Raw genomic sequence first — 121,896 nt, 5'->3', positions numbered from 1 at the left:
ATATATATATATATATATATATATATATTTACTCACTATAACAGTATTTTGATTGCCTGCTAACAAAGTCTGGGTTTCCAGCTCCTTAATATTCACCATGAAGCAGTAAAATGAACCATAATAATAGTATCAGATTAAGTTTTTAATCCGCAGTTTAACAAAAGTGTTAGAGATGCCCATAAAGCAAACTGCAAACCATTCTCTATAATGCCATTGAACGCACAGAAAATATCAAAGACATAGGCACGGCGCTGTCAGCTGAAGTTCTTTGTTGCCATGCAAACAACTCTGTGATAAATGATGTGAATGTCTCACAAAACTATCCAGTGTGTTTCAAAGGATTTGTCCTTGTAATGCAAAAGATGAAACATTTCCAAGCTTCCTTTTGGACAAAGCGCTGTACTGGTCCATGCTGATGGGTGTCTGTGTCTGTTTCTTTTTTTGTTTTGTTTTTTTGGAGGGGTTCTTTCATCAGCAGTCAGATCTGGGATGCCAGCGCTCTTGTATTTTGACATTAAGGCATCGAGGGGTGTAATTCCAATTTGTTTCAAAGGAACTATTAATTTGCCCATTTCAGGGCCAGGCAGGAGGGAAACCCTGTAAGTCTGCTGAAGCGTGAAAGACATTATCTAGAAGCTTGCGATTTTGGGAAAGAGACATGTGGAATTGATGATGGGAGGCGTAGGCGCCTGCAGACATTTGAGCCGGGCTCCCTGCGGTCGAGCTCCCAGCGTGCCATCTGAGAGCGATGTCATTAGGCGTATGATAACAGCAATGGGCACATTAATGACAGAGTGGCTCCGCTCTGCAGCCCAGTGCCCCGGCAATCTCCCATTTACACCCGCAGCATACTAAACAGCTCCTGATGATGAGAATAGTACAAAGAGCATGGAGCAGTGCTTAACAGCCAGCTCTCACAGCAACAAAAGGGAACACGGCTCACTTTGACATGTTCGTTGCATTATCACATACTTGTCTTGATTATACAGGTTCTCTGTCTCAACGTCACACTAACAAATCTTTCAACCAGTGCTTTTCTTGTGGAATCTAAAACTAGATAAATCTAAAAGTAGATATAATTAAGATTTACACATATATATGTAGAAATGTATATATATATACAGTACTGTGCAAATGTTTTAGGCAGGTGTGGGGAAAAATGCTGTAAACAAAGAATGGTTTCAGAAATATAAATGATTGTTTATTGGCCCCAAATGTATTGTGCAGCAGGACAACGAGCCCAAACACGCAGCCAAAGTCATTAAGAACTATCTTCAGCGTAAAGAAGAACAACAAGTACTGGATGTGATGGTCTGGCCCCCACGAGCTGCGATCTCAACATGATCGAGTGTGTCTGCGATTACATGAACAGACAGAGGGATGTAAGGAAGCCAAACAGAAGATCTGTGGTTAGTTCTCCAAGATGTTTTGAGTTCCTTCAAAAACTGTGTGTAAGTGTACCTAGAAGAAGGCAAAGGGTGGTCAAATCACCAAATATTGATTTGATTTAGATTTCTCTTTTGTTAATTCACTGCATTTTGTTGATTGATGAAAATAAACGATTAACACTTCCATCTTTCACTTCCACCTGCCTAAAACGTTTGCACAGTACTGTATATATATATGTATGTATATACACACACGCACGCACACACAATTCTGATACCTGTTATCAGCCAGTCCCCCCCCCTCCCCAGAAATGTAGTGTACATTACTATGTAGATGTCATTTTACGTTTTAATGTAAACTACCAATAAAATGATGTTTATGTTACTAGTAGGATAGCAAAGGTGGCATGCACGCAACTACTTGCTGCTCTTCACATTCTGTGCTTTGTTTTCTATATTGTCTACATGTATATGTGTGGCTGTATGTGTTTTTTACCAGTGTATGCCAAGTAGAATTTACTTTTACGGTTGTCAGGACATTGGACTATTACCACTTCCACAGCATTCTGGAGGACAAAATAAGAACGCCAGAGTCTCTGTGGCTGGTTCCTCTCAGCGGCAAGCCCAAGAGGGAACGTAGGCAAAAACGGGGCTGCAGGGTGGGCCCTGTAGCACAGCTAAAGAAACAACCATTTAAGCCTTAGCATGCCGCACAGTCCACCAACACGACAGGAACAGCCACTTAGGTAAGAACAGAGGAGGGTGTTTATGCATCTACATCAATGACAGCTGGTGTAAAAACATATGACTGTAGACAGCAACTGTTCCCCGCAATAAGCAGTCAGCAGAACTCCCATCTTGACACAAAGCACATAATAGCTGGGGACTTTAACCATGCTGACTTAAGGTCAGTATTCCCAGTGTAAAGCCTACAGCAACATCTAAAAAGGCTACAGAGCAACCCCTCTACCACATTTGGTTTGTCAGACCACATGTCCATGCTGCTGATCCCTGCATACACTCTTATCCTAGAAACAGCAGCAGGTAAAACATCGGATGGCAGCATCAGCCCAAGCCTCGTGCTGGAATATGAGGTGAGGTGCACACTGAGGGCAGTGAACCCCTGGAAGGTCACCAGTCCAGATGGGGTGACCAGGAGAGTCCTAAAAGAATATGCAGACCAGCTGGCTGGGGTCTTCACTAAGCTCTTCAAAGCTTCGCTGTCCCAGTCCTGCATCCTGCTGTGCCTGAAGTCGGCCACAGTTGTCCCACTGCCCAAACAGACCAACATTAGCAGCCTCCTTCTACCACCTGCTGCTGTATCAGAGACTTTCTTTCAGACCTTGTACAGAGAGTTAGAATGGGTCCTTATCTTTCCTCAGCCCTCACCCTCAACACCGGCTCTGCACAAGGCTGTGTACTGAGTCCCCTACTGTACACTACGTACACACATGACTGTGTCAGCACCCACCCAGGCAACGCAGTCATTAAGTAGATGCTACCACCGTGGTGGGGCTCATCTCTGGGGGAGACGAATCAGCATAAAGAGGTTCAGAGGCTGTTGGATTGGTGTGCAGACAACCACCTGGACCTCAATACCACCAAGACAAAAGAGCTGGTAGTCAACTTCAGAAGGAGGAAGTCTAAACTGCAACCTGTCAGTACAACGGGGAGTATGTGGAAAGGGTGTTTCAAGTTCCTGGGTGTGCACATAGACACAGACCTCCAATGGAGCTCAAACACCTCAGCAGTTGTAAAGAAGGCCCAACAGTTTCTCCATTTTCTGAGAATCCTCAGAAAAATGAAGCTGAAGAGGGAGCTGCTGATTGTCTTCTACCGCTGCTCCACTGAAAGTGTGCCGACATACTGCATCTGTGTGTGGTACTCCAGCTGCACCATGGCACACAAAAAGGCACTTCAGAGGGTCATCAATATGGCCCAAAAACTCATTGGACATCCTCTTCCCTCCCTGAAGGACCGGTATAGCACTCGCTGTCTCAAGAGGGCACGCAACATCCTACTGGACTGCACGCACCCAGGACACCAGGTGTTTAAGCTGCAGCCATCTGGCAGGAGATTCAGGCTGCTGAGTTCACAGACAAACAGATTCAAGGACAGCTTTTGCAACAGGGCAATAGCCCTAATCAGTGCTAACAGCTGACCTGATTGGCTACCTCCCTGGACTTTTATTTATTCATTCCTATTTTGCTCATACCTTTCTTGCAGTTTTTTATAAATCTACTTCACAGTCTACTGTGTTGTGTTGTGTTTAGTGCTGACATGGGACAGTTTCCAATTTCGTTGTACTATTGTACTAAGTATGACTGTGCAATGACAATAAAGAGTTATCTTATGTTACTATGTAAATTCCAAACATTTTCCTTTTACAAATTTTCAGTTTCCATTGAAAATGTCAATTTCTCCTGAGGAGAGTACATGTTGTCGCAATTACCCCAAGATAACAAGAATAATATTCTGATGCTGGAGTTTTTATGAATGCAGCTCTGCACTGTAAACCATTTTCTTTGCAGCTCTGCACTGTAAACCACTTTCTCTGACTGAGAGATCCTCAATAGACCATACAGGGATGTTCTAACTTTTCAGTTTGCACATGTGTAAACAACAGTTTTATGAATATACTCTGGATTGCAAACTTTTAAAAACAGGATTTTGACAGTAGTCTAAAAAAATAGACAAATCTTTCATGAATAATTTTATTAGGACAAAACACATCAATGGAATTCAATAAGAAATTGTTCAGACATGGAGAAAAGGGATTGCTGCTTGTCCATAGAACAAAGGCTCTTATTTCATCATTAAGACGTGATGATAGTTTCAGTGTGATGACGGGCGAAATGATGCGTGACAGCTGAACAACAAGCACTAAAATGAGAAAAGCAAAAATCCCTCATTTTTTACCGTTGTCCTAAAGTTTGGGAAAATACAAAGAATAAGCCTATTTTTATAAAAGTGTTAGTTAATACTTTCAGTCAATGAGTCTTCCAAAGAGGATGCTTTACTGTGTTAAAATCACAGCTGAGAAAAGACAGTGATATTTTGGCTGGGATTTGGAGGTTGTTGCCCTTCTGTGGGGGGCTGGGAGAACTGTTTGAATGGTTGCCTCAAAGCAGACAAAAGAATCCACTGTACTGCTAATTTTGGTCTGAACTCTCTTACCTGTCTGTAAAAATATTTTTTTCCTTCAAATTACTGTAGCAACTTACCAGATATTATGCAGTGTTATCATTTTTAATTATAATTTCATAGCAGCTGGATAGCAAGAAACAAAACTGAAGCCATACCGGCCGGCTTGACGTCAACTGGATTAACAAGGTCCATGCCAGGTGTTGAGGAACCAGAACACACTGACATGAAGTGAGCTACTGGAACAAGAAGGCATAAGTGGGCAAGAAATTTAAATGAGGTGCTGTTGGAATGTGACTACGCAAGTAACTCCAGCAGAAGGAGTTATATGATTAGGATGAGGGACGTATGGAATCTTCAATACACAGCATCCTGATTGGTGGTGTAACAACTAGTAGCTCAGTGTTCCATCATCTGGAAGAAGGAACTGCTCTCACAGCTAGAGATTGATGAGGTACAACACAAATGCTATGGCAAGGGGGAGCCAGGCTGAAAGGTCAGGGGAGAGACATCATCAACCCCACACGAGATTGAGTACCAAGCCCCAGGTGTGATGGAAGAATGATCGTTGAGCGCAACTGGAACTGACTTGAAAGACAGGATCATGTTGAACCTTGGCACTACACTACAGCAGCAGTGATCAGTGAGATGCTTGGCTACAAGATGAACAGCCAGAAGGAACAGTACCCTAGACAGTACCCTAGACCCCTGGACAAGTGGCCAAGATCAAGGAAGCACAGAGGGAGGTTAGCCAACTTTCAGAGCTGCAGAAAAGGGCAATGAAGAAGGTACCTAAAGAGTACAAGCAAAAACTCACAGCCTAGGCCAGACAATTGAAGGCAGGAGAATAAACCAAAGCACCACCAAAGCTTGAGATGGAGCAATACTTGAAGAGATATGGGAGAAGGATGCAACCCATAACAGCAATGCTCAGTGGCTAGTGGATCTAAGAGCAAACCACAGCATCCTCTCTGAACAGGGTCCAGTAACCATCACAGTGGCAGCAATCTAAGAAAGCACCTCCAGTATGAAGAGGTGGAGAGAACCAGGGCCTGACATGATTCACACCTACTGGCTAAAGAAGCTGACTGTACTCCATGACCGTCTGGCAGTACAAATGAATCAGCTGGTAGTCAATAATGGAGACCCCCAGATTGGCTAAATGAAGGCCAGACAGTTCTTCAGAAGGGACCAGTTCCATCCAACTACCAGCCAATAACCTGCCTCAGTACCACATGAAAGCTCCTGTAAGGCATCATAGTGGCTAAGATTAACAGGCACATGGTTTAATATATGAGTGGGGCAAAGACAGGGATTGGCAAGAATACCAGAGGCGCAAAACACCAGCTAATGCTAAGACTGAGCAGTCGCCCGAGACTGCAAGACTAGGCTGACCAACCGGTGCACTGCCTGGATTGATTACAAGAAGGCCAACGACTTAATGCCCCACACCTGGATCCTGGAATGCCTAGACCTATACAAGATCAACAGGACCCTAAGAGCCTTCATCAGGAACTGAATGGGGATGTGCTGTACAATGCTAGATGCCAACTTCAAGCCCATAGCACAAGTCACCATCAAGTGTGGGATCTACCAAGGAGATGCTCTGTCCCCACTGCTGTTCTGCATAGGCCTGAATCCCCTCAGTGAGATCATTGACAAGACTGGCTACGGATACCGACTACGGAATGGAACAGTTGTCAGCCACCTCCTGAACATGCATGACATCAAGCTGTATGCCAAGTGTGAACGAGACACTGATTCATTGCTCCACACCACCAGGATATACAGCAATGACATCAAAAAGTCATTCGGATTGGAGAAGTTTAGTCAGATGATAACGAAGAGAGGGAAGGTAGTCAGAACTGAGGGGATTGAACTACCAGAAGGCAACATTGCAGACATAGAGGACAGCTACAAGTACCTGGGTATCCCACAGACAAATGGGAATCATGAAGAGGCCGCTAGGAAAGCTCCAACCACCAAGTACCTGCAGATGGTCAGGCAAGTCCTGAGGAGTCAGCTGAACGGTAAGAACAAGATCCGGGCTATCAACGCCTATGTCCTGCACGTGAACAGGTACCATGCTGGGATAATAAGCTGGCTAAAGGAGGAGCTACAAGCTACTGACATCAAGACAAGGAAGCTCCTGACCATGCATGGAGGGTTTCACCCCAAGTCCAAGCTGGACTCAAAGACAGCACAGAGGCACTAGTCATGGCAGCACAGGAACAAGCTCTGAAGAATTTGCTTAAATAACTGGGTGCCATAACTTTTAAAATTAATTAGAAGAATTTTAAAATCAATATGAAAATGAAGGGTAGGAGACAGATGCTCTCCAGTGTAGCAGGTGACACTCATTGTGACCAAAAATATTGACAAAAAAAATCATCAACTCAAAAGTTAACTTGGCACAATTAAACATAACTGAACTTAAACCAATCAAAGCTAATGTCAAGTGCACTCAGCTACACTCACCTGGTCCTCTTCTCTTGAGTAACTGAGTTCTTCTGTTTAAATGCTCAAAATATCCAAACACAGTACTCTCCAATGGAATATTCAATACAAGAATATTTCATTACATTCATCCACTTATGATGCTATTTTTTTATCAGCAACAAAGCACACACTTCTAAAGTGTAGCCATTACATTTTACAATAATACATATAACAATAAAGCAAACAAAACTTAATTAAATGACAACAGTTTTCTTCCCCCTCTTCACCTGGTTCCTTCCTGTGACATCAGCAATAAACAGGAAGTTAGACATACAATAGATGGTCCCTAAGGGCTTGTCCTTTTCTTGACTGGTCTTCTGTCATCTGTTACCAAGCAAACTGAAATAATATAGGGCGTGTAAGAAAGTCACAGTGAAAAAGGAAGTTGGCCGCACCCAGTAGCTTCTTAGCTGATTTGATCACTCAGAAAAGGGTAAGCAGGCCTTGAATTAGATCTACACAACCCCAAAGGAACAAGTGAATATATGGCTCGGTTAAGTCTGCCAGTACAAAAAACTCAAAATAATTATCCACTGTTTCACAGTAAACAAAAGCTCCATATAAGTCACAGCAGCAACAAATGTTAGATTAGCTGTTAATGACAAATAAGTGAGCATATCCTTCCAATAAAAAGAGGAACTGGGCTGCCCCCTGTTAAGTGCATATAGGGAGGGTGAACAATAGCTGCTTATGTGATCTTAATGAAAAGCCACAAATTATTTTTATATGCACAAAACTAGCCACCACTAACCTCCAAATCACACCCAAAACAAAACTCAAGGTTCTCAGTTTCAGGGATCTCCTGTCTCAGCAATGTCAATCATCTCTTTAAACCCTCTCAAACAAATAGAGAGAAACTCGGGGAGCTGTAGCAGTAAGTCTGTTATGTCTGCAGTTTGAGTATACACATAATAATCACTCTCTGTCTCAACTAAAGCCACCACATGAATCACACCGGCTACATGTATTAGCTCAAGCCTCACAGACGAACAACAAACCATACTTCTTCAATCAAATGGGAACTAGGCCTCGCCCAGTAAGTACTCATATAGCTTGAAACCCAAGGAACAACCAAATATGTAATCCCATATATTCTCCCTGTTTCCACTGAAACCCAGAGGAAATAGTACACCAGCATTTACTGCTGAAATTCTCTTTTATTTCTTTCAGATTATCTGTTCTGCTCAATAACTTGCACTAGGCCTCGAAGTAGGCCGAAACACTCAGCCAGGAAGCGGGCTAAATGTGGTTCACTTAACTCCTCAGATCTAAAAAAGTCATAATATGAGTCCGCTGTCTCACAGCGAACAAGAACATCCACCTGAACCCCAGCAGCTGCAGGTGTTAGCTCGATCCTTAAAATCGAACCAGTGAGTGTATCCTACCAATCAAAAATGGGGAAGTGCACATATGGCCTCAACATCAAGGAAAAAGCACTTAAATCATTCAATAAATTCTCTGAAATCAGGAGGATACTCACACCATCATTCATTACTGAGTTTCTGGTTTAATCAAAGTAACTGTTGTGTTTAAAACAAAAAGAGGAAGTAGACCGCACCAAACATATGTTCTTAACCAGAAAAGAGAAAAAACACATAAGAGGTAACTCTTCACCAGATTAAATAAAATGTGAGTTGTGGATCTCAGCGGATCCGAACATCAACACAGCCATCATTAATTCTTGTGCAGGACCTTAGCGGATCCAAGAATATTGGAAAAATATCAACAGAAACACTGCTTTTGGCAGACCGCGGCGGGTCTCCCCACAAACGTATATCCACAGATACACAGGTAATGCTTCAATTGTCTCTCACCACATGCAGTAATATTATCAAAATTACTTCAACACAGTAAACCTTGATTTTCTTCAAAATCAATTTACTATTACACTCAAACTCACAGCTGGCTTGATTCTCTTAAATCCTAGGTCAGCTCGACACCTTGCTCAGCTCAAGGTGTCCTTGTCCAATGTCTACGTCCGAAATTACTCTTTTTACTGACGAATAGATCCAAGATCCTCTGATCATTAGCTATTTTAACCGAGGCCACAACTCTCGGCAGATGCTTAATCTGGAGTATGCCTGCTCCTGTCAGACGTCTCTAACGGGGAGGAGGTCTCCACCTCGTGACTTGACACTTATTGAACCATAAACTGACCAACAACTCTTATATTCTCTTATTCTTAAACACACATTGGTCTCTTTTCTCTCTTATCTCTTTAAAATGACAGAAAAAAAAAAGACAGACATCAACCAGTAATTCATTGACTACAATTTTAGAATTATAATCCAATACAGCACAATTTCAGTTTAAGAGGTTTGTGCCTTACCTTTTAGAAGGGCCCTTTGTAGTCAAACCAATCACCGGGAACATCTGTCCGTCCGACCACCTCCTGGCCTCGAGGTCCTCCCTGAACACCTCCAAAAACACCTTTATTGCTCCAACATTTCCCGGCCAACGCACCAAAACTGTCCCAAATTCAATAAATGTGGCGCAATGAAACAAACCAACAGAGGCCCAGAAGAGTGCAATCAAACAATGAGTTTATTAAAACACACACACACAGGAGAAGAAGTATGCAGCATCACATCAGCACACGTCTCCTGCTAAGAATACATTTGAAAATGCTTTTATAACATCAGGGTTAATGCCCCTTCTCGCGTCGATTACAGATCAAATACATCGATTACAGTAAATGGTACATCTTAGATGGCTAAAAACAGACACAGACGTTCCTCTTTCTGTAACACCTTCCATACATGGCAATAAATTTCAAGCCTAGATGGTCCCTAAGGGCTTGTCCTTTTCTTGACTGGTCTTCTGTCATCTGTTACCAAGCAAACTGAAATGCAGTTAGAAGCTAAATGAATTTCGGGCCTTTGGCCTGGCAGGTTTCTGGATTATATGTGTGTTGTAAGCGTGTACGCAATCCTTCTATGCTCCAAGTCACCTACACAATAGATTGTGAAGACATAGCGCTTCACAAAGCTTAAAACCTTCTTTAATAGACTGAGCATCTACTCTGAATGAGCACAAACATGCAATGTGTATAAAATAATTATAGCTGCACCTGTAATAAAAAGGTTAACATGGTGGCAATAGCTTTAATAAACATCTTTAACGCAATATCAATGCTGTAGGATATATTTTTAATACAATGTTAATAATGCTGCTTATATTGTAGCAGTAAAATAATTTATGTATCTCCACACTTAACAAAGCTGAATTTAAACCAAGATGTTATATTAAGTAATCTGTAAAAGTGCAAAACATAAACAAACCTTGGATAGTAAATGTTTGCAAACTGCAGAATAAAAATAAGGTATGGCTAAATCAAAACAAGAATGTTAACTAAGAACAACAATACTAAACTCTGGGCAAACGGCGTTCACATCCATTTTGTCATAAAGACAAAGAGAGAGAACTGCAGTGGTCCAATCTAGGCGATGAAGGCATGAATAAGTCTTTCAAGGTCTTTTGGAGGACGAGAACGTTTCGCTTTGGCAATTTCACATAACTGATTTTTTTTTTCATAACTTCCATGAGGCTGCGGCAGTCTCGGGCACCGGCGCCATGGCGGATGCCGGCCCCTCCCGGACACATGAGAGCGGGGACGGAGAAGAACCCATGCAGCTGGGCGGCTCCCATCTCACCGCTGCGGAGCGTCAGTGCAGAATTTCGGCCGGTGAGTGCCTCTATTGTGGCCATAAGGGACATGTTGTAGCTACCTGCCCTTCTCGGGCAAAAGGGCGCGCCCGCCAGTGATGGTAGGAGTACTAAGCCAAGAAGAAGCTCCACCTCGTTTAACGCTAGCGGCTAAACTTTCCATTTGCTCTGAGAGTCGCTCCCTGTCAGGATTAACTCTGGGGCAGAACAAAATTTAATTGACTGTCAGTTAGCCCATCAACTTGGGTTACAATTGGAGCCCCTGCCTCGTCCATTACGCATTACGGCGTTGTCAGGCTGTAGAGCTCACCCTCTCTGGCAATCATTCTGAAGAAATCTGTTTATTGGTGTTTAAAGCAACTCGCACTCCACTAGTTCTCGGCCACCCCTGGTTACAACAGCACAACCCTCACATCAATTGGCTAAAGGGATATATCACTTTGGTGGGGGGAGGAATGCCACATGACCTGCCTTAAAGCTGCCTCACGTCCAAGCACAGAAACATCCTCTCCTGGGGAATTGAAATCAGCTGATTTGGCTAATGTGCCCTCCGTTTATCACGACCTAGCTGAGGTGTTTCAAAAGGCCCGCGCCCAGTCATTTCCTCCACATAGGCCCTATGACTGTGCTCCATTACCCACCAGTCGGCTCACTTCCAGAGCGAGAAGCAATGGAGAAGTACATCACTGAATCCCGGGCTGCCGGCCTCATTTGGGCCTCTACTTCTCCAGTCGCGGCTGGCTTCTTCTTTGTCAAAAAGAAAGATAAAACCCTCCGGCCATGCATCGACTATAGTGGACTGAACAACATCACAGTCAAAAATAAATACCCTCTACCTCTCCTCACTTCTGCCTTCAAACTCCTCCAAGGGGCTACTGTTTTCACCAAACTGGATTTGCGAAATGCATACCATTTGGTTCGCATCCGTGAGGGCGACGAATGGAAAACCGCCTTCAACACCCACCTCGGGCACTTCGAGTACCTTGTCATGCCCTTTGGCCTCACTAATGCCCCTGCGGTGTTCCAAGCCCTGGTAAACGATGTGCTTAGAGACTTCTTTAACCGTTTTGTTTTTGTCTATCTAGACGACATCCTGATCTTTTCCAAAAACCAGCCTGAACACGAGAACCATGTCAGACAGGTCCTGCAATGCCTCCTCGAAAACAAATTGTTCGTCAAAGGGGAGAAGTGTGAATTCCACGTCTCCACCGTTGCATTCCTGCGGTACATAATCGACCAAGGAGATCTCCGCCCGGACCCTGTGAAGGTAAAAGCCGTTGTTGAGTGGCCGGAACCACCAAATCGGCGCCAACTGCAACGTTTCCTTGGGTTTGCCAACTTTTACCAGCGGTTCATTCGGGACTTCAGCCGAGTGGCCTTGCCGTTGACCCAGCTAACCTCTCCCAAGCTTCCTTTTCAGTGGAACAAAGAAGCTCAATTGGCCTTCCAAGAGCTCAAGTAACGGTTCGCCACAACCCCCATCCTGATCCAATCTGACCTCACGCAACCATTCGTGGTCGAGGTTGACACCTCCGACTCAGGGGTTGGAGCAGGCCTATTGCAACAGAAGGAAGGTAAGCTCCACCCTTGTGCCTTCTCTTGCCATCTGTCCCCTGCAGAGAGAAACTACGATGTCGGAGATTGGGAACTGCTGGTGATAAAACTAGCCTTGGAGGAGTGGCGGCACCGGTTGGAGGGCACGGCTCAGCCTTTCCTCGTTTGGACTGACCACAAGAACCTGGCATACCTGAAATCAGCTAAGAGGCTCAATGCCGGACAGGCTAGGTGGGCCCTGTTTTTCAACCGTTTCCACTTCACCATCTCTTACAGACCCGGATCCCGGAATGTCAAACCTGACGCCCTGTCCCGTCAGTTCTCAGCCTCGGAGGAGCCCACTGAGCCCGCTTCCACTCTCCCCACCATCTCCTGGGAGATCGAAGCAGCCGTCGGGAGGCTCAGGTGTCGGAACCAGATCCGGGATGTGGGCCAGCCCAATGGCTCTTCGTCCCTCAATCAGTACGTTCTCAAGTACTACAATGGGCACCCACCCGCTGGACAGCTCAATCCTCTGTCGACTCCCTCCAGGCCATGGTCCCATATAGCTTTGGACTTTGTGACCGGACTGCCGCCATCAGCAGGTAACACTGTCATACTTACCATCGTAGATCGTTTTTCTAAAGCAGCCAACTTCATAGCTCTATCCAAGCTTCCCACGGCTATGGAGACTGCATGGCTGCTTACCCTCCACGTGTTTTGTTTGCACGGGATCCCGGAGGACATAGTTTCTGACAGAGGTCCCCAGTTCACATCTGGCGTCTGGAAGGAATTCTGCTCCTCTTTAGGAGCAAAGGTCAGTCTAACCTCCGGTTATCATCCCCAGAGCAACGGTCAGTGTGAGCGAGCCAACCAAGAGCTCGAGGCAGCGCTACGGTGCATAGCATAATGTTTGGGGCAGCCCGCAGCGACGCTCATTGCGGGCTCCCGCTGCTGGCCCACACACCTGCTCTCATCACCACACCGGCCGCTGATCCCAGCTGATTGCTGCACTACTTAAGATGGCGGGTCTACGCTAGTCTTCGCTGGATCATTGAGCTATCAGCGTCAGTCAACTTGTGTATCTGCAAACCTGAATCTTAAAGCTTTTGTGATTATCCCGCTAACCTGACCTCTAATGTGTAGATCGTTTCTGTAACCTGAGAGGAGTGGCAGAGGAGGAGGACTTCAATTCAATTCAATTCAATTTTATTTATATAGCGCCAAATCACAACAAATGTCGCCTCAAGGCGCTTCATAGATACAGAGAAAAGCCCAACAATCATATGACCCCCTATGAGCAAGCACTTTGGCGACAGTGGGAAGGAAAAACTCCCTTTTAACAGGAAGAAACCTCCGGCAGAACCAGGCTCAGGGAGGGGCGGCCATCTGCTGCGACCGGTTGGGGTGAGAGAAGGAAGACAGGATAAAAGACATGCTGTGGAAGAGAGACAGAGATTAATAACAGATATGATTCAATACAGAGAGGTCTGTTAATACATAGTGAGTGAGAAAGGTGACTGGAAAGGAAAAACTCAATGCATCATGGGAATCCCCCGGCAGCCTACATCTATTGCAGCATAACTAAGGGAGGATTCAGGGTCACCTGGTCCAGCCCTAACTATATGCTTTAGCAAAAAGGAAAGTTTTAAGCCTAATCTTAAAAGTAGAGATAGTGTCTGTCTCCCGAATCCAAACTGGAAGCTGGTTCCACAGAAGAGGGGCCTGAAAACTGAAGGCTCTCCCTCCCATTCTACTTTTAAATACTCTAGGAACAACAAGTAGGCCTGCAGAGCGGGAGCGAAGTGCTCTAATAGGGTAATATGGTACTACAAGGTCATTAAGATAAGATGGGGCCTGATTATTTAAGACCTTGTATGTGAGGAGCAGGATTTTGAATTCAATTCTGGATTTAACAGGAAGCCAATGAAGGGAAGCCAAAACAGGAGAAATATGCTCTCTCTTTCTAGTCCCTGTCAGTACTCTTGCTGCAGCATTTTGGATTAACTGAAGGCTTTTCAGTGAGTTTTTTGGACATCCTGATAATAATGAATTGCAGTAGTCCAGCCTGGAAGTAATAAATGCATGAACTAGTTTTTCAGCGTCACTCTGAGACAGGATATTTCTAATTTTAGAGATGTTGCGCAAATGGAAGAACGCAGTCTTACATATTTGTTTAATATGTGCGTTGAAGGACATATCCTGGTCAAAAATGACTCCAAGGTTCCTCACAGTGTTAATGTGTCAGACTTGGAGCCTTTGTACAGAGAATGTGGAGCACCTTTTCCCCTAACCCTGGCGACCCGGACCCCTTTCCCCTGCACATTGTATATAGCCACTTGGTGATTGTACTCACTGTAAATAAACGCACCGTCTTTCGCATAACAGAAAAACCTGGCCTGCGCCTGAGTCCCTTTCAAAATCCTTATCAGGGTGGCCATTTTTGGGCACGAACAAGCTGAGAGGGAGTTTTTTTTGTTCTTCTGTCACTGCACAAAAAAACAAAGATGCATAAAACTCATTGATACTGTTAATTATTGCTATACATCTAACCTCCATCATGGTTAGAAAATAAATCAGATGGCATGTATTATTTAGAAAAAAATTGGGGTTTTATGATTTTTTTCCATTTATGAGTTCCTAGGATTATGTGATCTAACTGGTATTTAAAGGGTTAAAATTCTCAATTTGAATGAAATTTAGATTTTCATGAACAGCACTGCTGCCAGTTTAAAAAATTAAGTCAATGAAAGTGGAAATTATTTTTAATATATTTTTATTTTATAGCATTTTGTAAATGTAAACAAGGGGTGGCCATTTTTGGCCACGAACAAGCTGAGAGGGAGTTTTTATGTTTTTGCTCTCCCTGCACAAAAATAACAATGCATTATAATCAATGTTGAATTAATTACATGTCCCAGACTCTACTATTAATAATACAAGAAATTCCAGTAGCACTGCAATTATATAAAATTGTGAGATTTGAGGTTGTCTTCCAGCTAGTGCAGTGGACAAACAAACTGGTGTTTAAAGGGTTAAAAATTTAAAAAGTAATAACTATTTTATATTTATAAAAAGAACTGAAGTTAGTTAAAAGCTTTATGCAGAAAAAAATTGCAACCCCCCCCCCCCCCACACACACAAAAATAATAAAAATTACAGACCTAAGCTGAAAGGGTAGTGGTTTTGAACAAACCCAGAGGGTTAAATGGTTGAGTAAATACTTGAGGCCAGCCATTCCCCAAGTCAAGACTGCTGTGGCTCACTTAGAAAGTAGAACATCCCGTGGGACTCACCCAATCTTAAATCTTTACTTTAATCAAAATGCGATGGAAAATGGTATAAAGCTTTGAAAATTTCATTTAAAAAACATAAACAATGCAGGCTGTTGGCTCTAAACTACCTAGTCATATACAAAGTGTTAAGGTCAGTGAGTGACTCACCTCCCAGTGGGACTCAAACTACAATACAAGAGCAATAAATTTAGGTCAAGGTAATAAGTTATAACAGCGGTGCCCAACCCCCGGGCCTCGGACAGGTACCGGTCCGTGAGTCGTTTGGTACCGGGCCGCGAGAGTTGAGGCTCAGGTGTGAAATGTATGGTTTTCAGGGTTTTTATCGGTTTTCAGCGTTAATTTATTATCGTTTTTATCATTAACTCAGTTTTCCTGGGTCTTTTCACGTGTGTTATGAATAAATGTTCTTTTTTTTGGTACCAGTACTAGTTTTATTTTGTTGTATTTATCCGCAACACCTTAAAGGCCGGTCCATGAAAATATTGTCGGGCATAAACCGGTCCGTGGCGCAAAAAAGGTTGGGGACCGCTGAGTTATAACACAAACTAACCACCTCCTACTACAAGTTTGAAATCACCTTTTATATAAAATAACTAAAAACAAAATAATTTATATAAATATATGTGACTTGGAAATTCAGTTTGAAATAGAAAGCATCCTGTTATGACTAAGGCCCACCCACAGTGCCTTTGTGACTAACCAGGGGTATCCACCCACACTTTGCCATAATGTAATGTGATTGTGATCTTAATCCACAATGGTTAGGACCATATGTATTACCCCACCTTTGTTCTTTCTCTCATCAAACAAACAAGCCCATTATTTTAATTAGAAAGGTCTTATCAGTCTATATGTGATTCCTTTTTATCTGTGAACTTGGTGATGAAATTAAATCTTTTTAGTTTAGGTAGGACCATATTCATATTAAATATTTATATTTTAAATATGTGCATTACATTTTTTAACTGTTGCTCCTTTACAAACACAACTGACAAAAAGGAAAGACGTCTGGTAAGAGGCTTGCATTTAGCACATGTCAAATTTACACACATATAAAATGGTAAACACCCTGTAAGACTGGACAGACAAAAGCTGCTCATTGCCCTTCCTATTACAGCTGCATGAAAGATGCAATTCATACAGATGTCACCCACAAAGTAAGCTTTAATCAAGGATTTTCTCTCCTATGAAAATAATCAGCCCATATACATTAATGTTAAAATACCCCAGCCACAGAAACCTCCTATAGAGGCCTGGATAAGAAGTTGGAGAATTAATTGCTCTTGTCTTTACTGCAAATGGAGCTTTGTAAGGACCTGTGTCTTCATGCACTTCATGGCATAAATAACTTGAGTGTTTTTCAATGCAAATATATTTATCCATGAATTCAAATGTATTTGGACAGACGTGTAAATGGTAAATGAACAGGTTATGATATAGCACTTTTCTACTCCATATAAGAACTCCATCCCTCATTCAGTCATTCATACAAGCAGTTTTTCTATTCACCCACTGATGACTGCATCAAGTGTTGCAGCCTGGTTTAGGGGTACAGGAGGGGAACGTGTCCTCAGAATTGCAACTTCCTTACACTTGTCTCCTCTTGAAACTAGAATATGCAGAAGACGAACTATAAAACGCGCATCTTACAGATACACCCGCTCAAAATTGTTGCTTTCAGCCCGAGGTCAGCCGGCTGACAGTTAACTGACAGCCAGCTGTCAGCAGACAGTCAGCCACTGGGAGTCCCCCTTCCTTCCCTTGGGGTGTATCTACTTTCCATTATAAACCTTCTTTCACTCAGTTGCAGAGTGCCACCAAGAGATGCCGCTCTCTTCAACAGTGGCAGTTAGCTATAGATGATTTTCTCAGTATTATCCCAGGGTCTTTGCCTTATAATCTAATAAATAGATACTATTTAAAAGAAAATTAAATACAGAAAAATGATATTCTTGCAGACATGCTTCCTTATAGATCCCAAACCAGATCTGGAGGTTGTGTCTGACACTGGTAGAGCTTAAATTTTTATTTGTTACTTCCTCAGAACACAGTTTTACAGTATGCTTTTTCTCCTTTGTCGCTGATAGCAAACACACACAAACACACACACACACACACACACACACACACACACTCACTTTGTTTTGTTTTTTCCCAGGAAATTGAGAGACAAAGCTCCAGGACTCCAATTGTTTTCTTTTATTCTTCTTTTCAGTTTTGCTGATAATGTGCTTCTTCATTCATGATTCACTGAAATCTTAAATGTTACCTGCTCCCATATTTTTGCCGAGTTTCATCTCAGCAAAATTCCTGAGAAGTTAAAGGACAATTATGCTCAAATTCAACACAAAATGCGTTAAAAATGAACACTCTACCCTTACCCCTTAATCCTCCAAACTACGGGGAACGGGAAGGGTCCGGGAATCTGAAGACAGGAAGGGAAGCAATCACTAAAGGGCGCACAATATTGGACACGAATCTATAAGCTGGGATTCTGACTAATATGGTAGTTCAATATTCCAGCGATGGGAGGCTCTGAGCTGCTCAATTTAGTAGTGACCAGAAACAGTGATGAGCTACAGGTGAGTGATTAGTGGCAGGTGTGCATGCCAAAGGCAGGAGCCCGAGGAGAGCTCCGCCCCGGCTGAGTGATGCAGGAGCCGGAGGGAGGAGAAACGAGAACAAACAAAAACATATGTAGCCTGGCAGGGCTGGCTGGGCAGACACGGGGACCATGACAGTTTTGTGTTTTAGTTCGTAACTTCCAGCAATAAAACAATTTCCAAGTTTACATTTTGCCTCCAAAATCCAGCACCTGGGTCCTCATTCAGCCTGCCACCCAGCCAGCACTTGACCTTAAAACCTATTAGAGCGATTAGAGCATGCTGTAGGTATTACAGGTTCCACAGGGTTCAGTGCTAGGACCAATTCTGTGTACAATATACATGCTTCCCCTAGGCAGCATCATTAGAAGACATAGCATAAATTTTCACTGCTATGCAGATGACACCCAGCTCTATCTGTCCATGAAGCCAGATAACAATTCAATTCAATTCAATTCAATTTTATTTATATAGCGCCAAATCACAACAAATGTCGCCTCAAGGCGCTTCATAGATACAGAGAAAAGCCCAACAATCATATGACCCCCTATGAGCAAGCACTTTGGCGACAGTGGGAAGGAAAAACTCCCTTTTAACAGGAAGAAACCTCCGGCAGAACCAGGCTCAGGGAGGGGCGGCCATCTGCTGCGACCGGTTGGGGTGAGAGAAGGAAGACAGGATAAAAGACATGCTGTGGAAGAGAGACAGAGATTAATAACAGATATGATTCAATACAGAGTGGTCTATTAACACATAGTGAGTGAGAAAGGTGACTGGAAAGGAAAAACTCAATGCATCATGCATAACACACACCAATTAGTTAAACTGCAGGAATGTCTTAAAGACATAAAGACCTGGATGGCCTTGGAGTCATTTTTGACCAGGATATGTCCTTCAATGCACATAATAAACAAATATGTAAGACTGCGTTCTTCCATTTGCGCAACATCTCTAAAGTTAGAAATATCCTGTCTCAGAGTGACACTGAAAAACTAGTTCATGCATTTATTACTTCCAGGCTGGACGACTGCAATTCATTATTATCAGGATGTCCAAAAAACTCACTGAAAAGCCTTCAGTTAATCCAAAATGCTGCAGCAACAGCACTCTATTAGAGCACTTCGCTCTCGCTCTGCAGGCCTACTTGTTGTTCCTAGAGTATTTAAAAGTAGAATGGGAGGCAGAGCCTTCAGTTTTCAGGCCCCTCTTCTGTGGAACCAGCTTCCAGTTTGGATTCAGGAGACAGACACTATCTCTACTTTCAAGATTAGGCTTCAAACGTTCCTTTTTGCTAAAGCATATAGTTAGGGCTGGACCAGGTGACCCTGAATCCTCCCTTAGTTATGCTGCAATAGACGTAGGCTGCTGGGGGATTGCTGGTTCCACAGAAGAGGGGCCTGAAAACTGAAGGCTCTCCCTCCCATTCTACTTTTAAATACTCTAGGAACAACAAGTAAGCCTGCAGAGCGAGCGCGAAATGCTGTAATAGGGTGATATGGTACTACAAGGTCATTAAGATAAGATGGGGCCTGATTATTTAAGACCTTGTATGTGAGGAGCAGGATTTTGAATTCAATTCTGGATTTAACAGGAAGCCAATGAAGGGAAGCCAAAACAGGAGAAATATGCTCTCTCTTTCTAGTCCCTGTCAGGACTCTTGCTGCAGCATTTTGGATTAGCTGAAGGCTTTTCAGTGAGTTTTTTGGACATCCTGATAATAATGAATTACAGTCGTCCAGCCTGGAAGTAATAAATGCATGAACTAGTTTTTCAGCGTCACTCTGAGACAGGATATTTCTAATTTTAGAGATGTTGCGCAAATGGAAGAACGCAGTCTTACATATTTGTTTAATATGTGCGTTGAAGGACATAACCTGGTCAAAAATGACTCCAAGGTTCCTCACAGCGTTACTGGAGGCCAAGGTAATGCCATCCAGAGTAAGAATCTGGTTAGATACCATATTTCTAAGCTTTTCAGCGCCGAGTACAATGACCTCGGTTTTATCTGAGTTAAGAAGCAGAAAGTTAGTGGCCATCCAAGACTTTATGTCTTTAAGACATTCCTGCAGTTTAACTAATTGGTGTGTGTTATCTGGCTTCATGGACAGATAGAGCTGGGTGTCATCTGCATAGCAGTGAAAATGTATGCTATGTCTTCTAATGATGCTGCCTAAGGGAAGCATGTATAATGTAAACAGAATTGGTCCTAGCACTTAACCCTGTGGAACTCCATAATTAACCTCAGTGTGTGAAGAGGACTCTCCATTTACATGCACAAATTGGAGTCTATTAGATAGATATGATACAAACCACTGCAGTGCAGTACCTGTAATACCTACAGCATGTTCTAATCGCTCTAATAGGATATTATGGTCGACAGTATCGAACGCTGCACTAAGGTCTAGCAGGACAAGCACAGAGATGAGTCCACTGTCAGAGGCCATAAGAAGATCATTTGTAACCTTCACTAAAGCTGTTTTTGTGCTGTGATGAGCTCTGAAACCTGACTGAAACTCTTCAAATAAGCCATTCCTCTGCAGATGATCTGTTAGCTGTTTGACAACTACTCTTTCAAGGATTTTCCTTTCCAGTCACCTTTCTCACTCACTATGTGTTAACAGACCTCTCTGCATTGAATCATACTTGTTATTAATCTCTGTCTCTCTTCCACAGTATGTCTTTATCCTGTCTTCCTTCTCTCCCCCCACATCCGTAGCAGATGGCCCCGCCCCTCCCTGAGTCTGGTTCTGCCGGAGGTTTCTTCCTGTTAAAAGGGAGTTTTTCCTTCCCACTGTCGCCAAAGTGCTTGCTCATAGGGGGATTGTTGGGTTTTTCTCTCTGTATGTATTATTGTAGGGTCTACCTTACAATATTAAGCGCCTTGAGGTGACTGTTGTGATTTGGCGCTGTATAAATAAAATTGAATTAAAACTTAAACAAAAGAGAGGGGCTGAGCTGTCAACTGATCACCACCTGGTGGTGAGTTGGATCAGGTGGCGGGGGAGGACGCTGGACAGACCTGGTGCACCTAAACGCGTAGTGAGGGTGTGCTGGGAACGACTAGCAGAGGCCCCAGTCCGCGAGATCTTCAACGCACACCTCCGGCAGAGCTTCAACAGCATTCCGAGGGAGGCGGGGGACATCGAGTCCGAATGGACCATGTTCAGCGCCTCCATTGCCGAAGCTGCTGCATTGAGCTGCGGCCGCAAGGTGGTTGGTGCCTGCCGTGGTGGTAATCCCCAAACCAAATGGTGGACACCAGAGGTGAAGGGAGCCACCAGGCTGAAGAAGGAGTCCTATCGGGCTTGGTTAGCCTGTGGGACTCCGGAGGCAGCTGACAGGTATCGACAGGCCAAGCGGAATGCGGCTCGGGCAGTGGCTGAAGCAAAAACTCGGGTGTGGGAGGAGTTCGGAGAGGCCATGGAAAAAGACTTTCGGACTGCCTCGAAGAGGTTCTGGCAAACCGTCAGGCGTCTCAGGAGGGGAAAGCGGTGCTCTACCTGCACTGTATATAGTGCTGGCGGAGCGCTGCTGACGTCGACTGAGAAAATTGTCAGGCGGTGGAAGGAATACTTCGAGGACCTCCTTAATCCCACTGACGCGTCTTCCAAGGAGGAAGCAGAGTCTGGGGATGAGGGGAATGACCCGCCAATTTCTGGGGGCGAGGTCACTGAGGCAGTTAAACAACTCCTTGGTGGCAGAGCCCCTGGTGTTGATGAGGTCCGCCCCGAGTTCCTGAAGGCCCTGGACGTTGTAGGGCTGTCCTGGCTGACACGCCTCTGCAATGTTGCGTGGAGATCAGGGGCAGTACCCGTGGATTGGCAGACCGGGGTGGTGGTCCCCATCTTTAAGAAGGGGGACCGGAGGGTGTGTTCCAACTACAGGGGGATCACACTCCTCAGCCTCCCCGGGAAAGTCTATGCCAGGGTGCTGGAAAGGAGAGTTCGTCCGCTAGTCGAACCTCTGATGCAGGAGGAACAATGCGGTTTTCGTCCTGGTCGCGGAACACTGGACCAGCTCTTCATCCTCTCGAGGATACTTGAGGGTGCATGGGAGTTTGCCCAACCAGTCTACATGTGTTTTGTGGACTTGGAGAAGGCATTCGACCGTGTCCCTCGGGGTGTCCTGTGGGAGGTGTTGCGGGAGTATGGGGTGTCTGGCCCATTGCTACGGGCCATTCGATCCCTATACAACCGTTGCAAGAGCTTGGTTCGCATTGCCGGCAATAAGTCGGACTCATTCCCGGTGGGTGATGGGCTCCGCCAGGGCTGCCCTTTGTCACCGGTTCTGTTCATAATTTTTATGGACAGGATTTCTAGGCGCAGCCAAGTGGCGGAGGGCTTTCGCTTTGGTGGCCTCAGGATCTCATCTCTGATCTTTGCGGATGATGTGGTTCTGTTGGCTTCATCGGGTGAGGGCCTCCAGCTCGCACTGGAGCGGTTCGCAGCCGAGTGTGAAGCAGCGGGAATGAGGATCAGCACCTCCAAATCTGAGGCCATGGTTCTCAGCCGGAAAAGGGTGGAGTGCCCACTCCGGGTCGGGGATGAGGTCCTGCCCCAAGTGGAGGAGTTCAAGTATCTCGGGGTCTTGTTCGCGAGTGATGGGAGAAGGGAGCCGGAGATCGACAGACGGATTGGGGCTGCAGCTGCAGTAATGCAGACGCTGCACCGGTCCGTCGTGGTGAAGAGGGAGCTGAGTGTAAAAGCGAAGCTCTCAATTTACCGGTCGATCTACGTCCCTACCCTCACCTATGGCCATGAGCTGTGGGTAGTGACCGAAAGGACGAGATCGCGGATACAAGCGGCTGAAATGAGCTTCCTCCGAAGGGTGGCTGGCATCTCCCTTAGAGATAGGGTGAGAAGTTCGGCCATCCGGGAGGGGCTCAGAGTAGAGCCGCTGCTGCTCCACATCGAAAGGAGCCAGCTGAGGTGGTTTGGGCATCTGGTAAGGATGCCCCCTGGGCGCCTCCTGGGTGAGGTGTTCCAGGCATGTCCCACCGGGAGGAGGCCCCGGGGCAGACCCAGGACACGCTGGAGAGATTATATCTCTCGGCTGGCCTGGGAACGCCTTGGTGTTCCCCCGGATGAGCTGGAGGAGGTGGCTGGGGAGAGGGAGGTCTGGGCCTCTTTGCTTAGGCTGCTGCCCCCGCGACCCGGCCCCGGATAAAGCGGATGAAGATGGATGGATGGATGGATAAAACTTAAACATTTACCTTTAGTCGTTCACAAAGGGTTAGAAAGGAAATGTCCACAATTTAGACTTTTTTAATGCAGAATATTTTAGTGAGGCAATTCAGCAAAAAGCAGACTCAGTTGATTGTCTTGATTCATGTTCAATCATCCAGGTAAGGAAATCCTAAAAAGTGGACTCATCCAGGGGACTCATTAAGTCTCAGCTGAATGCAAGGTTTCCCCAACTTTATAAACAATACATTTGCATAATAGCTGAATATACAAATGAGTGATGAAACATTTCTCCTATTGAAATCGCTTTGTCCAGATGAAAAGAATCAACCTTTTGGAACTCATTTGATTTATTAGAGTTATTTGATTCTGCAAAAGTTGAAGCAAATAATAATAAAAACAAATCCTATAATCAAATCACTTAAATTTGCTCTAGACTGTGGAAGGACAGAGATTGGAACAACAATGAGTACATCCAGGCCCAACAATGGACTTATCTCTGTGTTCTGTGTTGATAATAATCCAATAGGAAAGCATTATCCCTTGGAAATTCAATCCTTCAGGAATACTGTGGAAATCCAAATCTTCTCAAAGTTACCGACCACAGGGAAGTTGTAATCCAGCAGGAGGACAAAGGAAATCCCAATAAAAGATTTAAAGCTTTCTGCTCTGAAGTCAAAATCAACAATGTAATAGGATTTTAGGATTCAGTTTTTTTATTAACCTCTGCTTTATCGATGTCATTAATCTGGTATTTAGTAAAGTGTTAATAACTGAATCCACTGCTTCTTTAGTGCTGTGTGAGATTGCACTTTAGAGTCACTGTTTGGAGAGGTGTACTTGAAGAAAGTGGGGTGATGACCCTGAGATGGGCCTTATTTAAATGAAGCGGTGCCGTTTTTGTAGAATACACTCTGCTCTTAGAGAGTCAAACCAGTGCGATGGATGTGTCTTTTACCTTAGTGTGTTGTGTTCTGACAATAGGGTATAGAGCTATTAAGTTATATAGAAAGGATAGCATCATATGTTTTGTACCTTATTCCACACACAGTTAGGTATTGTAAGTTAGATGTAGACAGGCAGACAGGCACCATGAGACACTGGAGAAGAAGTGTCTCTGGGGAGTGAGGGCGGGGCCTCCAGGATGTACTTGGAAGGTAAATCTTCATGTGACTTATAAGTGAAGAACAGCTCTCTCTCTCTATCTGGAAGGTGGGTGTGGGGGGTTTCAAGGATGCGCTGTACACTCAAAAAAATAACTCTTCAAATGAACATAAAAAAATCATGGAAAGAATTTCCACGTGATTAAATTGCTTTATTTTAGCACTATGCAATTCTGTTACTCCAACTTAATGCACTCAAGTTGGACCAACTTAATTAAAGATTGATGAATCAATGTATTTACTGCATTTTGATCCAATATATTTTAATAGTGTTGATCCAACTTAAAGAGTTTTGTTCCAACTCAATTCAGTAGGTTTTCTCCAACTAATTTACTAAATTTGGTCCCAGCTTAAGTTAATTGAGTTGAACCAACTCATACAAATTAAGTTATTCCAACACAAGTCTTTAATGCTAATAGAAAGCAATTTAATCACGTGGAAATTCTTTCCATGATTATTTTAAGTTAATTTAAAGAGTAATTTTTTGGAGCATTTAACAAAGTCTAGAGTCTAGTTAACATACATTTCACTATTACATCTAAAAGGTAAATAAAAATTTGTCATACACATCTTTTTGTTTTCTCCAATTTATTGAATTTATAGCAAATTTCACATAACGTATAAAGAATACATGAAATGCAAGTGCAAGTTACATAACAGAAAAAAAGTAGTGGACAAAGCAGAAAGTTAACCTGTTAAAACAATTTTTTTTAACAACAATGAATGGCTGAATCAGGTGATTTTCTGATGACCAATACAACTACTTTGAAGGTCAACAAATGCACTTTCAAAAAAGAAAGAGCACCAATTTTGTGTTTTCTCAAAATCAATAAAAAATGCATGGTATCATCTATCTGCAATTATTTTAGGTTCATGGTCCAGATACATGGTGTAGCTGTTGTAATGGGAACATTTCTCAACAAGAAAATAGTGTTTTGAGAACCTGTACTTTGTGTGCTGTTGGATAGTTCGTGTGCATCTAATTCCATAAGAATCTTCTGCAGGACCTCAAAGGTGTAAATGTTACATAAAAATCTTGTATGAATGTGTGTATGAATGAGGTTATTATAATGATATTATAATAAGGTTAGTATAAAACACTCAAGAATGGTGCGTGTAGTATCCAGTGAGAAACATAAAGCTCTTACTTTTCCTATTTTAAAAGGTATTTTTTTACAGCCACCGGTAATTTACAGGAAACCCCATCCCCTGAAACTTTTTGTATGTAGTTCAAGCTTATCTTTGATCATCTCCTTAGTTAAGGATACAGGCAAGTTAACATACCAGGTAATCCTTCACCAGCTTCTCAGGATCTTCATTCAGGTACACGCAAAGGCGATGTATTCTCTTCTGATTTCAACAGCATCAGTCTTTATACACAGAGGGAGAAAAAAAACAAATATATACGGAAATCCATCTCAACGACCTAGCAGTGGGATTAAAGAACTTTTAGTTGAATTACCAGGAATTTGTGAGAAATACAGAGGCTATTGTTTTACAGTCTTAATCTTTTCAAATAGTATTTATGCATTTTAGACAAGTCTGTCATTTTAATATTGTTTTTTACTTTGTGTATTAATTTAATCATGCCATACCTCCAATTCAATAAAGTTTAGATGATGTGTACATAAAATCAGAATGCAATGTTTTCTTGGTCTCAAAACTATATGTCACTTACAAATGAATATATTAAACTTTTAACATGGGAATGTGATAATTTTTAAGAAAAATATTAGCTCACCTTGAATTTGATGAACTGGCCTGCCAGCTCTCAGACCTTTCACCACCTGATAAGATTAAACATTTATTATCTTTACAGGAGGGAACTGCAAGTCTCCAAGTTTATTAAGTAGAAAAATATTTAATTTCAAAAAAATTAAAAAACAGGAAAACAAATCTGTTCATGTTTTGTCTTTCCTCCTCAGTGTACTAAAACACATAAATTGTTAAATAAACCACTGTCCATCAGTTGCAACTTACAAACTTACAAATTTCAACAACCCACACGTAAAATGTAAATTTATCACAACAGTCTCTGTGGTAGAGCCAAACTAGCTTATGTGCAGAGGTTAAGTTATAAACAATATCTATATTTGGAGTAGCTAAGTCTTTCATATTAGGCTATCATGCTAGCATGACATTGTGCTATATTCTTGCACTAACGTGTTAGCTAGCTAGAATGGCATAAACAAACAGATATTTAAAAACAAAACAAAAAAACAAATGTGAATAAATAGAACTTAAAAGAATCGACAAACTAATGATACCTTTGTGCAAAAAGTATTTTCATCAAGATGGATGAAGATAGATTCACTCTTACCTTTCCAAGATGACCGCGAAGCAAACCATGTGCTTTCCTGCCTCCTGTTGTTTAAAATCTCGTGTGATCTTGTGATATCACGAGCCTTTAAGGCAGCTAACCACACTTGTTAGATTTTATCATGTCATATCAACAAGAATAAATTTAAAAGGTGCTAAGTTGGTAAATTTCATGTAGATCTTATATGATTTTATTACGTTCACCTTAGAAACATAAATTCATTGTGTTCAAATTACATGTTAGAGTCTTGTAAATGCAATAACCACCAAATTTCACTTTTTTGAGTGTAGGTATAGGTCCCCATGTGATGTGGTGGTAATAAACTGATTTTAAAGACGCTTACTCTCCCATATTGGCTTCTCTTCACTGACTCTGTTAAAATCCTGTTAAATCTAGAATCGAATTTAAAATCTTTCTCCTCACATACATGGTCTTGAATAACTGGACCGGATCTTTTCTTAAAGACCTCATACTGTATCACCCCAATAGAGCACATTGGACTTTCAGTTTTGATAAAGCTTATAGTTAGGGCTAAATCAGTCCAACCTTAGCTATGCTGCAAATTTAGACTGTTCGGGGCTTCCCATGATGCACAGTGTTTCTCCTTCTCTCACGCCTTTTCACTCACCATGTGTTTGTACACTGCTCTGCATTTAATTATGGGTTATTATTAATCTCTGGCTCTCTTCCACATCATGTCTTTTGTCCTTTCTCCCGCTCCTCACCCCCAACCGGTCGCAGCAGATGGCTACCCCTCCTTGAGCCTGGTTCTGCTGGAGGTTTCTTCCGGTTAAAAGGGAGTTTTCACCAAAGTGCTTCCTCATAGGGGGTCATCTGATTGCTGGGGCTTCTCTGTATTATTGTAGGGTTTTTACCTTGCAATATTAAGCACCTTGAGGCAACTGTTGTTGTGGGTTTTCTGCTATATAAGTAACATGTAATTGAATGGAATAGTCCAGCAAAGAAGTAATAAATCCACAAACTAGTTTTTCAGCATCACTGTGAGACAGGATGATTCAGATTTTAGAGATCTTGCGTAATCGACAAAAGCAGTCTGTGACCAAAGGACCCAACATGTGCACAATATTGCCAGGTTGGTGACATTTTATTTACAGTGTTTTCCTGCTCACCTCCCAACTAATACAAAGTGATATCCCCATGCAGTCTGGTGAAATGGCCTGATGAGGTCTGTACCAATGCGTTCAAATAGGACTTCCATTAATGGTAACAGGTGCAAAGACTCACCAGTGAAGACTACCCAGAGTATCACACACTGATTCCCACCATTGTGGCCCTTCTCCAATTAAATGCTTCAAAGTATTTTAAAAAAATGCATACAAGGGCAACAGAAATGTTTGTTTTACTTTATTGAAAAGTGATATAATATTCAGGAGCCCAAGATTGTGTTGGATGGTTCACATAGTTTTTAAAATACTTGTGTAATTTTCTTGGTGAATGTTAAAGATAACTTTATAGAAACTGTATGTTATACGCCAACGATCGCCCCCAAATTCTCGATCTTTGCTGTGCTGTATCCCAGAGTCTTCTTTGTGGGCAACGATGGCACTTCAGTTCCATTTTCATTTTGACAGGCATCAACAAGCTCACCAAAGGCAACAGAAACGTCTGTTTTACTTTGTTAAAGGGATATAATATTAAGAAGAGTCACATAGTTTTGTCATTAAAATGATCCATATTATATGACCTTTAACATTTCACACTTGAAGCCACTAACAAAAAAAATCACCTCACAGAAATTAACGTTATGTGCCATCAGGACCCCAAAATTCTTGATCTCTGATCCATTTTCATCTTGACAGGTGTCAAAATGACTCTCAAGTGTCATATAGGCATTTCTGAAATTCAAATTAGATGACTACGATGTAATAAATAAAGCAGTCCTTTGACTCAAAATGAATAAATATCAAATACTGTGGCTCGTGTGGTAGAGCAGTTTGGTTCAAATCACCTGTCAAAACGGCAGAAAGACCTGGATCCACTGTTTTATTGCTGTTAATGTAGAAAGAGTCTCTGGTTTTAGATTTCTGTTACTCAAAAGAACCAAAGAGACACAGAACAATTTAATAAACCAGCTTTTAAACAGTATTCAAATGAGCGATGTTATGGTGAATGATGCAGCATCAGCCCATTAGAATGTGCTGGATCTCTGTCAGCTGGCTGAACTCTTCATCTTGTGGCAGGGAACCTTGGCTGGACAGAGCTACACCACTGGAAGGCAAAACCACATGACAGCCAGCATCTGAAGCACACACGATAAGGTTTCATTACCATATATTTATTTTGCTCTTTTGAAGCAGCTGCTAAAACAAAAGGGCACTTGATTACTTTTTCCTTGATCAGTGTAGCATTCAATGCATCTGATTCGAAAGGGGGAGGGGAACCAGGACAATGAAATCCCTCCCAGGGAGAAGGGGGTAGCTGACATGCATACAAGGCAGGGAGGTTTGGATTCCTGAGGTGGGATCAGCCTGTCTCGTCTTCACAATAGACCCGTGAGAAAAGACAGATGCACAAAAGAGCTGAACGTGGCAGTCCATCCACTTGACCAGCTGACGTCCCCAGAGATGACGAGTTGGTTGCTCGGTCCTCCGCCTTCACAAAAGCTTCCTTCAGCATTGTACTCAATATTTGACACATCTGTTTATACTAGGAGTGAGCATAAACAGAGGGACATTTTTTTAAAGTGGCAATGAGTTTTATGTAGTTTTTTAAACAGCTCAAACTGCAATCTTTCCGCATCAGCACAAATGAAAAGCTTTTTTAAATTGTCTTTTCACTCACTTTGGCCATTTGTTTGTAAGCAAGGTCTGGGGTAGTTTTACATTTGTTGGTAGAATGTAAACAAATTTAGGTTAGAAAATATTGACAAATAACCAATTTCTCCATGAAATGTGTGTATACATTTGAGAAACATGTTTGTGAGTAAGTACCGAAAAATCAACTGTTCCATTTGATTTTAGGGTCGAGTGTTGAGAAAAAGAAAGGAGAAATACTGACTCATTTCAAACTAGCAGTGCCTGGACCAAAGCTTCTACAGGGGCTAACATTCAGTACCAACATGGAGCCGAAACCCATTCAAATATCGTAGCAGTGTTGAGCTTTATTTCTACAGAATCAAATTAAATCTGCACATGAGGAAAAATAACAAAAACAAAAGCAAAAAATAACAATTTCAATAAAATAAGTGTTTATCTCAAATTGAGATTTTGAGGGTGTAAGGAAAATGCTCGCTGTTTCCATACGTTTGGTTTAATTTCAGGTGAAGTTAATCAATATGATAAAATAACAGATGAATGGTGAGCCATGGTTGGAGAGAAATATTTTTGTTTTATTTTCATTGAAAGGTCTGAATAAATATCTGTTATTTAGAAGCAGCCTCTTGGTGCAAGTGTGACTTTAACCTTTTAACCTTTTAGCTCTGTCTTAGTGAGCAGCACTGATTGGTTGCATGAGAGAGCTCTGATTCTCTTATGCATCTAACAATTTGAAGGTTTGATTGATCCAAATATGAATTCAGAGTGAGGGACAAACCCAGCAGTGTGGCTATGTCTTAATAAAACCAGACATCATATCTGGGGTTCTTATTTGTTGTATTATCTCTGTGCTTTGATAAATGAGGATTAGCATTTTGCACAGAGCTGCTCCTGAATGGAGAAACAGCAGCACAGCAGGAAGCAGAAGGCCGGGAATCTGGGGATTACAAGAGGCTTTCCGCTCCCTAATTTGCTTTTAAAAGAGTCTTACCTTTGTTCTATTAGGTTCAGTTAGGATGTGCTGGAAGCTCGAGATTAGCACAGAGAATCGAGTTTGTGACAAAGCCGATTAGCTGCTGAAACAGGGCCAACGATGCTTTTGTTTAGAGAAACTGCTCCTGTCAGGCAGAGAAATATTTCCTTTTCTGAATTTAGAAGCTAATGTAAATATAAATGTTGGTGCTATGATATCCCGTAGTGCACAGCGGCTAGAACAAGTTTTAGTTGTAAAGACAGGTGGAGGTTTGGAGCTCTCAAAATGAGAGATACAAACAGCTGTTTGAGCCCTTTACATGCTAAACTGTGACAAAATCTGAAATCAGCCAAATTCAACTGGGTGCCAGTTGTCTACTGCCATCTGCTGGAGGATATATATCACTGCTGGGAAGAGGTTACAATTTATAAAACAAATGAAACAGCTGTTATTCAAATACAGCACCGGTTCACAACAGTAGTAGTGCTTTGTGTAATAGGTAAACAACTATACTATTCATTAGACAATGTTCTGTCGTGTCTCAACCTCCTTGCTGTGATATTTCTTTGTTTGAATGCTGACTGGGGCTTTTCTGCGCGGCACTATGGGTTTCAGCACACATAATTAACATAATTTCTAACCAAGAAATTAGGTTAGAGAGTCATTATAAATTGGCTATAAATATAAATGTGAGGGAGACAAAGTAGAATAGCAGTAGAGTAAAACATTATTGCATGGATTTCAAACTAAAGAGGTTAGATTAGCTAGTAAGAAAATCAGATTAACTAAAGACAGGACTGGTCTAGGGAGCACACTGCCCTCTAGTTGAGCTTCTACACATGGTGAAGAACTATAAACGTATTGGTTAGTAGATTATTTCTTTACTGTAACAATGCTTCTTGGCAAGAAATCTTATATTGTTGGAAAGCCTGTTTATTTCCCCAAAGGTTGAGTATTTGGGTATGAAATACTTGTCAAATCAATGCTAATGTCAATGAGCTGTGAATGGCAAGCCATTCTTCAACCGGCATTTGTCACAACTCAGCCATTGTGGTTGCTGTTGGTCATTCTGGTTTGACGTATTTATGGAGTTGAGGTTAGGGATGCAGGCAAGCCCTTCCATCCTCTCCTCTTCCAAATTCTGGAGGTGGTGTCTGATAAACCCTGCTCTGTGGGGCCAAGTGTTATCATCTTGGAGGATAGGGTTCGGTTGCACACTGTGGGGATATGGGATTGCCGCTGGTTGCTGAATCTCATCTTAAATTAAATACATTTTTTGACTTCAGATGACCTAAAAGGAAAGAAAGGAAGGAGGGACAGGGCTCAGCATCTTAACTGAGCTGTCCAAAGCTCTCCCTATGTGTTCTTAATAATTTTGATTTCTTTCTAAATGTATTTCAGATATCTGCTGTCAGGCTTAGCTCCTTGACAAACTATGACTGGAGTTTAGTCTGAAGCTTTACTCATCGCCCTCGTTGGAGAAATGGAGCTTGGATTTGTTTTCTAGGCAGCGCTGGAGCAGCTGCTGAGGTTGTGATGCTCGTTCAGGTGGGCTGTACGTGTAGGATTTTGATTGAATCTCAGAAACTGCGGGTTACTGGACCGTCGTGGACAACTGTACACCTAAACAACTGATGTGAATACAAGGCTTTTTAAGAACTAGCCCAAGAAACACACAGGCACAAGTGTGTTATAGTCAAAAGTTGATTAAAAAAGGCGAAAATGAGTTCATAATTAAAAACTGTATTTTAATTTCATAGTCATTTCTGCCAGTGGGGTGTTCACTAGTTGCAATTCAACTTATATAGTGCCTCACAATATTTTCTTGGAAAACAAATTATATTTAAAATGGAATGAACAAAGTGTTAATGTTTAAACTATTTGTGCATGTTTGCCACCATCTTCATCTCTTTTTTAATCAAAATCACCATCATCTTTTTTTTTCAGGGTGATTGCTGCAAATATCAGACTGCTTAGATACACACAAAGACCTACCTGCTTCAGCTAACTCTTGATTTCTAATGACCTATACAAGACTAAGAAAAAGAAAAATAGTTCCTTATGTTATAAGACAACACACAATAATAACATGGACTGAACCACCACTCACAACCACCAGCACTTTATACAGCCTCTGTAGAAATTATCCACATATCTCACTTATCTTAACTGCACTATTCAATTCAATTCAATTCAATTCAATCTTTATTGGCAGACTTCATGTCCATAAAAACAGGACAGAAACACACACCTATTAAATATATATAAGTATATAAATAAGTATATAAAGCATTTGTAAAAAATATAAAACCATAATATACATAAAACACAATTACTTAAAATGAATCAATAAATACACAAACACTTTAACCAGTGCTTTCTCAGACTGGATGAGTAACGGGAACCACTCACTGTCGGATCTGTAAGTGCTAAAATTATACTGTTACTCGAACCATCCAGTCGTTCTCTAAAATTGAACATTAACTTTCTTAAAAGTGCTTTAAAAGTCCAAACACCCACAGCTACAAACATCTGGCTGGCACTACCACTTCTAGGTATCCTGCAAAGGATTCTCATCGCATCATTATATGCAACATGCAGCTTCAGCATGCTACATTGTTTGTAGGATGACCACAAGGGGGCAGTATATAGCGGTGTGCAATACGCTTTAAACAAAGCCACTTTAACTGGAAGTGAACAAAAGCTGAATTTGCGTGCAATCGTATTTGCCTGCACATAGAGCTTGCATCGTTGTCTGTACATGTCATCATCATCATTCATTTGCTCAGTAATAAAGTGACCAAGGTATTTCACCTTTTTATGAACTTCAAGAGTTTTTTGTGCCAGTTTAAACAAAGGGAAATTTAGCTGTTTATCCTGCTTGGTTCTACATATCAAAACAGCACTTTTAGCAGCATTGTACTCAATATCATATTGCACCATATTCAGTACAGACATTGAGAAGATCCTGTAATCCAGCACTGCTTGGACTAAAAACAACCAGGTCATCTGCATACATGAGATTATTTATCAATGTTTTACCTAATATACACCCAGTGTTACAGGCTCTCAGCTGTATGGACAAATCATCAACATATAAATTAAATAAAATTGGAGACAAAATCCCACCCTGTCTGACACCATTGCTGACACCAAAGGGGGCAGAAATACTGCTTCCCCATTTAACCTGCATGTTCTGATGAGCGTACCAGTAAGAGAGAATCCTCACGATGTATTGAGGAACCCCCCGTGTCTTCAATTTATCAAAAAGTTTTCTGTGGTTCACTCGATCAAAAGCCTTAGAGGCATCAATGAAACACATGAGGACAGATGAATTTTTAGCCCTATACAAACTGACTATTTCCTTGAGTGCATATATGCACATGTCAGTGCCGTGCTTTGGTTTGAAGCCAAACTGATTATCCAGAGAAGAGATGAACACACTAACTCTGTCAAACAAGATTCTTTCTAACACCTTAGATAAAATACTGGCTAGTGCAATTGGCCTGTAATTATCCAAACAGCTCACTTTTGCTGCTTTGTCCTTCATAACTGGTACCAGTAAAATACACAGCATTGAGTCTGGTAATATGCCATGAATCATAAACCCAGTGAAACAGAGTGCTAAAAGAGGAGCTAGCCTTAAACTAGCATGTTTTAAATGTTCTGCAGTGATGTGATCCAAACCAGAAGCTTTATTATCAGACAACCTATGAATGGCTTCATATACTTCATGTGTCCTTACACTTATTGTGTCATTACTCATGTCAAGATTGTCCTCATATGGATCACTTTTCATACAGTTAAACAACGCACTGTAATGCTGTCTCCATAATGCTGCAATGTTATCTGCCCCAGAAACACCTTCAACAGTTGATGGTAGAGATGGTTTACAGTTATTAAGAGCTTTCACCTCTTTCCAAAAATCTGTACTGAACTACTGTATAGTTCTGTGTAAATAATCATTCTGTACATACGATAATTTTTAATCCTACAACTGTTTATAACTTGCATAGTTCACATTTCTGTATAGTTTATTTCATATTTATATCCTGTTCATAGCCTGTACATACTTATAGAATATTCATAACATACTTCATACCGTATACATAACAACATACCATAATAGACCCATTTCTGTAATATACTTACATATCTATATTATTGCTAATATATATTGTAATATATCTATATCACGGCTAAAGCACTTCTGGATGGATGCAAACTGCATTTCGTTGCCCTGTACCTGTGACATGTGCAATGACAAGAAAGTTTCATTCTAAATTCTAATTCTCACACATTTCACAGCTGTGATGAATAAAACCCTATATGACACAAATGAACAGACAAAATCCAGATTTTTTTTTCCTTTATTGCCATTGTGCATGAACTTTGACACTACTGGTTACACAAAGAGGAGCTGATGAACACTCTGACCTGCCAGTGGTGTGCTCTGGTCATTGCTGGTTTTGTATCAGTTGATGGCTTTAACAACAAACTTCTTGCTGATTCAGCCTTCATGCTCAAAACCAAAGGAATGTGAGATGAGACGTTTGTGTCAAAGAACGAAAAGACAACACCTTTTCTTTTTAAATTTTTTTCCTATTATTGCACACATCTAGGTTACCAATGCCAAGTATATGTGGAACATTGGGAAAGCTAAAATTCTTGGTAAGGTGCTGAAACGTCTTTAGAAACCACGACATTGAACCTCCTTAAAAGCCTTGTATATACAAAATAACGTATATACAAAAGGAGTGTCAATACAGGGATTCAACAAATACACCAGTTATCCAAAGAAATGATGAGTACGATGAAAATGCACTGGTTATTTACACTTGGCCATGTTCATGTCTGTTTGTAACATTGCACTGAAAACATGAAATGCTATGGTACTGTAGTTTGGTGGTAGCATCAGGGTGCCTACAGCATCCCATAATAATAATAACAGTGAAAACGAGGCCGGCCAGTGTAATGCTTTCTCTATGCATCATACAGCAGAAGGCGCTCTTGTAGCTGCAACCAAAGGTCTGAGTACAGAAACAAAGATCAAACATAATCAGGAATCAATCGCCTCTCATGCTCACACCTCGTGGAATGGATTTCATTAGAACAGGAAGTTTCGAAGCTTACCAGAGTGCAGAGTGGAGGGAAAGGTTGTACAAATGTTCATTTTCAACTTGCACAAGAACTGCGTCATCCCAGACCAAAATCAGACTTTGATCTGTCAGTCACAATTTACCTGGATTATATATTTATTTACGCTTTTTTCTTAATTTTGGCCACCTGGGGGCAACAAAACAACTTACTCGTTAAGGGCATGTTTTGTAGCTCTTGACCTACACTTGGAAAGATTGTCAGAATTAGAACAACACAGACCCCGTGGAAACATGCTTACCTGCAGTCCATCAACACGCCAAAAGCATGCTGCTTCTGGAAAACAGCGCTATGCATAGGTCAGTTGCTGCTTGTTTGAAAGCTTGGATTGAACGATAAATGAAGATACTACAGAGCTCACTCAGAGGAAAAACGACTTTCCAGGTTTTGGGAGTTCAGAAGAATGCTGCTGTCACTTCTACAGAGCGATAAAAACAGTAAGGTCACGGAGCTCATGCCTGAAAAGGGCTGACGTCTTTTGGAAGTGACGCAATCAGCAACCCATAATCATTAAGAGATATAGCTCCATACATTTAACACTGCCTCCATGTGGCAACTGGAACATCTCCAGAGCTCTGAATTCCCTATTTAGACATTTAGTAGATGTGGTCCACTATTTAAAGTTCTCTCTGTCTTGATCTGACAAACACAAGTCCAATAATCATTCTCTCCTGGTTTTATCCAGCTTTTTATCATCTGTGTCCTATGGAGTAGTGAGATCTGTCACTGTGTCAAACCTCCAGGCTCGACTGAATATATTCTAAGACATGGAAAACTAAACTTTAAAAAGAAAGTTGTGGTAACGCAACTGGGTTATAAATAAAAACAAGTTTATGCTGCTCACAATATTTTGGGTGGAAACCGCAATTACCCTTTGAGCAGCGGTCTATCGGCCAATCCAGTGCCAGTTTTACGTCCTCAAAGACGGGTTGCATTTGAACGTTTTCCTCATACTTTCATGTAGTGTTACTGCATTCTCGTTGCTTTTGCTCCACCGTCAGCCATTATCATTAAGCTTAAATAACAGGCAAGCTCAACCCCATCAACACATCCACAACAACACATGGCAGAGGTCACAACAGCCTTCACTATTTGCAGCCATGAGCTCAGGTCGAGTCACTGAACAGAAAAGAGTGATTCGTATATTAATGAAAATGTGAGGGAATAAATGTCAGGGAATCTGTTCTGCTTTTTATGGACATACATTCCAAATTACCTGAGTATAGACTCCGATTGTGAAATACCTGAAGCAAGATCTGACACCGTGTAACCATTTGAGGCCATTTTCTCCTTTTCTTCCAACGTTTTCCTCGTTGCATTTAAGACAAAGCTCAACAACGTGACCTGGACGGTGTAAACATCGTCCTGTTCTTGTTGTCTTTCCTGTTCCATTTATAACGCAGCCATAGAGTTTTAAACAAAGACTTTTCTTTCTTTTTATAGAGCTATATGTGGATATACATGTTTAAAGAGCTTATTCATACTGTGAATGTTGAAACAGAACACAACACATCATTTCATCAGAAATACACTACCAGCTTAAAATGCATGCCCCTCCCCGATCCATAGTGTTCCACTCCTCGCTACGCCTGCATACGAACCCTTGAACTGTCAGGTCTCTTCCTGCCAACAGCAGCTCACTTATTATGCAGGACAGGAGGTTGAGGCAGCAAAACATATTGGTTGTGGTGGATATTCTGGACACTGTTGCTACGCCATGCAAAGATAGAAGGGCAACGGAGACAGTGGGCACAGAGAGACAGAGACCCCCTGGTGGAGCAGAAGGTGGTGTTGGTGAGAAAGTCAGTGGTGGTGCTCGATGGTTGCAAGTGTACGTCCCAGAGACAGAGGCCAGCTCTGCTCAGGTCTAGCTGATGGCCGGGCTGTCTGTCTGGGACTCTGATGTCTCTGAGGGTGAGGCAGGCTCCTCGGGGGGATCATCTGTGCTGGTGCTCGTGGACACCTGAGTAGGGACACCGTAGAACGACGTGGTTCCGTGTGGGTCAGAGCCAGAACCTGCTTCCCTGCTGTCCTCGTCTTCTTCGGGCTCTGACGCGAGGGTGAGTTGTAAAGAGCCAGGGAGTTTGACGGGACAGAAAGCTGAACCCGTTGGGATGAAATTCACTTTGTTTTTGTCAGGGCAGGAGAAGAGGGGTGCCGATGTGGACTGCCTGGAGCTGCACAAAAACATGTTCAGCGGGATTAAAGGGGGCAGCAGAGTACTGAGGAAATTCAGCATAAGTATCAAAGCATCTATACCTCATTTCCTCAAAAGCTTTAATCTTCTCACAGCCCTCTGGTGGTTCCCGCTTGAACATATAGCTGTTGTTGGGTTTGGGCGAGGAGGCAAACTTTGGCAGCGGTGAGCTGCTTCCATTGTCTGAAAACAGAAATATGATGCTTTTATCTTTTTTGGGATTGATTAGTAAAGACTATTCTCTGCAGTCATCTGCTCAAATGACACAAATCCACTGTGAATGCATATTTTATATAATAACTGATTAAAGTTTCGATTTCTACCAAAACTCCTGAGATATTATGGCATTGGTGAGCAACTTCAAGTGTCTCCTCTCAGCTTTTCAGGAGAACACAGATACTTACAGAATACAGTTCAAAGACATGTTAGGCTAATGGGTGATTCTAAATTCTCCATGGATGGTACATAAAGTGCTGAAAGTGTATAAATTAAAACACTCTACACTGAATATAAAATCGCTTAAATATGTCTGAAACTCTTTGAGGGGTCAGTAAGAAAATAAAAGCACTGCATAAATATAGGTCCATTTCCAGCACATATTTGCCCTTTTTGTGCCATGTCAATTTTGTACTGGTATCTTTCAAAGATATTAAGATGAAAAGCAGATATTTCATAAAATCAACATTTCTTAAACGGGCACAAAGGACAAGATATGTACAGGGTGGACGATTTATATGGATACACCGTAATAACATGGTTGGTGATATTAAAGTCCTGTTTGTGGCACTTTAGTATATGTGAGGGGCAAACTCCTCAAGATGGGTGGTGACCATGGTGGCCATTTAGAAGTCGGCCATCTTGGATACAACTTTTGTTTTTTCAATAGGAAGAGGGCCATGTGACACATCAAACTTATTGGTAATGTCACAAGAAAAACAATGGTGTGTTTGGTTTCAACGTAACTTTATTCTATCATGAGTTATTCACAAGTTTCTCTTTGTTCACAGCCATTGACATGTCGAAGAGGTTAACACGTGAGGAGCGGATCGAAATTGTGTTGATATCTGGTGAACGCAGTAACCGGGTCATTGCAGCAGATTTCAATGCAAGACACCCTATGAGACCAACCATCTCCCATGCTACAGTTAGCAAACTGCTTGCTAAGTTTCGTGAAACTGGTTCAGTGTTGGATTTGCCAAAATGTGGACGCAAGAAAACTGTCACTAATGAAGAAACATCAGTGGCTGTACTTCAGCAAGAGCCCACAGCGTAGCACTCGCTGCATGTCACTGGAGAGTGGCGTTAGTCGAACATCCCTTCGGCGGATATTAGCTACTCACAAATGGCACCCTTACAAACTCCAGCTACTGCAGCATCTCAACGAGGATGACCCAGATCGGCGCACAGAATTTGCAGAATGGGCAAAACAAAAATTGGAACAGGACCCTCAGTTCACGCAGAAGATTTTGTTCAGTGATGAGGCAAACTTTTATGTGAATGGTGAAGTTAACAAACAAAACCACCGCTATTGGTCTGACACTAATCCACATTGGATGGATCCCTCCAAGACTGTTGGAACAACAAAAGTAATGGTTTGGTGTGGTATATAGGGTACAACGATAGTGGGTCCATTCTTCCTCAATGGAAACCTCAAGGCCACTGGATATTTGAAATTGCTACATGATGATGTGTTTTCCTCTTTATGCACTGAAGCTGGCACATTTCCTGAGTTTTTCCAGCAAGATGGTGCACCACCACATTATGGGTGCCAGGTCCGAGCATTCCTAAATGAACAGTTTCCTGGAAAGTGGATTGGTCGTCGTGGGCCAGTTGAATGGCCCCCAAGGTCTCCCCATCTGACCCCCTTAGACTTTTATCTTTGGGGTCATCTGAAGGCAATTGTCTATGGTGTGAAGATATGAGATGTGCAGCACCTGAAACTACGAATACTGGATGCCTGTGCTGGCATTTCTCCTGTGGTGTTGCTATCAGTGTGTGAAGAGTGGGAGAAGAGGGTTGCATTGACAATCCAACACAATGGGCAACACATTGAACACATTTTATAAGTGGTCAGAAACTTGTGAATAACTCATGATAGAATAACGTTACGTTGAAACCAAGCACACCATTGTTTTTCTTGTGACATTACCAATAAGTTTGATGTGTCACATGGCCCTCTTCCTATTGAAAAAACAAAAGTTGTATCCAAGATGGCCGACTTCTAAATGGCCACCATGGTCACCACCCATCTTGAGGAGTTTGCCCCTCACATATACTAATGTGCCACAAACAGGACTTTAATATCACCAACCATTCCCATGTTATTACGGTGTATCCATATAAATCGCCCACCCTGTAGATTTATTATTATTGTTATGCATGGCCCGGCGATATGAGGCGCTAATAACACACAAACTACAGATCCCAAAATGCAGCGCTGCAGCCTCCTTGCTGAACGCTAGGCTAGCTGAGAACATTCCCGCGTCAATCAAGTCAAACTTCTGTTATTGCAAAGCTAGCCCCTCACAATGGCGAAGAGAAAAGTTGATTCTGAAAACAGAGACTTTCAGCACCGGTGGGACACTGAATATATGTTTACAGACATTGCCGGTAAACCCGTGTGTCTTACTAGTGGAGCTAACGTGGGTGTAATTAAGGAATTTAATTTAAGACAGCACTATGAGACAAAACATCAGGATAAGATGAAAAACCTAAATGCAGAGCAGAAACTACAGAAAGTAGATGCCAAAACTGGCAGGCTTTTCACAAGAGGATATTTAAGTGTTGCCTTTTCAAAGAGCTTGGCGACCATCGTCAACAACAACAGCTTGCAGCTGTGCCTGAACTGTTCAGTCTGTGACAAATCTGACTCTCAGTTTGGTGACATTCATGTGGTCGACTGGATCAGCATATTCAATTTAAATAAACTTTATAGGGTGTTGAGAGAGGTGAGGTAGAGAAAGACTGAAATTCCCCGTCACATCTGAGGGGGAAAAACGCTTAACGTCCAGCCCTATGTGTTAAAAATGATCAGAGTGGTAAAGAAGAGCTTTTCCCTATTTGCTAAAAGTCAACCGAAGTATAATAAAGATTCTGTGTGTGTGTGTCTGACTTATAAAATCTATGACTTATCAAAAAAAGTCTAACTGGGTATACTGTGATTGACAAAAACAGAGTTTTAAAGAGAAAAGGTACAAAAGGGGATTATTTTAAAATGAAGGCTCATGTGAGAATATGCTAAAGACAATAATTTAAGTACAATTACATAAACTAAATGAAACATGAAGTCAGTTAGAAGCATATGTGACTGAATGTTAAAATGTGATGGAGTTTCTTTGTTAAGAATTAAAAGATACGAGGCTCTTCCCTTTTGTTTTCTGCGAGATGAGCAGTTCAGAAGATGGGATCTTAAGAGGTCACAGCTGCAAATTCCAATGCTGGAGTGATCAACTGATGCCAAACTGTGAATCTGCAAATTGGTTTTGTATATTTTTGGCTTTTCCTCTGCTCAGTTTTGGTTTACACCATACGTCCACTGAATGCCAAAGGTATGCCGGTTCTATGAATTGTACAGGGACAAGTACTGCTGCCTATTGCTGACACTCTCCACACTGCTGGGTTTTGATATGGATGAAGCTTTAGTGTTTGAGGTGTTGCCTACTTGAGGCGACTTGTGATTTGGCACTATATAAATAACATTGAACTGCAAAAAACTCCCCACTGCTGGACCGCGATTCACAAGTCTTGTCATCAGATATTGACGTTTCTTTCCTATATAACACACAAAAATTAGACAAATAAGATGCTCAACCCATGTTGAGTCCTAAATTATCACCTTTAAAGTGTTTGTGTTAATGACTCGATGTACAGTAAGACATGCACTGAGCGCAACACTAACAGAGAGACTGAACAAACGACATACTCAGTTCAATTCAACACAGAAGACTTTTACAATACACAGGCATCTACCTGAAATGTATTTATTTAATCTATCGTCATTGATATTATTACACAACCTCCAAAACAAGAACGCTTTTAAAGGTGGACGCAACTGATATTTTTTGCTCCTTATTTTTTCTGTGTTTTGCATTTGATTGGGGTCAGCGTCACTCCCGGTAGCATGAGGTGATATCTGGTGACATCTAGTGTCCAGCACTAGAACTGCCCTACTGGCATTTGTCGCAGAATATCAAAATTGGTAGGTCCACCACTAGTGCTCTGTGTTTTTCACAGATAAGAGCAGGTTCACCCTGAGCACATGTGACAGACATGCAAAGGTCTGGAGAAGCCACGGAGAACAGAATGCTGTGTGACTGGTATGTCGGTGGGTCAGTGATGGTATGGGGCAGCATAAGGATGGAGGGATGGATAAACCTTTACAGGCTTGGCAACAGCACTTTGACTGCTATTATATTGGGATGACATCTCTGGACCCACTGTCAGACCCTACATGCTAGTGCAGTTGGTTCTGGTGCACGACAATGTCCAGGCTCATGTGGTCAGAATATGCAGGTAGTTCCTGGAGGATGAAAGACTGGCTTCCATGCTCCGCTAACCTAAATGAAGAAGACCACCACTGGGACATTATGTTTTGGTCCATCTGACGCCATCGAATTGCAGAACATCTCAGTCCAGAAACCCGGTGACGCCCTGGGTCATATCTGGGAGGAGATCCCCCCCACCACCATTTGTTGACTCATTAGGAGTATGCCCCCATGCATACAAGCACATGAAGGCCCTACAAACTGCTGACAACAATTTGAGTTTCTGCAATGAAATTTCACCAAAATGGACTAGTGGCAGAGAATTTTGAATTCACGCCTCTATAGGTTTAAGTTTCCATTATCATCATAAGATGTTACATAGCCAATATAGGCTACGGTCTACATTTGATTTACTCCATTCCTTTGCAATACTGCAGAGTTTTAGTGATCTCCTCCAGGATCTGGTCAGGATAGGAACAAATCCATTGACCCCAGCAGCTACTTTCTGTGGACACTTCAGCAGGACCTTAGCGTTGCTTACCTTTATCTCGGTCATATAGTAGATCATCTGTGGAGTAAGGACTGCCATCATGTGATCCCAGTGGGCAGGCTGGCGAGGGGGATGGTGACAGGCTAGAGCAGCTGCTGGACCGGCCAGGAGCTGAGGGGGTCTGGGTGTCCACACTGCGGGTGCTGCTGCTGCGCTGCTGTGGAGGGAAAGGTGCTCGTCGCCCATCGGGAACCTCCAGGGACTGCAGAGAAAACAATATAAGACTCAAAGCTCAGTCAAGAGATGGCAGTGACACAAGTCACAGTTTACTAAAATACCACGCTGAAAATGGAAACCGAGCCCCACCTTAAGTTCCTCCTTATCTCCATTATCTTTAATGAAGACCTTCTCCAGCTCATGGTTGATGCCTTCCATGCTGCTGGGCACCCTGGAGATCGAGGGCTTTGGCACAGTGATGTTGGACAGTGGCATCTGGGCAGACTTCGACATGGAAAACTGCTGCAGCGAGCACACAAACACACACGAACCTTCTTGAGGCACACACACTACTCCAGCTTCACTATAGCCACTTCTCAGCTCCGTAATGTCTTTTTTCCACTAGTACCTACTTGGCTCGATTTAATTCAATTTTAGGGTTTTGTATTAGGTGGGATTACCTGGTACCAGGTACTGTCTGAATAACGGTTCAGCCAGGGTTCCAAGCAAGCAACCCATTTATGAAACCCGGCAACAGGAAATGGCTGTACAAACCCAACACCACAGTCCCTCTATATCAGGGGTTCTTAACCTTTGTTACCTCGGGGCCCACTCAGATATTAACACTGTGTTGAATAAACTGATGTTGCTCATCAATTTATTCAGTACAGGTGATTTATATTTAATAACTAAATCAAATGTACTTAATTTTAACAGCTAAAACCTTGTCAAATAAACATGATGATGCAATGCAAGAATCACAAAGACATTTATTTATTATGTGCAAGTGAACCTGCACATAAAACAAAATGCCAAACAGGTTAACAACACATGGAGCAAATCAAAGTTCAAGTAGAAATTAAAAGATTCAAGTCAGGCTTAATAACACAAAAATAATGAATAATTCAATTTTACTCCAGCAAAAGAGACCAGGAAAAAATGGGAAAATAGAAACTGGATAAATAATGTGTTGATAAAATAAATACATTCAAAATAATTTTCTAATTAAATGAAGAAATAAACAGTTTTAAAACTTATATAAGTGCAAATGAAAACATAGCCGTATAATCTATGAGTGAAGCTGAAAGTTGCTTCAGCAGTAAACCTTTTTTTCATTGGCAGAACCAGAAGTTACTCTTTATATTTGAGACAAATGAACAACAACAAACAGTCACAACAGCCCATTTTTATGTTCACCTCTTAATGAGACACTAGAGCCTGCCTCTGAGACCTAATCAGGTCCAGTCTGGGTGGAACAGGGGAAAGGCTCACTCTCAGAGCAACACTGAGTTCGTTTTGGGCTTTGGTCTTGGTTGTGGCCAAGCTGTGGGAAGCTGTACTGTAATTGAGGTCTATATGACAAACACCCAGAGACTGAGCAGTAGGTATAGCATTGACGTGACATTCTCCATTGTTGTGTTGCATATAGCAAAAGACACAAATGATACAAATAATGTCACTGGACTTTTGGCCACATTGCTAGAATAACCCCAAGCACACTGAGGTGATGGAAAACGGCTGAAACAGAGTGAAGTCGAGTCGAGCAGGGCTTTCGTGCCCTTTCCAACAACACCGACTCAATTTGGCTCATTTTCTATTACAATCAAGTACCAACTAATGTGCGTGGGGTCATTATAGCAACGCGGCCAAATGTCCTGTTACATCATTTGTATGTGACACAGATGACAAAAAGGAGGATGTCGAGGCAATGACATTGCTGTTGCTTGGTCTGGTTTTTTGTGCAGCCATTTGTCTTGTTGTCTGGCGGTTTTGATTTTCGTGAAGGTGAGTGATGCTACTGACTAGCCAATCGGTGGCATGCAGTCTGACAAGGTCACATTTGCGGATATGTTTCACTTGTCTTTATGTACATTTTAACTGGATTTATTTCTTAACTTCTTTATTTTTTACATTCATTTAACGTGTGGTCGTTACAGGACACTTGGCTCTTAAAATCAAAGTCTGCTTGAGAAGGTTATCAGAGATACCTGAGAGTGGATGACTGAGGTGAAGATGTGGCTGATGGTACTAGTCAGGGCAGAGTGCTGATGCTGTAATGGAAGAGTCAGCCTTTACTGAGGGGTTCTTCTTTACTGTGCTGGAGCTTTGCACTCTGCTGGAATTACAAAGGAAAACACAAGAAGCTGTGAGAGCAGACACCATGAAATGGTGACATACACAGTAGTTACAGACTGAAACCACACAGCCAGACAAATCTCTTTACATTCACCTCAGTCAGCCACTCATCACTTCCCCTCTGTAGTGAGCAAAGCTCCACAATGAAGTAATGGAATATGCCAGCACTAGTCCACCAAGTAGAGCAGGGCGATATGGCCAGAAATATATATCACAATATATATTTGAAAGTTTGCGATAACGATATAACTGAACCTTAAATGTACTTGTGAGCATGTATTTTCTTCAGCATTGGAGTCCTGTGTGGTGAGCGCGGCTCAGTGCTTCACTTGTTGTTTGCTTTGAAACAATTGTACCTGCTAATTCCAGGTCTTTCTGTCTCTCCACAACTGTTCCTTGGCTCTTGGACAACTCCTTTGACCATTTTTTCACTCCTCTGTCTGAAACCTTGCAAGGAGCACCAAGTCGTGTTCAGTTTATCATAAAATGATGTTCTTTCCACTTCTGGATTATAATCCCAACAGCCCTTACTGGAACGGTCAGTATTTTAAAAATTCCTGTGTAGAAGATGTCATCAATATATTTTGCAACAATAAGGCTGTGAGAGTAGAGCAGGGCGATATGGCCAAAAATATGCATCACGATATATTTGAAAATTTGCGATAACGATATAACTGATGATATAATTTCTGCGGGACAAAATACAACTGCACAACTTTACAAGCGCAAAAAAACCCCATCCATTTATTTTACTTAAACAAGCAGCTGTTTATTATGTACATTAAAGTTATATAAACATTTAACAGTGCAAATGCAAATTCCTTGCTGAAAGTTTAACCAAAAGGCATTTCCAGTAGAAATGTGCTGACATATCCTGAGCATAACCATGTATAATATCCACTGAAGTTAAAAAGAGGAGCTTTGCTGCATTAAACTGCAGTGTGCCAAATAAAAAAGTCAAATACGTATTTTTCGGACCACAAGGTGCACGGTATTATAAGACAACAAAGCAGTCAGATAAATCAAACTTTATTCAACTCATTCTTCTTGCTTCCTCCACTTCTGTACCATTGATTCATTGAGTCACAGCTGCTCTATTCCCATGTTGTTGCAGTATATTAATGACTAACCTCTTATTGTGGATAAATAATCTCAGTTGTTCTCCTGACTGAAGTTTGGTCCGTTTACAGCATCCTGCCATGCGATTACATTTGTCCCTAACCATTGGGAACCCTCATGTTATCCAGTGGAAAAAAGTTAGCATTCATCCTCCAGCGTCACTGTTTATATTATGCTAACATAGCTGTGTCACTAGCGATCACGTAGCACATCATTATATAGCAGCTAGCCCAACTTCAGTAACCCTACAAACGTCACTGCTGTTTAGTTTTCTGTCTTCATTTATGTTAGAAGTGATAGCAGAGCTGTACGTTTGAATTTATTCACAAATCTCTCAGTCAGAACATGCTATAGAGATTGAAAATGTGACGTCATTCCGGAGTAAAACTGCAAAGGATTCTGGGAATGCGTGGCAAGCGGTACTAGCACACGCAGGCTTTCACATGAAAACAGTCACTCGGCGATAAAAAGAAACACAAAAAATGGCAAGAAGCTGTTGTATTATTAACTGCAATAGTCGGTCGCATGACAGCCACGGGAAGCCGACGGGTAAAGAGATCGGTTGTTATCGGATTACGTCGTGGAAGAGAAATTGTTTAAGCCGTGTTTCCGAAGTAACAAAGAGCTGACGGATGGCCTGGATTGCAGCCATTCGAAGACCAAATATAACGTCCCAGAACATCCAGCTCACAGGTTAGTCTGCTCCAAGCATTTCCACAAAGGTAAATCTTCTAGTAGTTATTACATAGTTTATCACAACATAATTGTTGATGTAGGTTACAAATAAGTCTTATATTGATTTGAATTGAATTCGTTGCGCTATGCTGCTTTGTTCACTGTGGCTTTGCGGGCTAATGTTTGTTGTGTTTTGTAGGAAAACCAGCCGACAAAATGCTGGAATGTGATCCAGACTGAGCGCCCTCTATCAAGCTGGGTCAGACCGAGTTTAAAGCTGCTACCACAGCAGGCCCAAGTGTTGTACCGAAGCAAGCAAGTGATGAATAACTGTTTTCCAGTATGTTGTTTTGCAATGTTTTTTTTTTTTTTGCATTGTTGATTTGTTTTTTTACCAAAGCAGCTAATAAAGTATAATGGAATACAATGTTGCCTCTTTCTTGTAAGATTCTATAATAGAATGAAACAATGATGCCAGTTATAAGTAAAGACAATAAATTGAATGAATTACGAAACTCATTTTATTTCTATTAGATCTGAAAATGTTGTGTAACACTACAACCTGAAACCATAAATAGATTGTGTTGGCCTGTACAGGAGATAAAGGAAAAAAATTAACAACAGCGGTGAGATGGAATCGTCCAAATCACCAAAGTAAACGGGACCTGGGCTTGTTGCAGGGATCTGAAGTTACTAAACATTTTGTGAGTGTATGCACTCACACTTAGGACCATATAATAATAAACATGTCCGTGATGAAAGTTGGGCAGCACGCTAACGTCCTTACTCCACTCTGTATGCTCGTATGTGTCTGACCCTTTCACTCCTTTGATTTTTTTTCTCGTCCTTTTTTTTGCCTTTTCGTCACGTCTGTCTTTGCTGCGTTCTCCGTCGTTTTGTACATAACTGTTTTTGGGGCAAATAAAATGCAAGTAGGGATTAAAACCGCAGAATTAATGATTACCGGTGCTGGAAATACTAGCGCTTGATGTCGTGTTTTGATTTTGTTGCCACGGGTACCCACAAAGCAATGCGCGAAAGTCACGTGGTCTGTCAATCTCTATATCATGCTTAGGTAACTAGCAAAACTAGCGAGCTAACTTCCACTAACTTCTAACTCCGTTAAATGTAATAAATTCTGTTTTCATGGACGCCTGGATGTCAAACTTCATAGTTACACCTGGTAAAGCAGCAACGCTGATCGTTTTATTAACGATGAAAGAATTTAGACAGTTTGTAACTCTCAGTGATGTCGCAGTGTTCATTTGACTTTGGGACCTGAAGCAGATGAAGTTTAGGACCCAGATTACTTCCAGATTTACGAGCACCTTAGTCCGACAAATACGGTAATAACGACGGCTCGCTTGCATGTTCTACAAAAAAAAAGTGCTTTAGTGGGTTTCTGACGGACAAACACCAAACCAGTTCCACATCACTGAAGCTGCACCATTTTTACAAACCAATTCTGGTTCCGCGCAACGATCCGCTTTCCCCCTTCTCATTCTCCGTTGCCGCCATGCTTTTTCGGACATGTGCGTATGAAAACAAATGCACTGCGCATGCGGGTTTTATCCATATTCTATCACGATATTTCATTTTCTTATCGTTGCCTAACATTGTACCATTATTACCGTGAACGGTATAATATGGCCCAGCCCTACCACCAAGTCATATAATTCAGTATCAGATGGATTAGTAGTCTAACGTGTGATAATTATATCAGAAATCAGCTTCTATAGAAAGTTAAACTCAGTCACCACAGAGAAAATCTGAAAATGTGATCGGGGCTTAAATTTTTGAGTTTTAAATGCATTTTAGTCATTTTTTTTAAACAGTTTCAACAGACTTACCCTACAGTAGGGCTGCTCAATTAATCGAATTTTAATCTAAATTACGATCTGGGCTTTCAACGATCATTAGTTTGGATTCAGGAGACAGACACTATCTCTACTTTTAAGATTAGGCTTAAAACTTTCCTTTTTGCTAAAGCATATAGTTAGGGCTGGACCAGGTGACCCTGAATCCTCCCTTAGTTATGCTGCAATAGATGTAGGCTGCCGGGGGATTCCCATGATGCATTGAGTTTTTCCTTTCCAGTCACCTTTCTCACTCACTATGTGTTAACAGACCTCTCTGTATTGAATCATATCTGTTATTAACCTCTGTCTCTCTTCCACAGCATGTCTTTATCCTGTCTTCCTTCTCTCACCCCAACCAATCACAGCAGATGGCCCCGCCCCTCCCTGACCTGGTTCTGCCGGAGGTTTCTTCCTGTTAAAAGGGAGTTTTTCCTTCCCACTGTCGCCAAAGTGCTGCTCATAGGGGGTCATATGATTGTTGGGTTTTTATCTGTATCTATGAAGCGCCTTGAGGCGACTTTTGTTGTGATTTGGCGCTATATAAATAAAATTGAATTGAATTGAATTAAAAATGACTGAGCCGATTATTAGCACCTCCCTCGTGCTTTACTCTCGCGCTGCTCCGTGTGGCAAATTGAGCGCACCTCTCTGCATTTCGAACACGCGACACAACAATTAAGAGGACCCGAGGGAAGCTCGGAAAGCTAAGCAGAAGTTATTTGGAGAAGAGTGTGACTGCTGTTGGTTGAAAAGAGGTAAAAAAAACTTCAGTGGTGTGGAAACATTATGGGTTTGTGGAGTCAGACGTGTATCAAGTAGACACAGTGTGTAAACTTTGCTACAGTGTCGTAGCTGCACCACAGAGCAACACTGCAAAGTTCACTAAACATAGATGTTTACATTTTTCATTTATTTTTATATTGCAAACATTTGCACTGTTGTCAGTATTTGCACACTATATTATTTTTGACAATCTTTAAAGCCGTTATTCAACACATTGTTATTGTTAAATAATTATCGTCAAATAATCGAGATCTCAATTTCAGTGAAAATAATCGTGATTATCATTTTTGCCATAATCGAGCAGCCCTACCCCACAGTCACTCATACTAAAGTAATTAACTCAGAGATTAAACAATTAAATGACAGAAAAGTTTCTGTTTTTCAATTACAATAGACTTTTTTCTGAAATGTTGCACATTTACAATTTAAACTCAAAGATGTGCTGACAGATTTCTTTTTGACAGAAAGGGCAGTTACACTGGTTCAACCAACTAAAGATTAGTGGGTTGTATGTAGCCAACAATGTAAAACGAGTTTGATATTCCTGGTTTAGAGACTATATGACAGTGAGTCTTCTCTCATGAATAGCTTTTTAAAAAGGGCAACGAGGGTTGTAGACATTTGTGATTTGCTCAATTTCTCAATTTCAGCTTCATATTAAAGCTTATAGCTGATAGTTCTGCCTATCAAAGTAAGGACCGTTTCCTTTCAAGCGTTTAGTATCATACCTCTTTGAACTCGTCAGCACTGCCTCAGGATGCAGAGCAAATTGAACGGTCTTCTTTCGCGTTTTGTCACTCCAACATCCAGGAGTCTGAACACAGCAGCAGATTAATAGCTGTTAACTTAAAACCGTTTTCCCTACAACACCTCAATGAGTGTGTGTTATGAAATTGTTCTGACTCTCAACATCTTAGTCAAGACGTGCAATAAATAAGTAAACCTGCCTTTTCCTAAACCATAATGAATTTATCTCTTCTGGGGATATAACAGATTCATAGAACATATGAAGTGTGTGGGCTCACCTGTGTGGATTTATCTTTCATATAAGACGAGTAGTGCACATGTGGATCTCAAGGTCACCGTCCAGTTATAGTGTCCAGAGAGTAAGTCCACAGAATAAAACCTAAGCTCAAAATAAAAAAGTAAAACTCATTAAAATCTCTGTAAAACATTAAAATGATATTACAGATGATTATTTGCTATCCTTATTTGTTCCACTGTGCAACATGCATATGAAGACTTCTTGTATCTGTGCTTGCAGAGGAATTATCCATGATGCCAGAGGTAATTACATGGTCACAGCTGCTCCAAGACAAACAAATCAAACTAAAAAAAATGTTAAAATACATTTCAATACAGGAAACAAATGGTAAATGTAGCGCTTTTCTAGTCCCTAAGGACCCCAAAGCGCTTTACACATCCAGTTACACACACACTGGTGATGGCAGCTACATTGTAGCCACAGCCACCCTGGGGCGCACTGACAGAGGCGAGGCTGCCGGACACTGGCGCCACCGGGCCCTCTGACCACCACCAGTAGGCAACGGGTGAAGTGTCTTGCCCAAGGACACAACGACTGAGACTGTCCGAGCCGGGGCTCGAACCGGCAACCTTCCGATTACAAGACGAACTCCCAACTCTTGAGCCAAATTTACAAATTTTAACAAATCACCGGGCCTTCATCAATGTGCTAAATTTAGGCTAAAGTTAGTCAGCCTTCAATTTTTTCTCTGAATTAAACACAGAAAAGTGTTAAAGAAACAACAAAGTTTCTTACTAAGAAACAAAGTATCAGTGTCATTTGATGAATACAAGCCAAACAAGCCAGGCGCATCACAAGCATCGACTTTGCCACAGTTTTTGCTTTTTTAACTCCTGTTGCGTCGGTGCTTGTGAATGTGTGTCCATCTATGTCCACATCTCTGGGATTTCAGGAAAAACATGATGTGAAAAGAACCATAACAACACAGTAATTACAGCTTTTACCATCACTGTCATAAGGTTTATGACATTTTACTTACAAGTAAACCCTGAAAACTGAGGTGCTTGTCACAGGAACAGCTGTAGTTGAGGATGTGAGTGATTCGCCAACTAAGAGAGTAAACTAACCATTGTTATTAAATTACAAGCCATTTTTTTCATTTTTTGGTTACACAACCACCCATCACTACTCATGACAGCCTATGCTGCTGCAAATGTATAAACATACTGGGAAAACTATTAAGGTGCTTGACGGTTTTTTGTTGCAACTGTGTGGTACCTAAATGAGCTGTGGGCTACTGCTGACACTGTCATCTCATGTGAGGGCCACTTTAGCGTTCAAGTAGTAAAAACAACAACAACAAACAAACAAGAAAACACCCACAAATATTTTTGAAAACGTAATGTTTTGTTTGTTGTTTTAAATTTCAAATATTGTATAACAAGACAAAACAGCAAACGTGAATGCAAATGTTTTTCTCACTCTTAACTAACTGAAGCCTTTCATTAAACCACCAAATAAACACACTGGTCTTTCTGACACGTGGCAGCACTTCTGCTATAACTGTGTTCGTATTTAACAAAATACAAATGCAGACATAAGTGTGCACATTAGTTTTTGACTCTGGTCTAGAGCGACTCATTTTCAGTTATACTTTCTACCAGTAGCAGAGCACTTTATTTTCAGTTGCTTATGTGAGCAAAGACCCTGTGACTTACTGTTAAGTTGCAGGGGAAGTTGCAGAGTTTAATCATCCATCCATTCTCTTCCGTTTATCCTTATCAGGGTCACGGGGGGCTGGAGCCTATCCCAGCCACAGGTCGCCAGCCTGATGCAGGGCTAACACAGAGAGAAAGACAACCATTCAATTTATATTCATCAAATAACCTAACCCGTCTAACGCCATGTCTTTGGGAGGAAACCAGAGTATCTGGAGAGAAGCCGCACCAGCACAGAAGGAACGTACAGTCTCCACACGGTGGTGGAGTTGAACTCAGGACCTTGTTGCTGTAAAGCAACAGTGCTAATCACTGTGCCACTGTGAGTTTCTGTTATTTCCATTGAACAAAAGTTGATTTTTACTTGTATATGTTTTCATAGCTCTTAGAAATAAAAACAGAACTGGCAAAAAATAAAAAATAAAATTAAAAAATTGCAATTGGTACATCTCCCGCCATAGTGAATGCCAACTTTAAGTCATTAAATGTATGTATTTGTAATATTTGTAATACATAAAATAATATTTAATATCTCCCATGCAGCTTGTATTATTGTTAAATATGAAGGTAGGAATTTAATGAGAAATCCAACCCAATAATCTTTGTCTTTGGCTCCTCCTGCTGGAGCATTGAACCAATGTCATTAACTTGGAGAAAGTAAGCAAAAAACAAAAACCTTATAAAGTAAGAAAACTTAACTTCATCTTTATTACCACAACAAATAAATATATTTGCTCAGACAGTCATAAACTTCTACTATGTGTCACTGCAACACCTTGAGCAGCTCATGTTTCCTGGTTTAGCTGTTGGGCCGGCTGTTTGTTGTTTGGGGGTCAGGAAAACTGTCACTTTAATGTTGCGGATTCTTCTGTGGACTTTTAGGTTTTAGGTTTTTATTCAGCATCCTTTGAGTACCAAGTCTCTTTGTTATCACATCTGACTATTGAAGTTTCTCAGGTGAGATCAAGAGTTGTCTGCCATAGTAGATATGAAAAATGTGTAATGCTCAATTCGTTAGGTAAAACTAGCTGCATAGATGCTGTCACACCAAAAACCTCATGATTGCCTTAGTCAGTAAAATTGCAGTTGCCTGTAGCCTACGTGGAAGACACCGACTTGTCTACAAAAACTTGTGAAGTAGGGCTGGGCCATATCATACCGTTCACGGTAATACCGGTATAATGTTGGGCAACGATAAGGAAATGAAATTTCGCGATAGAATACGGGTAAAACGCGCATGTGCAGTGCCTTTGTTTACATACACACATGGTGGAAAAAGCATGGCGGCAACGGAGAATGAGAAGGGCGAAAGCGGATCGTCAAATGAAACGATGAACCAGAACTGGTTTGTAAAAATGCTGCAACTTCAGTGGTGGAACTGGTTTAGCTTTTGTCCGTCAGATACACAACAAAGCACTATTTTTGGTAGCGCATGCTAGCGGGCCGTCGTTATTACCATGCTGTTTGGAAAATACGGCACAATTAAAATCAATCCTTTGATTTTTCTGAAAGTCGACAGAGCTTTTTAAGTTTTGTGGATGTTATACATGGTTATGCTGAGGATACGTCGGCCAGTTTCCACTGGAAATGCCTTTTGATTAAACTGTCAGCAAGGAATTTGCATTTGCACTGTTAATTTTTATATAACTTTAATGCACATAAAAAACAGCTGCTTGTTTAAGTGAAAATACATTGATGGGGTTTTTTGCACTAATAAAGTTGTGGAGTTGTAAAGTATTTTGTCTAGTGTCAATTATATCGTCAGTTATATCGTAATTGCAAATTTTCAAATGTATATCGTGATAAATATTTTTGGTCACATCGCCCTGCTCTATTGCGAAGTACCAACAGTAGTAAAACCTTAACAAGTGCAACAGAACCTGAAAGATAATGTTTGATGAAAAATATCAGTGACTCGCACAATATGCTAGAGACCAATGACAAGGAGAGTTTTACGAACCGATCAGCCAAAACTGCAAAAATTTTTCTCTAGGCATCTAGATCAGTGGTCCCCAACCCCCGGGGCATGGACAAGTATTGGGCCGGGAGAGTTGAGGCTCGGATGTCAAATTTATGGTTTTCAGGGTTTTTATCGTTAACTCTGTTTCCCTGGGTCTTTTCCCGTGTTGTAGTTGTGTGTCTTATTTTGAAAGCAATATTTACGCGTTACCATAGCAACCAGAGAGCATTAAGGGGCAGAGAGGAGGATGTTACTCTTAATGTTGTTGGCGCATTTCAGGAGGACGCTGCTAATAAAGTTACACAATTACACAGTGAATTTGCATTTATTATTATATTTACAAAATACCACAGTTTGTGTCTTGGTCATATCATTTTATTTTGTTGTATTTATCCGCCACACCTTAAAGGCTGGTCTGTGAAAATATTGTCTGAAATTAAACTGGGCCGTGGCGCAAAAAAGGGCAGACCGCTGATCAAGATCATGTGTTCATGTCAGTCATGTCTTCACTCAACTATAAGAAAATGGTAAAAATAAATCATTAATGGCTATGCAATACGCAATGACTTTTTTTGTACTCTAAAATGGCTTATGACGTTTGAACTAAAGCAGACTGTTCAGTTCAGTTGTCATAAAATGTGGATTGATCAAAACCGTTGTTTTACATATTGTAAGCGTTGTGGTCAGGTATCACCATAAAGCAGATAATGAAAATGTGGTGTATTAATCTGTTCTTTTTAACTGAAATTTGGAACTGGGCGATATGGGACATGAACTTATCCTGATCACTTTTTCATATCAGTATATACTAATATGTATCACTACAGGTCAGTACAGGTAAGCCATCTGGGTCTTTCTTTTCTAGGCATTGGCTAATGAGAGAATGACACTCAGCTAATAAAGTTAAAAATATTTATTGAAACAAAAACAACACCACACAGCCATTTCAGAATTTGAGAATTTTAACTGTCCTTTTTTGCGAGTCCATAAACTCAGAATTCAGTTCTTTTCAGTTTCTTCAGTTCAGGTATGTGTATGTCAAAAAGTTAGTGTTGTTGTACCCAGTAGGGATGGGTACCAATAATGGCACCGGTTCTGACATAAACTGTAGTAACCAGACCGAAAAGCAGCGCACATTTCGGTGCTTTATTTCAGTGCTTTTTTTTCCTGAGATGTCACACACTTTGGATTCTAGCCAATCATTTTACCTTTCCGAGGATAGTAGGCGGGTCCAGGTACGTACGTTCTTTTAGAGCAGAGCTACAGATTAAAAATGCTCAAGGCGAAGCGGTCAAAAGTCTGGCTGTACTTCACACCAAAAGAACTCAGCAGCTGCAACAAGTGCTTTAAGGTGATACTGTGCAAAGGAGGTAACACCTGGAATCCGATGAAACACCTGGTGACGCATAGCGTTTTTTAAAAAGCCGAGAAATGCACCGTATTTGATAGCTTGCTGCAAGACCTCACACCGTGCACATCTACTGCAGGTGTGGTGCCTGCCTACCCGGAGTTAGCAACATCCCCCAAAAACCCGAAGAGGAGAGTCCTGGCCCCTAGCCCTGCCAGTGTAGCAGAAATGATGAGGATGATGATGCAGCAGCAGCCGTTCTTCTCTGGGTGAGTAGCTTAATGTTGTTCGTGTGTAATTTACGTTGAGTAGGCTAACCACGTTATTACATTAATGCATGTAAGGTGAACTAGCAAACATCATCATAGCTACATGCAGCTGTCTTCTTGTTTGATAGAGTGATACCGTATATGCCCTACAGCTGCAAAAAAGGCTAACTTTGTTATGTTTTTACAGAAAAAAAACAGCTAAACATGAGGTTTTAGAACAAAGTTTGTATTTTCCATTGTTTAAGCACCTGTTCCAACCAAAGGAGGTATGTTGTATCAACAGAAAATGCTAACTTGGTTATCATTTTGCAGAAAAAAGAGACTGCTAAAAATAAAAACATAAGGTTTTTGGATAAAGTTTGTGTTCTCCATTCTTTAAGCACTGGTTCGAGCACCGTTTAAGCACCGGCACGTTTCAAAAGTACTGGTATCGGATAAAACCTAAACGATACCCATCCCTAGTACCCAGATGGTGTATTGCTTCAGATCTGAAAAGCTTGTAATGTAGCTACAGAACCTGATAGCTACGGCTGATCCTGAATCCTGACTTGCCACATGTGGATGAATTTGTCTCAGACTTCAATAATAACAAACCCGACCTGCACAAGGGAGTGACTATTTCTGCATTATTTTAGCTTAAGGTTAGTGCACAGAGAGCTTCATGGAATGCACACATACACAGAGCGAGCAAATAAAATACTGAACATGCCTAAGTAAATATATTTTTAAAAGTGCTATTAACATGAAATTCTCACCAGATGTTGGTAACAACCCATCCAATCCACATGTGCAAAGAACAAATCACAGACGTCCATAATTATATGTAACAGTGAGAAATGACACAGAAAAAGGCTATTTAACACGCTTACTGAAATGTATTTAAAACATTGTACAAAAACCTTTGTCGGTGATGACAGCTTTAAGATGCATCCTGTGTTGCTCAGGTGTGGTTTTGGCCCATCGTTCTACACCAAGGGTGGGCAACTCCAGGCCTCGAGGGCCAGTGCCCTGCAGGTTTTAGATCTCACCCTGGGTCAACACACCTGAATCAAATGATGAGTTCATTCATTGGAGACATGTTGAGGTCATTTAGCCATTCAGCTGTGTTGGATTGAGGACACATCTAAAACCTGGAGGACACCGGCCCTCGAGGCCTGGAGTTGCCCATCCCACAAAGTCTTCAAATCTTGAAGGTTTGATGGCCCCCTTCTATGAACTCTGAGCCTTAGTTCCAGTTCGTATGCTAAAAAACAGCCCCATGCCATGTTATTCCCATTTCCAAACTTCACTGTTTCTATGGTGTTTTGGGGATAATGTGCAGTCAGATTTGGTCTCGTCTGACCAGGCTATATTCTCCCAGAATTTCACAGGCTTGTCTAAATCTTGTTCTGTTAACTTTAAATGTACTTGTGAGCATGCATTTTCTTCAGCATTGGAGTCCTGTGTGGTGAGTGCGGCTCAGTGCTTTACTTGTTGTTTGCTTTGAAACAATTGTACCTGCTAATTCCAGGTCTTTCTGTCTCTCTCCACAACTGTTCCTTGGCTCTTGGACAACTCCTTTGACCATTTTTTCACTCCTGTGTCTAAAACCTTGCAAGGAGCACCAAGTCGTGTTCAGTTTATCATAAAATGATGTTCTTTCCACTTCTGGATTATGATCCCAACAGCCCTTACTGGAACGGTCAGTATTTTAAAAATTCCTGTGTAGAAGATGTCATCAATATATTTTGCAACAATAAGGCTGTGAGAGTAGGGCGGGGCGATATGGCCAAAAATATTTATCACGATATATATTTGAAAATTTGCGATAACGATATAACTGACGATATAATTTCTGCGAGACATAATACAACTCCACAACTTTACAAGCGCATAAAAAACCCCATCCATTTATTTTACTTAAACAAGCAGCTGTTTATTATGTGCATTAAAGTTATATAAACATTTAACAGTGCAAATGCAAATTCCTTGCTGAAAGTTTAACCAAAAGGCATTTCCAGTAGAAATGTGCTGACATATCCTGAGCATAACCATGTATAATATCTAGGGATGGGTATCGTTTAGGTTTTATCCGATACCAGTACCAAACCGGTACTTTTGAAATGGTGCCGGTGCTTAAACGGTGCTCAAAGAATCAGGAACACAAAACTGTCCAAAAACCTCTCATGTTCAGCTGTTTTTCTGTAAAAAGACAACAATGTTAGCCTTTTCTGTAGCTATGGGGCATATATGGTATCAGTCTTGGCTGGAAGCAGCTTAAACAATGGAAAAAACACAAACTTTGTCCAAAAACCTCTTATGTTTAACTGTTTTCCACTTTTTCTTTGGTCATTTTAGTCTTTTTGTCCAGGGTGAAGGGAGTATCTGCCATCAAACAAGAAGACAGCTGCATGTAGCTATGATGATGTTTGCTAGTTCACCTTACATGCATTAATGTAATAACGTGGTTAGCCTACTCAACGTAAATTACACACGAACAACATTAAGCTACTCACGCAGAGAAGAACGGCTGCTGCTGCATCATCATCCTCATCATTTCTGCTACACTGGCAGGGCTAGGGGCCAGGACTCTCCTCTTCGGGTTTTTGGAGGAAGTTGCTAACTCCGGGTCCGATAAGAAGCACCACACCCGCAGTAGGTACGGTGCATTTCTTGGCTTTTTAAAAAAAATTTAAAAAAACGCTATGCCTCGCCAGGTGTTTCATCAGATTCGGGGTGTTACCTCCTTTACACAGTATCACAGTATCACCTTATAGCACTTGTTGCAGGCTGCTGAGTTTGCATATTTTGCTGTGAAGTACAGCCAGACTTTTGACCGCTTCACCTTGGGCATTTTTAGCGCTGCTCTAAAAGAACATATGTACCTGGGCCCGCCTACTATCCTTAGAAACGTAAAATGATTGGCTAGAATCTGAAGCGTATCACATCTCAGTAAAAAAAGAAAAGCAACGAAATAAAGCAACGAAATAAAGCAACGAAATAAAGCAACGAAATAAAGCAACGAAATAAAGCAACGAAATGCGCGCTGCTTTTCGGTCTGGTTACTACCGTTTATGTCAGAAACGATACCGGTACCCATCCCTGGTCATTTCTCATGGTTACACATAATTTATGGAGATTTATGGTTTGATTTCTTTGCATGTGTGGATTGGATGGGTTGTTACTAACATCCGGTGAAAATTTCATGTAAATAGCACCTTTAGAAATACATTTACATAGAAAATTGGTCATGTGTTGAATACTTATTTTACCCACTGTGTTTGTGTTTACATTAATATATATGAACTACATAAAAAAATAATATAATGTGTTAATGACTCTTGTTTTAAGCTTCTGGTACCCCATGTGCTGACAAATGCTCTCAAGTGCTGACAACCAGGTGCTAATCAGTACTGCTGCCTTTGCTATACAGCCATCCTTTGAACGCCACAGGAGTCAGTTTGTGACAGTGGGATGGTGGGGGGTGGCATCTCCTGCACTGGAAAATCGAGGCTTGGTCATTATTGTCAATCTCAATGCAGCAACATAGGAAGAAAGGGATTCTGCAACCAGTGGCATTCCTATATCTTCACAGTTTGGACCGAACTCCAAGACGACAACACATTTCCAGAATTTGGGAATGGAGAGGATTGAACGGCCTGCTTGCAGTTCTGACCTAAACCCATGAAATGTAAAAACTATGAAACATTTCGTACAGGCCAGGAATTATGTTAGTCTATGCCAACACCAATATCTCTCTGCAATATACACCACTGGTTACTAATTGCCCAGGGGTCATTTGATTTCCTTTAATGTTAAAGGAAATCAAATTTACACCCCAAAAATGTAGGTAATAACCAGAGCAATAGCTAAACAATGTCACTAAAGAAATAATGATTGTTTATGGCATATTTAGTGCCCCAGACAAAACACCCTGGATTCAGCAGTGATATTTACGTCAAGTGTAGATAACATCATGTAATAACCCACTGCAGAGAGATTAGCCAGGCTAACTGAAATAATCATGGCATGTTTCATGTGTCTGTGTTGCACATGAGACTGATAAATACTGGCGTGTAGACGGAGACGTGGATGATATTCTTCTGTGTGCATGCAGTCTGAGAGACTAGCCTACTTGCTCATAGTTTCCGTTTGTCTCTTAGGCCCCAATTACCAAAAGACCTAAACACAGTCAGCTGACAACATATTTTATTTCCCTTCCACTGGCAGCAAACAGGTACATTTAGCAGATGAATAAAAAACTGTTGGATGGAAATCTGGATAACCATCAATAACACTCAGATCAGAGAGTCGTGTTTATCTTCGACAGAGCAGCTGCATCATCGCCACCACACTGGAGTCTACAGCCTGACGTCGTTACCTCGTCACAATGTACCGTAGAAATCCTGTTTATCAGCTAATAACAAGTTATTGATTTTGAATAGTTGCTATACAGTGCCCCAACAATAAAACTGAACGCATGGGCGGAGCTGAAATAGTATTTAACTTCGGATGATAACAATCAACTATGGCGAACATATGGCGATGATGTACCTCTTTGCTATTTCTAGCATCCAGCATCAGATAGGTCGACTGCATTACGACACACATAGAGTGCTAGCAACTAGCCTAGCATAGCTCCCGAGTGTGGTGAGCTCTGACTTTGCTACAAGGGGGATGGTGCGCTAAACTACAGCTAGCTATTGAAATGTGTTATAATAAATGCTATACTGGCTTTAAACAAACACTCCCGGCCTTTGTCTGAATTACGACAATGAAATCTTGAATTTGGCGCAAGTCCATTTCACATGAAATTAAGTAATTTATGAGTTGCTTCGACTGTTTGTTCCCTTTCCTCGGTATTTTGAGTCACCAAAACACAACGCGGCCCCTGCTTTTCGAACAGCATGAAAAATTAAGTATTTTATTTTCTCCGGTAGTGAACAGGGGCCTACACATAGGCCGAACGCGAAGGTGGAACGTAACTATTCGGAAACAGGTTGGGTCTTTTTTTAATCAAAGGACGTATTTGTTCATTTATCGTCGAAACCATTCTATTGCCCGATTTGTCAAGCTACTTTGGTTTGGCGGCCGCTCAGTAGGTGACTGAACACCACTTAGCATAGCACGAAGCTAAACGATGATGGGTGCATTTAGGATAAACTTCATTTGCTAGACAGGAAGCGGTTACCTTTGGGAACAGGCAAGCTCCTGCTGTACAGCGGTGACACTCTGCCTGTGGACCAGGTTGCCCTCCGAGTCACTTCCACCCGGGTTGGCGGGACTGGAGCAACTGGACGTCGTAGGTCCTATGTTGCTCCCGGCTAGAGGAAGAGGGGGGAGCGGAGCGGGTTGAGTTGTGTTGAATTCTACGCAGAAGCCGGTACAGTACCGTGACGCGGAGCGGCTGCACGCCGATCGTGGCGGTGGAGGTGTTACTGTTGCAGATGGAGACGAGGCTGTGGGAGAGGCGCCGAGTTTATTCCGCTGTTGTCGCTGGGACGACCTCGCTGCTGGCTGACCTGACTACCAGCAATTACTTCATTAGATTGTTTGTGATGCTAACATGGCGAACGTGAACAGTTCCTTTTATGAGCTCACATTTTCACTAACGGAATTGTTTTTAACACAGTAGACAAAAGCTGTCCATGAAGTACACTTTGCCTTTCAGGTTACGAAAAATTCTCAACTTCACTTGACATGGCATGATTTCCACTTGTGCGCTGATTCTGAATAAAAATATTTTTTGGCTGAATACAAACTTATGTTGCCACGCTTGCATATTTATTTGCACCTTAAAGTCAAACTAGTCCTCCCCCAAACCAACCACTCTCCAATACACGCAGTTACCTATCACTTCATATTTTTTACGTGACGCCAGAGCCACGGAGGCACGCCCACCTGGAGGACAAAACGGTACTGCGGTGCTTTGCCCTCCCGGCTTTGATCGCTTCGAGTTAAACTCGAAGATGCCACATAGTTGCTGTGCTACTGGATGCATAGCCCAACGTTTATCTACAGCTGTCAGAAGCGTGTAGACTCTAAGGGTCTCAAATTGAAATGAGCTGTGGGCCACTGCTGGCACTGTCATCTCATGTGAGGGCTACTTTAGGGTTCAAGTAGTACAAACAAACAAGAAAACACCCACAAATAATTCTGGAAATGCAGTGTTTTGTTTGTTTTTTGTTTTTAAATTTTAAATATTGTATAACAAGACAAAACTCCAAACGTGAACACACATTTTTTCTCACTTTTCTAACTGAAGCCCACTGGTACTTAAATTTGTACTTGGTACTTTCTTTCTGGCCAGAAACATGGCAGCACCTCTGTTATCATTTTTGTTCATATTTAACTAAAATAAAAATGCAGATATAAGTGTACACATTAGTTTTTGACTGCTAGTGAAAATTGTTTTCTTTACAAATAACTCTCTCACTGAACTAACACAACCAATCCCTCAACATGTTTGTACTCTCTGCTCATATTGCCTTCATATTAAATATGTTTTTGCTTTTTAAAGAAAGCAAACATTGAGCTCAACAACAAACAAATCTCTAACAAAAAAAGTAACTTCGTGGGCCAAACTCCATTATATTTCATGTCAATATACGTAAATGGTAAATGGACTGGTTCTTATATAGGGCTTTTCTACTCATCTGAGCTCTCAAAGCGCTTTACACAACTTGTGCATTCACCCATTCACACCCATTCGCACAAACACATCTTTCTAAGTGCTTCATAGCTAACATTCACACAATCCGAATCTAATCCGAATGCATCGGAGAGCAATTTGGGGGTTAGGTATGTAGACTAGGGGAAGCCAGGAATCGAACCACCAACCTTCCGATTAGTGGATGACCTGCTCTACCACCTGAGCTACAGGTGTGCTACAGTCTGTGCAGTCTGCACAGACTGGGTCCCTGGCTACGTCACAGCCAGGGACCCAGTCTGTGACGTAGCACTTACCTTTGCTAACGATGGGGAAATTCTTGTTGTTCACCTCCCACATGGTGGCATTATTTACCCATCCACATAAAAAAAAAATGTAGCTGTCCGTATTTTGAAAGCTTTCACTCTGGCAACAGGGTAATATGAGGGATTGTCCACAAGATACACGTAGATGTCACCGGACTGGAGCTGTGTGAGACATGGATCCACTTTCGGGGATTAAATAAAGCTGCTGTGATAGAATGTGGGCCACAAGTTACCAGAATGCTTAGTTTCTCTTCATATCTTCCTTTTGCCTGCATGGATGGATGATCGAAGTAGTCATTTAATACAAAAGTTATGTAGATAGATATATGAGGGGTTGTACAAGCCAAAATCTAGTCCCTCATTCTCACACATACATTCTTCTTTTACATCCATATATCTGGATCCTCACATACTATCTTGCAAATATATTAACACTACCTATTTCTCACACACACACACACACACACACACAGTATTTATCATTTACTCTCACAGACATACGTTTTGACTCTCACACACACACACATTTTCTAATCAGGAAGTCACAATTAAACCAGACAGTAATACACTTGGAACATTTGTTTTACTAATCCAGACCTGACCAGAAGAACTAAGCAAAGAAGCTACTCAAAATCATTCAGTTTTCTTTACTAGTATTGTTTTTAATTTGGGGAGTAAGTAGCAATGGAAATGGCATAAGATTTTTTTTAAATAATGTATTAGCATGTATTGAGCAAATTCAAAGAGAGACTACAGATTCTTTGTTCTTCAGAAGAACCAGTTGATCACATTCAAACCTTTTCTGGAATTTCTTTTTTCAGAACCGGTAGAATACTTGTGCACTTTCACCACAAGGAGGGTAATCCCGTCTTCAGATGTGTCAGGGCATAGTCAACAATGCAGGAATGGATAACCCAGATATGAATGGTATTTGTAAAAGTGACTGTGGTACTGGTGAATACAGAGCACTATCAGTTGGAGACAATGTTGTTACACTTGATGACGAAGATGATGGCAGTCACAGTATTGTATTGCAACCTTGTTCATTTTCTTGAGAGAAAATCCTAAAATATAAATACATATTACATTAACAAAAGAGACCCATTTACATCAGAGGAAGAAGGACCACAAAGGATATTTAATTTATGGTAGTTGTGATTGTATGGAGCCCCGCAAGGGACATGGGAGAAAAAGAATTAAGATAAACTTTTGGGAGGTCTCGCAAAACAAACTCTGGATCTCGCAAAACTTTTGCGAGATTTTGCAAAAGTTTTAGCCGCATTCGGAGGCCTCTAGCTCGAAGCCGACCGGGAGGTCGAGGCACGATGTGCCGGGAGAGCGGTGTTCCCCCCGGCTATAGTAGGTCTCGACCTCCCGTTAGCTTCGAGATGGTGGGTGTCAGACGTCTCCGAAAACATCGGAGCACTTTTGCAAATCTGTGATGTCTTGTAAATCGAGCAGATATTTGACGTTCACACAGCTACATTCACGCCTCAAAATATCTTAAAAGTTTATTTTGTGACCCAGAAAGAGTAATATTACAACTAAGTAGCTGCCGCCATTGTTGGAATTCAACTTTTGCGAGATCCCGAGTTTGTTTTGCGAGATCTCACAAAAGTTCATCTTAATTTTTTTTCCTCCCATATCCCTTGTGGGGCTCCGTATGATTGTGCACAGATTTTTGTTAGTCTAGTATCATTAGAAATGTTGTCACCAATTTAAACTCAAAGACAGTTTAAAGTCCATTTCATGCATGTTGCCAGTTTGGATATTATTTTAAGACATTTATCAGTATAATTATATTACGTATTTAAAATACAAAATATGAGTAACTGTATTCTGTTACAGTTACCGTTTAAATAAGTGGTGTTTAGAATACAGTTACTTTAATAAAATAAATGGATTACACGGCGGTATTTTCATGTTTCATATTGTCGCGGGTCAGGACTGTTTGGGTTTTGTTCGTTCTGTCGTTCTGTTGTTCCAGGCGGCAGCGTTACGGTTGCCATGGTTACAGGGTGACGCGCTCTCTCTGCGACTGTGTGTTTCCTGGGTGAGAGAGCGGCCCTTTCTCAATTCTAAGTACGCGAGTACGTGCTCGCGTTCTCGGTGAGACCGGACTTGCCGAGAACCTGCGAGCACGTACTCGCGTTTTGTACAATTGGAACACCAGCGTACTTGATGATGTCACAGGTCCGGAGTTTTTCCTGCCGTCCCCTCTTAATTTAACTGTGAGTAATATGTTATGAGGCTTAACTTTAATCACAGCCAAACCGATTTACTCAGGAACAAATAAAACACTGAAATAAACCAAACATTAACAATGTGAATTTGTCACTTGCATATATTGTTATTTTGTGTTCTGTTATTTTACAGTCAGCCATAATGCTTTAATTTAGACATTGCTGGTGTAACTTCTCTTAACACACACTATCCCGGGTTTTGTTTGTGGTAGCAGTAGTTGCATCCTTTACATCCATGCATGTGTTTTAAAGCAAACACTACTAACCATCAGATCATCGGAATTTTCTTCTGTTTACAGGCAAATGTCTGGTAAATTATGTTTCTTTATGTTGCTTTGGTTATGCTTACCATAGTGTCCATGTTGTGTATTCAGGTCCTATATGTGAGACAGGTGTATGGGAGGGGCCGCCCACTACTTCCTGTTTATATAGGGTCATGAGGTCAATGATTGCATCACTGGGTGTAACCAAATGGAGGGTTTTTCATTTTGTATAGTATTGTTTGTTTTCTTTAAATTAGCCTTTTGAGTTATATTGTATGCAGTGTTTTACTTTACAAACCAGTGGCGGTCCTAGCCTGTTAGGCGCCCTGGGCGAACACCCCCTCTGGCGCCCCCCCCCCCCCCCCCCCCCCACACACACACACACACACACACACATACATATGAAGAGGGAGAGAGTATGCATAGTATGCATACGGCTACTGAACAGACATCATACTTTGTCATACAATGAGAACAGGACAAATCAACAACTGACACTGACTAATTAAGATTATATTATTGTATATATTGTTTGGAGTTTAGTCTGTTACTGTTACTATTTTTACCATTTCTTCTTGGAGGAACTGTAACACACATAATTTCCTTAGGGATTAAGAAAGTATTCTAATTCTTAATGTTTTAGGATACATGACCTGCCATTATCCAATGACACATCTGCTTACCTGTGTCTTTTGCTCGTTCCTCCTTGTAGGAGCCATAATTAAATGTATTGAATTTTAAGGATCACTGGGTTTTAATTTGTTTGGTTGCTATGGTGATGTGTAACGGGAGTCACGTGGGTGCTAGCGGTGACATTAAGAGGGCGTTGTCAGTCTGTCATTCACTGGTTTGATTTTGACAGAGAGGAGGCCTGGGTAGCCGTAGTTTTTGTTGACCGCAGCACAACGAGTTTCCCCTTGTTGAATTAGAGCCTGTGATGTTTTAAGAGTTTGAATCGCGAGCCGATCACATTGCTCTGTAAACTTTTCAAGCACTTTAATAAACAAGAAAGCAATTCCACCTCTCCATTACTGCGTAAAGTTGACAGCGCGTCAGGCAAATAGGCAGGCTCCATCCCCGGCCTCTAGCGACTGTGGAAGTCGCTACACTCCTCTTCTTTTCTCTTTTTTTAAACTTTAAAAACGGGTTGTGTGTGAGACTTTAAATAAACAAAATATAAAATATACATTTTAAATTGTTATTGATCCCTTTACCCCGAGTCCTAAAGTGTATATTTATTTTTTTTACTCTTAAATATTTATTGTTTGTTTTCTTGCACTGCTGTAACTGGAGCCTCGTCGTCTCGTCTCTCTATATACTGGACTGTATGTAGCGGAGATGACAATAAAGTTTACTTTGACTTCAGCAGCGAGCAGGCGCACAGAGGGCTCTTACGCTCACTTTTCGTGTATAGAATTTTGAAAAAACATCGGTGCAAATTATAAGTCTGTATCATAATGTCTGGTGTTTTCGTGTTTGTTGTTTGTTTTTATTTTTGTTTTATTTTGAGAGTTGGTCATTTTTGCTGCTCCAGCCAGCCAGAGACTCCCCCGTCGCCCCGCCCTCTCCTCCCTGTGCAGCAAGCAGCAGGTGTACCTCGCAAACGGAGGGCGCCCTTACTCCCATGGGCGATAGAAAATCGATCGGTGCCTATGCCATTCCCAATATGGGCTCGCATGATGTCGGGGCAGCATGAGTACAAGCAATTTTTTTTTTAACCGATGCCTGTGATGCCGCCCCTGGCAACCGCCCGTGTCGCCCGTATCTAAAACCGCTACTGTTACAAACCATTTAGTTGAGTAAATGAGTTTGTCAGTTTCATGCATGACTTTATTCCTGTTCTTTGTTTAGACTTGTATTATTTGGTTTGACCTATTTGTTTCAATGGTAGGGACTAACGAGGTCAGGTGTGGGCAAAGTCTTGTATAAAGCAAGTGGGATTTTTGCATGCCTGAGTGATTGTTTTATGGTAAAATGGAGATGCCAGCAATAAAATATGCTTAAAAGAACGTCAATCGTCTGCTAATGCTATTTACTTATCACCTTCCTTGCTGCTTAAGTTATGCTACATCACAGTGAGATGTTAGAACGCTTTTATTTTTATTTTAGTGGACGCTCAATACAATAAGCAGCTACTGGGGTTTGGGGTTTGTTTAACCTGAGTAGCGAAAAAAACGCGGGGGGGGGGGGGGGGGGGGGGTGTTTAAAACTAGAGCCGTGAGTCCGCTGTTCTCGCCGGCTCTAGTGATCCTCAACCTCGCTGTCTGCTATGGAGCTGGCGGGTCACAGACGTCTCCGAAAACGTCGGAGCCCGTTTGGAAATATATGATATCTTGATAAATCGAGCAGATATTTGAAGTTTACACAGCTACATCCTCGCTTGAAAATAACTTAAAAGTTTATTTTGTGACCCAGAAAGAGGAATATTTAAACGTTTTTAGCCCCGCTCGTCCGGCATTGCCACGTTTGAGTTTTGGACGAAATGCATTCTGGGATATTTAGCTGTACCAAGTCCACACAAGTCACCACCGATGCATGCTCGATAAAACGGGCGGAGCGAGAACACATCCGGGACTTTTTCGCATTCTCGGCTTGATGCGTACTTCGAATTGGAACAGTACTTGGTCTCCGACTGATGACGTATCACAAGAACACAAGTACGCATATTGAGAAAGGCCCAGCATGTAAATATAATAATAACCACTGCAGCCAAGAAGAGAGCCTGACGAGCCTAGTTGTAAGTAAGCTATTAAGACTCGACTGTACACCGTGTTCGTGTTTTCCTCTGAAACAATGAGTTCTGTTGGAGCAGCCTTTCAACGCCTCTCTCTGTCTCAAACTTGACCCAGACAACAAAGTAAAGCTAGTTTTCGGCTACGAGCCCGACAAGGAACCCGAAGTATTAACCAGAGGTCCCTTTACTACGGTTCGGAGCCGCGGACCTTCAGTAACAGTAATAAATCACAGCAATAGTTGTCAGGCGTTGTGTGGAGGCGAGGAAGAAGGAACCCAAACGCAGGACTCACAGGTAGGTGAAGACTGGTGGATGTTTATTATAAGGAGTGGAGGAACAGAGGGTGAACGGACACTGACTGGCTGGAACACTGAATGGCTGACTGACTGAGAGAACACGGGGAGGACAACATCACACGAACATCATTGTGATGGCATGCCACACATGGTAAGCTCCACACCTCACCACCCGTTGATTCACTTTAGTTTAATTTACAGTCACTACTTTAAAATAGTCTAGTCTATTGTTCAATATTGTTTCTCTATTAAATGTATTTATTTTTCCATCACACCTTCCAATGTTTATATGGCGTGCACACATATTAACCTTGGAAGGTCAAAGTTCTGTTTTATGTTATATTAATACATCTTTCTTTGTTTGAGTTACCTGGGAGTTGGCTTCTCCGTCTGGCAAAAGGTGTGGCAAAGGGCTGGTAGACCTGAAATACCAATGACGGCCTAATTGGATTGCACCACATGCTTCATCGTCTGGGGGGTGTTTCATGTTTGTTTAATTGTTTTGTATTAGTTGCTTATATGGCAGCCATTTTGTTTTCCCCCGTGTGTGTCATTTGGTTTAGCTAAACCGGTATTTAAGTTCCCCCGTGTGTCATTTCAGGAGGTCAGTTTATCTTATGTTTGTTTGAGGTTTTGTTAATTATTATCTTCAGTTTAGTCTATTGAGTTGACCTCTTTTATTGGTCTGCCTATTTGAGTTTGGCTTTGTTAAATATATTTTCATATTTTTTGGGTCAATAAAAACCCCTTTTTGAATTAAACCACCTGTGTCCTTTATGCTTTACTGCTTGGTCCCTGACAATCATCAATGACACGACAAAGAACGAACAGAAACAGAAGACTTAAATACACAGACTGATGAGGATGGTAATGAGAGACCGGTGAGTACACAGCTGAACATAATCTGGCTAACGGCACGAGACGAGCTAACACAGGAACAAACAGGAAGTGACGAAATAAACTGAATGTGAACAACACGGAAAGCACTGGGTCACCGACCCAGGAACCCTGACAGTACCCCCCCCTCCAAAGGCCGGCACCCGACGGCCAAAAGAGAAAAAGACCAGAACAGGGCGGGCGGAGGGGGCCCAGGACGGAGGGACGGAGTCCACAGAGAGACAAACAGTTCAGGCGGGCGGCCGCGTGGCCGGCGGCCGAGACGAAACAGTTCAGGCGGGCGGCCGCGTGGCCGGCGGCCGAGCCGAGACAGTTCAGGCGGGCGGCCGCGTGGCCGGCGGCCGAGCCGAGACAGTTCAGGCGGGCGGCCGCGTGGCCGGCGGCCGAGACGAGACAGTTCAGGCGGGCGGCCGCGTGGCCGGTGGCCGAGGCGAGACAGTTCAGGCGGGCGGCCGCGAGGACGCCGGCGGCGGCCGCTGAGCTGGTCCGGTGGGCGGCCGCGAGGAAGCCGGCGGCGGCCGCTGAGCTGGTCCGGTGGGCGGCCGCGAGGAAGCCGGCGGCGGCCGCTGAGCTGGTCCGGTGGGCGGCCGCTAGGAAGGCGGCGGCGGCCGCTGAGCAGGTCCGGTGGGCGGCCGCGCCGGCGATGACGTCCAGAACGTGGCTGGGGCGACGGTGCGGCAGCCGCAGGACCAGGCGAAGCGGAGGCTGGTGACGCGGCAGCCGCCGGACCAGGCGAAGCTAAAGCTGGCGACGAGGCTGAGGCCGGACCCGGCGAAGCTGAAGCTGAAGCTGAGTCTGAGGCTGGACCAGGCGACGGCACGGGAGCCGGGGGTGACGGAGCCACAGCTTTAGGGCCAGCGGGCACGGAAGCCCCTGGCTGGAGACAGACAGGGCCAGCGGGCGCGGAGGCCCCTGGCTGGAGACAGGCAGGGCCAGCGGGCGCGGAGGCCCCTGGCTGGAGACAGGCAGGGCCAGCGGGCGCGGAGGCCCCTGGCTGGAGACAGGCAGGGCCAGCGGGCGCGGAGGCCCCTGGCGGGAGAGCGGCCGGGCCAGCGGGCGCGGAGGCCCCTGGCGGGAGAGCGGCCGGGCCAGCGGGCGCGGAGGCCCCTGGCTGGCAAGCAGGAGGGCTCACAGCTGGCTCTGGGTGCTGTGGCTGCAGGTCCGGGAACTGAACTGACTGGACTGACTGGACGGGAGGCGACTGGACTACAGACTGGACAGACTGGAGGACGGGAGGAGACTGGACTACAGGGGACTGGAGGACGGGAGGAGACTGGACTACAGGGGACTGGAGGGCAGGTGAGTGAACTGACTGGAGTGGAAGCTGAACAGCAGGTGAGTGAACTGACTGGAGTGGAAGCTGAACAGCAGGTGAGGGAACTGACTGGAGTGGGGAAGCTAAGGGATGAACAGAGGTTGGCGATGCTAATGGCTGAGCTAATGACAGAGTTACCGAGGGGGATAAGATTGCGGCCTGGGCTAATAAGGCTGGTGCCTGAGCAGGGGAAACTTCAGCTAGCCTAACCAGGGACAGTGCGAGGGCGTGAAAGGTTGGATCAGGAGGTGGATGAAGAGGTGAAGTAGTAGGTGGGCCGGTTAGCTCTTCCAAGCCTCCAGGGAGGTCAGGCTGGGTTGAGGCTGCCCTCAGCCTGGGCGCTGGGACAGGCACGGGAGGTGGCTGGACACCAGTCACCCCCACCCGGGAAACAAGAGTGGATGTGGAGGTAGACTGCGTCGCAGCTGCCTTCCTCCTGGGAGCTGGCACCGGTGTGGGTGTAGGCCGGGCCCTAGACATCTGAGGAGGTGAAATGGCTGAAGAAGAAGGCCAAATCTGGGCTGCCGTGCTGGTGGGGAATGGCTGAGTGACGGGTGTGGAAATGGTGACCGGGTGTGTGCTACTGGCAGGTTTATCAGAGTTCGGTCTGTTTCTTCTGCCACCACGATTTATTCAGAATACGTTACTCTCATTGAGTAACGTAACGGAATACGTTAGAAAATACATTTTGGGGCATGTATTCTGTAATCTGTAATGGAATACATTTTAAAAGTAACCTTCCCAACACTGATTATATGAGCTCCAAACCTTTGTCTTTACATTTTACAACCACATTTCATGTTAAAACACAGTGTTAAATGACTCAGAAATCAAATTCTAAAGTTTTTGACTATGTAGAACTCAATAAGAAATAAAGAAATCAGTGGTAGCACGGAGGCACGGTGGTTAGCACTGTTGCCGCACAGCAAGAAGGTCCTGAGTTCAATTCCACCATCAGGCCGGGGTCTTTCTGTGTGGAGTTTGCATGTTCTCCCCGTGTCTGCGTGGGTTCCCTCCGGGTACTCCGGCTTCCTCCCACCGTCCAAAGACATGCAGCTTGTGGGGATAGGTTAATTGGATAATCCAAATTGCCACTAGGTGTGAATGTGCGAGTGAATGTGAGTGCGAATGGTTGTCTGTCCCTGTGTGTTGGCCCTGCGACAGACTAGCGACCTGTCCAGGGTGTACCCCGCCTCTCGCCCTATGACAACTGGGATAGGCTCCAGCACCCCCCGCGAAAAGGAGAAGCGGAAGCGAATGGATGGATGGATGGAAATCAGTGGTTATTTTACCAACTGATGTGGCCTTTTTGACACATTAACAAGACTAAAACTGACACCATGAGTGTTAATACAGCCAGTAAACACATTAAACTGTGGGATTTTGTATCAAATAGAATCAAGAGGTGTATAAACAATTTTAAAGCAGAACACAAGAGAACAAAAACAACAAACAAACAAGCAAGAAAAGAAAAAACAACTTACATATTGATTCACTCAAAAAAATGCATTAATTTTGTTTTGCTTTTTGTTTTTTAAATCAAATCTAAAAAAATTGGAACATGCTTACTTTAACTACTGAATATAAGGTTCTCAGAAGATGTTATTGTCATCATCTCACTACAAGAACAAGTAAAATGCAGGAGTAAGGATGTCCTCACAGTAAAGAGGGTGTCCTCAACACAGAAACAAAATGACACAGGAAATTTGATTTGTATACATTTGGCTGTAAGTTAAAGCCTGATTTGAGTGCAAGAGGAAAATCATGGTTAGTTGCACTAATATACAGTATTGGACCTGACTTGTGTAATATAATATCACTGTTAAGATCTCTTTTAGAAAGAAATGCCATGCCCTGCAAATCTTAACCACATTCTCATTAGTGTGGCATTCAATTTATGACCATTCGCCTGCTTGTCGAAAAATAACCTACAGTAACATTTAAGCCAACAGTTGGAGCAACTGTCAAAAATGTCATTAAAAACAAAACAAAAAACACGTACTTTTAACTTAAGACTATCAATATTAACTTCTATCAATATCTCTGTTTCTACACTCATTTTATAAGAGTGTGTGATGTTTGTTGTATATTTGCTGCTATGACAACTCAGTTTCCCTCTGGGATTAATAAAGTTTCTCTGATTCTGATTGACACAACACGTCAAACCCCACATGCAACTTCTGCTTCTGTTCGGTATCTCTCCAGAAAGGAATGAAAACTTCTTTAGCATGCATCTATTACTCCCAACTTGAGAAAGGTGAAGAGGCTGTCAAGAAGGTCAGCTGTGAGGATTGAAGGGGGTCAAAGGTCTCTGGGTGAGCTTAGATTGTGCGAGTGTTCGCAGTCTATCCTGAATCATAATCAGAATGACCTTTTAAAGTATTTTTATTGGTGTATGAACGTATTTTAAAATGTGCTATTTACATCTTTTTTTTTTGAAAAAAAAATGACTGATAATATATAAAAGAAGTGTATATCCAAATCTAAATTTGTCATGTAATGTAGTCTCCTGTGGAGGCAGTTCTCTAGCTACACACAAAGAACTATCTCACCAAATCCCAGAAAACAAGGCAGTCTGCATGGGTTTGAGTTACTCATCAAATAAATATGTACTTGTTCCTTTGAGAGGAACCGATTGCAAATGAAATAAACAAATGAAAATAAATAAAATGTTACAGAGATCCAGTGTTGGTCAAGTTACTTGAAAAAAGTAATCAGTAACTAATTACTGATTACTTCCCCAAAAAAGTAATCCCGTTACTTTACTGATTACTTATTTTCAAAAGTAATTAATTACTTAGTTACTTAGTTACTTTTTAAAAACACGATTTACAACCTGAATAGGTGATAAAGCGATAGATCTTTCAGCCCAATTCTACTTTTTCTACATAATCCATCATACAAAATGTAATCAAATGGAAAAGTCTCTTTTTAAAACTTGTTTTATTAGTTTTAATCTTTTAACTTTATGCATCAAGCAAAAATCTAATTATCTGCAACATTCTCTGACTGGAAGAAATGTGTTTAATATTTAAACCTATTTTCTGCACATTCCAGCACATAAAATAAAATATTTTGTGTGTTTACACTCAGTCTTTCAAATAGATGCAAGTAAAACACAGCAGAAAATAAATAAAGTCAAAGACTAGCGGTCCTGTTGCTCTATTTTCACCTGTAAAGCAGGAGTGGGGTAGGCGGAGGGTTACCCTGGTGCAGGTGTGCCGCAGCGGTGGCACACCTGTTACAAGTAACGTGTTGCTGCCCATCTCTGCAGAGATCACAGTTCATGATATTTAAAACTTGCAGTTTGCCATTTAGCCCTCTTGAACATTGTAATTGCTATTGCATATATGATTGGAATATGATGGCAAGAGAAGTAAAAACACATAAATAGCACTCGTATAAAGTAGCTTTTAAACAATCTGCAAAACATGCATGAAACAGAAATGACGATTTAAATCCAATGAGGCTTGAGTAAAAATAGGCAAATCAAATAAAACTAAATGCTCCAGTTCGATGGCTAAAAATGTTTCCAACCTTTTTTTCTTGTACAAAAACTTTAAAAAACTAAATTTAAAGCTATTCTTTCCCACATTTTTTTTATTTTTATTTATTCATTTATTTATTTTCTGGGCTTTTAAAACAAATATTTGAGATATTATCCATCTCTTCTACAGATTGTAGATATTGACCCATTTACAACAGAGCTGGACTGATGTCTTCTAGCAAGGGGACATCGATCCAAACTTTATCCAGAAAAATTAAATAAGAACAACAAAAGATTAAAACCAAGCTTTAGTTAGAAGCGCCTTGAGGCGACATTTGTTGTGATTTGGCGCTATATAAATAAAATTGAATTGAATTGAATTGAATAGTTAAGGCTAATGTTACCACAGATTCATGTTAGTGGCATTGTGGGTTACACAAGTCATGACTGACTGAGAATCACTGAGAATCTCGGTCTCTGAGATTAAACGTGAACAACACGGGAGCTCAAATTCCAAAAGCCAACAGAAATTAAGTGTAACAAAGTATTTCAGTATAACATAAAATAATCCAATAAAGGGAAACTTAAAAAAGTGAAAAATGAAGATATGTATAAAGCAAATTAATTAGAAGAAATGAATATTGTCATTTAATGCAGTTAGAAAAGATTCTTTTCTTATGACAAAGCAGAAAACAGGGAGAGAAAGTGTCGACAGGCAGGGATGAAAAATGATACTAATCAAACGTCTCAGTGTCAGAAGCAGATAGACCTGGACCTGGGTCAACCAAGCACCATCAGCACCGTCAGACTTACATCCAAGGGCAGATTTTGGTAAAAATTCCACAGCTTCACCTCAACCCCACTCTAAACCTGAAAAACAAGCTAGCACAATAGAGGAACTGCTCTGATTTTAATGCAGACTTAGCAGCTACTTCCTTTTCTTCCAGGAATGAATGAACCACAACACTCATTATGCCTGAAGTGGAATTTAAACCAACAGAAACTAAAACAAAGACTGATTATTTTAAAGTGGAGAAACACCACCTCATCAGGAGTCAATGGCAGCTGGTCAGAAAATGGCATCACCCTCAGCCTTACAGGGGGACCAGCAGCGTATAGAAATGCCAAAATCACGCAGTAACTTCACCAGCCTTTGGCTACAGAGATGAAGGATTTTGGAGAGACAGACAGCTGCAGAAGGTGGAGGAAGAATGAATGAAGTCTGTTTTTAGTGTGAGCCACAAATCATTGGGTTAAAGGTTGTCCTGAAAAGCACAACACTCAGGCCGAGTGACTCGAGGCAGAACTTGAGAAAGGGAAGGGTCCTCAGCATAGCAACAAAAGGTAAAAAATGAAAATAAGACACACACGCACACAGATAGGGAATGCATTAACAAGCCTACTAATACACACAGAAGCAATGCAGGTTTAAACGTTCCAAGGATTTCTTAGAGGCTGACTCCGAAATGTATGAAGATGCCACAGTTCTGTCTCAAGGGATCCCTGATAAGTATAAACACTCAAATTGCTGCAAGATTCACATTCTTTGGACATACGATAGATCCATTCGCTTCCACTTATCCTTTTCAGGGTCGCGGGGGGCGCTGGAGCCTATCCCAGCTGTCATAGGGCGAGAGGCGGGGTACACCCTGGACAGGTCACCAGTCTGTCGCAGGTCTAACACACAGGGACAGACAACCATTCGCACTCACATTCATTCGCACATTCACACCTAGTGGCAATTTGGATTATCCAATTAACCTATCCCCACAAGCTGCATGTCTTTGGACGGTGGGAGGAAGCCGGAGTACCCGGAGGGAACCCACGCAAACACGGGGAGAACATGCAAACTCCACACAGAAAGACCTGATGGTGGAATTGAACTCAGGACCTTCTTGCTGTGCGGCAACAGTGCTAACCACCGTGCTGCCTAGACATACGATAGAAACCAACAAAAACAGAGTTGATAAATTACATCTATTATAACTAGCAAAGATTTACTAGATTCTCTTCAGTTGCACGGTGGTTAGCACTGTTCTCAGGTTCGAGTCCACCATCTCGTGGCTCAAGAGTTGGCAGTTCGTCTTGTAATCGGAAGGTTGCTAGTTCGACCCCCGGCCCGTCGTTGTGTCCTTGGGCAAGACACTTCACCTACTGCCTACTGGTGATGGCCAGAGGGGCCGATGGCGCGATATGGCAGCCTCGCTTCTGTCAGTCTGGCCCAGGGCAGCTGTGGCTACAACTGTAGCTGCCTCCACCAGTGTGTGAATGAATAGTGGAATTGTAAAGCGCTTTGAGGGTGTCGAAAAGCGCTAAATGCAATCAATTATTATTATTATCATCTCACTGGGTCTTTCTGTGTGGAATTTGCATGTTCCTGTGTTTGTGTGGGTTGTCTGCAGATAGTCCGGCTTCCTTTCACAGTCCAAAGACAGGCAATTAGTGGGGTTAGGTTAATTGATGATTCTTAAATGCCCAAGAGGTGAATGCAAGTGTGAATAGTTACCTGTCTCTCTGTGTATGCCCTGTGTCAGATTACCACACCTGTCCAGGATGTACCCTGCCGCTCACTCTATGGCAGCTGGGATAAGCTTCAGCCCCCTCATGACCCTCATAAGGGCAAATGGAACGAATGAATGGATGGACTAGACATTCACTTGAAGCTCTGTGACAACAAATGCATCCAACTAATCTCCCAACATGGCAGAACAGAAAGGCATGTTGCTAGCTGAACAAGGAGATGTGTGTGTGATGTTTAGTGATACATGTTGTACCTTCTTCCATTCATGGCTCACAAGATGTTTTATAGAGTAAAATATGTACCAGGTCGGGAAAGGCATAAGTAAAAGGATGCACATTTAACAGAATGGATCTGAGCTTTTATTGAGTGCAGTGGCAAAGGCTGTGAATGTACTTCTTATACTCTTGTTTTTAATAATTTTGCAAGAATTTTGAGCAAACCTTTTTCACTTTGCCATTATGTTGTGTTTTTTGCAATGTAGCTATCAAGTTCCAGGTCGAGAACGATTAGGTCCCACTTTAGCTATAGCATCCAGACCAACAAATACATACTCAATTTGAGTCAAGACAGCAATTCCCAAGTCTCATACTAAAACCAAACAAGTAAGCAGGTCAGTATGAAGACGGGTAAAGTTCTACGTTTATTTATGAAACTATGACATTCCCCAAAGAAAGCAATATAAAGAGCAGCAATAAAATGTCCAGATATTTTAAAAAATGAGACAAAACAACTATACGGACACAAGGTAAACAATGCTCAACAACAATTTAATGGTGAAAAAAAATGTCCCCAGTCACAATCAAGGCCACACATTACCAACAGATTCCTCGAGGAAGAGGATGGGCCAAAAAAAGAAAGAAAATACACAGAAATTACATCTCAGCAAACCTCAACTTAACCCTTTATTGACCGGCCCTTCAAATTTACTTGTAAAATGGGCCCGCCGGTGGGCCCATGGTCAATAAAGGGTTAAGAGGTCAATCTGACCATTGCTACACACACACACACACACACACACACACGCCCGTTCAGCTATCTTAGTGAGGACCTTCATTGACATAATGGTTTCCCTATCCTCTTACCCTTAAAAATGAATGCCTAACCCTGACCATAGCCTAATTGTCACCCTGACACTAAAACCACATTTTGAGCCTCAAAAAGGCCTTAAAATGTGTGAGGACCAGTGTGTGTGTCCTCACAAGTGACTGTTGGTTCTCACAAGTATAGTAGAATGCAGATTTTGGTCCTCACAAAGATAGCTAGACAGGAACACACACACACACACACACACACAGTGAGTGCCACTAGTAGCTGGTTAAAAAGCTTAGAGGATGTTGAAATTACATCCATTGTAGAAATCTGTGAATTCAGCATATTGATAATTTAATATGAATTTACCTAAAGGTAAAGTTTGAGTGTCACCCATGACTGGCATGAATCCTCATGACATCTGAAGTACAAGTATCATATTAATGCTGATTACAGCAGTGAATGTTTAAATGCAAAAAGTGGGCTACAATTAACCCGTGTTTAGCATATATTCAATGCTCACAAGATGCTTTGCAGAGTAAAATGAGCACTAGCTCAGGAAAGGCAAGGTACCATTAGCATGTACATTTACTGGATTAAAAATACTGGGGGCTGCCAGTGCTGCCGCTCAGCCTCCTAGTAAAAATATGCATGATAATGAAAATCCCAAGAGAATTTCAGAAAACTTGACCTCTGACCTTAAGGTCAAGCTCACTGAGAGCTTGACCTTAAGGTCTTGAAAGTCATTCAAGATTTTTTAGTAACTGCACCTAGGGTATGAATTTTAAAAGTTCAACATCCTCACACGACGAGGGTTTACATTTCATAGTGTTTGAATTGTTGGCAAACAGACAAATACAAAAAATGAGTTTTTTCTTGGGGGGAAAATCGAATTCAGAACTTAGGCCATTTTTGTAACAGGGGCCACCATGCAAATGTGCAACCCCCCCCCCCCCCTCCCCCAACAAAAAAAAAGAAAAACAACAACAACAACAACAAAAAAAACTTGACATGTTAAAATGGTGACATTAGTCTTGTGAAGCAAGAAGGCAGTTCTGGGCATATCCAAAGATAATTTACTTAACTGGAAAGGCTGGATCCAGTGCCAGAAAACACACCAGGCAGCTGGCACTGCCCTGGAACCACAGAGTTGCTGAACGCTAAGCTGGAATCAATGACATCAGTTGTTATGGGGATGTAAATTTACCAGTGACGTGGAGTCTGCTACTATGTAACATTCAGTTCTTTGTCAAAATAATGGATAGTTCTTGGAAGACACCAAGGCAGAAGTTGCTCCTTTATGGCACAGGAACCAGTAACAGTGGGTTTAGGTCTCAGAGCAGATGTGCTGAGACCTGAATCCAAAGTGTATCTCGATCTTTACAGAATGTCAGTCCTCACTTAGACTGTCACATATTGTCAGGCAGGAAGATGGTGCAAACATTCGCATTAACAGCAGTCGTTCTATTTCCATTGCAGTGGAATCCAGGCTAAAGATATAAGGTATGTAGCTATGGATCTACAACAGCCGTGAATGGGACCAAGCTGTCTGCTGCATGTCTGTTTGTTGTCTGCCTATATAATGACTTTTACATAGTTAAAGACAGCAGCAGTCTGTTTTATGAGAGACTGCTGGTTTCTCAAAAATTGTGGTGGTTCTGATTTTTAAGGAATCTGTTTTGAGCCCCAGCCAGCAGGTGGTAATGGATGCTTGGAGGTACCCATTTTATGTTATGGTTTTTCTTCCTGAAGAAGAAAAACCATAACGAAGAAATGTCCTACAGCAGTCGGAATGAGCCAATGTGCCTCAAACAGATTCTCTGGTACAAAAGAGAAGAAACAAATAAAATTGTAAAAAGAAAAACAGCAGAATAGAAAAAAAAAACCCAACTGTTTGCTTTACTGGTTATACAGTACAGCAAACTTTATAAACATGCAATGACCAACAAAACGGTCACTGCATGTTTATAAGGAAAACAAAATAGACACAGAATCTCTTCATTTTAGAGCAGAAATTGCGACATCTTATTGTGGTGGAGGTGTTTGTATGTCGTGATCCTAGGAGCGTGTGGTTGGGTCAATTTACCATGATACGGTTTCCCAATTGTTCCTGGGTGAGGAGACCAATAAAGAGCAATTCAGAAACCATTGGTTTCTTTGCTGTCTTAGCAAAGAAACCAAGGAACAAGTCTACACTTGAGGGGAGGTTTCTGGGCTCTCACACTGAAGCCAGGCCCGGGGAGTGGCCGCTGGCTGGGCCTCAGCCCGTGGGGCTGGAAACAGCTACATGATCTTAACTGCTCAAAGGGATAGCTGAAGCGCCAACAATGGGGCCGGAGTTGTAATAACCTGGAACTTTCATTTTGCTAATCACAGTAACCCTATACTTCATTATATCTACAGAGTGTAAAATGTCTTAGCATGTTTTAGGCAATCACAACCTAAACTGTCCATCTGCGTTTAAGTTAAGCAGCTTGCCAGTTAACATTCACACCATGAGCAACACACAGAGTTTCATTTCCTATAAAACGGTGACCTTTTTGGGATCAACAGTACAATTTGACCATATATTCATTATATATCAGTAACCCTACATTTAAATTAATTTTATTTTGTGTCATTTAGATGAGGTTTGATTTGTTTTCTTCAATATGTTATAAAGTCAGCTATGGCAGCCCACCAGCTCTGTTCCCCATAGTGTGAACTATGGGATATTGCAGTTCAAAGAAACTAGGCGTTGTGAAGAATAGAATTCTCTAAAGTGAAGTCGTATTGAAAGCTGGCTAGATTATAATTTATGTCCCGGGACAGCAATATATCAGGGATGAGGGGGAATCCTGCCTGCATGGCCAGGACATGAGGAGCCAAAGTGAAGGGGACATCCCCGAGGAGATCTGGAAGAGTTGAATGTGCTTCCACTGCTCGAGGTCTCATCGTCGTCCCCATGTTGTGTGAAGTTCCTGGGAACTTTGTGTCATACTGTGGATCTGGAGTTGAGCAGGACGACTATGAAGAAAAGGAGAGATGTTCCTTGTGAGTGTACGATGTTGAAACCAGATTTGTGCAACATTCTGCCTTTAAGTTCAATTTACGTCTTATTCTGCTGGATAAGATTTAGATTACTGGGTTGTGTCAGACATTTGTGTTAATGTGGAGGCTCTGAATAGATGCATCTCACAGTTTTCTGTACAGTGTGACAATGGGGCAAACAGTAATTCACAAACATGCAGTTACAAGTATAATTAGTGTCTAAAGCAAAGTGTCTAATTAGACATAAAGTAGTCAATGCTAAAGTAGTGAGGCTTGGGAAGTAAATGTGAAATGATCAGAAGGCGAGCGATGAGGCTTCTGCTTAAGCTCAGTGTTAAAGAGCTGGAGAGTGATCGTGGCACGCTGCTCACCTTCGATGGTTGCACTATGACATTTGTCGAGGGCTGTGTGACGTTCATGGTTTGCAGCTTCTGTCTCTGTTCTTCAACTGTCTCTGCTGGAGATCAAACAGCACAGACAGCTTAATGTTTATTAGACACAAATACTGAAGAAACAAGAAGAAATACGGCTTCTCACCCAAACAAAAATATATATATTCTATTCATTAATAAATATTTATTTACCTCATTTTCAAGATGCATGTGAACATGAAACATCATAATCAGGAAACACAATAAACAGCTGTGGTATCAATTATAAAACAAACTAATTAATTAATTAATTAAAAAGTTGAATCATACATTCCCTCGTTCTTGAGTTAACGCGTTCAGAAGATTTTCAGAAAACTTGACCTCTGATTTTGAGGTAACAAATAAGGGAATTCAGGATTTGATGGCAGCAAGAAGTCTTAAAACTGGGAGAGCAGTGTATAGCACACAGTCACGTTACAAGTCAGTAACATGATTGGGTACAAAAAGACCGTCACAGAAAAGTAAAGCTAGACAGAGATCCACCAATCTTCAAAAAACAACAATAAAGAGAAGCCAAAATGAGACAAAAATGGCCTCTGTGTCTAGTCCCTGTCAGTGCTCTTGCTTTAAAATAACTAAAGGTTGCTCAGAGAGTTTATACGGAGAGTTTTTCTTTAAAAACCAACAACAAAAAAGAATTACAGTAGTCCAAACTAGAGGTAAAAATGCATGAACAGGATGATATTGTGCAAATGGAAGACATTTGTTTAATGAGCAAATAAAAGGACTTATCCTGGTCACAAACAACTCCAAGATGTCTCATAGTGTTACTAGAAGCCAAGGCAATGCCATACCAGGTTAGACACTGTGTTTCTGAGATTTTTAGGTCTAAATACAATAACCTCAGTTTTTATCTGAATTTATAATTAATGAATTATAAATTATATAAATGACTTCTAATTTATACATTAGAAATCATCCTCTCTTTGTCTTTAAGACATTCATGCAGTGTAACTAACTGGTATATGTCATCTGAATCTGGATCCTTAGCTGGGATCAACATCTAAACCATCAAAAGCAGTGACTCGACACAGCTCTCTAGTCTAGAGATCAGGAGAACTGTCTCAGCACTTAGGTCTAAAAGCGCGAGAATCACCCAAGTTGGTAATTAATAAATGACCATTAAAAACTTTTAAAAGTGCTTATGCTGTGCTGTGATGTGGTTTGACACCAGACTGAAATGTGACACTATTAGCTTTCAGAAAAGCCTAAAGCTAGTGGAAGACAACTTTCTATAGCACCTTAGAGAGAAAGAGCAATTTAGAGCAATTTAGAGATCGATCTAAAATTCAAAAGAACTGTGCGATCAACATTCATTTCTTTTGAGACGGCTCTACTGTGGCATTTTTAAAATCAGGTGTAACAGTCCCTGTAGAAAGACAGCTGAGTGACAGCTCACAGAGGCTAGAAATGTTGGATGGAAGCTGCCAGCTTTACAATCTGTTTTTAAAAACAGATGTTAGACCTCCATCATGACCAGTTTCTGATTAAAAATGACAGGGCAAGCGCAGAGAATGAGCTTAATTCAGAAGAATTAAGCAAAGTTTTAGTATGAATAGAAGATCCAAGTCCCAGGAGGTGAAGAAATGATGAAAGATGTCTTGTTAGCTAGCATTCTTTGTTAAGCACAGCCAGCCTAATCAAGACTGGTCAGAGACTGGCTGGGATGCTGAATGGTGATTCTGTTGGTCCACTTTTGCGTAGACGAGACACACAGTGCCTCAAGATGTGTTCAGCATCACGTACAGAAGTTTGGAAAAAAAGAGCCAAAATGTTTAAAAACCAGAATGAGATGCAGAGACAGATTTTTTTTATTATAACTTCAGTCTTCTCTGCAGGCGGCTGAAAGAACAATAGCACACGGGAGGGTATCCTGCAGCTCTTTGTAACACTGGTGACAGTAAACGGCTACAACAGGGGTCTCAAACTCACAGCCCGGGGGCCACATGCAGCCCACATCCCTACTTGTATATTGACATGAAGAAATTTAATGCAGTTTGGCCCTTGAAGTGACTTTTTTTTTGCTAGGGAGGATTTGTTTGTTGTTAAATGCAATGTTAAAATAGGTTCTTTAAAAAGCAAAACATTATTTAATATGAAGGCTTTATGAGTAGAGAGTACAAACATGCTGTGTTCGTTCAGTGAGAGAGTCAAAAACTAACGTGCACAATTATGTTGCGTTTTTATTTTGTTAAATATAAACACAGTTATAGCAGAAGTGCTGCCACGTGTCAGAAAGACCAGTGTGTTTATTTGGTAGTTTAATTAAAGGCTTCAGTTAGTTAAGAGTGAGAAAAAAATGTGCGTTCATGTAACCCAGAGTAAAATCCTGCACTTATTTCCCGCCATTGAACGCATCGCAGGTACATGACTCCAACCACATGACTTTGCTCAGCCAATCGGATGGCATGTGGGTCGTAGTAAGCCTGTCCCAGCTTCCTCCTGTCAGATGCGTGGAGGCAAGCCAGGTGACAGAGCTGTTGCAGATGCTGATTACTGTGAGCCAGAGCCATAGTGTTGTTGTGCACTGAACAGAACGGAATTGGCCAGGTGAACCTTTTTGGTATGAAAAAGGATGGCGAGCCAATGAACGGCTAGGAGCAGGACTCTCATTCTGCATTGAAGCTTCCACTGGTTGGGTAGGAAGCTATCAAAGACGACGCTCTGTCCCCATTTTCCAAATACACTGATTTCCACAATCATACACACCATTCCCCCCAATTATGGACAATAGCGCTTGGACATCTCTCATGGACATTCAGATAAAACTCATGGACTTCAGTGTGGATCAGTGGTTTTGATGTTGACATGTGTTATTTATGGGGAACTGTTTTCTTACAATCTATATTGCTTGGTATAAGCCATAAGCCAGAAGAATTTGCTTAGTTGTCTTTGTGCACCCCCACTGGGTTTCTGATTAATTGAATAGCTGCAGCAGGAGTGATTATTTAAGTTTCCCTTTTCTTGTTATTTTTCTTTGGGGTTTGGTTAAATACATGGTACCTGCAAAAGCATTTTGTGTTGTGTGTATTTATTAATCACTGCCCATCAGCTCCAGTAGCATTCCTAAATCTTCTGATTAATAATGACCGTAATATTTCACTCAATACCTAGCCTGTATTAACTCATTAGCACTTCATCAGTGTTACATTCACATTTGCAGTTTTGTCTTGTTATACAATATTTAAAATTAAAAAAAAACAAACAAAACATTTTTGGAAATATTTGTGGGTGTTTTCTTGTTTGTTTGTTTTTTGTACCACTTGAACAGTCGCCCTCACAACAGGTAACAGTGCCAGCAGAGGCTCACAGCTTAGGTTTGACACACCAGTCAGTAAAACTGTGTGTAGGCTCTACATAAGAGCAATGCACAACACCACTGGTCTTTTGTCATGCAGTACATGCTACAGGGTATGAGGATGGTTGAAAGGAACAAAACACACAACTCCAACCACATTCTGGAGTTGTGAGTTCATTTTAACATTACAGTGCTTCCTTTCAGAGGTGCATACTGCATGTGAATGTGCAGATAACTGTACATCACTAAGAAAAACTCTTAAAAATTACACACAATGGGTCATGCTACTTGTAAACTTCAGCTTTATATATAGCTTCATTTTAACATGTTCCTTACCAACAAGAACAAATCCTCCATCTACTTCCTTGTCTGAGGTTGACTTCTTCGAGTCCTTACGCAGTCCAAACAAGCTCCACATGATAAACCTGTGTAAAGAAAAACCCCAAAACAGAAGAAGCAACAGGTTAGATGAAGAGCCAGTGCATTATACGTTTCACATTCATTCATTTTATCATGCTTACTGTCGAGAAAGCGTAACAACAGACTGATTCACTCAAAGTTCAAATGTCAGTAAACAGAAACAGGAACCTTCAGGCTGCTGTTTGCTGGGATGTTTCTGTTATCTGAAGGTTAGTTTTGTAGAAGCTTCAGGGATGTTCTCAGGTTTTTACATAACCTGAGAAAAGTTTTAGGATTGTGCTTTAGTTTCTTGTGTGTGTCTTTGAATAACTCAGTTAACTGAGGAGACAGTTTCCCCCTTTTTCTTTGTTTGAAATCACTGAATTTGCTACTAGACATTTAAATCTGTAAGTTCTACCACAGTCAGGCAGTGTACCAATTTTTAGTCTAGAAAAAGAGTCTCCCAGCACGCCCTCAAAATATGTTTGGATGTGCCAGGCCTGGAATTCCAACAGGCATTACCTTCAGAACAACAAGGGTAACATTTTAAGGGAAAACTGCTTAAATGTAGCTATTTCTGGTGCTGCTAATTTAACAAGTTGATGATTCTGTCATGTGTTCCTTACTTTGTGTGTTTTGGTGCAGCCCTGAAGCAGCAGCACAGAATCCTTAATATTTGTTTAAAGATAAATGTCTCTCTGTTGGCACCTATGAGTTCCAGCAAACAAACAGCACTACAGAGTACACTATTTGCACTTGTAAAAAAATGTATTCCTCATCCCAGTTTAATGGTCGCCTTCTTTTTTTTGGCTGCTCCCTCTTTTAGGGATTTTAACAACAGATCATCTGCCTCTATCTCACTCTCTACCCAGCATCCTCTGCTGTCACACCAACCTGTGACCACCCATTCCAACGTTAAGAAACACAAGTTTTCTTTTTCATTTAGCCTCTGAAACTGGATTCAAACTAAAAACCTTCAGTTGATCTACCTTTTAGGCTATACCTGTTACTTGTAGCTGTCCACCCGAACACAGCAGGCTTTAAAACTGGCTCTGATCCAAAAGACAGAATCCAAGAATATTCTTCTTTTTTTCTACTTTGAAGTCAAATGGTCTGCTATTGAAGAGGTCTGACTATGTATCCCACACATATCAGGTATATCACTGTTTACAGAAGATCTCACGGAGCCACGTGACAGGAAGAGCACGAGATAGAAATGAGTCCCTCAGCAAGTCATCTAAAAATACTTCCTCATAAAGACTAAACGACTGTGTTGTTACACCATAACTATTATAGGCTGACATTTCATGTGATCAGTGCTGTGAATATCTGTTAGTGACAAATAAATTCATTAAAAGAAATTACAGAAATATTGCACTTGCATTTATTCAAAGTTTATGCTGGTTGAACTGCAGCAAACATTTAGAGACGCAAACAGGAAAATATTAAACAAATATATTATGAAATGATTTTATGCTGAAGAGTGAGTGCAGGTAACGTATTTCGGTTCCGGATACCATCTGCCATTGTTTTGTCCCAATCCAGTTTATTTTTTCGGAACCACAAAAATAAAAATACATTAAGCGTAGTGAACCACAGTATATTTCATTCGGTATATCATCTCCAATGTGTGGAATCCCATTTTGAATGACGCATCTCTTTAACTTCACAGAAGTCTGCTGACGACTTGTGAAATGTGCTGAGGTCTCACTACATGTTTACAGTCTCGGTGCTCTACAGGACTATTGCCTGATATTATCAACGTTCACAGAACGTCCTTGTTTGTTGAGACTTCACATCTTTGTTCTGAAAACCGACGATAAACGTCAAATCCGTTCTACACCTAATTTAGTCAAAGAAAAAGCCAAGGCGAACGACATTGAATCACTTTAACCAAACGGGCGTATTTAAGGTTTTCATGGGCATATGAATGTAGAAATGTATCACAACTTATTAGTGATACATTTCTTTTAAAGTGACCCTGGTCGCTGTGTACCCTTCGGTCGTGTTTTGAGAGCCCAAACAACAGCCATGGCTCTATAGAAAATGAAAATGGCACTCTTACTATCGTTACTTGTCGAATTCAGAAAGCCTTAATAAACTCAGTTCTTGTTCCTTTAGTGTTTACTTCCAGTTATTGTTGCCACTCGTTTACTTCCTGTTCGTGTTACCTTCGCTCAGCATTACAAAAAAAATCAGAATATTTTATCATATTTTCGCCCTTTAGGATCACCCGAGTTATTATGACGGTGAATTCACTGACCTTAAAGCGGTCCTTGTCCACGTAGAAATTATCAGTGTTCTTTTTTTGTAAAATTCGTGCAGTCAGCAATATGCAGCGGAATGATTCGTTGTCGTTTCCGCGGACGAAAATGTTAGAGCACAACGGATATGGCTTGGAAAAATGAGAGGCGCTTGTTTTGTATTCCCCTTTGGCCGTAATTTCAAGTCCGGCGTTTTTTCATGTAATGTGGGTAAGCCGCCCGCCTGAGCTGCGCCTTTGTACTAAAGCACAGGACTACGCGTTTCCCGCGCTGTGTTGCGCTGTCGAAGGTCCAGGAACGTGAAAGAAGCTAACCGTAAAGATGGCCAGTCTACTGGACGCGTCTAAACCAAGAATAAACTGCTCTATGCTGTCACAGCACATTGGCAGAGGTGTCTGCTTCGTTGGGCGCGTTGAAAAGGTGGGTTTGGGCTAGTGCTAGTTAAACTATTTTTAACAATTATAAATATGGATTAACCTACACCTGCATATATGCACTGGCCCACTCTTTTAACAGCGAGGACATAAAGTATTAGTTTTGCTTTTCTTGACCAGGTTCACCCAACAGGAAAAACGTTCAGTGTGTCTGATGGAGAAGGAAAGAGCGCTACGGTAGAATTGAACGAACCTGTGAGTACTGCCATAATTTATGGTATCAGTTTGCCTACACGTTTCAGGGTGAGCGGTGGTACGAAGTATGTGGTACAACTGGTCTCTTGTTTGCTTGTACCGTTGTTGTTGGTCATATTCTCCGCGTAGGAGCTTCGCTCGCCGCCGCATCGTCATCACACAGTCACTTCTATCTATGCCTGCCCGCACAGGGAGTCGCTGCAGTCTGAACGACGTGTCGGATAAGCTCAACTATACAGCTGTGACTGTAATTATGAGGGGAGATTTCAGTGTTAATGATAAACTCCTCCCAAATACAGCACTCATCACTTTATTCTGTCATAGTTATGTAGTTAGTCACAGTATGTTTCTTTCTGTGGTCAACACATTTAATCAGTGATGGGAATAAGAGCGTAAAAAGTAACGGCATTACTTTTTTCAGTAACGAGTAATCTAACTAATTACTATTTCTATTGCTACAACACCTACATGTGGGGCGGATGTGTTACTATTTTTCAACACACAGACAGTTGAAGCTGTCTTCTTCTTAAGGGGTGCTGCTGATTGGCTGAGGAAGAATAAAGCAGTCGTGGTAAACCAATCACACGACCAATTTAAGACAAAGCAACAAGGTGATATATACTAGTTTTTAGGGGTGGGGGGAAAATCGATACTGTGTAGTATCGTGATATTTTGTTTGCTAATAATGTATGGATACAGGGACAGCAGAAATCAATATTTTGTTACAAAAAAGGTTTTTTGCTCTGACTTCAGAGCATGTTGATCCTTTTTCTGAGCAAGAATCCTGACATTCCTTCACTGTCCAAATGTGTTTAACTTGTTTTTTGGCAGCAATAAACATGACAGTTTACTTATTTTAATTTAAGACATGTTTTATTTTAATTAAGTTTAAAACCTTTTTATTTAATGTAAAATTATATTTTGTTTTAATTTACTTTCAAATTCTTCAGTTGCTGAAGGGGCTGCATAGTTTTCATAAACTGCATAGTTCAGAATAGCTATAATTGTACCAGATGGTTGCGTTCAGTTAAGTTGGACTAGACTGTAATACAAACCGTTCAGTTTGTCAACAATAAAACTGAAATGAGAGAAAGACTGAGTGTGAGACTTTGATATTAGAGAAAATGAATATTGATAAAGTTTACCTTTATGTACAGAATCTGAATATCGCAAAATATTGTAAAAAATTGCAATAATATCGTATCGTGCGTTAAGCATTGTGATAATATCATATTGTGGGATGTATGGTGATTCCCACCTCTACTAGTTTTTAAATTGTGTTAAAAGGCCACTAAAACCAGAGTCATGAGAAGAAGAAAAATATACGCAGTGTTTTTCCTGAATACTATCCTCACGTTTACTGTCTAAGGAAACTGCTAGCATGCACTCTCTGCTAACGACCAAAATAAAAACAGAAACCAAAACAAAAAACACCCTTTTTCCTATTGGTGGAAAAATGTACCACGTTGACCAAAATGATATGGCAGCATGGCATGGGGTTGTTTAGGAATCGGGGAAGTTTTAGGAGTGATGGTGAGAGAGAGCGAGTTTTGAGATGTGAGAGATTTGTGACGTTTAGCGTGTTTGCAGTGTGCTGTCTTGTGTAGTTAGTGTGGAGTAAGGCTGCCACGATTATCGACTATCAAAATAGTCAACGACAAATTTAATAGTCGACGCATTGTATTGAAGCTTTCTAAGATCCTGAAAGATGCAGGAATAAGCAGTAGGATTTAAGAGTGTAATAACGGACTGAAACAGAAGATGGCAGCACTGCATGTACAAGGAGGCCAGCTGCCGTTAAAACCGGTCAGAGTGGGCACGCGCCGTTTTGCGTAACTATTTTTAAATCCCGGTAGCTCTGCAACCACGTGAGCTAGCGCAATAATTTTTTTTGCATATGAAACTGGAGGAGTTGTACTTACATCTTATGCTATCAGCTTGTCCTCGGTCACAGTTTCCTTCCACATATAGCTTTGCAAAAACTGCATAAAAAGCACTTGCAGCAACAAAAACATAATATTCCAGAAACACGCTTTGCCGATCCGATCAGCTGTTCATAACACTTCCTACATCCATCAGCACGAACTATCGCATGTCCGCCATGACCTGCCTGAAACCGGAAGTGACGTCATTTTTGCGGAAATGTAGTTTTTTACCATCAGGGCCTCATGAGCCTATACTGGTGTTTTTAAAAGTTATCTTTGACTTTCTGACTTTCTGTGTTGTTTCTGGGATGCTTAGGACTCATATTGCACTGCTGGAAATAGTTTATTTTGATGCATATGCTGCTTTTTTGCAAATTTGCATCATAATATTTATTTTAGTTTTTCCTGCAGTGTATAAAAATTGGTGTATTTCAAAAATAAAACTATGAAGACACTCAAAATAAATTTCCTGTGGTGGGAAACTATTTTGTGCAACTTTTTTGTATTTACAGTTTTGAGGGATAAGCCTCTTAAATTTCTCTAACTAGAAATATATGTTAAAAAAACAAAAACGATTTTCAATTTTTTTGTAGTTTATTGCACTTTTTTGCAATTTATGTAATTACTATGCACTTAATGCAGACATATTATTAAAATTTAGGCTGTAATGGTTGTGTTGATGTATATCAACTTGAAATGCTCCCAAAAATGGCTCCACAGCATGTAAAAACATAATATAAGCTCTGGTGGACTTGGTTCTATGGTAGGTCTTAAAGGGTTAAAGGTGAAATTTAGAGGTAAAATGAAAAGTGGTCAGAAACAGCCAATTATACCCTGGACCCCACAGGGTTAAACTTTTTTTTTTTTAAAGTAGTGCTATAGTTACTTTACCAAGTAATTACTTACTTTTAGAATATAGTAACTGAGTTACTAATTCAGTTACTTTTTTGAATAATTAACTATTACTAATTACCTTTTCAAAGTAACTTTTCCAACACTGCATTTAACAAACAAAGAGCATATCAATAAAAAAAAGCAAGAATTCACGAGACAAAATAAAAGAACTGAAATTAAAAAGGTGCTCCTTTGTGCTTATAACATGTAAAAATTGAAACAAACAAACAAATCACTTAAGATACATCAAGTATATTCGATATATCCGCCCACCCGTAGTTGGCTGCAGTTGATAGCTAACATAAACTAATGTAAGTCTAACTAATAAGAGAACAGTGGAGTCAAGGAGACTAAAACAAACAGTCTACAGGGTCACTTTGGGCTGCCCACGGCTGCAACAATGAGTTTTCTGTTAAGAAACCTACTCCAGCAGGGGAAAGAAGTTTGTCCTATTTCAGGCAGGAATGAAATTCAATTAGAGCATTAAGGATTAAGGATTAGTGGACAAATGAGTACAGACCAAGCCTTGATTGCTAAAGATGTAGCTTTGCTTTATTATATTAATCTGCCTACATCTAGATTGTTTTAAAAGTATATTTAAAATATAAATAAATTGAACTGAATTGAAAGTCTTGAGCAGAGATTGTTAACTTTCAGTAAACACAGCAGGGATTAAAATATTAATGCAAAATGAAGGTGGAGTGTTGGTTAAAATTTCATTCTGAAACGTTCAATAACTATTTGGTTCTTTTCTTAGCTTGAAGAAGAGCTGAGCGGCATTGTGGAGGTCATTGGTATGGTGTCCAGCAAAGGAGTAATAACCACCACCACATACAACCTCCTACGAGAGGACAAAGGCATTCCCTTTGGTACGTCTCTCTAGACTGAGTAAAGTTTTGTTCCTGGTCTGTGACTCACAGTGTGCTGTGTCTGCTTCTCCCACAGATTTGGAGCTGTACAATGAAGCCCTGAAGGTCATTCACGACTTTCCTCAGTACTACCCGTTTGAAGTGGCTGCAAGTGGATGAAGATTGGCTTCACTGTTTTTGTCTCATTTTACATGTTGGAGAGAATAGTGTGGTACAAAATATTTGCATTAAAATGAAAACCTTTGTTAATCACATGTCACTGAAGCTTCTTTTTTCTTCTTTTTTATGATAAACTGTAAAATCAGTGGGTAATACTTTATTTACTCAAATATAAACACATTTAAAAGACACAATAGAGTGACAGCAACATCAACATCATGTCCACAGTGCCACAGACTGGAATTTACAGCACTGACACTTGAATGGGAAGCGTTCAGCCGGCTAATTTTACTCTTGTCAGTTTCATCATGTTTAGCTGAGCTAGAATACGTTACACTTCATAATTCATTTCTAATACATTTTCTTGGCAGCACAAGAACTAAGAGTCATAAAAAGGTTAAATGTAGAGACAAAATATAGAAGCTGAATGGCTTAACCAGCCGTCTGCAACCTTTAACACCCAAAGAGCCATTTGGAGCCGGTTTCCACGCAAAAGAAAACACTGAGAGCTGCAAATACTTTCTGACATCTAAAATGAAGATAACACTGTATATATAGTTTTTTACCTTTATGCTTTGTGTGAACAACTAAGGTGTGTTGCTTATGAAATCCATGAAGTGCTACAGAGAAAATGACATTTTATTTATGTAATTAACACATTTTGAACTCTTAAAGAAATATAACAAAAGGAAAGCTGAACTAAAATGATCCATGTAGCACAGCGGTCCCCAAACCCCGGGCCTCGGACCGGTACTGGTCCGTGAGTCGTTTGGTACCGGGCCGCGAGAGTTGAAGCTCAGGTGTGAAATGTATAGTTTTCAGGGGGGTTTTTTTATCAGTTTTCAGCGTTATTTTGTTATGGTTTTTATCGTTAACTCAGTTTTCCTGGGTCTTTTCACGTGTGTTATGAATAAATCTTCTTTTTTCGGTACCGGTACTAGTTTTATTTTGTTGTATTTATCCGCGACACCTTAAAGGCCGATCCGTGAACATATTGTCGGGCATAAACCGGTCCGTGGCGCAAAAAAGGTTGGAGACCGCTGATTTAGCAAACAAAAACTGTTGTGAGCAACCACCCTTATATCGTCTTTGGGCTTTTGGAGCCTTGACCTGACTTTTAAAAAATAGTTGAAGAAAAAAGCATTCTGCCTAAATATGTATTTTACCTGGTTAATGTGTGTGGCGGGGCGTGGTCTGCAGCGCCGCTGCAGGGGAGGCGGACGCACCTGAGCAGCACCCGCAATCACGCCTCACCGCCTTAACGTCTGTGCTCTCTCTGCTGTTGTGTTGGTGTGTGTCGGGCTGTGAGCTTTAACACCGGCTGTGTGCGTACAGCAACCGTGTGTGAAAAGTGGTCAATAAAGAGAAGCTGAAAAGCGTGTTCATGCAAACATCGTCGGGTCTCTGCGCACAGCGTCTGCAGATCGGGGCTGTACGAAGTCACTTTCATCTTTACGCAGGACTGTAAGCTGTCGTCTGTGAGGCGTGAGCGGTGTTTGTTTTTAACATAGTTCATGGTGGAGCTGCTGACATAATGTGGATCCGAAGATCCATAACTGGCCTATCTGGTGTTGAAAGTCTTGATAAGTGCACGCCGTTTCGGCGGGTACACCGGCTTCCACGAGCGTGACGCTTATTTTGAGCGATAAAAAATAATAGAATATAATTTTATTTCTATATTTCAATATCACAATAATCTTCCAGTTTAGAACTGCAAGTTAAAAAAGAACTAACATAAATAAAATACACTTCAGCTAAATACTTCTAATTTATTTTCCCAAATCACGCGGAGCCGCAGTATAAGGACAAAGGCCGCAGGTTGCCGACCCCTGGGCTTCACAAACCCAGTTGCTAACAGGAAAAGAAATTGCGTCGAGGTAATTTTATTGGAAAGGAGTGGAGTCGCAATTTTAAATGTTTTGCTGCTGCGATACATTCAGTCTCAGTTTTAGCAAAGTTCTGTAATGCTCTACATTCCTTATTACTAAAATTACTGTTGTAACAAATGTCCAAAGCTACGCTAGGATAAATAAAATATTTTTTTGCCTTCCTCCTACACTCCCCCCATCCCCCCAACATCAGCCAAACACAGTAGACACTTCTGTTATGAGCGTACTTGGCAGCAGAGGGCAGTATAATCAGAGAATTTACCCTGAACACAGGCTTGGGCTAAAAGTACCTAAAAATAACAGGTTCTGTTATGTTGGAAAATATTTTTTGGGTGCAACAAATGATGGGAGCATAGAAACTAAAGTGAAGACCTCTAATATAAACACATATTGGTTGTTTGGTTCCAGAACAACTGTTCTCTGAACAGCTCTAATAATAATGGATTGCATTTAGCGCTTTTCGAGGCCCTTAAAGCGCTTTACAATTCCACTATTCATTCACTCACATTCACACACTGGTGGAGGCAGCTACAGTTGTAGCCACAGCTGCCCTGGGGCAGACTGACAGAAGCGAGGCTGCCATATCGCGCCATCGGCCCCTCTGGCCAACACCAGTAGGCGGTAGGTGAAGTGTCTTGCTCAAGGACACAACGACTAAGACAGACAGAGGGCATCTTTCTAAAACCCAAGGTCACCTTACAAAGAGAAAAAGATATCAATAAAACAGTACATTAAAATACAAAAAACAAATAAAAACAAAAAGAAACTCATAAATAAACACGATTTGACAGCAAGTAAGATCTGTATTAAAGCGAGTAGGCCAGTTTAAACAGGTAGGTTTTGAGCTGTGACTTAAAAAGGAAATCTATATTTCTATCTATATTTATATAAGAGTATATGTATACATATATATACATATATATATATAGATCACAGAGATGAGGCGTAAGGTTATGGATGCACCTTCATATGAGATGTAAGATTTTAAAGTTTATCCTAGCTTCTATGGGCAACCAGTGAAGCTGTTGGAGAAATGGGATAATATGGTTTCTTAAGTGAGTACGAGTTATGACCCGAGCTGCAGAATTCTGAAGAAGCTGAATTTTATGGAGGGACTTATTGGGGAGACTAAATAAGAGGAAGTTGCAATAATCAATCTGGGAAGTAATAAGACTGTGGATGAGGATGGCAGCAGCATGGGGAGTAAGGAAGGGACGAAGTCGGTTAATGTTACGTAAGTGAAAGTATGCAGAAAGGGTTATGTAATTGATGTGAGACTGAAATGAGAGAGTACTGTCAAGTATGACACCCAAACTCAAACCCATAAGTATTTGGACAGCGATTCAGATTTTTGTAGTTTTGACAATCAAGTGAAAAATGGTTAAAATGTGGTTAAAAGGTTTAAATGGTGATCACAGGAAGAATGCTGGAAACACGTTTTTCTTCCACTCAGCCTGAGCTCACATCTCTGCAGCGGCTCCTCCTCTTTGCTGCGTGTAAACAGACTCCAGCTCCATGTTAAACTGTCAGAGTCATCATCACTGCTGCTGTTGTGTTATTAATGTTTTTGTTTAAAATGGCAGCTGCATGGCCAAATGTTGTCAGACGTTCTGTTCACATGCTTTTGGGTCGGGGGGGAGGATGCTGGACAGACATGGCACACCCAAATGTATTGTGAGGGTGCTGGGAATGCCTAGCAGAGGCCCCAGTTCAGGAAATCTTCAACTCCCACCTCCGAAAGAAGTTCAACAGGGAGGGAGTGAGGGAGGTTTAGGACATTGAGTCTGGATGGACAATGTTTTGCACCTCCGTACCTGAGGCTCTCAACTTACCTGTTGATCTACGTCCCTACCCAGACCTATGGGCATATGCTTTGGGTAGTGATTGAAAGAACAAGACTGCGGATACAAGCAGCAGAAGTGTTCCTTCACCTAAGGGTGGCTGGCTTCTGGCTGGCTCAGAGTAGAGCTGCTGCACGTCCACGTCAAAAAGAGCCAGTTGAGGTGGGCACCTCCCAGGTGAGGTTTTCCAGGCATGTTCCACTGGGAGGAGGCCCCGGGCAACAGGGCACCAGGTGCTCAAATAATCAGCCAGCGTCCAGCAGCACCCAAACCACCAGTGGACCTTCGTCCCGGGCAGGGTGTATGAAACAGGGATGCAGGAAGACACCCCCCCCCCCCCATGCCACTCATTGTTAAAAGTGATATATTGAGTGGGTCTGTTGGTGAGTGTGAGTGTATAAAGTGTACTGGATGAGTATGACAGTGTGCTATTAAAGTTGTCGTTGACATGAGATGTGTCGCAGTAAATGTGTTGTTTGAGACTTTACTTGTAACTTAACAATAAATACTTTTTATACTGATCATATCAAATACAGATTTATGGGAAACTTAAACTTAGTTTCAAAATAATTAAATATGACTCTTGGTTTAAGGTTATTGCTGTTTTAAATTGTGTAACATATAAATAGAAAATTTTAATTAGATAATATTTAACCCCAGCTAAAATAGTGGTGCTATACATGCTCCAAAACTGGGCTGATTTAACTGCATCATAAGAAGAGTTTTTACTTTTTAAATCATACATACAGTGTTCATATTGATTAAGTGTTGTACTAGAAGTCTCTTAAGTTCAAAGTTAATAAAACGTAAAATGATTAAGTTGCATTTGTATCAAGCAAATGTAAAAATCTTAATGTCTTGATGCACGATCAATAATCCAGGTCAGCAAGACATCCAGTTTTCAGTGGGAGAAACATTTCGTCACTCATCCAGGTGACTTCTTCAGAATATTACGTAACTGCAAATTATGTTTTTTTAATTTAGTTGAACTTCAAACCCATAAATCATGTTATTCCAAGTATTGTGTATTCACTAAGGGCTAAGTCTGATTTGTTCAATTAAAGACTCTGTGCATTATATAATTATTCATAGGTTTCAGACACACACCCGACTCACTACCCCACCCTAAAGTAATGTTCTGTTCATCTATCCATGGAGGAAAAATTAAGATATGAAGAGAAACTATGAATTTTGCGGACTTGTGATCCATATTCTGGTCTGGCAGCTTTATTGAAATCCCTGAAAGTGGCGACTTTTATTTACAGTTCTGCAATGTGTTTAAAACAGCTGCATTTCACTGGACAGCAACGTGTTCAAATAATCCTGTGTGATCTTACAGGATAGACGTATTTGTCAGAACAAATTCTTTGTTGTGTACAGTTGAGTACTCGTCCACATACTGCAACATAATGAAATTACCATTAAAATGTGATAGCTGATGATATATGGGTTTTGTTTTTTTGCATTCTTGGTTTATTGCAATGAATAAAGATCAGTAAGTAACAGCTTCCAGAACAATGAAAGGCCAAGGCTGGACTAGAAGTGTCAGTCAGGTTTTATCCGACAGCAAGATAATGACCAAAACATAAGTCCAAGCTATGCTGGAGCTGCGTCAGGAACAAGATGGTGAGCTTGAAAGCATGGAGTGGCCATCACAGTCTGCAGACTTAAAGCCCAACTGAGCTGGTTTGGGATGAACTGGACATAAGAAAGCAAAGCAAACTACAAAGGGTCCACATTTATGAGAACTTTGCAACAGATTTGGGAAGAACTTTCTACAGAATATTTGATTTCTATTGTAGAAAGAATGCCACGTGTGTGTTCAGTTGTTATATCTGCAAGAGGCTACTTTGATGAGTCAAAAGTTCAGAATATATTTTGGTCTATAAATTACTTCTTTTTTGAACTCGAATTGCTTATGCTTTTCATTTCAGAGTGCAATGAGACATTAAAGTGCATAATTTTCAATAAAAACTTAGCAGTAGAGTATGTGTGTGTGTGTCCCCACATTTCAGTTATATGAGAGATTTACAGTTGTGAGGAAGATTTTTACCTTTTTAAAGCCTTTGGTTTGATAATAGAGACACTGAGGACAATCTGATGATATTTACTTAGTGAAAACTCCTCTAAATGTATCGCAATCAAATGAATTTCCAGGTCTTTGAGGCTAAGTTCCTTCAAATCCAGCTGGCAACTGATATTCAACTTTTTTATCTCTGTTTATCAAGAACGGCAGTGGATTGAAGAGGCTGATAGAAAAGCTAAACAGTCACTACAGTGATTTTAATGAGTCATTTGGAGGAAACTGAAAAATGATCGTCTTTTGTATCTCTAACCAGGAATTCAAAGAGACATATTTTGTAAATTGAAGATGGGACCTAAACTACATGTCATAGATGTTTGTATGTAGACATAAAAGCTTAAATGCCCAAAACTGAAATAACAACACTTGATCAAATGAGAATAAATAATGTCTATTTGGACTGCCTATAAAGAAACGTACACAAACAAAAAAAATCATCAAATTACAGAAAGATGATAAGAGTTTTCTCATAGCAGACTTTTCCTGATACAACAAAGAATCAGCCACACTGGCTGCTGATCTTGCTTGCTTCTCTCTTTCATAATCAAACATGAAGTTTTCATTTTGATGAAATAATTTTTAAAAGTTAAGAGATGAAAATACTTTCCAATAAAAAGTTTTTTCGGCTGAAATACCCTACTGTCCCCAGGAGGGGGCGACAAAGCGCCAGTCAACTACTTTGTTGACTAAACGAAGAAGACCAATTTCCGGACTTGAGTTGAGTAATTGTACTTGGGAATGTTGTGGTCTGGTACTGTGTCCTGTCTGTCGCCGTTTTCCTTTATTCCTTTATTTCTTTATTTAATCCTGTCAGATACGGTTTCTGTGCACTTGATGGCGGTGTGCGCTCACGTCTCCAGAGTCCGTTCACTTTACAAGAGGATTTTGGTCCTGCACCGCTTCCTGCCCATCGAGCTCCGAGCCCTTGGTGACGAATATGTGAAGGACGAGTTTAGAAGACATAAGAGAGCAGAACCCAAGGAGGTCAAGAGCTTCATGACAGAGTGGGAGGTAAGGCGGGTCACGGCGGTCGAGCCAGCCGCGGCTAGACTTTTGTTGCACTATATTTCAGATATTACGGTACAGGTGCCGACTGTCTTCTTCATCTGCAGATTTTCACCATTTTACTGCAACACACATTTGGTTATATTTGCAATTAGAATAAATTATCATCCTTACGCATTGTTGAAAATCATTAAGAAGAGACAGAAAATGACATAATATGAAATAATTTGTCTTCTCACAGTTAGGGATGGGTATTGATAAGATTTTCACGATTCCGATTCCATTTTCGATTCTGTTTAACGATTCGATTCTTTATTGATTCTCTTATCGATTCTTTTTAAAAAGGAGAACACTAAGGTCGATTAGCTTAGATCTTTGTTTTATATCTTCTCTTTGAACAAGATAGAAATTTAGGAGTAACATGGCCTTACAAACCCAACAGTGAGATCTTAAGAGATCCAGCCTATGGCTCTTCAATGGGGTGTCACAGGGTCCCCAGGAAAAAAAAATGTAAATGTAAAATAAATATTCTTCTGTAGCAATAACAAAGTATAACATAAATTATATGTTATTGCAAGCTGCCCTGTTGTATAACCAAACTTTTGTGCGTTTGAGCCACCATGTTTCCTGCCAGGTAAATGACGCTCCGCAACGTGGTGACGTCATTCAGGGGGGGCTGGAATCGATAAGGGAATCGTTTGCAAAAATGGCAAACAATTCCAAGGAATTGAAACAGTGGGAACCGGTTCTCAACAAGAACCGGTTTTCGATACCCATCCCTACTCACAGTACTCTACGTGTATTTAAAAAAAGAAAAAAGACTGAAATGCCATTTTTGAACTGCAGTTAGCAGAATACGGTGCTATAACTGTTTCACTTACTGGGGGTGATCTCCTCTCCACCTCTGGTGACTTATGACCTGTGACCTTGAGCTCAAGGATCTCAAGCATAGCAAAATATCCGTTACTGCTCAATAACATTTAAATACATGTCATTTGACTAATATTACTGCTTTCCCTCATTTCCCTACACCACTGGATGCTGTTTTAGCAATGATTTGATGATTAGTAGTTATTTAGCGTGATTTAAATTAGGTCCTAATCCAATTCCAGTGGGATTCAAATGACCCCATTTACCTTAAATATAATAATGTTTGGAGTGTTTTTGAAAGAAAAGAAAGCTAATTATGGTGTTAATGTGTTATTAAGCTTGTGCAAGCAATTTATACATAAATGTCGTTTTTTTAGGACCAAACCAACACTAGCTTACTGGAAAAACGACTTAAAGCTGTTGGTTAAATCTTTGACCTTAGTTAAGAAGAAAAAGGCTACTTTTTTGTTTCCTTTGTGGAAGATTTTGATTTAGTGAGTTAATAATCTGTTAAATTATGTGACCCCATCTTTATATTTTCTTTTTCCTATGTATGAAAGTTGCTAATATGTAAGGAATGTTTATTCTCTGAATGTGTAATATATGGTGCATTTTGTTTGTATGTTAATAGTACTAATAAAAAAAAAAGGAAAAAAAAGGTCCTAATCCAAAGAAACAATAAAAAATATATGAAACGTTTCTCACTGATTCAAAAAGGAAGACAGGATTTCAGATAATTTGAATATAGTTATTTTTTCCATTTATGTTAATAAATAATAAATAATAGAAATAGCAGCCACAATGTTTAATAAGTGTGTGGGAGAGCAGATGCTAGATGCTCAAACCTGATGTTTGTTTCCTTCATCCCCATCCTCCCTTACAGAACTACAAGAACACTCTGCAGACTCAGGTTCTGGAGTCAGCTGGGGAAAGATACAACAAGTTTGGAGACAACTTGTCCCAGAAAAAGCTCGATGAATTCCAGGATGAACAGATCAGCCAACTGTATGAACTCATGGTGGAGTCCACCAAATCCAAAAGACAGTTTGACATACAAGAGGACAGGAAGTGAAGCTGCAGGCCAGAGAGCGGTGCTTGGACAGAAAGAAAACAAAAACAAACAACATGTGACTATGATGAATTTAAACCTGTGAGTGCTTTAGGTAAAGGGTGGTGCTCAAAGTAGTCTTTTAACAATATTTGATTACGTTAAAATGCTTTGTGTGACTCTTTTTTTGGTGCAAAGAAAAGTGATGTCACGCTCCTCCTGAAGTACATTAGCACACTAGTAATATAAGCATAATGGTCATTTCACATCCAGCCGTTTGCATTTCTTCAGCATTGTCTGCCCTTTAAACTCTCTAGACAGCTCTTAAAGTCACGTAAATGTGATCCAGCATGTTTAGAGTAGGGTCATCTACTCATTGGGGGGTCAGTGTTTTAGTCCTCAATTGTCCTCGGGCAAAGTACTGAATCCTAAATTCTTCCCAGTTCATCTATCAGAGTTGTGAGTGTGAATGTTAGATTTTTCACAAGTGCTAAAAGGCCTAGAATAAAGTGATGTATTAAAGTCTATTTGTGTGAATATGAAAATGTGGCTTGTAGGATCGAATTCTTTGAGTGCTTAGTAAGAAATGCTATATAAATATTACTACTAGGGATGCACCGATACCGATACTGGTATCGGGTATCGGGGCCGATACTGTAAAATGTGTGTGTACTCATACTCATAAAAGTTAACCGATACCAACTTATTTCATTAATCAGAGGGTGGCTGGTCATTTCTGTTGTAGTTTTTTAGATTGGCCACTAGGGGGCCAATTATTATTTTATTTATTATTTATTTTATAATAATTATTTTGTTTGTTTACATTATGGACACTCTGCAATAATTTAAAAGTTTATTTTATTCTCAAACCTAATTTGTATTTATTTTATTCCAAACAGAAGTGTTTATTTATTATTCTGAAAGCTCGAGACAGTGCCAATAGTTCAGTGATATTTTGTTAAATTACAATGTGGAGACTCTGCAATAATTTAACAGAAGTGCTTATTTTTCACTTGACATTTTTTTGTGGTCATTTTTATTAAGATTTTATTTTTTATCGACAGGGAATATAATAAAACCTGTCTTCCAATTAATTGCATTTGTGTGTGTGTGTGTGTGTGTGTGTGTGTGTGTGTGTGTGTGTGTGTGTGTGTGTGTGTGTGGTAGAAGTATCGTTTTTTGTACTCGGTATCGGCAAGTACTCAGATCCAAGTATCGGTATCGTATCGGTTTGAAAAAATTGGTATCGTTGCATCCCTAATTACTACATTTGCTGTAGCACTATTAATTTAGTTGCACGAGGTTTGTGTTTATCCAAATTGGTAGCTCTAATAGAAACTAAGCAACTTTCTTGTTTATCTCTTAAATATGTTGAACATCTGTGACACAGCACAGAAAAAGCAACCCAAGGATGTAGCCTGAGAGCCAAGCAGTCAAGACAAGCGTCATTTTTAATCCCAAAAAGTTGATTCTGTTCATCTGGACGTTTTCAGTGGGAGAAATGTTTCCTCACTCAGCCGGCTGCAGGTTTCCACAGCTTTATAAAACATACCTTTGCACAATTACTGAAACTATCACCACTGGCGAACAATGGGCTGTGAGAGGAGTTTTTACTCCAAGGTTCCTCACAGTGTTACTGGAGGCCAAGGTAATGCCATTCAGAGTAAGCATCTGCTTAGATACCATATTTCTAAGCTTTTCAGGGCCGAGTACAATAACCTCAGTTTGATCTGAATTTAGAAGCAGAAAATTAGAGGCCATCCAGGTCTTTCCTGCATTTTGACTAATTGGTGTATTTTATCTGGCTTCATGAATAGATAAAGTTAGGTGTCACCTGCATAGCATGAAATGTAATTCTATGTCTTCTGATGATGCTGCCTAAGGAAAACATTTATTATGTAAACAGAATTGGTCCTAGCACTGAACCCTGTGGAACTCCATAATTAACATTAGTGTGTGAAGAGGACTCTCCATTTACATGCACAAATCTATTAGATAGATATGATACAAACCACTGCAGCACAGTACCTGTAATACCTACAGCATGTTCTAATCGCTCTAACAGGATATTATGGTCAACAGTATCGAACGCTGCACTAAGGTCTAGCAGGAAAAGCACAGAGATGAGTCCACTGTCAGAGGCCATAAGAAGATCATTTGTAACCTTCACTAAAGCTGTTTCTGTGCTGTGATGAGCTCTGAAACCTGACTGAAACTCTTCAAATAAACCATTCCTCTGCAGATGATCTGTTAGCTGTTTGACAACTACTCTTTCAAGGATTTTTGATATGAAAGGAAGGTTGGAGATTGGCCTATAATTAGCTAATGGTCAACTGATGGCCTTTAAGTAATGCTTTAACTACTGCCTGTGGTACATGGCCTATTAATAAAGATAGGTTGATCATATTTAAGATTGAAGCTTTAGTTAATGGCAGGACTTCTCTGCAGTCTTGCAGGTATGGAGTATAAAGGGCACAGTGATGGTTTGGGGCAGGTGTGTCAAACTCAGTTACACACTTTAGGTCGGATATAAATGTGTGCCGGGCCCGATGTGGCCTGCAGGCCCTGAGTTTGACACATTTGGTTTAGAAGAAGTAATTGCTAATTCAGAAAGATCGATTGAAGACAAGAAGAGTCTAAATAAATGTCAGTAGTATTGAAAGAAGCTCTACATAATATTACGCCTGGATGGCTATGAGAACTTTCTCTAAATGTTAAATACTTTATCATGCAGCCGTGGAACGAACTCATTATACACATAAAACAAAGTCTATACGTGACTCGGATCTTTACACATACCTAAAAGACAAAATGCAGCAGCAAAAGCAGTCGACACACAGCAGTAGGCCTCTCTTCATAACATAAGAAGAACTTTATTTATCCCAAAGGAAATTCTTTTATCATGCTGAATGCAGCAAGAGAGACAGAGGAATAAGATATACAATATATACAATAAGAATATATTAGTAGTGTACAGTAATATACAGTAGGATAGTGCAAAATATAATATCAAATAACTCTAACGAAGTAACTACGTAACTATATCCTGAAAAATAAATAGTTTAGCTGTCAGTGCAGGTGATTCTAAAAGTGACCATAATATATTGTGCAACTGAATAAAAGAGAGTAGCAGCGTATGATGGGGAGATGAAACTAACAATCGATAAAATACTGGTGGGTGATACTGCACGGTCTGAATGGGAACAGAATGACTTTGGTATTAATCCCCCGGAAAATCACCCACAGAGTGAGGAAGAGTTGTACAGTCTTATTGCCACCCGTACGAAGGATTTCCTGTGGCGGTCAGTTCTGCTGCGTTTGCTCTGATAGTCCATCATGGAGGCGTGCATGGGGTGGGAGGGGTTGTCCATGATACAAAGAAGCTTTTTTTTAGCACAAGTGAAAAACACATAAATGGGTGGTATAATCGATAGGTGGCAGTTTTGAATGCTGTTTTTCTCATTCAAAGTAATCAAAAGCACTTTGGGGACCTTTAGCCTTAAGAACTAATACTTAGTAAAGCAAAATACACCAAATGTAAGGAGCTACAGAGAATGTGCCTCACAAGTGTGGAGTCCATGCAATCTGCCTGGGAACCCCCACACATGCTTAATAGCAGTGTCCCACTGGAAACAACAGTGACATGTGGACCCTTAGTATTAAAACAATTCTATTTAAATAGTAAAAAATTAAATCTATACAATGCAGTTTTGAGAAAGTTCACTGTGACTCACTCAGTAGATTATATCTCAGCTACACCTGCCCTCCTGAATCCTCCGGACTCTGAGAAGAACAAGGATAGGACATCTTGGCTTCTCACTTCACCTCTCCACCAAACATTCACCTGGATGTTTGCTTCCAGAATCACTGCTCTTAAAATTTCAAAAGTAAAACAATCTGCCATGTTTACTCCTTAAAAAATATCCTCCGAACTTACCTGTTCAAATTCAGTGGAGTAATACGCTTCTCCTCTCTTACAGGATCAATCCTCTGTGTCCAGTGTTGAATAGAATCTTTATTCTGGTTAATCAGCTTTTGTGTGTCTGACACAATATGACAATATATAATAATACAACAACACTAAATGGAATATGTAAGCAACACAAAAAAATGGCAATAATGTTAAAAGCTTTTCTTTTAGCTATTTGTAGAAAAATTAATAATTCAAATATTGGATTGTGTTAAGGATTATAATAACAACCAGCAACAACAATGATGGCATTGGTAACAAGCCAAGAAGGAAGAACAGGAGTGATTCATATTAATAATGGATAACTGATTTAAGTTAAATATTAGATATTCCAGAAAATGTTTCCACCAGGCTTTTCCTGTATGTCTGACCAAGTAATGTATGAAGGGGGAAGATGGATCCATTTGAGTATGTACTGCAATTGATTTGTCAAAGAATAATGGCAAAAATGTGGAGTTCTAGGACTCTTTGTGTTTTTGTTTTTTGTATAGTTGCCAGTTTTACTCATGTTTTTCAAGTAGAATGTTGAGATGACTGAATCTAGAGGAGCGAATCAGCTCATTGCTGGATGGGTCGGAATTATAGAAAATAAGTACAGCGTAGGCTTGTAGTGAAGACCGCCTAAACCGAGACCGAGACAAGACCAAGACCAAGTCGAGACAAAAAGTCTTTAAACTGCAGTCAGATGTTGCTTCATTTACAGGTCTCAGGCATATTTATGTGTTTTTGCGATGCACTTGCACAGCCCTCCTCACTGCTGTCTACTGTCTCACTCACCCACTTACTGAGAGGACAGACGCACTCTCCACCTGACTGTCTCTGTCTGTCTCCACCTGACTGTCACCTGACTGTCACCTGACTGTCTCCACCTGACTGACTCTCACCTTCTCTGTTTTTCACATAATGATATTATCCTATATCCTCACATGTGATTGGCCACAATATGGAGCGATTGGAGCATAGCTGAGCCACTGTGTGAGAGCTGAGCAGCCAAAGGAAATTAAGTGAGGAGCCGGCCGCTCAATGGGAATCGACTCTTCTGATTCACTACAAAGCACTCTGTAAGCACGGCTCTTAGAGCTGATGCTTTTGAAATGACTGAAAGATTTATTAGGCTGTGTTTTGAGTTTTGTTAAAAAAAGAATGACTTCATATAGGAAACAATATATATCACATATGCAGGACACCTTAAACTATTTTTTTAATTAAGCAGCAAGGCTGTATCAAGACACAGGGACTAAACCCCGATTCAACCAGACCCAGAACTGATCCGGAATTAAAACAGGACTACAACAGTTCAAAATCAGGACTACTCAGGGTTTAACTAAGACAGAACCAGAATCAGAACTAGATGATAGTAGCACTAAAAATCATCATAGACCTGCACTTGCCTCTGTCAGTGCGCCCCAGGGCAGCTGTGGCTACAATGTAGCTGCCATCACCAGTGTGTGAATGTGTGAATGACTGAATGTAGTGTAAAGCACTTTGGGGTCGTTAGGGACTAAGTAAAGCGCTATACAAATACAGGCCATTTACCATTTACCACTACACTTATTTTTTAATTCTACCAAAGTCCACTATTTAGATTCAGAAAAGTTTATATAATTATTTAGCCTTGGTGTGCAAACAAGCCTGCACAACTTAATAAATACAGAATTTGAAAAGTAACAAATGGTATCTAAAAGATACACTAGGTCAGTGGTTCCCAAACTTAGGGTTAGGGAGTACTTGGAAGTACAGACATTTTGAGCAATGCCTGTAATCAATAGTGGTAGGGCCCGACCAGCGTTTAAGGACATTATTTAATGTTTTAAGTGTGAATGTCAGATAAACCAACACACACAGCCTGGGGTAAAGATGTAAATTGTCATGGCCATTAATCAATTGACATTGATCAATGGTCACTGATCAGTGGTTGCTGATCATGACAGTTTGCATATTAATGATCAGGAATCTTGTTTGTCAGTGATGCTCGTTTAGTCATCATGCAAATGTATTGGGAAAACCTGTATTGAGCTAAGACTGAAGAAGTCACTTGGAAGAGTGATGAGTCGATGAGTAGTGGCAGGGCAAGGGTGGGGTTTGAAGGGATTTTTGTCTGGGCTGTGGGACATTGGACCAGGTCTGGATTCAAGAATCAAAGATTTATTTCTGACATATAAAATGTCGATTTCACTAATTTTCAAATCTATTTTCTTACTGCATTTCTCTTTCCTGTTAGTGCATGGATTAGCTATCGTATAAGTAAGTGTATTCGCTTTGGGATTAACCACAGAATTAGCTCTTGGATGAGATAACTGATTAACTATTAGATTAGTATTTCCGTGACTCTTCTGGTCCTTCAAAAAGCAACGCAAACTAGCCACAGAGATGTCAGAAACTCTCTGATCGATAATTTTATACTACTAAGAAGTGTGTGCTTGTACAAGGAGCATTCAGCCTTGGTGTTACACTCTGCCCATCACTGATATCTGAAGAATAAAAAGGAATTCAAGCTGAACTGAGTGTGGATTCAACCTGACCGCCATGTTGGCTAAAATGGCTAACGCTAGCATCACTACATGTAGTCATCCACTCTTTGAAGATCATTTTCTCAAATATGACTCAGGAAACGAGTAAAAGTACACATGTGAGGAAGTTACAAACATCCTTCTTAATAACTTTACATGACTCCTTTGCAGTGATTTGAATTGTGGGTTAAAGGAGAAAGAGATTAAGAGGTAAAAGCAGAGGACACAGTAAGTGAGGGTGTGTCTCCTGTTTGAAATGGTAAATGGCCTGTATTTGTATGGCGCTTTACTTAGTCCCTAAGGACCCCAAAGTGCTTAACACTACATTCAGTCATCCACCCATTCACACACACATTCACACACTGGTGATGGCAGCTACATTGTAGCCACATTGTAGCCATAGCTACCCTGGGGCGCACTGACAGATGCCATCGGACCCTCTGACCACCACCAGGAGGCAACGGGTGAAGTGTCTTGCCCAAGGACACAACGACCAAGACTGTCGGAGCCGGGGAGCGAACCAGCAACCTTCCGATTACAAGACGAACTGCCAACTAGAGCCACGATCGCCCCTCGTTTGAAGTCCAGGTGGCAGGTTTTTCTGTGTGCATGCTAGCTGCCAAAAAGCTCACTCAAAGTGATGTGAAAGCTGTAACATCCTCCATTACTATGGTACAGAACAGATGTGGGTGTGTCCTCATTTCCCAGAGAAGTTCAAGTTCCTGTCAATAAACACACACAATAATGTAAATGGATACATCGCCTAAACATCATCCGGGATTAAATAACCTAAATTTTTGTACTCTGTGATAATCATTTCTACATAATTTACTATATACATCTGTTACGTTCCCCTAAAAATGTCCAGGGGATGAGGGAAGGTAACAAAAAGTGTCTGGGTTGAAAGGAGACAGGGAGGCAAAATGGTTAAATGAAAGAGTTGTATTAACGCTTATATTAGTAACTGAACCAAAAGAACTGATCTACAGAATTTAAGGCCTTATAGGCCTATAGAGCGTACAGAAAAACATTCACTAGTTGTTGGGTCTGCGCTTCCACAGGCCCCGCTGGTTTAGAAACTTATTCCCGTTAACGACAAGGAAGCAAGACAATTAGCGATCGATCGATTTTACTTGCACAAGGATCTCAGAGCAGCCCTCGGTCAGACCACTTCGACCCCGGCCGCCACTCGCTGCCTTTTATTGAAAACAGTTACAGTACACACAAGCACCACCCATTGTAAAACCCTCCTATGGTTATAAAAGATAAGGTACCATGTGTGTATGTGTGTGTATGCCTGTGCGAGAATGTGTGTGTTTGTGTTTGGGGGTGCGTTTGTGTGACCTCCTGCTCACCAAAAGGGTCAAAAGCAGGAAGTTTACTAAACAAGAAAACAGAACCCTCACATAGGATGTGCCCCTATAAAACACTACAGCCTCCCCCACCAACAGGCTGGGGAGGGTAATAGAAACAAAACAATATCTTTGATCCTATAGTTTGAACTAACACTTACAAATTTAAGTAACACAGTGACAACATTTAACAATTTGACAACACAAGTTACTTCTATTTCTGTAAGTAGTTTGAAAATCAGGTTTTTTAAAATCTGGGATTTGAAAATGTTTTTTGAAGTTTTTATTATGAATTTAAATCTTTTTTGTGATTTCCACTTTTAATTTGAAATATTTATTAATAGATAACAATTACATTTAAATTAGTGATATAATTTTAAATTATACTATTAATTAATGACCATAATCCTGTTTAAATAAATAAAAGAATGATCTGTAAATGAATTTACAAATGCATGTTTTATTGCACAATTCATTACTGGAGCACAATATGCTTTATTTTGATGCATGTGACCCTGTATTAATATTTAACACACACACACACACACACACACACACACACACACACACACACACACACACAAAGACAATTCAATTCAATTCAATTCAATTCAATTTTATTTATATAGCGCCAAATCACAACAAAAGTCGCCTCAAGGCGCTTCATAGATACAGAGAAAAACCCAACAATCATATGACCCCCTATGAGCAGCACTTTGGCGACAGTGGGAAGGAAAAACTCCCTTTTAACAGGAAGAAACCTCCAGCAGAACCAATCCAATCCAATTTTATTTATAAAGCACTTTAAAATACCCAGCACAGGAACAAAGTGCTGTACAGAAAATAAGTTAAAACAATAGAATAACAGAAAACAGCGAAATAAGTAAATAAGTAAAACACATAAAACATAAAATTAAAACAGCCCTATATTAAAACAAAAACAAGATAAAACAGCATTGAATCACCTAAAAACAACGAAGATAAAAAATAAAAAACCAACATCTCACGTGGTGTCAAAGGTCAGGGTAAAGAGGTGGGTTTTCAAGAGTGACTTAAAAACAGATAAAGAACTGGCCTGTCTAATCTCTAAAGGAAGCTCGTTCCACAACCAGGCTCAGGGAGGGGCGGGGCCATCTGCTGCAACCGGTTGGGGTGAGAGAAGGAAGACAGGATAAAGACATGCTGTGGAAGAGAGACAGAGATTAATAACACACACACATACAAAAAAAACCAGTCCACTGTGACAAAAATGTATATATTTATATAATCTTTAAATATCTACTATATTACCAAAATTATTTACTGTTAGCTAAAAATAAGAAGTGTTGGATACATTTTTTCAAACTCTTCCTTTAAGAAAAGAATCAATAGAACATCATGAGAATACCTCACTACAGATGAAACTGATATCAAAAGTAAAAATCTTCCACATCATTGCTGAATGGAAAATTACTGCTGCATATGTTTAAGATTGAGTTCATTTCAAATATTTTCATTGATTTGTCATGGTAGTCCCGTGAGGACCAGGTGTCCTCCATCAACACTGGCCTACATCTAGAAGTATATTAAAATACACTTGATGAAACTCAAGGCCAATATTTTCTAATTCCATGTTCTGTACTTCACACATGATGATGACGGTGGTTAGTAAGTCAAAATTAATTTCTAACTGCTTTTCATTTTATGTATTTTATTAATAGATTAAAAGGGGTCTTTAACAAAGATTTCACAAAATGTCATTACTAAGTTAAATGAATGATACAATTATTTTCATTACAATTCATTGCTTGGACTCATGCATTGAAAGCCTATATCAGAATCAGAGAGCGGTGTTGCGTTTGCTTTGAATTGCCATCCCCAACAAGCTAGCTCCTCTTTGCAGGTAGTGTGGCTTTACTGCTTTGGTACACTGTAAAGACATAAATGCTCATCAATTGAGTTTTGTCATGACGGCTCTTCTAGTCCAAAGAAACATAATATGGACATGTTAAGAAAGTTGAACACTTTTTCAGATTTTCATTGGACATGTAGTTGTGAAGCAGTTTGGTTGACAGTTCTTGACCTTATCCAGGTTGTGAAAGGTGGTACATCTTTTTCCACTCAGTGGTAACCGCCACTCTGCTGCTGAATAACTGAAAGCTTTCAAGGATAATTGAGGCCACACAAAAGTGTGTAATGAGTTTAGTTTTTTTTCTTGTGAATATCTTCAGTTTTTTACTGTCATACATGGAAATGCAAAATATGCAAATTTTGGTAGAGTGGGATGCGTTTGAAATTTTACAGCTCATATTACCTTTCAACGTCTGCTTCAAGTTTTTTTTAAGGAAGATAGAGGACAGCCCCTTTGTTTTTATATATGTTTTTATTCTTTATGGAATAAAAGAAGCTTCCACTGAAATGAGTCGAGCTAGACAAGGATCCCTTTTCTTTTAATAAATCACTATGAATAAAACTGAGCTGCAATTATAAGTATGTTCTGTTCTCAGAAGCTCATTAATCCCATCCACCTGCTTCTCAATGTTGAGCTATTTTTAGATAAGTCACACCCCAACCTAGACACGTGTAGATATAATGAAGGGATAGATTGGATTTAGTTTGTTTATTATTCTGTAACATGTAACTTTTACAGGGAAGATTTCTTTTTCACACTTGGTTACCAATACGCTTGTGAACATTTACAAAAAGTCATTGAAACCAGAAAATTTTCTGTACATTTCTCAGATCTGTGCATCAATATAATTCTGTCTCAGAGATCTGCAGATAATTCATTGTACATTTGTATGACATGCACTGTCAACTATGGGACCAAATCATATCCAGTCAGCTGAATTTACCACATGTGGACTCCAATCAAGTTGTAGAAAAAGATGACAGGTGATCAGTGAAAACAGGCTGCACCAGAGCTCAATTTTATGGCAAAGGCTATGTATTTTTTGTTTTTATGTTTAATAAATTTATAAGAATTTACAGCAAACCTTTTTCATTCTGTCAGCATGGGGTATTGTGTGCAGAATCACAACATATGGATGCTGTGAACACTTTCTGGATGCATATCTATATCAAATAGCATCATTATAGTTTTCTTGATGTTAAGTGCTACAACTAAAAACACTGCCTTATATCCCTAAGAGTAAGAAGAACGCAGAGCAAAAGGTGGTGGGTACAGTGGTTTGAATTACATCTGTTCTATCAATGCATCTGCAGCTACAAGACTCTCTTCCACCACTCTGATCCTCACACAAGTAGGCATCTGCTGACACACTGGGATTAAAAGTGTAATGGAGAATTTTTCACCTTCAGTAACTACCAATTTCAATAACACAATATTGCCAGTGTAACCTTGAAGCGTGCTATTCCTGCATAGTCAACATGTCAAACTTATATTCAATGAACAAATGCCTGAACGCTGTCATGTTATAAAGACCACATAACCTTGAGTCTTGCTTTGGAAATTTTTGAAGAAAAAACGTTGTGTCAGAAACAAACTATTCAGTCAAAGGTTCTAAGTTGTTTTCAAAGTAAAAATATATCAAATTCCGCTGAGATTACATGTAGAAATAAGCTTTGATAAAACAAGATGGAAAATCAAAGACACAGAATGATGAAACTCAAGGCCAAACATTTATTTACTGAAAATATTTTTTTTATTGAAAGAAATGTTGATGACTTTATCACAAAAACAGTCACCTTATGGGACTTCATATTTTAAGGTAAAGAGCTTTGCAGTATGGATCTTGTGGAAAATATGGATGTTCTGCTTAGAGCCATGGTTAGTGCCTCTGGGCTGTCTTTCAGTCCAGTTCTGTTCAGCCACTGGGGGGGATTTCTCAATATCACCTTCTGATATTGTATTCTCCTAGCTCAGGGGTGGGCAATCTCAGTCCACGAGGGCTGGTGTCCCTGCAGGTTTTAGATCTCACCTTGGGTCAACACACCTGAATCACATGATTAGTTCGTTACCAGGCCTCTGGAGACCTTCAGGACATGTTGAGGAGCTAATTTAGCCATTTAAATCAGCTGTGTTGGTTTGAGGACACATCTAATACCTGCAGGGACACCGGCCCTCGTGGACTGAGATTGCCCACCTCTGTCCTAGCTTTTATCTGAATGCCTGCCTCGCACAAATATCATTATTGCCTCACATAACTGTACAACACCCTAAGAGCCTTCATTTAATCAGGAATCCAATGGAGATGTGGCAAGCAACACTAGAGGCCAGCTTCAAGCCAGTTCCACAAGTTCCCATCAACTTTGGGATTTGATGATGGAGAAGCTAGATCATTAACAAGAGTGGCTATGGATGACATCAAGTTGTATGCCAGGAGTGAACAAGACATCAACTCACTGATCCACACTACTAGGGTCTACAGCAAAGACTTTGGAAGGTCATTCAGACTAGAGGAGTGTAGTTGGATGTTAACAAAGAGAGGGAAGGTAGTCAGAAGTGGGGGGATTGCACTGCCAGAAGGCAACATTGCAGATATTGAGGACAGCTACAAGTGACTGGGAAACCCTCAGGCAAAAGGGACTATGAAGAGGCAAAGCTGCAACCACCAAATATCTGGAGAGGGTAAGGGAAGTCCTGAGGAGTCAGGTGAATGGGATGAACAAGATCTGCCTGGATACTAAGCTGGCCAAAGGAGGAGATGGAAGCCCCTGACATCAAGACAAGGAAGTTCCCTACCATGCATGGAGTGCATCACTCCAAATCACACCAAAGCATACCAAGACTGTATGCTAAGCACAAGGAAGGAGGCTGGGGCTAGTGAGTGTCAGAACCCTTATTGAGGATGAAACAAAGATCCATGAGAACATTGGGAAGATGGCGCCAACTGATCATGTCCTTAGTGAATACCTCAGACATCAGAAACCTGAAAAAGAAGAAGAGCAATCATGGAAGCACAGGCGCCAACACTGTATGCACCACTGGCAGATAGAAGAAGTGGCTTACATCGAGAAATCCTACCAATGGGTGCACAAAGCTGGACTGATAGACAGCACATAGGCACTAATCATGGCCACCAGGAATGAGCTGTAACCACAAAATCAATAGAGACAGGGTGCAAGATGCAGCAGACGGGGCATACATAGGACGCCTTAGCCAAGTGGCTGGCGTAGTGTGCAGGAACATCTGTGCTAGTCACAGATGATGACTAGCACATCATCTGTGTTGATGAAGCACTGATGTAAAAATGGGATAAGCCCCCCAGGGTTGAGAATGCCTGAGCTAAGATACTGTGGGACTTCTAGGTATAGATGGACAAACTCATGATGGATATAGAAGTGGTGGACAAGCAGAGTAAGTGGACCCAAGGCTAGGGCGCTAAGCAAATACAGTGTGCACAAAACAATGGTTTAATAAAACTGGTGAGTTACCTACTTAATGAAAGTGGTTGTTAATCTCAGATACCATCAGTATCCTGCTATCGAAGGATAAATGTAGATTTTGTAAAATGAAAATTCTACACAGACCTTAACTCCGTCAGGCAGATCATTAACAAGACTGCCTACCTATACTGACTACGGAAATGGTGCAATTATAAGCCGCCTCCTCTGCATGGATGACATCAGGGTGTATGCCAGGACTGAACAAGACATTGACTCACTAATCCACACCACTAGGATCTGCAGCAATGACATCGCAAATAATAATAATTCACATTAGCAGTAATGACATCTGGTTATGTCATATGGAGGTCACAAACTCAACTCACATACTCAATCGGTATTGTCAAAACAATGCCAGACTGTAGTTTTCTCAGGTCTCATCCCCAATCAGACCCGGAACGACATGTTTAGCAGCATGTTCTCGTTAACCTCTTAAACCCACGGGTTTTCTGCTTGAAAAAAAGACATGCTTAACCTCCTAAGACCCGAACTCTTTCATGGCATTCATTTTTAATTTTTCTATTTGGGTTGATTGGGACCTAAAGAGTGTAAAAACAAAGAATTACCTTTTTTTTTTTTTTTTTTTTTACCTAGTTTTTGTTTATGAGAAAAATGAGATCCACATATGAGGACATTTGTTTCAACTTTTGATAGAACAGTGGCAGTATAATGTCCTCGTAAGTGAATATCAGGACCTTGTAGAGAAAAATTAAGTATTTTGGTCTAGAAGTCCCAAAATGTGATGTCCACATATGTGGACGGCAGGTCCTAGGAGGTTAAAATGAATTGATTATTTCTCTGCAATTAAACTCTGTAAACTATCTAAACTTATCTAACACCTGTGAGACTTAGTCATAGGTGTAAGCATCACAGCAGATGCCAATGTGTCAAAGTACCTGAAAATATGCAACAGTAGACCAAAAACTGATGAAAACCATGAATTGGCAAACTTCAAAACCCACTGTGTTAAACGACCTACAGTAGCAACATTCGATGTTACTAATCAGATTTATTTTATAAAACAGTAGCTATTGCATGCAATAAACTGTATGCTTTACAGATGAAAGTCACAGGAAATAGAGAATACTTTGTTTTTCTATTAATGTTACATGTTTATACCAACAAATATGAGCTCCTGTCAGAGTAAGCAGTTTTGATTCGCCAACGTCTAAATTGTTGAAGACTTGTGCAATTAAAAACAACACCCCCCCAACAAACAAACAAACAAGCAAACAAAAAAAAACACACTACTATCCAGACTCCATGTTGTGAAAATATTTATGAATGCATTGTTTGATTGTTAGCTGCACCCCTTTGAAGGGCTCTGTAATTCCTCTGAGCAGCTCCGGCAGCTTCCTTCAACAGGCATTATGGCTCCAGAAGGTATTAGATGGGTGGAAGGATGAATTCATATACATTTATCCTATAAATGCCGTTGCATTTTAAGATACACTAAACAATTATTATTTTGGTGTATTACATTCGAATATTTCATAAAATGTAAATAGAACCTAAGTAAATGTAAAATTTGATCCTTTTGCAATCTTTTTATAATTTAACTGATTAAAAGAAGAAACATTTTAGATGGAGTTCTTCATTTATTAAAGGGTTGCAAAGTTTTTAAAGCCTGGCCACTCTTCATTAACTGCCTCTCAGTCAAAAGTGCTGAAAACAAGAATCATATGGCATATTTTTGCTTAATTAATGACACAATTATCTGTGCACACAATTTACATAGACAACAAGGGAAGTTCATGATGGGTATGATGATGACTCACTGAATTCCAGCTTTTATACCAACTTTATAGAAACCAAGTTTTGGGAAATCAGCCAAACATCTCACACAACACCTGGTTATACCTTTTGAATTCAGCTGGCAAACCCAGCAGTGAGCTTAAGTAATGCTTGGGTCATGCTTGTTCATGAATCTGCGTTGGAATTTGCTGTCTTGTGATGTTTGGCTGCTGAATACTTTGTCTTAGCACCTTTACAACATCTGTGCAACTAATAAGCTAGTTAAAAGTGAACGTATTTAAACCAGTCCAGTAACAATAAGAAAGGCGTCATTGAGCAGGACTCAAAGGCGAGACTCAGGTTGCCAGTTCAGTGAATTTATTTACAGTGAAGTGCAGGTACTATTTACAGTGTCTATCAAATAGGGAAAACAATCCAGAGCCTCTATATACAATAATGCAAACAGGTGGTCTGGTAGAGTTATTCTCAAAGCACAACCATGAAACAGACTCCTTTCCAAACTCTCTCAACAGAATCCTTCACGAGACAAACGGATCCTGGATGGAAGAGAGAATGAGGGAGCAGAAAGCAGACAGAGGTGAATATTAACCATAACCAGTTTAACACTAAAGCCATGACTGTAGGAGCATCCTCTGTATTTAAAGTGTGCCAGCTGAGCACCAAATGAGAAACAGGTGAGCTGATTACTGATTGATTAATTACTAATTAAAGCCCTTGAAAATGTTTTTAATTAGTAATTAATCAATCAGTAATCAGCTCACCTGTAATTAAAGCCCTTGAAAATGTGACTGCTCCTCCGTGAATCGCAACCTTATCGTGGTGGAGGGGTTTGTGTGTCCCAGGGATCCCAGGGGCTATGTTGTCTGGGGGCTTTTGCCCCCTGGTAGGTTCTCCCATGGCAAATTGGTCCTGGGTGAGGGACCAGACAAAGAGCGATTCAGAAGACCCCTATGAAAAAAACACAGAGGGAACAGTTTACCCTGCCCGGGATAGGGTTACCGGGGCCCCGCCCTGGAGCCAGGCCCGGGGAGGGTGCCCGAGGGCGAGCGTCTGGTGGCCGGGCCTTAGTCCATGGGGCCCGGCCGGGCACAGCCCGAAGAGGAGACATGGGCCCATCCTCCCGCAGGCCCACCACCCGCAGGAGGCGCCATAGGGGTCGGGTGCATTGTGTGCTGGGTGGCGGCCAGGAGCGGAGGCCCTGGCGGACTGATCCCCAGCTGCCAAGACTGGCAATAGGGACATGGAATGTCACCTCTCTGGTGGGGAAGGAGCCTGAGTTAGTGCGTGAGGTTGAGAGGTACCGGCTAGATATAGTCGGGCTCACCTCTACGCACGGCTTGGGCTCTGGAACCAGTCTCCTGGAGAGGGGCTGGACTCTGTCTCAGTCTGGAGTTGCCCCTGGTGAGAGGCGGCGGGCTGGGGTGGGTATTCTAATATCCCCTCGGCTTGCTGCCGGTACGTTGGGGTTTTTCCTGGTGGACGAGAGGGTTTGTTCCCTGCGCCTTAGGGTCGGGGAACGGGTCCTGACTGTCATCTGCGCTTATGCGCCAAGTGGCAGTTCGGAGTACCCAGCCTTCTTAGAGTCCCTGGGGGGGGGGGGGGGGGGGGGTGCTGGAAGGTGCTCCACCTGGAGACTCTGTTGTCCTGCTGGGAGACTTCAATGCTCACGTGGGTAATGACAGCGAGACCTGGAGGGGCGTGATTGGGAGGAACGGCCTCCCTGATCTGAACCCGAGCGGTGCTTTGTTATTGGACTTCTGTGCTAATCACAGTTTGGCCATAACGAACACCTTGTTCGAACATAAGAGTGTCCATAAGTGCACGTGGCACCAGGACGCTCTAGGCCGTAGGTCGTTGATCGATTTTGTAATCGTATCACCAGACCTGCGACCATATGTTCTGGACACTCGGGTAAAGAGAGGGGCTGAGCTGTCAACTGATCACCACCTGGTGGTGAGTTGGATCAGGTGGCGGGGGAGCACGCTGGACAGACCTGGTGCACCTAAACGCGTAGTGAGGGTGTGCTGGGAACGACTAGCAGAGGCCCCAGTCCGCGAGATCTTCAACACACACCTCCGGCAGAGCTTCAACAGCATTCCGAGGGAGGCGGGGGACATTGAGTCCGAATGGACCATGTCAGTGCCTCCATTGCCGAAGCTGCTGCATTGAGCTGCGGCCGCAAGGTGGTTGGTGCCTGCCGTGGTGGTAATCCCCGAACCAAATGGTGGACACCAGAGGTGAAGGGAGCCACCAGGCTGAAGAAGGAGTCCTATCGGGCTTGGTTAGCCTGTGGGACTCCGGAGGCAGCCGACAGGTATCGACAGGCCAAGCGGAATGCGGCTCGGGCAGTGGCTGAAGCAAAAACTCGGGTGTGGGAGGAGTTCGGAGAGGCCATGGAAAAAGACTTTCGGACTGCCTCGAAGAGGTTCTGGCAAACCGTCAGGCGTCTCAGGAGGGGAAAGCGGTGCTCTACCTGCACTGTGTATAGTGCTGGCGGAGCGCTGCTGACGTCGACTGAGAAAATTGTCAGGCGGTGGAAGGAATACTTCGAGGACCTCCTTAATCCCACTGACGCGTCTTCCAAGGAGGAAGCAGAGTCTGGGGGTGAGGGGAATGACCCGCCAATTTCTGGGGGCGAGGTCACTGAGGCAGTTAAACAACTCCTTGGTGGCAGAGCCCCTGGTGTTGATGAGGTCCGCCCCGAGTTCCTGAAGGCTCTGGACGTTGTAGGGCTGTCCTGGCTGACACGCCTCTGCAATGTTGCGTGGAGATCAGGGGCAGTACCCGTGGATTGGCAGACCGGGGTGGTGGTCCCCATCTTTAAGAAGGGGGACCGGAGGGTGTGTTCCAACTATAGGGGGATCACACTCCTCAGCCTCCCCGGGAAAGTCTATGCCAGGGTGCTGGAAAGGAGAGTTTGTCCGCTAGTCGAACCTCTGATGCAGGAGGAACAATGCGGTTTTCGTCCTGGTCGCGGAACACTGGACCAGCTCTTCATCCTCTCGAGGATACTTGAGGGTGCATGGGAGTTTGCCCAACCAGTCTACATGTGTTTTGTGGACTTGGGGAAGGCATTCGACCGTGTCCCTCGGGGTGTCCTGTGGGAGGTGTTGCGGGAGTATGGGGTGTCTGGCCCATTGCTACGGGCCATTCGATCCCTATACAACCGTTGCAAGAGCTTGGTTCGCATTGCCGGCAATAAGTCGGACTCGTTCCCGGTGGGTGATGGGCTCCGCCAGGGCTGCCCTTTGTCACCGGTTCTGTTCATAATTTTTATGGACAGGATTTCTAGGCGCAGCCAAGTGGCGGAGGGCTTTCGCTTTGGTGGCCTCAGGATCTCATCTCTGATTTTTGCGGACGATGTGGTTCTGTTGGCTTCATCGGGTGAGGGCCTCCAGCTCGCACTGGAGCGGTTCGCAGCCGAGTGTGAAGCAGCAGGAATGAGGATCAGCACCTCCAAATCTGAGGCCATGGTTCTCAGCCGGAAAAGGGTGGAGTGCCCACTCCGGGTCGGGGATGAGGTCCTGCCCCAAGTGGAGGAGTTCAAGTATCTCGGGGTCTTGTTCGCGAGTGATGGGAGAAGGGAGCCGGAGATCGACAGACGGATTGGGGCTGCAGCTGCAGTAATGCAGACGCTGCACCGGTCCGTCGTGGTGAAGAGGGAGCTGAGTGTAAAAGCGAAGCTCTCAATTTACCGGTCGATCTACGTCCCTACCCTCACCTATGGCCACGAGCTGTGGGTAGTGACCGAAAGGACGAGATCGCGGATACAAGCGGCGGAAATGAGCTTCCTCCGAAGGGTGGCTGGCATCTCCCTTAGAGATAGGGTGAGAAGTTCGGTCATCCGGGAGGGGCTCAGAGTAGAGCCGCTGCTGCTCCACATCGAAAGGAGCCAGCTGAGGTGGTTTGGGCATCTGGTAAGGATGCCCCCTGGGCGCCTCCTGGGTGAGGTGTTCCAGGCATGTCCCACCGGGAGGAGGCCCCGGGGCAGACCCAGGACACGCTGGAGAGATTATATCTCTCGGCTGGCCTGGGAACGCCTTGGTGTTCCCCCGGATGAGCTGGAGGAGGTGGCTGGGGAGAGGGAGGTCTGGGCCTCTTTGCTTAGGCTGCTGCCCCCGCGACCCGGCCCCGGATAAAGCGGATGAAGATGGATGGATGGATGGATGGAAAATGTGACTGTCTCTCTCTTGAAAATCTCTGTTGATAGTGATTTAATAATTGATCAACATATTGACTTACTTTTACTTAAAGACAGCTGGTTACAGCAGGATGATCATGTTAGTGTGACTTGCAGGTGATGATTAATTTAAACTAACTTTCAGTATCCTGGAAGGACAGGCCGTGGGCGGGGAGTGGCATTCAACCTTGATTTCTCAGACTTTGTCTGATTTAGTGATCAGCTCAGACAAAATAATTATGCTTTTAACATCCATGTAGTTGCTGAAAATGACAACCTCAACACTGGATGTAATCTCTTATTAGACTCACTTGGATTCTCTCCAAATGTAAAAAAGCCAACCCTCACTTTCATTGCACTCTGGGTTTTGTTCCGACAGACAGCATAGAAACTGAACGTTTAACAGTATTCCCTGAAAACCTTTTTTTGTTTGATCATTTCCCAGTTTTACAACAGTAGGGAATACATGTCAGTACAGTAAATAACAGTATTGATAGGTCTGTGTAGCACAGGCCTACTGCTGGAACGCCAAGACAATTCTACTACAACAGGGCTGGACAGGCCTTGGCCTGGTTGATTTTCTTGAAGGACATTGGGCTAATCCAATGAAATCTCTCAGCCGTCTTCGGCTCGTCCCCCCTCCCCTTTTCAACTAAGGTTATCAAATTTTGCCACTTGAGCTGACCGGAGTTGGAGAGGAGTGGTTATGGACAATCCAAATGGGGGCGCAGGAAAGCTCAATGAAAAAAGGTAAAAAGGCCTTTAGGTGGATGCAGTGAAATGCACAAAACTTACCTATATGTTTGCCACCACAAGCTCTGCAGCAGCTGGTGCAGGGCTGGAGGGGGAGGAGGCAGAATTAGCGATTCAGGGAGATACGTCGGAGGTGGGAGATCGACTCTACTTGTGGCCCAAATATCGATGTAAAGAAATATAATGCAATTTGGTCATTGAAGTGACTTTTTTGTTAGGAAGGATTTGTTTGTTGTTGAATTCAGTGTTAAAATAAGTTCTTTAAAAAGTAAAACATTATTTAATGCCTCTCCGTGAATCGCCACCTTATCGTGGTGGAGGGGTTTGTGTGTCCCAGGGATCCCAGGGGCTATGTTGTCTGGGGGGTTTTGCCCCCTGGTAGGGTCTCCCATGGCAAATTGGTCCTGGGTGAGGGACCAGACAAAGAGCGATTCAGAAGACCCTTATGAGAAAAACATCGAGGGAACAGTTTACCCTGCCCGGGATAGGGTTACCGGGGCCCCGCCCTGGAGCCAGGCCCAGGGAGGGTGCCCGAGGGCGAGCGTCTGGTGGCCGGGCCTTAGTCCATGGGGCCCGGCCGGGCACAGCCCAAAAAGGGGACATGGGCCCATCCTCCCGCAGGCCTACCACCCGCAGGAGGCGCCATAGGGGTCGGGTGCATTGTGTGCCAGGCAGAGCTCCTGGCAGAGGCCAGGAGCGGAGGTCCTGGCGGACTGATCCCCAGCTGCCAAGACTGGCAATTGGGACATGGAATGTCACCTCTCTGGTGGGGAAGGAGCCTGAGTTAGTGCGTGAGGTTCAGAGGTACCAGCTAGATATAATCGGGCTCACCTCAACGCATGGCTTGGGCTCTGGAACCAGTCTCCTGGAGAGGGGCTGGACTCTGTCTCAGTCTGGAGTTGCCCCTGGTGAGAGGCGGCGGGCTGGGGTGGGTATTCTAATATCCCCTCGGCTTGCTGCCGGTACGTTGGGGTTCTTCCCGGTGGATGAGAGGGTTTGTTCCCTGCGCCTTAGGGTCGGGCCACAGTTTGGCCATAACAAACACCATGTTCGAACATAAGAGTCTCCATAAGTGCATGTGGCACCAGGACGCTCTAGGCCGCAGGCCAATGATCGATTTTGTAATCATATCACCAGACCTGCGACCATATGTTCCTGACACTCGGGTAAAGGGAGGGGCTGAGCTGTCAACTGGACAGACCCGGTGCACCTAAACGCGTAGTGAGGGTGTGCTGGGAACGTCTAGCAGAGATCTTCAACACACACCTCCGGCAGAGCTTCAACAGCATTCTGAGGGAGACTGGGGACATTGAGTCCGAATGGACCATGTTCAGCGTCTCCATTGCCGAAGCTGCTGCACTTAGCTGCGGCCGCAAGGTGGTTGGTGCCTGCCGATGGCCTCCAGCTCGCACTGGAACGGTTCTCAGCCGAGTGTGAAGCAGTGGGAATGAGGATCAGCACCTCCAAATCTGAGGCCATGGTTCTTAGCCGGAAAAGAGTGGAGTGCCCACTCCGGGTCGGGGATGAGTTCCTGCCCCAAGTGGAGGAGTTCAAGTATCTCGGGGTCTTGTTCACGAGTGATGAAGGGACCCGGAGATCGACAGACGGATTGGGGCTGCAGCTGCAGTAATGCAGACGCTGCACCGGTCCATCGTGGTGAAGAGGGAGCTGAGTGTA

General features: G+C 41.7%; 5 protein-coding genes across 8 annotated transcripts; 3 read left to right on the top strand and 2 right to left on the bottom strand.

Annotated features, from left to right (window-relative positions):
* Window positions 1-2,883: 2,883 nt before the first annotated feature.
* LOC148096845 (uncharacterized) lies at window positions 2,884-113,148 on the top strand. The gene is made up of 4 exons (XM_087834847.1): window positions 2,884-3,241; window positions 6,164-6,710; window positions 21,982-21,996; window positions 112,899-113,148. The coding sequence occupies exons 1-4, from the start codon at window positions 2,884-2,886 to the stop codon at window positions 113,146-113,148; spliced, it is 1,170 nt and encodes a 389-aa protein (XP_087690973.1).
* Window positions 34,897-50,465, bottom strand: glcci1a (glucocorticoid induced 1a). 3 transcript variants are annotated; one of them, XM_087834795.1, is made up of 5 exons: window positions 50,387-50,465; window positions 43,237-43,389; window positions 42,922-43,132; window positions 37,959-38,079; window positions 34,897-37,876 (listed from the first exon to the last, which is right to left on the bottom strand). In XM_087834795.1, the coding sequence occupies exons 2-5, from the start codon at window positions 43,378-43,380 to the stop codon at window positions 37,567-37,569; spliced, it is 786 nt and encodes a 261-aa protein (XP_087690921.1). In that variant the 5' UTR covers window positions 43,381-43,389; window positions 50,387-50,465; the 3' UTR covers window positions 34,897-37,566. The 3 variants fall into 3 exon arrangements, with proteins under 3 accessions (XP_087690921.1, XP_087690920.1, XP_087690922.1); XM_087834794.1 differs by lacking the exon at window positions 50,387-50,465 and adding an exon at window positions 45,075-45,199; XM_087834796.1 differs by lacking the exon at window positions 50,387-50,465 and adding an exon at window positions 45,075-45,185 and having other exon boundaries at window positions 43,237-43,386.
* Window positions 77,400-87,216, bottom strand: umad1 (UBAP1-MVB12-associated (UMA) domain containing 1). 2 transcript variants are annotated; one of them, XM_087835127.1, is made up of 4 exons: window positions 87,099-87,216; window positions 84,773-84,861; window positions 81,079-81,164; window positions 77,400-80,683 (listed from the first exon to the last, which is right to left on the bottom strand). In XM_087835127.1, the coding sequence occupies exons 2-4, from the start codon at window positions 84,852-84,854 to the stop codon at window positions 80,408-80,410; spliced, it is 444 nt and encodes a 147-aa protein (XP_087691253.1). In that variant the 5' UTR covers window positions 84,855-84,861; window positions 87,099-87,216; the 3' UTR covers window positions 77,400-80,407. The 2 variants fall into 2 exon arrangements, with proteins under 2 accessions (XP_087691253.1, XP_087691254.1); XM_087835128.1 differs by lacking the exon at window positions 87,099-87,216 and adding an exon at window positions 86,901-87,047.
* rpa3 (replication protein A3) lies at window positions 87,316-91,668 on the top strand. The gene is made up of 4 exons (XM_087835129.1): window positions 87,316-87,519; window positions 87,654-87,728; window positions 91,305-91,416; window positions 91,493-91,668. Exons 1-4 carry the CDS (start codon window positions 87,421-87,423, stop codon window positions 91,573-91,575), a joined length of 369 nt encoding a protein of 122 aa, XP_087691255.1. The 5' UTR covers window positions 87,316-87,420; the 3' UTR covers window positions 91,576-91,668.
* Window positions 98,107-100,856, top strand: sdhaf3 (succinate dehydrogenase complex assembly factor 3). The gene is made up of 2 exons (XM_006803374.2): window positions 98,107-98,399; window positions 100,147-100,856. The coding sequence occupies exons 1-2, from the start codon at window positions 98,127-98,129 to the stop codon at window positions 100,333-100,335; spliced, it is 462 nt and encodes a 153-aa protein (XP_006803437.2). The 5' UTR covers window positions 98,107-98,126; the 3' UTR covers window positions 100,336-100,856.
* Window positions 113,149-121,896: the final 8,748 nt, after the last annotated feature.

The sequence above is a fragment of the Neolamprologus brichardi genome, chromosome 22 (genome assembly GCF_056152115.1).
Source record: "Neolamprologus brichardi isolate AB-2024 chromosome 22, ASM5615211v1, whole genome shotgun sequence".
In the NCBI taxonomy this organism is placed as follows: domain Eukaryota; kingdom Metazoa; phylum Chordata; class Actinopteri; order Cichliformes; family Cichlidae; genus Neolamprologus; species Neolamprologus brichardi.
Note: the sequence above shows the minus strand (reverse complement) of the source record. Positions and strands in the feature narration are given on the sequence as shown.

Bases quoted from the DNA above. Each gene is read 5' to 3' on its own strand.
- LOC148096845 (XM_087834847.1), top strand. From the start codon at position 2,884: ATGCTACCACCGTGGTGGGGCTCATCTCTGGGGGAGACGAATCAGCAT. The intron at 3,242-6,163 runs GTGTGCCGACAT...TGTTCTGCATAG, and splicing joins CTACCGCTGCTCCACTGAAA to GCCTGAATCCCCTCAGTGAG.
- glcci1a (XM_087834795.1), bottom strand. From the start codon at position 43,380: ATGTCGAAGTCTGCCCAGATGCCACTGTCCAACATCACTGTGCCAAAG. The intron at 43,133-43,236 runs GTGGGGCTCGGT...TTTTCTCTGCAG, and splicing joins GAGATAAGGAGGAACTTAAG to TCCCTGGAGGTTCCCGATGG. The intron at 37,877-37,958 runs GTATAGATGCTT...GTTTTTGTGCAG, and splicing joins AAAGCTTTTGAGGAAATGAG to CTCCAGGCAGTCCACATCGG.
- umad1 (XM_087835127.1), bottom strand. From the start codon at position 84,854: ATGTGGAGCTTGTTTGGACTGCGTAAGGACTCGAAGAAGTCAACCTCA. The intron at 81,165-84,772 runs GTAAGGAACATG...TTTGATCTCCAG, and splicing joins TGGAGGATTTGTTCTTGTTG to CAGAGACAGTTGAAGAACAG. The intron at 80,684-81,078 runs GTGAGCAGCGTG...TTTTCTTCATAG, and splicing joins TCATAGTGCAACCATCGAAG to TCGTCCTGCTCAACTCCAGA.
- rpa3 (XM_087835129.1), top strand. From the start codon at position 87,421: ATGGCCAGTCTACTGGACGCGTCTAAACCAAGAATAAACTGCTCTATG. The intron at 87,729-91,304 runs GTGAGTACTGCC...TTCTTTTCTTAG, and splicing joins CGGTAGAATTGAACGAACCT to CTTGAAGAAGAGCTGAGCGG. The intron at 91,417-91,492 runs GTACGTCTCTCT...CTTCTCCCACAG, and splicing joins GGACAAAGGCATTCCCTTTG to ATTTGGAGCTGTACAATGAA.
- sdhaf3 (XM_006803374.2), top strand. From the start codon at position 98,127: ATGTTGTGGTCTGGTACTGTGTCCTGTCTGTCGCCGTTTTCCTTTATT. The intron at 98,400-100,146 runs GTAAGGCGGGTC...CCTCCCTTACAG, and splicing joins GCTTCATGACAGAGTGGGAG to AACTACAAGAACACTCTGCA.